This window comes from Mesocricetus auratus, unplaced genomic scaffold (assembly GCF_017639785.1).
Source record: "Mesocricetus auratus isolate SY011 unplaced genomic scaffold, BCM_Maur_2.0 Super-Scaffold_100014, whole genome shotgun sequence".
Lineage (NCBI taxonomy): Eukaryota > Metazoa > Chordata > Mammalia > Rodentia > Cricetidae > Mesocricetus > Mesocricetus auratus.
The window spans coordinates 11,510,021-11,654,199 of record NW_024429197.1 but is presented as its reverse complement, the minus strand read 5'-3'; the positions used below and the strand labels follow the sequence as shown (position 1 = coordinate 11,654,199).

At 49.2% G+C, this 144,179-nt stretch overlaps 1 protein-coding gene across 6 annotated transcripts; it reads right to left on the bottom strand.

The window, feature by feature from the left end:
• Positions 1–67,096: 67,096 nt before the first annotated feature.
• On the bottom strand, positions 67,097–142,492 carry Ptpru (protein tyrosine phosphatase receptor type U). 6 transcript variants are annotated; one of them, XM_013120221.3, is made up of 32 exons: positions 142,291–142,492; positions 127,457–127,588; positions 124,053–124,324; positions 123,550–123,631; positions 123,330–123,445; positions 122,890–123,064; positions 122,149–122,442; positions 111,775–112,083; positions 107,368–107,477; positions 106,921–107,122; positions 106,515–106,617; positions 103,965–104,238; positions 103,361–103,397; positions 102,474–102,612; positions 99,497–99,526; positions 97,886–98,043; positions 88,100–88,290; positions 87,467–87,542; positions 86,933–87,009; positions 85,322–85,339; positions 79,575–79,611; positions 78,835–78,923; positions 78,621–78,737; positions 77,814–77,968; positions 75,604–75,739; positions 75,013–75,162; positions 72,795–72,968; positions 71,288–71,428; positions 70,197–70,322; positions 69,912–70,069; positions 68,403–68,538; positions 67,097–68,211 (listed from the first exon to the last, which is right to left on the bottom strand). In XM_013120221.3, exons 1-32 carry the CDS (start codon positions 142,361–142,363, stop codon positions 68,149–68,151), a joined length of 4,350 nt encoding a protein of 1,449 aa, XP_012975675.1. In that variant the 5' UTR covers positions 142,364–142,492; the 3' UTR covers positions 67,097–68,148. The 6 variants fall into 6 exon arrangements, with proteins under 6 accessions (XP_012975675.1, XP_012975674.1, XP_005079587.1 ...); XM_013120220.3 differs by having other exon boundaries at positions 78,826–78,923; positions 142,291–142,491; XM_005079530.4 differs by lacking the exon at positions 85,322–85,339 and having other exon boundaries at positions 78,826–78,923; positions 142,291–142,491.
• Positions 142,493–144,179: the final 1,687 nt, after the last annotated feature.

Below are 144,179 nucleotides of genomic sequence, written 5' to 3'. Positions count from 1 at the left end.
AGTCTGGATTTTGGGATAGCCTCTACCAACCATAGAATGACTAAGCCCACATGTGTCCCAGTTCCCCAGGACAGACCAGTCAGAGCCTGCAGCTCTGGCAGAATCATTAGCAGTGAATCTTTTTGGTGTCCACCTGGACAGTAATTTCAGGGTCACCTAGAGAGTGGGTTCTGGAAAGGACAGGAAGCTTGCTTGGACTTGCCCTGCACAACCACCTGTGCCCTGCATGGGCTCCCCACTCAGCAGTCAGCAAGGATATTCATAGATTCCCTAGAGCAGCAAGCAGTTCTCAACCTTCCTAACGCTGTGACCCTTAATACAGGTCCTCATGCGGTGGTGACCCGACCAATTCTTTTCGCTGCTACTTCATAACTGTAATTTTGCAACTGTTATGAATTGTAATGTAAATATCTGATATGTAGGCTCTCTGATATGTGATCCCTGTGAAAGGGTCATTCGACCGCCTCACCCCACCCCAGGTTGAGAACCACTGCTACAGACAGACGCGGCCTAACGGCGGAGGACGAAGCATCTGGTGTGGGATAGATCTTCAAACCGTTTATCCAGTTTGTTCTTTTACTAAACAGGTAGCTTGTGCCACCTCTGAGTGTTACTGAGTTAAAAGGGGGTACTGGGGGGTGGGGCGGGGACTCCACTCGGAATTTTATAATACCACAGAGTAGAAGAAGCTCAGAATAGATGGCTTCTGCTCAGCCAAGCAAAGCAGATGTTTTGATTATGTAAACACAAGTCCTAAGCTCCATGTGGGGGTGGCTGGAGCTGAGGAGAAAAGCACAGGCATGAGGAGGTGATGGAAAAAATTGAACAGGAAATAGAAACCACAGGAAGCGGCGGTCAGGAGCCCCCAAGCCTGGGGACTCTCTGGGCCTCTTGGCTGGCCTGCTGAACGTTTCACGGTGGGTGAGATGAAACTCCAACTGGTTTACAGGGCATTAAAGGAGAAGGCAATGATAGAAGCTGGAGGCCTCAGGGCAGCCCAGTTGAACCGTCTGAGGCCTGAGTGCTCTGAGACCTGCAGTGTGTTCCCACTCCTCACTCCCTGCTGCTCTACCACGTGACCTCGCTGAGCTCAGAACAGCCTGTTCCTTCCCTGATGACTATAGACTTGGCCACAAAACCTGCTCTCACCAACACAAGGTGAGCAGAATAGGCAATGGCTGTTGCAAACCGAGGCTTGGGGCAGCAAAGGAACTCTCGGGAGCCAAAGAGTGTTGGAAAGAACCAAGCAAGAGGAAGTTGAGAAGCCTGTGAGGTGGTTGTGAGTGAAGACCTTGTCCACCAGCAAACAAACTGAGCATAAAGAAAAAGCCACAGCCCACAGAGGCCGGGTCAGGCTCACAGCCTGGACATCACAGGTCAGATGCTTGCTTAAGACAAAAAAAAAAAAAAAAAAAAAAAAAAAAGGCAAGAACAGTCTCCATAAAATAGTAACAGAATCCAATATTTCAAAATTCCCAGAGTATAATCCAAAATTGTTCAGTATGCAAAAAAACAGGGAATGTCAGTCAACAACATATGACAGAAAAGATAACCAGATAACAAAAGCATTGAAATTGTAAAAAAAAAAATGAAGGTTCCAAGAGATAAAGGCAAATGTTCTTAGATGGAAATGTAGAAAGTCTCAACAAAGCAGCACATGCTGTTAACAAAGAATTAAATGGAAGCTTGAGAACATAACTTAAAAAAAATACTGAAATTTAAATTTTCACCACATAGACTCAGTAAAGAGTCACACACAACAGAGGAATGAGTCAGAGAGCTTGGAGATAAATATAAATTATCCAATCTGAACAAGAGAAGAGAAATAATACACAGAGCTTCGGGAGACTGTGGAGCAATGTTGAGGAGTCTAGTGTTCGGCCTGGAGAGGTGGCTCAGAGTTAAGAATGCTTGCTGATCTTGCAGAGGATCAGAGTCCAGTTCCCAGCACCCACATGGCAGCTCAGCAGCTACCCATAACTCCAGTTCCCAGCACCCACATGGCAGCTCAGCAGCTACCCGTAACTCCAGTTCCCAGCACCCACATGGCAGCTCAGCGGCTACCCGTAACTCCAGTTCCGACGTCCCCTTCTGACCTCCATGGGCACTCTGAATGCTCAGGCACCTGTGCCCATGCACTCACAAAAACACATGTAAAAGTAAAATGCAATGATAATTTTAACCCTTTTTTGGTTTTTTTCTGTTTTCTTTTGTTTTATTGTTTTGTTTTTTTGAGACAAGGTTTCTCTGTGTAACTGCCTGGCTGTCCTGGAACTTACTCTGTAGACCAGGCTGGCCCCTGAACTCACAGAGATCCACCTGCCTCTGTCTCCTAAGTGCTGGGATTAAATGTGTGAGCCACCATAGCCTGGCTTCTTTTTAAAGATAAGTCTCACACTGCCCTACTTGTGGTGGGGACATACCTGTAATCCATCACACTCAGGACACTGAGGCAGGACATTTTGTAGTTAACAAGTTCAAACCCAGTCTAGGATTCAGACCACAACCTGGTCTCAGTCAAACCAAAAGAACAAGCCTTATATTTCAGGAAATTAACAGGCTGATGCAAAAACTTGTTTGAAGATCTGATGGATATAAAAACTCCCCAAATTTGGGGAAAGACATCATTTTATGTATTAGAGGGTCTAAGCAGCCCCAAACCACATTAACTCAAAGGAAATCATTCCTGGGTGTTATCATGATCAAAGTACTAAAGATCAAACATAAAGAAACATCTTTAAAACAGCCCAAGTGAAGAATAGCATGTTCCATTCAATGGGAAAATAGTACAATGATTGTGAAATCCTAACCAGAACCCAGAGAGCCAGAAGACAGTGGAAATTTTTAAGGCATCGAAAGAAAATAACTGTCGGTACAGGATGCTATGTCTAGAATAATATGTTCCTGAGGGGTGAAAAGCATTCTTCAGGAAGGAAGGCAAAATAAACACAATCTCAGAAGGAGGATCTCGGAGGGAGCTTGTCACAGACCTCCTTAAAGTGCCGGAGGGAACTCTTCAGCTAGAAGGGAAATGATTGCAGGGGGAAGCTCCAACCCTCGGAGAGTCTGTGTCTGCTTTTCATCACTATAATGAAATACTCGAGGCAAGGTGACTTCATAAACAAAATGGGTGTGTTCAGCTCACAGTTTTAGAAACTGAAAGTTCAAAGACCGTGGAAGAGGCTCTAGTAAAGACCCCATCTCTGTGGCTGACAATTCATGGAAGATGGTCATACCAAGAACATGCAAAGGCCAAATGGAAAGCCAGTGGGGAGTCTGGGCCGGGAGTCAGTTTTAAGCACGGAAGAGCTTACTTTAGGAGACCGGTATTTCCTGACCCACAAGTTCCCAAGACTGTGCTTCTTGAAGACACCATCATCAGCTGTCATAATGGCCATGCCTATAAGGCCAGCATTCATGAAGCTGGGGCAGGATTGTAAGATCAAGTACAGTCTGGGCTGCAAGGTGAGGTCCTTCCCCAGAACAAGAATCCATTAACCCCTATATTGCCAGTGGAACCAACACACTCAAAGCATTTCCAAACCACAGCAAGAAAGAAGACCCAAAAACAGTTGTGTGCAAAACACGAGCATTTTAAATAGAGATGAGAGTTGAAAGTAGAAGTTACAATATCTAGCAGATTGTCAATGTACATTTTATAAATCATTTGACAATCCACCCCCCCAGAGGGGGGCAGTACTCACAGGATTGGAAGCTTTTAAGTTTGAATCAAGGAACAAAATACTGATTTTAAATAGGCTGCTGATAGTCTGTATATGTATTACCCAGAACAGACCTTTCCTTTTTTTCTTGCCTTCCGCCAGATATTTTGTCACACTGATGAGAAAATTAACTAAACCAATTGTTATAACAATTATTCAATTAAATGCAAAAGGCCTAAACACACCATTTAAAAGGCAGACTTGAGCTGGAGAGATGGCTCAGTGGTTAGAGCACTTTGAACCTGTAAACAATTCCCCAAATAAACGCTTTCTTCTAAAAGTTGCCTTGATTGTGGTATCTCTTCACAGCAATAGAACGGTAGCTTAGGCAGAAGTTGGTACCAGCAGTGGGGTATTGCTGTAACAAGCCTGACAATGCTGCTTGTTGGAAAAAACATGGGAAACTTAGGAGCTCTGAACCAGAAAAGTGGTTAAATGTTTTAAGCAGGGCTTAATGGGACATCCTAGGAGACGCCTGAAGGACAGCAGTGCTGACAGCAATGTGGACTGGCTGGGTTTTGGAGAGGGAGAATGTTGGAGACTCTTCTTAAGATACTTTGGCAAAGAATGTGGTTGTTTTCTGCCCTTGTCCTAAAAATCTACATGAGGCTAAATTGAAGAATTTTTAATTAATGTTGTTAGCAGAGGAGATTTCAGGGCAGCCTGTTACTAACTGTTGTCAAGTGGTTATTAGTGAACACTCTTATGCAGATCTACAATGAAAAAGATCTGGCAGGGCAAAAAGAAATACAAAATGTAGCATTTGAGGACAAAAAGCAATAGGAAATGTAATGTTGGAGCCAAGACTTGTGCTCAAAGAGATGAGAAGCTTAAGGAAAAGCCTAATGCTAAGTGGAATCAAAAGAATAGAACCCTGGGCTCGAGAGATGGCTCTGAGGTTAAGAGCATTAACTGTTCTTCCAGAGGACCCAAGTTCAATTCCCAGTCCTCACCTAGCAACTCACTGTCTGTAACTCCAGTTCCATGGGACCCATCACCCATGACAAAACACCAATGCACCTAAAATAAAAATAAATAAGCAAAAAGATTTGTTTAAGAGGAAGATAGAAGGTGCCCTCCGTGTAAAACCCCACCCAGCTAATCCTACAAGTGTAGAAAGGAAAGCTCATGCAGCAGAGGAAACCAACAAGTCAAAGGAAGTCACTGGAAGTCAAAGTTTATGCAGATAAACTGGAAGAGACCAGTTTACGGCATCAGCAGGCAGCAGAACTTGGCAGGTTTGGCCACATGGTTCTGGCTTGAGAGTCAAAAATGATACAGGAAAGGGGCTGTGGAGTCTTCCTCCTTGGTTAAGGGGAGCCTCTGAGGCCAGGTGTACAGCAGGAGGTCCTTGCATGGAGACCTAGGGAGGCTAATGTGAGAAGTTGTGAGGGTGACGCCTGGACTGTGGTGGAGACCCCATGATGTTGGAGATACCAGGGGCTTGGGGTACCTAAGCAAGGAGAGATGAACACAGGACGTGGAAACAGCCTAAGAGAGAAAAGTGTGTTGCAATCAATCAAGCTGAAAGGAAACAGGAGATTAGAGGAGACATCTTAAGAAAGAATTTCGAGTTTGTCCTACTGAGTTTCAGTCTTCTTTGGCCCAATATTTCCTCAGTAAGCATTCTTCCCCCTCTTTCAGAATGGTAATGTATATTCTGAGCCATTGTATGCTGGAAGTGTATGATCTACATTTTTCTAGAAGATTACAGGTAAGATATTGACTTGAATCTCAGAAGAGACTGGGTTTTTAAACAGTGTTGAGACTGTGATGAACTATGGAGACTTCTGAAGTTGGACTAAATGCATTTTGCATTATGATATGACTCCAAGCCTACGGGGACCAGGGAGTAGAATGTGGTGGTCTGAATGAGAATGACCCCATAGGCTCATGTGTTTGAATACTTGGTCCCCAGGTAGTGGAACTATTTGGGAAGGATTAGGAGGTGTGACCTTGTTGGAGTAAGTGTGTCACTGGGAGTGGGTTTTTAGACTTAAAAAGTCCACACCAGGCCCAGTCTCTCTCTGCCTGAAACTTAAAGATCAGATGTGAGCTTTCAGCTACCTGTCCAGCACCTGCCTTCCTGACACCACAGGCCACCACATTCCCCAGTGTGATGATAATAGACTAACCCTCTGAAACTATAAACAAGCCTCCAATAAAATTCTTTCTTTTATAAGCTTCCTTGGCCATGCCATCTCCTCACAGCATAGAACGGTGACTAAGACAGCAGGTAAAAGTGTTTACTGCCAAGTCTGAGGACCTGAGGTCCTATGACCTCCATAAAGAAGCCATAACACACTCACATACATACACACACACATAAGTCAATAAATATAATGTTTCAAAATTAAAAAGATATATGATGAGCATCAATGTTGAGAAGGTAAGCAACATAGCTCCTAACCTGCAGATCACTAAGCACCGAAGACTCCTAGCTGGGCATGGTGGCACATCCCTGCAATCGAAGCTCACGGGAGCAGGAAAGATCCATTCACTCCAGCTTAGGCTTAGGCTTCATAATGAGACCTTGTATCAAAAAATAGTTATCTAAAGATAAGTTTTTAATTTTTTTTAATTTAGCAAAAGTAAAATAAAGGCCAGGAGTGGTAACACACACCTGTTGTCCCAGCACTCAGGAGGCCACGGCAGGAGAATTGCAAGATCAATACCAGCCGAGGCTACATAGCAAGGCTCTGTCTCAGCAGAAACAGAACTTTAAAAGTAAGGTAAAATTAAGCACGGAATGCAGTTGTGTGTAGGGTGTTCTGTGTTATGGGGGAAAGGTCTCAAACCAATAATCTAAACTTTTGCAGCAAGAAAGCTGAAATGAAGAGCAAAGAGCATTAAGATGGTGGGGTGATAAAGAGATAAAATCAAAAACACAAAAAAAAATACAGGGAAAAAAAACTCAACCAAGTCTTTGCACACTGAAAATTGATATACTTCAGCCCAGGCTAACCAAGAAAAAAGAGACAATGAAATTACCAGCAATATCAATGAAATAACTCTTGGCCCTGCAGATACTAAATGAGAATAAATATGTACTATGAATAATTCCAAACCCATAAATCTGACAACTTCAATGAAATGGACCAAGTCCTTGAAAGACACAAAGTACCCAAGTTCACTCAAGAAGAAATTGATGACCTGAGTAGCCCTATAGCTCTTAAGAAATTAAATTTAGAGTTGGAAAAAACTTCCCAAAAAGAAAGTTCCAGGAAAAGACCGTTTTACTGGAAAATTCTACCAACATTGAAGGGACAGAATAATACGAATTCCAGAATTTAGAAGGTAGTAAAGACTTCCCGGCATGCTTTATGGGGTCAATATTACTATGAGAAAAAAAAAGTGTGTGTGTATATGTGTGTGTGTGTGTGTGTGTGTGTGTGTGTGTGTGTGTGTGTGTGTAAAAGCCACTCCAAGCATGGTGGCACACTTCTCTAATCCCAGCACTCAGGAGGCTGGTGAGTTTAAGGCCAAGCTGAGCTACATAGCAATACTCTGTTTCAAAAGAAAAAAACAAAAGAAAAGAAATGAAAACCAAATATTAATATTCTTTGTGAACACATGTACCTCCAGATTCTACCTTTCTCTATCCTGTATACCTTTCTTTCCTTCTTACTCTGTGACTGGTTATGTGGCTGGATGGCTGGCCCTGGTGTCCTCCTTCTCCTCTCCTCCTCCTTCTCCTTCTCCTTCTCCTTCTCCTTCTCTTGCTCCTTCCCCTTCTCTCTTCTCTTGAGCTGAGTTTTCTCCTATTTATTCTTTCTGCCTGCCAGCCCAGCCTATCCTTTCTCCTGCCCAGCTATTGGCCATTCAGCTCTTTATTAGACGAATCAGGTATTTTACACAGGCCAAGTATCACAGCTTCACAGAGTTAAACAAACACAACATAAAATAATGAAGCACATCTTTGCATCATTAAACAAATATTTCACAGAAATAACAAATGTAACACATCTTAAACTAATATTCTACAACAATTACAATAAGGTGTTCTTTTTTAAATTTGTTTCTTCAGTGTTTTAAAGTTTATATTACAGAGGTTTTTCACATTCTTAGTTAGGTTTATTCCAGGATATGTTTTAGACTATTGTGAATGGGAATATTTCCCTGATTTCTTTTTCCTAGAAAGACACTAGAAGATGGAAAGACCTCCTGTGCCCATGAGTGGCAGAATCAATATTTTGAAAATGGCTATCTTACCGAAAGCAATCTACAGATTTGATTGCAGTCCCTATCAAAATTCCAGTGACATTCTTCATAGAAATAGAGCAAAAATTCTTCAAATTCATATGGAAGCACAAAAGATCCTGGGTGGCAAAAAAAAAAACAATAAAACTTGCCAGGTGACATAATTGTCCATCTAGGAAATGCCAAGTCATCTATGAAAATAGCTCCTAGAACTAAGAAGTTCTGGCAGAGTGCAGGTAACAGACTCATCATACAAAACTCTCTGTGGACTACAATGACTAGCTGGAAATCAGAATTTTTTTTGGTTTTTCGAGACAGGGTTTCTCTGTATTGTTTTGGAGCCTGTCCTGGAACTCACTTGGTAGACCAGGCTGGTCTCGAACTCACAGTGATCCGCCTGTCTCTGCCTTCCGAGTGCTGGGATTAAAGGCGTGCGCCACCAACGCCCAGCTGGAAATCAGAATTTTAAAGAAAGACTGATTCGAATATCTCTAAAGGCTAGAAATCCCTTGGTATCAGTCTTTTTATGTACAGAATCTGCATGCCAAACACAACAACAAAAGTGATGAAAGAAATCAAAGACCTGACCCAGAAGAAAGGCATACCATGTTCGTAGAGCCAGTAATGACAAGGGATAGATAATTTCCCCATGTTGGCTGCGCATTTAATGCAACCAAGGAAGAAGGAATTAACAAGGGATTTTAGCCACTGTGGTATTAGAGATGGAAATAAGACCTCCCATCCCTGTGCTTCCAGAACTTTATCTTACACTAGTCCCTTCTTTTCCATGAATGGATGGGGCAAGAGAAGGGCCATTTGAGCTTTAGCATTTATCTTTACAATTCATGTGATCCTGAGAGATGATAGATGTACATGAAAAAACTAAAGATTATATAGATGACGATGGTAGAGGTGGTATGGGTATAGGCAATATAGGTATAAATTATAGATAATACAGCCATGGGCATGGATAAGTGATACAGCTATATGAATATAAAATATATCGTGGATTAATAGACACTTTGTATTTGCCACAGGCAGGGAATGTTTTTATCTGCTTACTCATGCCCCTCTGTCATACTGCACATCCCAGGAGTAAGCAAGCCCTCAACTGAGAATCTCAGAAGCACACACCCTGCCACCTTTGGGGATGAGGGGAGGATGTGCCAGAGCGTTGAGGTGAGGCTGATGAGCCTGCTGTTAAAGGTTCTGGAGAATTAAGTGTGGAGGAAGAGAGCGTGTCAGCTACCTGTGCAAGTAGAGACCATAGAAATCAACCTAGAAATCCAAGGAGTACAGACTTTTATAGATGGGAAACTGAGGCGCAAGGAGGAAGGGTGATGTGCCCAAAGTCATCCTGGTAAGTGGAAGCTGAATCCAGGCAGAATGTGGCTTCCCTGTGGAAATTTTCATAGAATCCTGTATACAGAGGCCCCGCTCCTACCTCCCCATCTCCCAGGCTGGGCCATGGTACCCTTACTGCCCAAAAGTGGGCAGTTATGGGCTCTGATCCCTAAGAACTCCCAAGTCAAGAGTGGAGAGGGAGAGGTGGGGACAATGGCAGTCTCCCCAAGCTCTGCTCGGCCATTCCCTCCTGTGTGACTTAACGTAGTGTCAGCCTTTCTGAGCCTGTGTCTCATTTCTGCAAAAACAGTGATTTCTGGCGGGAACCAGGGAGGAGAGCCAGGTGTGGGCCATTCTGCGTGAGTCACCCATATGGTTAGAAGTGGGGGTTTTTTTGGTCTGTTTTTTTTGTCTTTTGTTTTTGTTTTTGTTTTTTGTTTTGTTTTGTTTTGTTTTTGGTCTGGGCCAGCGTGGAGCTTCAGAATCAGTGAGGCCTCACCTGGCTGAGACCCAGTCTTTATGAAGGCGGCTGCTTCTGCACTGGCCCTGAAACACTCTAGGTGAGAATCAGAGCTGAGGGCAGAGAGGTGCCACAGACAGGAAACACTTTGCTCTTCAATGTGGCAGGATGGGCAAGGCACTGCCAGGGAACCGGGGGAGGCCACCGTGTCCCAAGGTTGGGCCAGTCCCATCACATGGGGACTGTGATCTCTGCTACTCCCATGAGGAAACTGAGGTCCAGAGAGGAGACCTCGATTTTATTCAACTGAGAATGGATCTGTGTGCCTCTTGGTTGTGGATCTTTGATGAGAAATCTGAAGTTTTCTCCACTCTCAGAAACTGCAGGCAGACAGCATGAAGGGGGGTCTTTCTTATATGCACTGTATGTGACACCTACAAAGTAACAAAAACAGAAATTTCATCAAAGTACTTTTAATTTCTATTAGAAAAATGAGAAAATCGAGGCTATACATGCTAAATGTCCAACAAAGCAACCGTTACCAGGAGTCTAGTTCATCTTCAAGAACAAACGACACAGGCTTTGGAACCCGACACCTGAGTGATCTCAGCAAGTGATGTCACCCCACTGGTTCCTACCCCACAGGATTAGCTCAGTATACATAAAGTCCTATTACGGTTGTGTTTCTGCTGGTGTGACAAGATGTCCTGAAGGGAAAAGAGGTTTATTTCAACTTGCAATCCATCATTGTTGGGAAGTCAAGGCAGGAACTTCAAACAGCTGGTCACATTACAGTCACAGCCAAGATCAGGGAGAGATTAGTATATTTTACTCATTTGCTCATTTTCTTATGCTTAGTTAAGCGTTTCCACTCTTATACAGCTCGGAATCCCTGATTAGGGAATGGTGCTACCCATAGTAGGCTGGATCTTCTAGCATCAACTGACTTAATTAAGACAATCCCCACAGAAATGCCCAGAACCCAACCCAAAGTGGACAGTTCCTGCAGGTGATTCTTGGTCAAGCCAAGCTGACAATTAAATGTGCACACAGCTGTCTGACTCACAGCAAGACTGTCTTTGCGCTTGCTCTTGTACTCCTTAAAGTGTCTTGCACCCTCCCATTACCCAGGTCCCTCCTTGGTCTGTCATTTCACTGTCTCACCCACGTGACCTGCTCAACACCCCCACCACACTGAGGGATTCCTGTTTCCAGGGAAACTTCTCAGCCCTGTGTTCCCTCAGACACTTCCCTGACATCAATCAGGCTAAAATAGGGCCAGGGTTCAGAAGGGAACAGAAGTGTGCAAACCAGAATGTCCCCAGCCTGAGTTCTAAAACAGGCTCTCCTTAGGTCTATCTGAAACTGCACACCTGCAAATCAATGCTGTCACACAACCAACCATCTGTTCACAGGGAGGCAGGGAGGGCCCCAGAGTCCCAGGGCAAAGAACAGTGTGAGAAGACAGAGACCTGAGAGCACCCCTTTGCATCTCAGAGTGACGTGGATGTAGTCAAGAGTATCACCCTGGCAACCTTTCCAGGTCCATGACTGCTCCCCATGATGCTCTCCCTACCCCCACCTCCATCCAGAAAGCATCTGTAAGCACCAACTGTGTGAGCCATCCATCAGTGCCCATGGACATTGTCGACCCAGATGAGCAGTGGGGCTGGAGAACTTGGAGAAAGAGAAAGATTGATCTTCCGATTATCTCCTAATCTATACTTGTCAAGCAAGAAAAAAGACCTAAAGAATCATGAAATTAGAGCAAATGAGCTTCGGGATGCTGATCATCTGTGATGCCTTCCTCCCCCACCCCTAGGGAGAGGGTGATAGAAGAGGTCTTCATGTACAACCCCCCACCCCCTTCCCCGGCTTGCACATGGACACACCCAGCCCTCCCACCACCAGGGCAGAGAGAGGACCAGAAGCCCGTGAACAACTTCCCTTCTGGGCTGCATCCCAGGATTCCACTCTGTCCTCGGCACAGGTATCCCCTGATTAGGTCAATCCTGATACAGAGGCAGAGGGGAGAGTGGGAGGTGGGGGCTGCAGCCTCGAGTCGTCAGAGTAACCTCAGCAATCAGGGTAGCCTTGGCAAAACAGGTTCCTTCTCCAGCCACATTTTCTTCCTTTGCAAAATGGGATGATGACGGTTACTGGGAGAGAGGGAGGGATGGAGAGAGGGAGGGATGGAGAGAGGGAAGTACCAATGAGAGAGGAGTGTCACGTCTGCTGCGCGGCCTGTGTCCGAGAACGTGCGGAGGGTGTCGGGTATTGATAACACAGAGACTCGTTCAATGATATAAAGAGAACTTTAAACAGGCTCCAAAAAGGTTCAAGAAAAACTTCCTAAGAAAGGCTCCCACCAGAGAAGCCTCTGCTCTCTCCTCTCCCCTGGCTGGTTCTGCTCTGACCCCAGAGGTGGATGTGTGTGGGTTTTTGAAGGTGCGGTTAGTCTTTGGACAAGGTCGAGGTCAGGGCGGTTTCTGTGGGAAGGCCTTTCCCAGGAACTTATTGTATCATTTTTAGTAAACATGTTTTTACTAAACATTGTCTTACAGCTGCCTACTCCCAGGCAGAAGGGGAAGTGGGTCTCTGCTCAAGGTCTGGTGTTCCCACAATTCACCCCTTTTTATTTTCAAATGAGGCACTCCTGGCTTAGGTCAAGTAGGGTCACCCTCCCTTTCCCGTCTTTGGGGGACCTTGAACCCCTGTTTTAGGTGGGAGGGGTCTTCCCCACAGGTTGCCCGTCATCGGAGATACCCCAATCTTAAATCATCTGTAACCAACCTTCATGGCTATCGGGATTGCCATGGGCTAAGCTAAGCAATACTTGGTTACGGATCTCTTGTCTCTGGAACAAGGCACGTTTGAGCTTGGCATAAAGCCAGAATGCCTACCGCCACTGCCACCATTTCCAGGACCCCCATTGACATAGCGCCTCTCCATCACCATACCCATCACCAGATCTGGGCCATAACATTCTACGAGCCTTCATCTGTTACAAGGGTAACCCGCATGTGATTTACATTTACAATTTGATAAAGTTTCCAATCGTTTCAAGATCTGCTCAGGAAAGCATTTAGAAAGTGCACTTGCACAGATACATTAGGTACAATCATTGATGTTACACATGTAGCATTACGAAAAATATGAACAATAGTTGTCGCATTAGGACAAGTTGCATTTCTCCAGAAAAATACACTGGCCTAGTCGTGATTCCAGAAATAGGAACCATCAAGTCTGATATTTCAAGTGACCATGTCCTGTTCAAATACTGAAAAGAGGCTTTTGCCACTCATCATAGTCCATACCAATGTCCAAATGCTTTAAATGGGTCCTTTTTTCTCTGTTGGCTTTACGATGAAAACTCATGGGTCCAGAAGGTTGATGCAGCAGGTCTGTTGAGAAATTGGAAATCTCGAACCGACTGTTTTCTCTCTTTCTTGGGCTCTAGATTCGATGACATCAAGAATCAGGAACACTGATTTAGGAGATCTCACTCAAACTGGCTTAGGTAGGCTCCCATGGTCTCAGGTCCAGTTTTTCTCTGCTCCATGCATCTCACTAAATGGTCTGACAGTTGCTGAAGCTCTATTCCTTTCCTGCAAGAAAACACAAACATGCCCTCGACCCCAAATTAGGGTCTTCTCCACTGTCTAGTGTATGGATGTCTCCATTTGATCTGAGCAATGGTTGCTCAAGTTCCATCATGCCAGAATCTGTCTGAAGCAATCTGTCTGAAGCACTGGCATTCACATTATAAAATTTTTAAATGAGGAGTGTATTATTTGATGAGTCATGTGGGGACTGGGGACATTATTCCCCCTTTTTTATTTTCTAAAAAAATTTTCTTTTTGAACTGTTGAAGCTGGACCATAACAGTAGAAGGATTTGTCTACCCTCCTTGGTTAACTATCTAGGTAAATTGGGCTTACTAAATAACTTTTGAAAATTATTTGAAGTCTGTGAGCAGTCTTTCCCAATCTAACCTGTAGAAGTCTCACTAGCTGACAAGGCCTCATTTGTATCTTAAATTTTTCTGTTAAAACATTAACAGACTGGCTGGATGTTCCTTTTGGCTATATTTAACGCAATCTAGGTAGCTTCTTAACTATTTTTGAAGGGATTTAAGTATCCTTTTAATCATATAAGCAGTTCACACTCACACATTCGCAATCACATTTCATACATACCGGTGTGGCCACACCATACATTCAGAACATACATGCATCTTTCAGTCATCCTTTTTCCCTAGGTCATGATTAGTCTGTTGCAATGAAGCTTCCTTAATTGAAATCTATGTAAAAGAACAACTCCAGCCAATCCTTGAACTAAAAAGGTTAAAAAGTCCTATATGTTTTTATCATTCCTCCATTTGAGCTACAGTCATGGGGTACAGCCGTACCTACTCCTTGTAACTCTGTAGATGCAAGGTAGAGAGGCCAGGCTTTTGGCCAAAAGTTTTTAGAGATGACTCACAAAATAGAACTTAAATGTAAACAAAATTTTCCATTCCATATACCTTTGTCTTTTTCTTTTTCTTTACTTAATACCAGTACCTCTTTTACTGTTACCAAAAAAAATTTTTTTTTTGAGTCAGGGTTTCTCTGTATTGTTTGGAGGCTGTCCTGGAACTTGCATAAAGGTGTGTTGGGATTAAAGGCGTATGCCGCTGGGAATCTCTTGGATTCCCCTACTTCCTGACCCTGGTATCAGGCTTAGGAGGGGGGAAACTCAGAATGTCTAGTTTCTGACTTTTTAATCTCATTGGCAGCAGCCGCTCCCAATGTATTATTGGTGTTATAAAAATTGATGAACAGGGAGCTGGAATGACTAACTGGCATTAACATGGGGGGGGGGGGGGAATCCTCACCAACGCCCATATTTCACTTACCTGAGTGTTCAACAATGGTTGGATCATCTTTAGCATGGTGAGCATTCCTAGTATCCGGAGTAGTATTGGAGTCGACATGCCTGATGCACCGTTCGGGGACCCAAATGGGCTTCTCACTTCCTGGAGGGAAAACACAAACAGCCCCTCGGACCCTAGCTAGTAGGGGAGTGGGTGGCTGCCATTTTCCTGTAATCAAATCCTTCCATCTGACCCATCCCAAGGACTGGGAGGGTTTGTTCCAATGTCTCTCCATAGCAGACAAATTATTACAGTCTACGGTCAAAAAATTTAAAATGTAAAGTATGGTGGATAACTGAATATTGGGGGAGGTAACATACTCCCCCTTTTTTATTTTCTTAAAATACTGTTTGAGAGTGGCATGGGTGCGCTCCACAATAGCCTGTCCCGTGGGGTTGTGAGGAATACCAAAAGAATGGACAATGTGATGTTCCCTGCAAAAGGCAGCAAAGCGATTGCTGGCATAGGCAGGGCCATTGTCCGTTTTCAGGGCATCGGGTACGCCCATGTAGGCAAAGGCCTGCAGGCAATGAGAAATAACATCTTTAATCTTCTCTCCTGAGTGGAGAGAGGCAAAAATCAGTTTAGAATACGTATCCACAGAGACATGCATATATTTTAATTTCCCTGCCTGCGGCAGGTGAGTGACATCCATTTGCCAGAGATGGTTGGCCCTGAGGCCCCGGGGATTTACCCCCTCATTGGGAGAATTATGATAAGGGGCACAATCAGGGCACTGAGAGGTAATCTGTGTAGCTATGGATAAGGGGCACCCAGTGTGAAATTTAATGGAGCGGGCATTTAGATGATACCTCTCATGGAGCTGGTGGGCCAGCTGCTCCTGAGTAAATAAGACCCTAGGGCGGGTCAAGGAGTCAGCAATTTCATTGCCCTGGGCAAGGGGTCCTGGAAGGTTAGTATGTGCATGAATAAATCCCACATAAGCAGGGTGGATGCGCTGCCAAATAAGATGTTGGAGCTGAACTAATAAGGAACGAACCTGGGAGGTTGGAAGAACATATGGAGAAGTTTCTAAAGGTCTAACAATGTTGGCAACATAAACACTATCAGTATATAAATTAAAGGGCTCTCCCTCAAACATTTGGAAAGCCATCAAGCAAGCAAACAACTCGGCGGCTTGTGCTGACATCTGTCCTGTGGGTACCCTCTTCTGCACCTGAGAAGAAACCACCACTGCGAAACCCTTGGAGGAGCCGTCTGTAAAGACTGAGCGAGCTCCAACTAGAGGGTTCTCCTTTAAAATCTTGGGAAAGATCACAGGGTGTTGTTTGAAAAAAGACATCAAGGGGCTGTTGGGATATTGGTTATCAAACTGTGCGCCTGTAGATGTAATAAACAGGGTCCACCCATCATGGAAGATCTGTAGATGTTCCACCTCCTCCTTACCATAAGGAAGGATAATTTTATCAGGACTCTTTCCAAAGGTTTGAATGCTAAACTTGTGTGCCTTCCACAACAATTGTAAAATGAGATCATAGTAAGGGGTCACTACCTTCTTAGGGGAGGCTGACAAATGTACCCAATAAATAGGACCAGTCTGCCAAAACACGGCAGTGGGCGAAAAGCTAGATGAAAGTACAACCAGAACAAGGGGCTGCCCATAATCTATACGCCAAAGGTGGGCTTGCTCTATACTTCTTAACAGCAATTGTAGGGCTTCCCTGGCCTCTGGGGTAATCTGTCTAGGGGAAGTTGGAGCAGGATCTCCAGGAAGAATATCATAAAGCGCTTTAAGGGCCCCTGTTTTAATAGAAAGAGAAGGGCGAAACCATTGCACCTCTCCCAAGAATCTCTGCCAATCATGAAGTGTTTTTAAATTTGAACAATCAATTTGGAGTCTTTGTGGCCGGAGGCCAGTTTGTTGAATTTGATGACCCAAATAAGTATAAGGGGGTCTCTTTTGGATCTTTTCAGGAGCCAAAATAAATCCGCTGGGCCTCCAGAAGTTCCTGTAGCTCTGCAAAGGCTATGTAACATTGTCTTTCTTCGGCCGCGGCCAAAAGAATATCATCCATGTAGTGGATAATGTAAAGATCAGGGAACTTACGTCTGAGGGGATCTAAACAGGCAGCTACATAAATCTGGCATATAGTTGGACTATTAGCCATCCCTTGGGGAGCACCACCCATTGGAAGCGAAGGGCAGGCTCCCTAAAGTTAATCGCAGGAAGGCTAAACGCAAACCGAGGACTATCTTGAGAATGCAAGGGAATAGAAAAGAAGCAATCCTTCAAGTCAATGACAATCAAATGCCAGTCTTTAGGAATGGCCACAGGCACGGGCAAGCCAGGCTGCAGAGCCCCCATAGGCTGCATGGTCGCATTCACTGCCCTCAAGTCTTGTAGTAACCTCCATTTCCCTGAAGATTTTTTTATTACAAATATAGGGGTATTCCAAGGGGACGTGGAAGGAACCAAATGACCTGCCTCCAATTGTTCTTGAACTAACTGGTGAGCCGCCCTTAGTTTCTCCGCTGGTAAGGGCCACTGTTCCACCCATACCGGATCATCTGATAGCCATGTGATGGGTATGGGGGCTGGCGGCGCAACAGTGACCCTCATCAAAAATGGCCAAAACCCTTCCTATCCCCTGGGGCCCTGGTCTCCAAAGGGAGGGATGCCACAGGGCAAACCTCTCCCTGTTCTAGTTTACCTAGTTCCCTCCCCAGGTTCCAGCCCCTCCCTTGTGTCATCTGGGGGCCCCTGCTTTTGGACTTGGGTGCCTGGGTGGTGAGGACCACTCCCATTTCTTGCATGAAGTCCCGTCCCCAGAGGTTAATAGGGAGGCCAGGCAAAACATATGGCTGGAAAAGCCCTGTGTGGCCCTCAGAGTCTTGCCACTTTAGGATTCTGAGGCTTTTTGGGGTACAGCCTGTCCTATTCCCTGGAGGGTCACTGTCCCTTCCTCTTTCGGCCAGGCGGGGGCCAGAATTTATCTGAGAGGACAGAGAAATCTGCCCCAGAATCTAAGACGCCCCTAAAGGACTTGCCTTCTATCTTTAATGTAAGCTGGGGCGGTTCTCCATAGTGGCTACCCAAAATGCTGCCGGGCCGGTACTTCCAAAACCTTGGTTGCCCCTTTTCTCTTTAATTTTTCTAGCCTCACAAGGAGCTGTAGGGAGAAGGAGTATCTGAGCAATCCGTTCTCCTGCAGGGATGGCAACAACCCCATTGCCCACTGATGTCATTATTTTAATCTCCCCCTCACTATCCTGGTCTATAACACCGGGGTGTACCTGGATGCCTCGAAGAATAGTACTGGACCGTCCCAAAAGTAGTCCGACCGTGCCTGGGGGCAATGGCCCATGCACCCCAGTAGGGAGGGCCTGGATCCCCATTTCCGGTGTTAGGATTGCCCGGGCAGAGGGAGCGAGGTCCAATCCTGCACTCCCTGAGGTGGCTCTAAGGAGGTCTGAGATATGAAGGGGTTGCTCTGGGGAGAAAATGAGTCCTGCCACTGCCCAGAGCAGGGGTCATTGCCCCGTACACATTGGTTTTGGGGCCCTGGGGCGGGGCCCTCCTCCCGTTTCCCTGATTATTATTAGCAGAAAGGAAATTTCCCTCCCTGTCAGTTTTAGAGTAGCAGTTATTGGCCCAATGATATCCCCTTCGACAACGGGGCATAAACCAGGTCTCTTGAGACCCGTAGTACTATTTTGAGGGCACTCTCTACGGAAGTGTCCCTCCCTACCGCAGCTAAAACATGTTTTTCTCCCTCCCAGAGTAGGTCTTTCTTTCCCCACTTGGGGCCGAATAGCAGCAGCTAACACTTGGCCCTGGATGAAGTTCCCATCAATGTCCCTACAGATCCGGATATAGTCATTTAGACTTTTATTGCGATATGGGCGAAGGGCTTCCTTACAATATTTATTTGCATTTTCAAATGCCATCTGCTTGATGACTGGCATCGCAGGCCCAATGCCCCCAAATATTCTTTCTGCTACCTGACTGAGACGGTCTACGAAGTCTTGAAAAGGTTCGGAAGGTCCTTGAAGGACTTTGGACAGATGATCCCCTCCTTCCTTGGAAGGCAATGCTTTCCAAGCCCCTTGGGCTGCTGCTGCCACTTGGGCATAGACTGCGATGTCATATTGCATTTGTTGCTGAATGGTGGCATATTGACCACTTCCTGTAAGCATCTCCACATTTCTCTGGGGCTGTCCGGCCTGTGCATTTCTTTGGGCTGTCTGGCTGCATCTTTCCTGAAACTCACCTCTCCAAATCAAATAATCTCCCCCCGACAGAGCTGCTCTGCAAAGCTGCTGCCAATCGCCAGGTGTCAAATTAAGAGACGCAAAAGATTCCATTAAGGAAAGTGTAAAGGGAGCCTGTGCTCCATAATTTAAAGTTGCCTCTTTCAGTTGTTTTATATCTTTGAAACTTAAAGGGTCATGGCGCCGAATGACCTGTCGAGAATTGTTCGGATCTGGAACTTCCATTACTGGGGCCACCACCGGGCAGCATTGGACCCCTCCTCTGGGTCTTCCCTCCAGGTCCGAGAAGGACTGGGTTATCTCATAGGAGGAGTCCCTTTTTTCAGAGTATGGGGAAGGGTTTCTCTCCCTGTCCTGTCTTTCCTTAATTAGAATCTTTTTAGTTCTTTTTAAGGGCCGCGATCTCAGCAAGTAACCGTTCCTTTTCAGACTGTGACGAGTCTGAGTCTGAGCTACTTTCATTTTCTAGGTCTGATAGAGAAGGATATAACCGATTCTGACCGGAGTCCTTCTTTTGGGTCGCGCCCGGAGATGTCTACCCGTTTTTTTGTTGTTACTAAGAGACTCCTCCTCATCCTCACTAACAATGGAGCCTCTAGTTTCAATCACGGTCTCTTCATCATCACTCTCTGCCCCTGAACTCAAGGAGGCTTGAGTCTCAGTCTCTTGTAACTCTAAAAAGCCTCTTTTGTGTCCTGAACTACCTGGCGGTGACGAACCTTATCTGTCAAAAGTGCTCCCTCACTAATCTCCATAAGGAGAATGTCGTAGGGGGCAAGGACTCAGATCCCTCTTTTCGTAAAAGTCTATGAAGATCACGGCGAACCTCCTCCCAATCTGGAATATTTAAGCTTCCCCCAGTAATGAACCATGGACTGGCTCGTTCGATCGATTTTAGAAAGCCTTCTAGGGTTTTAGACTTGACTGCAGTCCCATGTTCTTTAAGTAACTTTTTAGTTGATACTGCAATGATTCTAGCTTCCCGGAACTATTCCCCATAGTTTCTTAACCCCGTCCACTTACCTCACTTTCACGATCTCAGTGGGACCTCCAATTGTCACGTCTGCTGCGCGGCCTGTGTCCGAGAACGTGCGGAGGGTGTCGGGTATTGATAACACAGAGACTCGTTCAATGATATAAAGAGAACTTTAAACAGGCTCCAAAAAGGTTCAAGAAAAACTTCCTAAGAAAGGCTCCCACCAGAGAAGCCTCTGCTCTCTCCTCTCCCCTGGCTGGTTCTGCTCTGACCCCAGAGGTGGATGTGTGTGGGTTTTTGAAGGTGCGGTTAGTCTTTGGACAAGGTCGAGGTCAGGGCGGTTTCTGTGGGAAGGCCTTTCCCAGGAACTTATTGTATCATTTTTAGTAAACATGTTTTTACTAAACATTGTCTTACAGCTGCCTACTCCCAGGCAGAAGGGGAAGTGGGTCTCTGCTCAAGGTCTGGTGTTCCCACAGAGGAGAGCAACATTCCTGGTTCATCTGTTTATTCATCCAGTGTCCACGGAGCACCTGTTTAGAGCCAAAGCCTGGAGAGATGTGGCCCAGAGCAAGAGGAGCCTGGCAGAGCTCAGATGCTGACTAAGGGATAAAGTGCCGGATGCTGTGACATGATATGAGTGATGATAGGACCTAGTCTACTGCACACCCTCTACTCCCATTTGGTGACCAAGTTACACTACTGGCCTCTGGCCTCATCCCCCATCCCCCCACCCACCTCATGGGCTGGGAAAGCCAGGTGTGAGCCACCTGGCTAGAAGCTGACATTTAAGACAGAGCACTTGGCTTTCTTGAGGCGCTAACAGTTGAGCAAAGACCTGGAGTATGCCAGCCAAAATGTGTTCTTGCCTCTTGTGGCCTCAGTATCCAGCACCTAGCTAGCTAGGCCCACTGACCCTGGGGCCCTCCGGTCCCTGCAACCCAGCAGGCCCAGACCTAAGTCCTACTTTGACTCTGATGTACTTTGGGTGTTGTGCTGGCACAGCACCCAAAGCCTCCCCTTTGAGCATTGGTGTTCTCATCTGTACATGGCCCTCCCTGCCCTCCCTTCAGAGGCTCCCTAGTGAATCCATATGAACCCATGCCCAGCACAGCAATAGCGATGGGGGCATGGAGACCCTCAGATCAAGCAGCCCCCAGGCAGCACATATTCAGGGAAATTCACCAGAGGAATGTACAAAACAGTTATTTTGCCCTTTCCAGGAAATGCCTCTCGAGAGATCCAGGCTTTTAACACTGAAGTCAAACTGCCCTGCAAAGGCTTCTGTGGGAACACCAGACCTTGAGCAGAGACCCACTTCCCCTTCTGCCTGGGAGTAGGCAGCTGTAAGACAATGTTTAGTAAAAACATGTTTACTAAAAACGATACAATAAGTTCCTGGCCACTTCCCCTTCTGCCTGGGAGTAGGCAGCTGTAAGACAATGTTTAGTAAAAACATGTTTACTAAAAATGATACAATAAGTTCCTGGGAAAGGCCTTCCCACAGAAACCGCCCTGACCTCGACCTTGTCCAAAGACTAACCGCACCTTCAAAAACCCACACACATCCACCTCTGGTGTCAGAGCAGAACCAGCCAGGGTAGAGGAGAGAGCAGAAGCTTCTCTGGTGGGAGCTTTTCTTAGGAGGTTTTCTTGAACCTTTTTGGAGCCTGTTTAAAGTTCTCTTTATATCATTGAACGAGTCTCTGTGTTTTCAATACCCGACACCCTCCGCACGTTCTCGGACACAGGCCACGCAGCAGACGTGACAGGCTTCATCAATTTATTCTCCAAGACCCCAGGCAAAAGTTTGAAATGCCAGTACCAGCAGTCATGAGGAAGTCCCCAAGAACTCTGGCGGCACTGGGTGGCCTTTAAGGCACAGAGGAACCAGGAGCCAATGTACACAGTTTGGGGCCTTTACAACTTGTAGTCATTATTAGCATTACTGACATTTATGAAGATGATACAGGCAGATTTTCCAAGACTCACCTGTCTCCCCTGACGTCACTCTCCAGCCTCTGCCCCAGGTGGCAGCTACAGTCCCATCACTGTAGAAACCTCTGGAACCAAAGATGTGGAGCTTCAGAGGCTAGAATGTGGTGGTTATGTGTATCCTTGGACTTGGAAGCTAGTAAGACCCGGCTGACCACGGCTCTGCCTCTCGCTAGCCAAGTACTCCTGTGAGCATAGCTTGTTTTGTGTAGAATACTTATTTTCCATGGAGCAGTAAAGTTGAATCTTAGAGTGTCCAGATCCAGGTATTTGACGCACATATACATTTGTGATAACTATCATAGTCAAGATAAAGAACAGTTTTATAGGCCCCGAGGGACCCACCCCTGCTGTCCCTTCTACTCATACCTCTCCCATACCAAACCTCTAGTCCCTGTTAGTCTACTTCTACTTGCTTTAGTTTCATCTTTTCAAGAATGAGCTCTAAGAGCCCCATCCAGGGAAGTGCATTTCTCAGCCCTCATCAAAGAGGCCTCTTTTTGAAACAGATGGAGACTATGAGAGAAATCCACAATTAGTCAAAACGCAAAAAGTTAAGTGACTGTGTACCAATTGACAGCGCAGCCCCTACATCTAAGGCTCAAGAGCAACGTAGAAGAGGGAACAGAAAGACTGTAAGAGCCAGAGGGCCAGGACACCTGCTGCTTGTCAATGTCTTCTGGGCATGACAGGGAAACTGCACCCACGAAAACATGACAATTGAAGATCTCCATGATGGCCACACCAGGTGGCACGTCTATGTGGATATTGCACGAAGACCCGTCCCCTAGATGAAGAGCTACAGGCAATCAGTGGTTGCTGAAAGAGGGAGAGTCAGTCTTGTCCAGAGACCAGCTTCATAGTAGTTTATCCAATCCCAGGAGGCAAGGGTTAAACTCAGGTAAGCAATACTAAATGGACTCAGTAGGGCTCTGTGTGTGTGTGTGTGTGTGTGTGTGTGTGTTCAATAATAATTAGAGAATGAGAGGTCATAAATTGGAGGGGTGTGGGAGGAATTGGAGGAAAGGGTGGAAATGATGTAAATAATCCCTCATGTATGAAATTCTCAAAACAATTTTAAAAGTCTTTAAGGAATCACATAGCAACACTTTGAAACCAGCTCTTGTGCTCAGCCTTGGAACTCAGATCAGCCCCACATCTCTACTGCTAAAAACTGCTTTCCCTCCTACTCAACCTTGGCCTCATCAGACCCAAGCCATGAGCCTACCTAGCACTATGTACCACAAAACATTTGGCTGCTACATGTGCAAAATCAGATGCTTGGACAAAGGGGACTGTGAACTCAGGGTCGCCTAAGAGGCCACCTCAGTGTTTAAGAACCTGCAGGCTGACTGCTTAGAAGTCGTGACTATCGTGTTTCCTCTTCCGTAGTGGAGTGTGTGGCTTGGGCCACCAATCCTTGTTCCCAGCCCATGAACATTCGTACTTAGTTCAGAAAAAAAACTATTTCTTACTCCCTTTGTGGGGGAAAACGCGTAAGTAGCCTCTTTCTTTTGATTAGTAACACGCTGTTGTATTGATATTTGTTGGTCTCTTCATACAAGCACTTGAGTTCAAGGCACTTGAGTGGATTTTAACAATTAAAAATGGAACTTGAGATCCTGAGGCCAGGCATGCTGGCCTACACTTTTACTCCCAGCGCTCAGGAGGCAGAAGCAGGCAGATGTATGTGAGTTTAAAGCCAGCCTTGTCTACACAGCAAGTTCTAGGATAGCCAGGGCTACACAATGAGACCTGAGACTCTGTCTCTAAATAAATAAATAAATAAATAAATAAATAAATAAATAAATACCAGAATGGAACTTCTTGTAGCATCCAAGAGTATAACTGCTGGCTGCTGCAGTGAGCATGCCTTTAGCATCCTAAGGAGTGGCCAAAGCATGCTGTGGAGTGGCCGGCCCCTTTACCTTCCCCTCCCACAAGGCCTGCTCCTACGTCCTCAACAGTTGCCCCGCCTCCTTGACAGCACAGGAACTCTCAGCCTTTCTGACCGGCACTCATTGCGCCCCACAGCTTCAATGCGTGGCTCCCTATCGGCACTGGCGGGAGCAGCTTTTTATTTTCCAGTTATCTGCCACTCCTTTGTGTTCCTGTGTGTCTCTTTGAGGCCATATTTTCTAGTTATATCTTTTCCCTACTGATTTTTCAAACCTCTTTGCATATTTTAGACAGAAATCCTTTACTGGATATGTAATCTCAGATATTTTATCCTAGTCTGTGGCTTATCTCCATGTTCCCTTAATAATGCTTTCTGCACAGAAAAAAAAAGAACTGTCTTGAAGTATAATTTATCATTGTTTTATTCAGTTGTGTTTTTATGGATCTTGTTTTTGGTGCTGTGTGCAAAAACTCTCCGTCTAAACCCAAGTTGGGAGAGGCTGTCTCTCCTGCGTGTGCTTTTGGAAGCTGTGCCATTCGTTTTACATTCTTGTTCGACTTTTGCATAAAGTCTGACACTTAGATGAAGATTCCCTTTTTGCCCGTAGACATGTGACAGTTCCCGCACCATTTGTCAAAAGGGCTTGAAGTGCTTGCGCTTCTCTGAGCCTTGGTGTCCTCTTCTGGAGGATGGGTTGATAACCACAGCACTGGGCCCATCACCTCCCTTCCCCTGACTTGGAAAGAAATGGGAGTTGATGTTAGGATTGTTAGTTTTCTTCCTGTCTGTTGCTTTCCTTATTCTGTGATCAAAGACCTAACAAGAAGCAGGTCCGGGAAATGCTCGCTTTTGCTCACAGTTAGAGAGGGTTCACTGCAGTGAGGAAGGCAGAAGCTGTCAGCTGTGCCAGCAGGAGAGTGACTGACACCTCACATCTGGGAGGATCTGAAACAGGAAGTGAGGCTGGGCTATGACCCTTAAGTCCCGCCCTCCCTTGAGTCACTTCCTCCACTGAGGCCCCACCTCCCAAAACATGCTCACAGCCAGGGCTGAAGTATTCAAACAGACGTGCCAATGGGGGCCATTCACTTCCAAACTTGAGTGGTCATTGTCTACCCCACAGCAAGTGTGCAGAACAGCCTGCCTTCTCACCTGTAGATCAGGGAAGTAAGAAGTTCCTTCATGGAGTGTCCAAGACAGAGCTTGCTATGCAGTGTGTGGTCTATGCTGGTGATCATTTATGATGGTTGCACACATTCCCAGATACTGGGGCCACCCTCCTACCTGTGACCAGTGCCTGGGAAAGCAGCCTCAGCTCCCATTCATCCTTCCCCATCAGGTGAAGCAAATGTTAGTGCGACAGCACTAGGGGGCTCAGAGCTTAAACTTGCCTCAGAAATAGCACCTATTAAATCACACATGTGGTGATGTGCGTACGTATGTGTGCATATATGCGTGCATGCACACACACACAGACAGCAGCTGGCTTCCCCCATTGCCTGGGCAAATCCCCCTGCTGCCCATTAAACATCACAAGTCAGCACAGCTACCCACTCTTCACAATGGACAGGATGAAAGTTCCAGCCATATCTCTGTCTATTCTCCGCCCACTGCACCAAGATACTTGTAGCAAGTTCTTCAGGAGTGGCCCTGCCAGCCCTTCAAGTCCCTTGTTTCCACCTCCCTGCTTGACAGCTCTTCATTTCTCTCTTTTACTTTTAACATGCGTTCACTTAGAGTTGGGGGAGGCGTGCATACGCATGAGTGCATGCAAGTCCGGTGTGTGGACATCAGAGGACAACTTGCAAGAGTCAGTCCTCTCCTTCTACCATGTGGATTCTGGTGATGGAATCAAGCATAACTCAAGTCTTTACCCATTGAGCTATCTCACTGGAACTGCTGTTCATGTCTTAGACACCCTTTATCCCCACCAGAGAACTTCAAAGACACCTCGTGGCTTCTTAGGCAGAACATCCCAGCAGAAGTTCAACATTTAGTGAAAATCTCCAAAGTCACTTTTGCCAGCTTGGATGACAGACAGACAGACAGACAGACAGACAGACGGACAGATGGACAGAGAGACAGAGAGTCAGAAAGGACTTGGTTTATAGAACAGAAGGCACAGTGGCAGGAAATGGGCCACAGTGCTTCAAGTCTCATTCCTAAGGCTCGGGATGACAGCCAAAGCGCCTTTACAGTTTCACTGCTTCCCACAAGAGACACACGTTACTTTCCAGATCATCTCAAAGCAAGCAGCACTAGGTGAAAGTGGACTGCATGTGTGAAGATGACCACATACCCCTATAATCCCAGTGCTCAGAAGGCAGGGGCAGGATGCTTGACCTTGGCATGACATTTACTCCCCCCCACCCCAGCCTCGTCATTACCAGAGTTACCAGCTCCATCTTAACAACGAAGGAGCCAGGACACAGAGGGGTTGTGACACCAGAATCTTTGTGCCACATGAGCAGTAGCAAAGCCGACATTGAGTCTCCAGTCAAAGTAATTCTAGTGCCCATCCTATTGCCAGAAGACACCGCCTGGGCTACACAGTGAATTTGAGGCCAGCAAAGCTGCATGGAAAATTTGAGACCAGCCTGATCTACACAGAATGCCTTCACCAAGTCATGTGCTCCCCACCCTCTGGCAGCACCTGGAGTGACAGTTACTTGTCTCAGCTCCTTGTCCTGTTGCCCTGGGCTTGGGAAAGGAGGACACCAGAGGTCACCTCTGAGACCCAGTGCTAGTATCAGAATCATCTGTGAGTCTTCCAGATCCTGAGAGGGCCAGGAACTAGAACAAGGTAAAACTTTAATAATTGAGCCCTTCTGTGGGGACAGGGATCCGTGAACCAGGTGGCGTGACATCTGCTACCTCCCTAAACTTCATCATTACCAGGGTTACCAGCTCCACTTAGCAACAAAGGATCCAGGTTGTGACACCAGCATCCTTGTGTCACATGAGCCGTAGCAAAGCCTACATTCAGCCTCCAGCCAAAGTGATTGTAGTGCCCACCCTATCGCCAGAGGACACCAGCAGCCAGTGTCATGCTCCCAGTGCTCCAAGGAGCTGGAGACCAGGTAGGAAAATCAAGACATGACAAGACCTCAGGGGGCCCACGTCTGGTTCCCAAGCTTGTTGGCTTCCTGAACTGGAGCCTCAGCCTGGCACTCTTTCTGCAAAGGAATAAAATCAGAAGGAAATGTATTCCTTTGTTTTCCCTAAGCGAGGCTCAGGGTTCAGGTTGCAGAGGAATCCCTGGGGACCAGGAGAGGGAGGAAGGCGTCAGTCTAAAGTGAAAGTTCCCTTCTGACTTAGAATATCTGGGAGTGAAGCCAAGGAGCCTGCTGCTTGTTTGGGAGATGCTGGGGGTGGGCTACCCAGACCTACCCCAGGCACTGTGTGGACATTTTACAGCCTAATGTTTAAGATCAAAATTCTGTATCCATCTGTTCTAGAGCTAAGGAGCAGCTCATCCACTCAGTCTCCAGGAAAGGAACCCAGCTGCTCTGTGCCCAGAGTCCTCATCCAAAGGAGTAAATTGTAACAGCCCCCATTCCTCAGGCCTTCCCAAGGCCTGTGTGACTTGAGACCTTATGGTGACAGCCCCCTAAGCCAACCTATAGCCCAGAGATAGCACTCCACAGAGAAGGCACATGGCACGGAGGTAAAGAAACTGCCTAAGGATGCACAGCTAGTGAATGGAGGGGCAAAGGTCCACACTCTCCTCCGTCCATGTAGGACTCAGTTCCCCTAACCTCCAGGCTACCTACACAGCATAACTAACTCCCTGCCACTGCAGAATTGTGCCACACTGAAGGGAGTCAGGAGAAGCCACCAGATCCTGGATATGTTTTAACTACAAACACTACACATCTTCACTGATTCTGCCATGGGGCTAGTGTGTGGCTCCAAGCATCCCTTTTCCCCCAGACACTTGGAGCATCATTGGCTCTACTGTATGCTAAGGCCAAAGGGCAGGGTGGTTTGACCTCCGTGTAGAAGTGATTGACAGGCTTTGCTTCTGTTCTCTACTCAAATCTGGTGACGGATGTGAGGCTGCTGAATGGAAGCAGCACACCCAAAGACACAGTGACATCATTTCCAGTCCAAAATGCTTGCCAAGCTCACTCCCGATTTCATTGCTGCTGCATAAGACGCAGCCGATAACCTTTCTACCTGAGGGGACATCTTCACAAACTGCTGACTGTCAAAGCCCAGAAACTTCACTGAGGCAGTGGATTTGGGTGTGTGGAGGAATTACCTCCCACCCCTTAGGTAGCTGTTTTCTTCTTACTCAATCCAATCCAATTCATACAAGGTCATCAATACCATGGACCAGTGTTACCTTCTATTCAAGGTCCATACAGCAGAGATCTCAAGATTGCATGTGAGAGACAGTGGGAGATCTATCACTTGGCCTGATGTGATGTTGTGGGGTGTGTGTGTGTGTGTGTGTGTGCACGCCAAGGAAAGACAGAGGACATGTCTGTTGTGGTTCTTCAGACAATATCCACCTGATTGTTTTTGAGGCAGGTTCTCTCACTGACCCAGAATTCATATTAAGTAGGCTGATTTGTCAGTGATCCCAGGAATCCACAGACTGGACTACAACCACACACTGTACACACACCCCACATATTCTATGCAGGTGTTGGGGATCAAACTTGGTTCCTCATGACTGCAAAGCAAGCACTTTCCTGAGCCATCTCCCCAGAGCTGTTAGGTGACATTCTGACAATGTACTGTCGGCCCTTCCAGACAGAGGCAAACTGTCTCCCATCACACTTACAAAACAAAACAAGAGAGACACCAACAGTTCAGCCCTTGTGTGCAGGATGCCTGAGGCCAACAAGGATGCTTTGTGAAGGCCACATGTCTGAGACAGGAACCATGGGACAGTCACCTACTCAAGTTAGCAACAGTCTTCCTGGGCCCTTGAGCCTCTCAGTTGATCAGACTGGTGAGCACCCCTCTTTGGAAGCTCCCAGCTTCTTTGAATTTTGAGGTCAGCATTCATCTTTACAAACTCCCCTTGCTCGGGGAGCATTACCTATTCTACTACGTTCTTGGGAACAGAAAGGAGGCTTGGGGATGCCTACTTAGCCTTCCCACTGCCGTGGCATCACCCCATGGACCATCAAGCTCTAGTGAGGCCCCAGTTCTGTGTTTGTGGATTACCGTGGCATTTCAGAAAATCAGAGAATTGCTGCCTTGGATTTCAGTGTGATCAATTTGAACTAAAACTTCATCTGCTGCCTGGCCATTGTATCCCAACCACCTGGCCACTGTATCCCCGTTTTGACTAGCAGTCACAGTGGTGTTGGATGCCCCGATTTATCATCACCCCACAGCCACACGGAAGGAATCCCTGAAAAGCCTAGTGCTCATTTCCTTCTCTCTGGCAGACAGTCTCTCCACCCCAGGAATTGGCAAGTTGTGGCTGGTGAGCCAAATTTGGTCTGTGGCTTTTGTTTTTGCATGTCCTATGAGCTGTTGAGAATGGTTTTTATGTTTAAAAAAATCTTTCTAGGCACCGTGGTGAATGCCTATAAATACAAGCTTTGAGGAGGCTGAAGACGGGGTAGTTGAAGGCAAGACCAACCTGGGCAGCGTGGTAAGACCCTGTCCCAACAATAACCACAACAAAACCAGCACGCCTCTGGTGAGCTAGTCCTTGGGCCAATACCAATTCTGTTCTGCTTGGTTGGTTGATAGATTATTTTTAATCTTTCTTTTTTTTTTTTTTTTTGAGACAGAGTCTTGCAATGTGGTTCAGGCTAGCCTCAAACTGCAGATCCTCCTGTCTCAGCCTCCTAAGTGCTAGATTACAGGTGTGCATACCTGGCCCCAATACAAATTCCATATCAGTCAGGATATAGACAGAAGACAGGAGCACACAGTAATTTAATCAAGGGAAGTTTAATATAAAGGGTTATTAACTACTAATGGGATTAATTACTGCAGACTAAGAATCGAAATGAAACAAAAATGGGCAATATATGGAGTGGAGGCAGAGTACCCAAGGGAAAAACAAATTAGAAAGTCTCCCCACACTTACACTGGCAGCCCGCTCCGTGATCCAGGCCTCCCTGCAGGAGCGGTAGGTAGGTAGGTACAGAGAGAAACTTGTGCCTGGCAGACTGAGGTTAGCCAGCAGGAAGCAGCCCCCTGCAGTGCAAACAAGCTTCCCTCCTTCTGCTCCCTGGGGAGCCGGGCACCTGCTGGGCGATCCCCCTCTGTGCTTGAAGAAAGGAATACACTAAGGCAGTTATGAGAGTTAAACAGTCCGTATGGAGGACAGACTGAGTAAATGGAGTTTTCCTTTTGTGCTGTGGAGTCCATCGATGTTACTACTCTCACCTTTTCTTTACCGCTGGCTCTCATGGGGAAGAAACAGAAGAGGCAGGACTAAGGATGACCCCAGATTTCAGCCACACCTGGGTCCATGCCCCAGCCAAGATGCCCTTCCTACATTTTACCAATCAAGAAACCACTCCTCCTGTCTCTGCATCAGATGCACTACACAGGGAAAGCAGTACAGAGATATGCCTGGGATCACACAGCAAGAGGGGCAGAAGCTAGGCCTGGTCTCCCTGGCAGCCTCTCCAGGCAGAAGCCTGACAAGGGTGGTCACACAAGTAAAGCGATCCTATGTGACAGCGACTCCAGCAGCACCCCATCTCTGTCCCTTCCCTCCTCCTTGTCTGAAGCTGGTGCGATCTGTGTTTTTATGGTTAATCATTTCACAGTAAATCCCCACTTACTCTCCCACTGGGTCACATAAGTGGGCTCTTTATTGTTAAGTAAATAATGCAGGCACTTTGTGCCACACTGTGGCCGGCCCTGAGGACCCAGGCAGTGGGAGGAGCAGCGGGAGGAGCCTGGAGGAGCCACAGGCTCTGTAGACAGAGAATAATCGCAAGCCGACAGGTGTGTGGGCACGACTCCTGCAAGACAGGAATGCTGTAATGAAATCGGCTTTTCCTCCAAAGCTCTAGGTGAGATTTTAAATGAAAGGGATAAACTCGGCGGCTGTGGCTGGGCTCAGGGACAAGAACTCAGCTGAATCCCTGCACTGCCGCTTGACAACGAGCCAGCCCATCAGGGTCTCAGCATCCTTAATTTTGGCCCAGGTAGTCTAGCCACCCTATTGATGAGGTCCTTTCCAAGGAAGTGCTTTACAAGGAGGCCTGGGGCAATGGCCCCAGCGGAGCCTGGATTGCATCTGTCCCAGCTCCCTTCTTTGCCTAAGAGAAGGAAAAGGACAGTGAGCAAGAATCCAGGCACTCAGCCCAGTGTGGACAGGGTTTTCTATGTGACGTTGGACCAAGGTCCTCCCCTTGTGAGGTCTTGTCTTTAAACACAGGAATGCTGCATGCCAATGCCTGCTTCCCCTGTTCCTCGTGCTGAGGTCCGTGCCATGGGAGCAGTGGTTCTCAACCTTCCTAAGGCTGTGACCCTTTAATACAGTTCTTCATGTTGTGGTGACCACCCCCCAGCCATAAAATTACTTCTATTGCTACTTCACAACTGTAATTTTGTTATTGTTATGAATTGTGATGTAAATCTCTGGTATGTAACTCCTGTGAAAGGTTAAGTCAATCGCAAAGGGGTCGTGACCCACAGGTTGAGAACCACTGCATGTGAGGCAGGTGTGAGGTCTGGAGGGGTTTCTCAGGTCAGATACCCCCATGCCCCCCTCCCCTGGGCTGCCCCCCTCCCCTGGGCTGCCCCATCTCTCTCCTTGTACCCAGACACTTCCAGGCATCTCTGCAAGATGCAAAGACCTGAGTCACTGCCTCCAGATGGCAATGTCCCCTCCTGCACCAAGCCTTAAACTTATGTGTGACAGAGACAGGAAGCCCAAAGCTCCAACCACTCCCTCCCCTCATATCCTCCTGCAACTTGGAGTTTGAAAAGGCATGCCAAGCACTGGCAGTGGCAGCCATGTGCTTGGTTTCTTAATCCTCCCTGTCTACACCCCAGGCTCCAACTCCCATCTAAGAGCCAGGCACAAAGTCCTCAAGCCACACACTGCTCACAGGGAGCCATAGCAAAGAAAGCCACAGGGGATCCTCAACTTACTACGGGATTCCTTCCTCACCCCTCGTACACTGAAAACACTGCAAGGCTGGCTATCATAATTTGGGGATTATCTGCATCATCTCCTTTTCACAATGAGGAAAACTGAGGCACCAGTAACAGCGACAGGAGGACTAGACCTGGTACTCCGAGACCCAGTCTTCAGAATGACCTACGTTCCAGTTTCTTGGACGTAGGAATGCTGTGGTGACCAGATCCTGGTGGCACAGAGGGAAAGGCTTGTTCCCATTGGCCCTCTCCTGAAGTCTCCAGAGGGTCCCCAGAGCTGTCCTCACAGAGTGACCCACAACGAGGGAGACCTCACAGGGCCAGAGTGCTGCCACCCAAGGGAGGGTCTGTGAGCAATGGATACGTATGAGGAGGGACCTGGAGCTGCTTGGAAACTTCGGGACCTGAGAAAGAAAGCCATCAAGATTAATGGCTAGAAACAAAGGGAGCTGCCAAGGCTTTCAGCTCTCCAGGTCAGAGGAAGTTCTGGAGTTTGGACTCCCTCCTGAGGGGAAGTCAGATGTCAAAACCTTATCTTATTTCCCATGAGTGTTGAAGCTTAATGTGGGCCACCAGCTTCCTTCCTGTTGCACAGATTGTCACCACCTGACAGATAAAGCACACAGCTGATTTAAGAGCCCCTGGGACCAAAAGTCACCTCAGGAGCTGGGTCCCCGGGTCAGGACTCCTTGGAAGTGGGATAAACTTGTGACCACAAACAATTCACAGGTAACTTCCAAGATTTCCCTGGTTGTCAGTGGCAACAGTGACCAACTTCATAGGTATCTGAGGCACACCCCACTGCTCATCACATCTTGGCCCTCAGTGTGGTGACCATTAGTGACCTGGGTGGGAGGGGATACCAGCCAGTGAGAAGGAACAAGAAACATTTCAAAGTCAAACACTCAGCATGCCTTGGCTTGAAACCATCTCAGGTTCAGGTTCAGGTCCAGGTCAGGCGTCTCCTGCCGAGTCTGAGCTCTCCAGGCCCCCTCTCCTCATATGAGACTCCACCTTAGTTCCTGAACCTGGGCCATGGCACAGCAGAAACCTGGCACCTGGCTGGTGTGCATTCAGACAGTAGCAGAGAGGAGTGTATGTGTGTGTGTGTGTGTGTGTGTGTGTGTATGTGTGTGTGTGTGTGTGTGTGTGTGCCTCTCTTGTGCATTCATGGGGTAGGAGACTGAAGACAGACAAACACCCAAGGTTAACCTAGCCTGTCCTCTCCTACTTCTATATATGGCCTTGGCCACACCCTGAGCCCCCAGTTTCCTCCCCTAGGGATAGACAAGTGTCCTGTTCTGGGGGATATGGAGCATTAAGAGAAGACACCTGTAAAGGGACATCTGGGTACCTGACTTAAGCCAGCCTCTTTCTCTACTCCAACAGACATGTTGGGGCCTCAGGGCACACTGACCCATGCCCCTCCTCCCTGCACTGTTCTGGCCAGGATTTGGGACTGCCAGTTCACTGTGTTCTTTGTAGACTCCGGCAAGACATCAGCTGTGTCTTGTCTCTGCCAAAGGTGGGATGAGCGGGAAGATGCCCCCCTCCCCTGGCTGTTCAGCATCACCTCAGAACCAGTCACAGGCCCACCTGACATGGGACTTTAAGTTCTAGACCAAACTCCCCTCAGGGTACCTCCATTGTCACTGCTTACAGAACTCCATCTGCCTCCAGCCACATGGGGGCAGCATGGGTCTTGGCTCATTCATCTCTTTATTACTGTGACCCACGCGGGAGACTGGGCTTCATTTGGTCCTTAGGACAGCCTCCCACACTAATGAGGAAACAGGTTCAGAGAGGTTAAGCGTCTTGACCAAGGTCACACAGGAAGCAGAAGAGGCAGGATTTGCACTCTGCTGACCTTCCACTCTCTCCAGATTTTTCCCATTGCATCTAGACAAGGTGACTGGGGTCCCCTTTGAGTCTGCAGCATGTTCTTCCCTGAGAACCAACTGGGAGCAGCCTGCTGCCCCCAAACTGGCATATGCTTCTTTGGAACCAGAGGCCCCAGTCTGAGTTGCCAGATGTCCATGTTGGTGCCAGAAGCAAAGACCAGGAAGGAGAGCAGCAAGCGAGAGAAAGATTGATGAATTCCCTGAGAAATGGAGACAGACGCTGGGAGGGGCTTGTGCATACCCTAAGTAGGAGGCTCATCTTCTCTCTCTCTCTCTCTCTCTCTCTCTCTCTCTCTCTCTCTCTCTCTTTCTCTCTCTCTGTCTGTCTCTCTGTCTCCCTCTCTCTCTCTCATAGAAGGAAAGAACACAAATGGTGAGAGATTTGGAGTGGTTTGGAAATGAACTACATAAAAAAGAGAGAATAAAGGGAGAAAAAGAAGGAAAGAGACTCACACAGACAAGGAATACCTGGAGAGAGACAAAACTAGAAAATATGAACACAGATTGGAAGAGAGGGGGGATAGAGGAGAGGTTATAGGAGACAAAATTAGAGAGAGAAACAGAACCCTCCAGTCACAGAGCTTAGAGTTGCCTCAGAGATCGCCTTGGCCTCTCCTGTATCTATCTTCATACTGTCAGATATAATCACAGAGCTTCCATCAAGAATTGATGGCAGTCATCACCCATTTTACTGATGGAACAACTGAGGCACACAAGGCCACAGTGAAGGCAAATGCCCAGCTTCGACACCCCAGGAGGTCGGAATTCCTGTTACTCTTCACAGCTGTGGACCGTTACAACACAAGATATTAAAAAAAGTCCACCTAACACATCTGGGCAGCTCTCTCTGCCACCATTGTTTAATTCCTCCTGGGAAGCAAGATTGGAAAGACAATGCTAATTTAATTTGCCAGAATGAATAAGCATAAGACAGTAATGGAGGGTGATGAAGTGCTATGAACCCTAATTCACATCCCGACATCCCAGCTCTTCTACCACTAAGTCTTTCCCCACCTCGAGCTGATTAAGCCCAAATGATGGTAGTTAATTATCATCCTCTGTCACCGAGGAAGCCTGGCAGAGGGCGTGAGCGGGAGTAATGGACAGATCAGACTGAACAGAGGAAGGAAGCGGCTTGTGAGTCCTCGGGGACTCACAGGTCCTCTCAGTGAAGACAGGGGCGCATGCAGGGCAGGTTCGTGCACGAGAAAGTGTCAGCTTGCCACCGCTAAAGCACGCGCCTGAGAGGGAGCCACCTAAAGAGAAGAAAGGTTCGGTTTGGCTCCCAGAGATGGAGATTTTGGCTCTCTGTTGATCATCCCTCTTGGGATGCTATGGGTCAGTGGACCTCATGGTGGGGATGCAGAAAGAAGCAAAATCTTTTACCTCCGCAGCCGGGAAACAGAGCAGGGAGAAAGGAAGAGGTGAGGTAGCCCTTCTCCCTACAAGGACACATCCCTGATGACTTCAAGTCCCTTCCACCAGGACCCAGCACTTAAAGGTGCTGCCCCCTCCCCGTACTGCCCTTCTAGGGAACAAGCCTGTAAATCCCAGGTCCAAACTGAACTTAGAGAGGTTCAGCAACCAACCCCATTGTCTCTGGGGTCCAGAAGTCCTGGAAGATGGGTATGGATATTTCTAAGAGTAAGGTGCAACCTGGCTGGTCCCACAGCAGGGGTTCTGGCTAAGAGAGCACAGAGAGGCATCTGGAGTATGGACAGACTCAGCATCGCCAGCACTCAGGGGCCAGCCCTGTGCACAGAAGGCTTTCACAAGGGCCTCGTCAGCAAAGTGAGAATTTCCCCTGGAGCACATTGGGCCCTCACTGGTATGAGGGCCTTGATTTGGCGCACATACACACACCACAGAATCCAGCAGTTAGAAACACCCAAATTCCAGTATCCCGGGTATGTCACTGCCCCAGTGCAAATGAGTTAATGAGGCTTCTCTATGGGATTGCAGCGGACCCACCACTGAAGACTAAGAGCCAGAGCAAAGAATTGCTCGACTCTACTCCACCCTGAGGAACCACTGAGTGAGGATGAGCTAGGTTATCACGTGGCTTCTCCTTCCCAGGTGAACATGGGGAGCATGTTGGATGATGCACATGGCCAAGGGCCTCCCTGGTTGACTCACACCATGTGGTGCATCTGCAGCCATGGGGAAGGACCTTCCTGTTACACTCAAGGTGCCATTCCATTGTCCTTTGTGATTCAGACAATGGACCATGGCTCCTGGCTGCCAGGGAGGGAGAGCCTTGACAAGCCGGTCCAGAGCCAGAGGATCTGACTTTATGCAAAGCTCAAGACCTACTTCAGTGGAAGTGAAAGCAATTTGCAGTCACACAAAAGGATGCATTAGAGAGAGAGCCTGAGCGCAGCGTTAGAGGGTGAGGGAGAGAAAGGAGAAGCCAGCCTGGGGAGGAACAATTTGAAGACAGTCAAAGCAGGGGCTGGGTTCCCTTCATGTGAAAGGACTCACGGGGTGAGTGCCTGGGTCTGCTGATGGGAAGGGCCAAGTTCATCCCTGCAGGAGCCAGCTAGCTGGGATCGCTTCAACTTCTGTTTTCCTGGTGAAGTCCGGGGTGGGGCATGTGGTGTTTGGGCCTGGGGTGGGGAGGTGGGCTCAGGGTTGATGAGGTCTAGATTTTCTCTAGAGGCAAAGGAGAAGCCAGAATCCCAACAAACAAGAGGAGGGTCGGGACTATGATGTCTGTGCCAAACAGTTTGGGAGTGAACCTGACTTAAGTGACAGAGTCTTGGGGAGCAGAGAGGGCTGATTCATCAGGGGCAACCCAAAAAGAAGGCTTAGGACCGGGGCTGTGAGAGGGGGACAGATCCAAGTCTGGGAAGGGATAAGAGCTTGGGTCTTAATGCCCAGCCCAGTTCCAACTCACAGTGGGATTCTTGAGTCTTCAGGCACCAGGACAGACCTGGAATAACCCCATGCTCACAGTGCTGGGAAAACAGAACTAGGGAAGGAAAGTACTTTGAAGTAACCCCACCCCATAACCAGACCCAGGGAATCTCTAGAGGGAGTGAGATGCCCAAAGGGCCCAGATGGTGTGAGTTCATTTTCCACAGACTCCCTACCCCTGACCTTGAGGCTTGGTTTTTGTTTATTTGTTTGTTTGGTTGGTTGTTTGGTTGGTTTTTGTTTGGTTTGTTTTGTTGTTGTTGTTGTTTTGTTTTTCACCACCCTTCAATGTACAGCTCGGCTGACTGATGCCTGTGGGACAAAAGACCAAGGGGTGCACAAAGCTCTGCCCACTCTGGCCCACGTCCTCAGGTGGCAGCCCCTGCGCTCTGCGTGGCTCTTGGTGCTTGCGCCATTGTGGTCCAGAAGAGCACACTATGTGGAGTCTGTGCTGCAGGGAGGATGAGACTCTTGGGAAACCAGAGCCTCAGCCAAGGCCATCCAGCCCAGACCAGAACAGAATGATCCTGGCTGTCCCACAGCCCGCTAGCAAGGGAAGAAAATGCAGGATGCTGCTGTGCTCAGGTGGCGTTTTACACAGCATTGAGGGGGCAATGGCTGTAGACACAGCCACACAACATGTCCGGGACAGTAGTGGTTGGACTGTGACTTGCCCCCCGCACTGTCCCCTAAAAACTAAGAGGAGTATGCAGCAGGGTTCCCTAGAGGAACAGAGCTGACAGAATGAAGAGACATAAAAAGATTTGTTGCACAGTATGACCTACATGATGAGGTTACTCAGTGCTCTAACATATCTGTCTCACACCAGAAAGGTCAAGAACCTGGTACTTGCTCAGTCCATAACACCAGATGCCTCAGCTGTCCCAATCAGAAACTGAAGGCCCAAAGGATTCCTGGAAAGCAGTTTGTCTTCAGTCCATGCTAGAAGACAAAAGAGGCTGGTTCTAGTGTCAATGGGGGAAAGCAGCAGCAGCAGCAGCCACAACAAAACAGATGAGCTTGCCAGCACGAGTGAAGGCAAGCAGGCAAAAAACAAAAGGTTTTCTTCTTCCATCTCCTTTATGTGGGCTACCACTGGAAGGTGGAACCCATATTAAGAGGGGGTCTATTCCAGAAAAAAATCTGTTCCAGAAAATTCCTCACGGGTGTGCCCAGCAGCCAACTTTCAGTTGGTTCCAGATCTCGTCAAGAAGACATCCAAAACTAATGACCACAGTGGCAGTGATAAGAGGTGGTGGAATCTCTAGGAGGTGGGGCCAACTGGGTGGAGTTTAGATCACTGGGCACATTACCCTCCAAAAGAGTTGAGGTAGTTCTCCTGAGACCTCAATTCATTCTTTTACATGATCTTGTAAAGGACTAAGCCTGACCGACCCCTGACCTATGTTCTGCCTTCCTGTCTTGCCATATGATCTCTTCATGCAGAACACACCCCCAATCATTGTTAAACCACCCAGTATCCTCACTAGAACAAGGCTGATGCTAGTGCCATGCCCTTCAGCCTCCAGAACTGTGAGCTAAATAGATACTGTTTTCTTCATAATCTACACAGCCTTAGGAATTTTGTTATAGTAACAGTAATTGAACTAAGCTAGATTCAATATCAGGCAATCCACAGAGAATTTAAAAAACTCTTTTTCCAGCACCAGCACCAGCACTCACACATGGGAGATACATCTATGGACATTACAACGGACGTCCAACTCCTAAGAGTTATGTTAAGACATCCTAGCACGGTGCCCTGTCCCTGGAAGACCCATGTTGAAGCTCATACTGCTAGAAGGGATGTGCTGGCCCCAGCTCCATCTCAAGCTAGTCAGAACACTGTAGTGGAGGTAGCAGGTGAGACCAGCAGAGCCTGGGCAGCACTGTGAGCCCAGGAGGAAGTAAACGGCAGCACCAGGATGAGAGGCAGATACGCGATGGGTGATGCAACCTGAGGACCACTGTCCTGTAACAAAGGGCTCGGGCGGTGCATAGTGAGCAGAGAGCATTGAACCTGCTCCATGCACATCATGGTGACCACAGGCCGGGTACCTCAGCACTCTGAACCAACGATCAGCACCGCCTCTCCGCTGCAGTGGGGGAGTACCATAAACTGATAGGCAGGGAGCCTCCCCGACTCCCACTGGCCAGGATAAACCAGGGGCCATGCATATGAGTCCCATAGTCACACATGGACTTTGCTGTGTGACTCTGGGGGTGGGGTGGGGACTCTGCATCTCTGCACCTCAATTTCTTCATCTGCAAAAGCAGGGTAATAAGAGCTCTTCCCTCTGAGTTTCATTGAGGACTCTGAACTCACCATACAGTGCCCAACACAGAGCCTGGCACAAAGGGTATCCTCCACTCCAGGCAGCAGGTCTGCACACAGGGTCCACAGGGGGGCTTACTATTCTCACAGCTCTCATTATTTGTTCCCTGGGTCTATTCCAGAATACTGTATGGAGTCCACAGCCACCCCCTCCCCAATACTTTCTCCCTCCCTCCCTATCCAGCTTTGACAGGGTTGGGCTGGTTCTGGATGGAAATGGATTTTCTGTCCCCATAAAAATCTCATAGAAAATGATCATATCTTCTATCGGATGAATGATGAAAGCAAAAATACATCTGCAGTCTACTGTTAGGCTCTTCTGAGCAAGCAGGCTGCCTGCTTACCTGAGAGGCTCATTAAGAGCTGTTTGGGAAATGTGCTCTCCCCACCATTAAGCCACATTGTGTTAAAAGCAGTTTCCACTCCACTGCCTGCTAAGTTTTCTCCTTTTCCTCCTTTCATATGGGAGCGGCCCCGTTCTTTGCTATAGCCCCCAAATTGATATATTACAACCAGGGCTATAATTCCCTAGGTAATTGTATTAGTTACTTTTCTTGTTGCTTTTGACAAAGTACCTGACAAAAAGCAACTTCAGGAGGGAAAGTCTCTTTGGACTTGAGAGGGGCTTAAGGGATGCAGCCCATCATGGCCGTGGAAGGCAGGGCAGCAGGAGAGCGAATGAGGAAGCTGGTCACATTGTGTCCCCAGTCAGGAAGCAGAGGGTGATGGATGCTGGTGCTCACCTCACTTTATCCTCTGTCCCCAATTTGTGGGTTGGTGTCACCTGAATTCAAGTGGGTCTTTTCTACTCAGTTAAGTCTCTCTAGAAATGACGTCACAGGAATTCCCCGGGGTTGTCTCCTGCCTGATTCTAAATTCAGTCAAGCTGACGGTGATGGTTAGTCATCATGGCAAGCTGACGGTGAAGGTTAGCTACCATGGTAATCATGTTTGGATTGCGGCCTCATTGCAGAGAGGCAGCAAGCCCCTTGCTGGCATCATGGTCTTGAACTTCAAGCCTCCAAAATTATGAGAAAATAACTCTTGGTCATTTAAGCCTTATATCAGGCAATGGTCTTTTATTAAGGTGGGCCAAATGGGCTGTGATGTTTATTCTTGGGAAAGACCTGTTCAGGGAGAAGAATCAGAGACCTCCTGAAAAGGTGCAATTCTTAAGAGGCTGTCATGGCTTCAAATGGGGCTGAGTGTGAGCATGTGTGTGTGCACGCTAGGCCTTTATGGAGAGGGTTGAACAGGGATTTTTTAAAATTTGGGTTGGTATATGGTGTGTATGTGTGTATATGAGGCATGTGTGTGTGTGCGTGCACACGTACATGAGTGCGTGTATGTGTGTGTGTGTGAAGGCATGTGTGCACATGTGCAAATGTGTGTAGAAGTTGAATGTCAGCAGCAGGTCTCTTCCTCAGCAATAGTCCACTTTATTTTTGGAGATGGGAGCTCACTAATCTTGGAGCTCCTGCTAGGCTGGCTAGTCATCAAGCTCCAGAAATCCCCCTGTCTCAGTTTCCGCACAGTTAAGCTTATAGTCATCAGGACTGACTTTTTATGAGGGTCTGGGGGATCAAGCCCAGGTTCTTATGATTGTGTGACAATAACTTTGCTGACAGAGCCATCTCCCCAGTCCCAGGTTAAACTGGTTTACTGACAACCTGTCTGCAGTTGCCTGCTCCTAACTAGTACCGTGTCTGCTGCTTTCTTCACAGGTAGCTACCCTTTCACCTGCAGGGCTCTCCAGAGCCCCGACTCCCTCTCTAGCCAGCTCCACCCTTGGGCCTCCACATCCTGAAACTGGTGTAACCTCAGGGGCTTGTTCTTGGCCTTGGTGTTAGGACAAAGGTTAAGACAGCCAAGGGACAAACACTGTGAAGACAGAGGCCAAACCTTTTGTCCTTTTCCGGTCTCTGAGCATACATCAGTAGGAGAAAGGGCAGTGAAATTCCATGTCACACCAGTCAGAAAACAGAGCAACAAATGCTGGTATGGAGGTGGTCAAAAGGGAACACTGTATGGGTGGGAATAGACACTGGTCCAGCCACATGGAAGTCAGTGTGGAGCTTCTCCAAAAAAAAAATGGAAACAAATCTTCCAGAGCTGCAGAAATGGCTCAGTGTGTAAATGCACTTGCTGCCCCAACATGAGGACTTAAGTTTGAATCCCACCAGCAATGATGTAAAAAGCTAGGCATGGCCATATGGCTATGTAATGCCAACTCCAGCATTGTGTTGGGTGACACAAGGATGTGTGCAGCTTGCTGACTGTCAACCTAGCTCCAAGCTCAGTGAGAGATCCTGTCTCAATGGAATAAAGTGAGGAGTGAAAGAGGACACCTGATGTCCTCCTCTAACCTCTGCCTGCATGTGTGCACACTGCTCACACACACACACACACACACACACACACACACACACACCAACATTGTTCATGACCAGGTGTGGTGATTTGAATAAAGATGGCTCAATAGGGAGTGGCACTATTCGGAGGTGTGGTAGGCGTGGTATTGTTGGAGGAAGTATGTCATTGGGGGCAGGCTTTGGGGTCTCAGATGCTCAAGCCTGGCCAGCGTGTCACTGTCTTTTCCTGCTGCCTGCAGACAGAGATGTAGAACTCTCAGGTCCTTCTCCAGCACCATGTCTGCTTGTATGCCCCCGTGCTTCCCACCATGATGACAATAGATTAAACCTCTGAACTGTAAGTCAGCCCCAGTTAAGTGTTTTCCTTTGTAAGAATTGCCATGGTCATGGTGTCTCTTTGCAGCAATAAAACCCTAACTAAGATAAGATACCACTTATCTTAGTTAGACCACCCTTAGCTAGACCACTCTTGAATATTCACCCAAAAGACTCTGAGTCAACACATTACAGAGACACTCACACTATGCACTGTCCAGGATAGCTATGCTGTGGTGTCCAACAGCACAGGAACAGACAAGGAAAATTGGTTATGTATACATGGTAGAATTTGTTAAAGACTATTTCTTTGTGTGTATGGGTGTTATGCTTGCATGCATATGTATGCACCATATGTGTGTCTGTGTTCCAAGAGATCAGAAGAAGGTGCCAGACCCTCCAGAACTGGAGTTATAGGTGGTTGTGAGCCACCTCATGGGTGCTGGGAACCAGACCCAGGTCCCCTGCAATAGCAGCGAATGCTCTTAACAGCTGAACCATCTCTCCAGCCCTACACAGTGGAATTTTTTTGGTGAAGTCAGATTATTTACAGGAGAATAGCTGCAACTGGAGATAATCTTGTTAAGTAAATTAATCCAGTTTCATAAAGACAAATATACATTTTCTCTCATTTGTGGTTCCTAGATTGTATGGAGACACATAGTCATGTGTGTATACATGACACAAATACAGAAGTGACAGTCTGGATGACGGACAGGACTCATGGGAACAAGAAAGGGGAGAAAGGGAAGGTGTGGGATATGAGGGGCAAGAGACTCAACATGTATTAAACACATGAAGAGAAACATAAAAATAATAGTAAGTGAGGGGGCTGGAGAGATGGCTGATAGGTTAAGAGCGTTGACTGCTCTTCCAGATATCCTGAATTCAATTCCCAGCAACCACATAGTGGCTCACGACCATCTGTTATGAGATTGGGACGCCCTCTTCTGGTGTGCAGGGATATATGCAGGCAGAACACTGTATGCATAATAAATAAATAAATCTTTTTTAAAAATAGTAAGTGAAGACTTCTTAAAGGACTGATGCTGACAGTCACAGCAGCCCTCAGGGCCCTGTAAAGTAACCTAGGCAACCATTATCATTATGAGAGATATTGGTATCATTATTAGAGATAATGATAACAACCATTATGAGAGATGGCTACACATAGCTGGTGGGAACCTAATGAATGGGTTACCTAGCCATGTGACTTCCAAAATTAGTGGTCATTAAGCCAACTAAAATCAAGTGAAGTTGAAAGGTTTATTTCCTCTTTCCCTCAGTGACACTCAGACTTGGGTCCAAGACTTAAAGGATTCTACAAGACTGCCTCTCTAGCCACACCCAACTGTTACATTAGGACGTTCTGGCTATTGGAGACCAACTCTCATATTACTTTTTATTTTATGCATATGAAGGTTTTGTCTGCATATGTGCCCCATGAGTATGCCAGGTGCTCATGGAGGTCAGATGAAGGTATCAGATCCCTTGAAACTGGAGTTAGAGACAATCATGAGCCACCATGTGGGTTATGGGAACCCAACCCAAGTCCTCTACAAGAGTAACAAGTACTCTTAACCTCTAAGGCATCTCATCTGCCCCAACTCACATTTCAACATTGTCTTGGTACTTAGGACCCTAAAATTCCCTGCTCAGAAAGCCAGAACCTCATTTTGTAAGCCTAAGTGCACCTCTTCAGTGGGCACAGCCCCCAAGGGTGGAGAGTACATGAGCGAGCACAGGCCTGGGGGTACGGAGTGTCCCAGGAACAGCAGCTCAGACGCTGGGAGTCTGCTCTGTGATGACTGTGTGCCTGTGAGAATCTCAAGATGAGCCATGGGGTTGAGATAGGGGAATCAGAGATTGCATCAGAGGCTGGCCACCTCTCTAGGGTGGGGCACCAGGAGGCCTGAGAACATTAAATAAAATAAAAATAAAAACTAGTCTTCTAGACTGTGGCAAAATCAGTGAAGTAGAAAAAATGATGCCTTCTAGCATTTAAGGTCTTCTCTCAGCCTCCCACAATGCACCCGATCCCACTTACCACAGGACATTTATATGTGTCCTCCTCTCTGCCTAGATCAACCCTTGTTAGTTGTGACTCTCCCCAACCTCCTTGAAGCAAATCTAGTCTCTATGAGACTATGTCTCTACCAGATGCTATGTTGTCAAAGTGTCACAGCCCCTGCCTGCAAGCCTCTCCCCAGCTGTGATAAATTCATTGTGTTCCCAGCAATTTGCTCTTTTGGTGACTGCAAGCTCCTCAAGGGAGTCTGTGAGACAGGCTTGGTCACCCTCCTCAAGTCCTGTGGGAACCACAGGAAACAAGATGGCGCCAGTAGCATCTTGATGAAACTCAGTCCTCCTACATTATCTCTAATATGACTAGAGAACGCGTTGACAAACTAGAGACTGCTCTCCCGAGGTCATATGACTGTAGCATTGGTCGAATCTGAGAGGTACTGGTAGAATAATGGCTTTTAGCGCAAGTCCTTCCCCTTGAGATCTGCCATCTTAAAATTCATAGACTCTCAGCATCTCGGGGATGCAGGGATTTTCTTAGGCACTTACTGATAACCTGCCTGGCGGGAATGGATTTATGATCGTTCATGTACTTGCAACCATACACACACATACTCACTCACTCATTCACACAGAGGACTTTATCTTTCTCCACTCAGATTCTCCCCTTCCCTGCCCTCTAAATGAGAATATTATCTTTGCAATATTATCTCTGGTTTCTGGCGTGTGTGTGCATACTTGCGATGCTGAACCAGGAGATTCGGCAGTAGAAAGGAAATCAGAGAACAGGCCAGACAGAAAAAGCTGATCTTTCCATGACATGAAGATGGGGAGGGAGTCAGGAGAAAGGGAGAATGGCCCAGCAGACTCTGTCTGGGAGACTGTGGAGTGTGCACCGCAGTTGTCTGAGGCTGAGGAATACAACATTAACATGCATTATGGGGTACAAGTCACACACCTATGAGTGTGTGAGTGAGTGAGTTTGCCTTCGGAAGAATATATACAAGATGCTGCTTCTGTGGCTATATATACTGAGTTGAAATGGGACTCATAGACCCCACTGTGACCCCAACATGAATACCTTGAAGTCAGGATGGGGTTGTATACCATGTTCCCATGCCCAGTAACCATGCAGAGGAATCTCTTGGTTAATAACTGCCCAACAAATGAAGACAAAGAAACCATCAACACAAGACCCAGGCTGTACCTCAATATTTATTCTGGAGCTAAATGCAAGTGACTGTAGCCCAGGAACACAGATTTGGGTTACTGTAAACACCATGTTCCACTGCGGCAGCAGTTTCAGGAGCTTTTATAGCAACAGAACAAAGAAAGCCATAAATTAAGGTACTGTTCAAATACATTTGTGGGGACATCGGGTCATTGGGTCACAGTGGAGTGGGGAGGTCTCTGCTACAGTCCTCAGATGTTATCTATCTCTTGGCCTTTGGGATGCTATTTGTACATTCCAAAAAGGATTTTACAAGGATGTTAGGTCAGGCAGAGGTGAGCATTAAATAGCTATTAAGGGGCTAAAGATAGTCCCGGATAATTTGGCTCCAGACCTGCACCATCCCAGCTCTTCACAATCAGGGATGTTCTGATGGGTCCATAGGCCATGCAGGATCCTTAACAAAGGCATAGGCTCTTTTCTTGTCTGGAAACTTCAGCTCATAGAACAAAGCAGAGTCCTTACCTCTGGGACATCATTTCACAGGGAGTTTGAAAGCCGTGAGTAACAAGACTGTCCAAGGAGGGGAGATCAGGTCCACTGAGCCCTTACTGGGAGTTGGGCTGGCAGCCTGAGATGGAGGTCATAGATGCAGAAACGGACTTAGAGGGGGCATGAAATGGAACTAATTGTCACAGCCAGGCAAATCTCTCTGCTGCCTTTCATTCCACGCTCTTTCCACCCACTGCTTGGAGCAAAGGAGGCATATGTACACAAGTCTGGGGACCGGGTAGGGGTCAGGGGTAAGTTGCTCTTCATATGGACTTTCCATGGTAAGTGCTGTTTCAACAGATACGAGGTTTTAGGGAAGGAGTGTATACTCCCGAGTTTATTATTCAGTTCCTAGAACAAAGTACCTGAGGTAACCAAGCTTAAAAGAGGAAAGTTTGTCAGAGCTGACAATGTTGAAAATGTATCTCTTGATCCCACTGCTTTTTGAGCCTGTGGCAAGACACCGTGATTGAGAAAGCTGTCCACCTCACAGCAGCCACGGAATGAAATGAGAAAAGAGACTGGTTTCCCATAATCCTCTTTGAGAGCACTCCCCCCCCAAAAAAACTAAAACTTCCTACTAGCCCCCCTCATAAAGGTTCTATTAACTCCCAATAGCACCACACTTAGGATCATGGGCCAGTTGCTCCCCCTGCTCTGACAGTAGCTAGTTTCCAAGTGTCTAGAGGCCCATACAACTCCTCTGAGTCCTGGATCTGCACACTGGGTTCTGTGAACTCCTCAGACTCCATCTGCCTGGGCCTGAGACCACCTCATACCCTATTTTGTGTTAGAGTAAGCATGGCTACACCTTCCAACTACCTTATGTTATACAGAAAGCCTGACTTCTGACATTAGTTTGTATTAATTTGCATTTTGTCCCCTCTTCTACATGTACTGGGTGCTGAGCTGCAACCATAACCCAGGCCCCAGGACAGCACTTCATCCGTAAGTCCTCAGTAAATGAAGACGTCTGAGACAAATATTTAGGGTACCAAGTTCTGTTCCCTCTGCCTTCCTCCGCTGTGATCCTGGACTGTTCTCCCCTTCTCTAAGTCCACTGTGCCTTATCTGTAAAGTAGTCCCGACTACCTCGTCAACTCCTGGGCGCTTATGAACCAATGGAAGACAAACACAGTCTAATTGCCCAGCTCCGAAATCAACAGATAGCCCAGAGCCACCGTTCTCTTGACAGTGGTGAGTCCGTTCACTCATCTGTTCCCTCCACCAACACAGGCTGACAGCTCTTCTGAAGCCAGCCGCTGGCAACACTGAAAAAATCACTCTGCCTTCTCACCTGGATACCCACCTGCTCACAGATCACCGAGGAAAACACACCAAGGGTTGTAGGATTGGCTAATGGGGCCTCAGAGACAAGATGTTGAGAAGAATGAGTTCGCCAGACCAACAGGAAAGGAATGGCATTCAGGGAGAGGGAAGGGTGGGGGCAAAATCGGGGGCAGGTTCTGGCTGACACCCTCCCTCCACGTGACTGACATCTGCCTAGATGATGGTGACTATGTGTGCTGTGACCTGAGGTATTCATTGGGAAGCTGTTTCCAGTTGGGGACGGGGACCCAGAGGCAGTGTGCCCCTAATAATTACTCTGGGGCAGATTGGAGGGAAAAACTTGAAAACAGTGAGGCCAATAGTGTGGGGTCTCGGGGCAGGAAGGACACTCAGCCTAGGACCACGGAGGGTACAGAGGGTCAGGAGAAGAAGCAACTAGGCCAGTGGTTCATCATGGGAGCATGTGTGTCTTAGAACATGTCTCCCTCAAGTGCCTTACTAACGTCTGGTCTCCCTGCTAGGCGGAGCTGGGCTGACTGTGGAGTGCAGAAGCTGTGGGGTCAGGGTTGAGTCCGCCAGGACATGGCCATCATAACTCACAAAGACATCAGAAGGAATATTCTATCAACCAGAACCAGGCCAGGAAACCTGATCAGCCCAGTTTCCTCCCACCACACAGTCAAATGAAAACACATTTGTTTCCATGACACACTTGTGTTTGCAGGAGACAGCGCAATTGTTTTATTTTTATTTATTTTTTTATTTTTTGCACTGAGGAGGCAAGAATAGAAAGCCCCACCTGCCAAGACAGCCTTCCTCCCTTCAGGCACAAAGGACAGAGGAAGCTCCTGTCCCCAGCTTAGTGGTGCCTGAAATGCCAAGGCTTCTTCCCCAGACTCCAGGCTCTGTCATTTGTCAAAATGCAAACAACTTCCCAGAAGTCGTGTCTTGAAGACAGACTTGGTTTCTTTAATTTTACAAATATTTACTGAGTCGTTTCCTTAAGCCAGGCAACACCTAGACTCTGAGAATAGAGAGATTGGTTGAGATTTGCTCGAAACCAACCTCTCGAGGAGCCAGCAGGCTCTGTGTGGCTAGGGGACAGGTCACTGCGTACAGTAAGGAAGCTTGGCTACAATAGTAGTGAAGGATTGGCAGTGGAGCCAGGTAATGGGAAGCCACAGCAGCGATTCATTTATTTTGTAGTTGCGAAAGGTCAGGGTTGATCTAAGGACGGGCTGAGACTCTCAGATGGGGGAACGGCAAGGCACTCCAGTGCAGACATGAACCCAGGGCAGGGTGGTACCCACATGCCACTTAGCAGGCTTAGATGGAAGGCAGGATAAGGAAGATGGGACCAAGAAGCAGGGAGTTCTCATCGACTGAGGTCCCATAAATGACCCTAGGTGACATCGTCTGATTCAATTCAGTATCCCTCCCCCCTCCATTTCACTTATTTCTTTTCAGAACCCCCCTGTCCCCACCCTCATCACATAGACTGGCTCTGCTGGATACAGCGATTGGATCAAGGGAAGGCCTGTAACTCAGCTACCAATGACAAGTGAAGAAATGCTGGGATGGGGTAAGAGTTCTTAGATAAAGGAACTACCCCCCCTCTTTGAAGTAAGTTTCTAGAAGGAACTTGCTGTCTTCTTCTCCTTCACTTTGACTGGGGGTGTAGACAGCCAGGGATAAAGGCAGCAGGTGGCTGAGGACAGAGAGGCACAAAAAGAGACAGGCAGAGTGGTCCATTCTTGTAGTCCCAAAGGTGGGAGGGGCGTTCCAAACTTGGAGTACCAGGCCAATCCAGATCACATAGCAAGACACAGCAGACAGACCCACAGAGGTGGTAATGGGAAGCTGATGGAGATGGTGATGACTGTAATGGTTAGTTTTTGATTAACTTGACACAAGCTAAAGTTATCTGGGAGGAAGGAATCTCAGTTGAAAAGCTACTTCCGCCAAATTGACCTGTAGACAAGTCTATGGGAAATTTTCTTCATTAATGATTGATGAGAAAGGACCCATTTCACTGTAGATGGTGCCATTCCTGGCCAGGTATCCTGGGTATATAAGAAAGAAGACTGAACTAGCCAGTAAACAGCACTCCTCCATGGTCTCTGTCTGCTTCAGTCCCTGCCTCTAGGTTCCTGCCTCCAGTTGTTGCCCTGACTTCCCTACATGATAGAGGATGACAGTAATGTGTAAACCATTTATTTCCTCACCAAGTTTCTTTTGGTCAGGGTGTTTTATCAACTCATAGAAAGCTAAGACAATGGTGATGGTGGCGGTGATTGTAGTGTTGGTGATGATGGTGATTGCAATGATTGTGGTGATGATGTGGTAATGATGGTGGTGGTGATGATGATGATTGTGATGATGGTAACAGTGGTGGTGGTAATGATGGAGATGAAGATGGCAATGCTACTGATGATGGTGTTGATGACATTGATGGTGATGATAGTGATAATGGTAACGATAGTAACAATGATGGTGATGATGGCAATGATGATGATGGTGGTGGTGATGATGATAATGATGATGATTTTGATGGCGAGATTACAAACAATCCATTCTATCAGCTTTTAAAATGTTTTTATCCATTCTTTAAGAATTTCATGCATGTATACAATGCATTTTGATCATATCAACTGTATCTGGCTTTTTCTATGGGCTCAGGTCATCATCCACTGAGCCATCTCACTAGCCTCCTATGAGATTCTTGAGAAAGAAAAACAGCCAGGGAGGTGGCTCAGTGATAAAGGCACTTGCAACCAAGCCTAGGGACCTGAGTGTGATCCTGGGACCCACATAGTGGAAGGAAGAGAACCAACTCCCACATATTGTCTTCTGACCCATTTGTGCACACCCTTCCCCACACTTCAAACAAGTAAATGATTTTAATGTAAAGAACAGTTCCCGGGGACCTCCTGTTCAAATATATGCCATGCATAAATGTTCACATGTGTGTTTGTATATAGTTCCTTCTACTCAAATGTCTGTGCATGGCTGTTTAGCTGCATGTGACTGACTCTGTGAGAAGGCATCTATTTTATATTAAAACAACTTGGCATCTCAGAATCATCACTAAGATTTGCAAACCTAAGACAAATATTTAGCTCATATTTTATCCCACATGGAAAATGCAGACATCCTGAGTTGTTTTGTCTCTACACACAGCCCCATGGTCACAACCACCCAGGTAGCATCTGCTAAGAACAGAAAACTCTCTATCCACGTGGTAGGGATGTTGCCAAGCTCGGAGGAAGCTGTGAGGATTATGAGGTTCCAGGGAGATGGAGATCCCACAGACCCATGGCCAGCCTTCCATGGCCATGGTCCTTGGTTGTTTCTTGTCTGGCCCATCAGGACTCATGGGAAGCTCCCTTCACTCCTAATGTCTATACTTGAACTGATTTGTTCTGTCACTAAGCTTTCTGGGTTCCAGAAACTTCTTAGGCCCAGACACAGACAGGGGATGAGTCAACTGTGAGGCGTGATCAGGGCTCAGCTACACAGGTGGAACTGGGCTAGAATCCACATTCTATCTTTTTGTTTTGTTTTGGGTAGGTGGGTGTGCATGCACACACAATCATGCTCACTCACTCTGTGTATACTGTGTGTGTGTGTGTATGTGTGTGTGTAGTATAGTCTATGTATATATGGAGTTGGGTGGGTATAATATATGTGTATAGTGTATGTGTATGTCGCACATGATGTATGTGTGTGCACATATCTATGTACTAAATGCACCAGCACATGCCCATGTAGAGGCCAGAGGTCAACTTCAAGCATCTTCTCTATTGCTCTTCACTTTTTTTTTCCCTTCATGAGACAGGGTCTCCCTATGTAGCCTTGGCTGGTCTGGAGCTATGGAGACCAGGCTAGCCTTGAACACACAGAGCTCCCCCTGCCTCTGTTTCCCAAATGCTGAGATTAAAGGTGTCTACCACCACACTAGGCTCTACCTTTTGAAGGGAGGTGTCTCACTGCACCTGCTGACCACCTGGCTAGCCTGGCTGGGGTTCAGGTGAACACTGCCACACCCAGTTTTTAAGTGGACTCTGAGGATCCAGACTCAGGTCCTCTCTCTTGTGCTGCAAGCACTTTCCCTAGTAAGTCATCTACACAGCCTGAGTCCAGGCTCTGTCTCTCATGCTATAGAACTAAGGGTGCTGTTTCACCTGCTATGCCTACTGAGACCTTAAATGCAGATCCTAGTGGGCTGCTCTACAGCAGGCAGGTACTCACTGTGATCCCCCTTAGGAAGGATGACATGAACAGTGGTTTGCTCAGATTCTGAGTTTGTTTCTTCCTGACTAATCAGCTGGTGTGACACTCGCCTTCGACTTCTGATGTGTTAATGGGTTCAGCCACCATTCACACATTTGTCCTCATCAGTAGAGTTGATGTTCATTAAAGAAGAATTGCTGATACCATCAGAAACGTGAGTGTGTGCAACCTGCCTCCTTCCCCAGTGTGTGTGATCTGGGTTTCTGTAGCCCTTCGGGCTTTCTCGGTGTGAACACATTCAGCTGCTTCCCCCTCATGAGCCGCTCTCTTGTCTGCCCGTATCCAGCCAGCGGCATGGATTTCACAGCTCTTCTCTGAAGAACATGCCAACTTGAAGACTGACAGCTCCTTGTTCTTCTACCGCCACTCAGGCAACTCCACACTGGGGACCGGCCCCAAGCCAGACATGGTGATGAGATTTTTCTAAGATGATCCCTAAGGCAGAGGCTCCCCCAGTCTGCAGATGTGGAAGGGTCTAGATGACAGCAACATCCGCCCATAATGAGCGAAGCCACGGCTTTTATCTCAGGCCCTCCGGATCCTACAGCCCACTGTTCCGGTTGCATTTGGCACTGCGGACTCCTGATCCTACAGCCCACTGTTCCGGTTGCATTTGGCACTGCGGACTAGAAGCAATCCTCCTGCAGAGGTCCCTTGTCCTCCTTTCCTCCCTCTCTTTCTCATCTTCCTCCCTATCCTCTTGGAAACTTTTCCTTTCTCTCTCCTTCCACCAGCTCTTTGCCCACAGCCCAGCATCGCCAAGATCATGCGGGCAGACACCCAAGGATCTGGTATGCCCTGTCACTCACTGGGGCAGTGAAGAGAATCTGACTTCAGAGCATCCCACATAATGGCGACAAAGCCCAGGGCTTCCCAACTTGCTACCCACCAGAGGTGTCTCCTACAGCTCAAGCTGCTTGGCTGGGAAGTGGCAACATGGTTTCTCCTTCCCTCTTTCTGGAAGTGCCGATGTAGACCTGCCCCGACCTTGATATCTCATCACCACAGAACTGTAATAATTAGAACTCAGCTTCCTCTAGACCTCCTATGGCTCCCATGAAATCTTAGGAAATGGGGCTCACTGTGAACCTTGACTGGGAAAACTGAGATCACAAAACAAGTGAGGGACAGAACTAGACTCAGATCCCAGGACCCCTAATTCTTCAGCCAGTGTCTCTAACAAAATGGGTATAGCCTGGAACTAAATCCATGATGCTGTTTCTTGTTATTTGCTCCTTTTGATTTGGTTTTTTTTTTTTTTTGGTTTTTAGAGACAGGGTTTCTCTGTATTGTTTTGGAGGTTGTCCTGGAACTCGCTCTGTAGACCAGGCTGGCCTCGAACTCACAGAGATCCGCCTGCCTCTGCCTCCCGAGTGCTGGGATTAAAGGTGTGCAGCACCAACACCCGGCTTGATTTGGATTTTTGTCTTGTTTATTTTACAAAGGGATTTTCTGTGTGAGTAAGACTGAACTCCCTATGCAGCCTGGGCTGACCACCCACACCTGATCCTGCACCCCCCCACCCCAGTTCTGGAATTGCAAGGCTGTACCACTGTTCTTGGCTTGGATTTTTTTCTTGTTTGCTTTATTTCCATATGAGCTTCATCCTTCCAGCTCCTCAAAACCCTAGAGAAGGGGCAGAGCTACTGGATTCAGGGTACTGAGCCCAGGGCTGCCTCTGACCCGGTGCATATGAACTGGGAGGGCCACTCATTTGCCACCCCTGGCCTCCAATCCTTCATCTTAAGAGACCTTTCAGAAGGGCAGGTACTCAGTTTGATGCCAAAATGTGCCCAGAGTGTCCTATGCCCCATGGGGCTCAAAGTTAGAGGTGGCACATGGACCGTGTGACTGCTTGGCCTAGCAGCTGCTGTTCCCCGTCTCAGAAGGACACGCTCCCTCATGCTGGCTATAGGGCCCAGGTGCTGGTCTAAGTGAGTGCCTCTGCAGAAATCATCGTTCCCTCAGTTGTTCAAACTGGGGAGCAGAAGGTATCTGTTCTGAGCACTTCAGAGCACGTCCCATAGTCCACTGGGGACAAATCTACTCCCCCAAAGCAGTGTCTGCTAGAAGGTGCATTATGTTGCACAATAACACATTTTATCCCATGCCACAACCTTTATTTTGCCAAAAATGGAATCTTCTACAGAGGCCACTCTCTGTTTGGGAATGTTTCTTGACAGGAGACATCTTAGGCAGGCAGCATCCTAAAGGACAGAGAGACATTAAGGGCAGAGTTCCTGGGCTCCGAGCCAGGCGGGGGAGCAGTGATGGGCTTACTGGTGGGGACGGAAAGGCAAGGCTGAGGGGACCAGATAGAAAAGGTCAGCATAGGTGCCCAAGATGGGCAGGAGCATCTTAGGGCCCTGAGACAAGAGCTCTGGAGCCAGCAGGGCATCTGAGAGGAGACACAGGGCACAGTGTGGAAACAGAAGGGAAAGCCAACACTACATGGATACGTCTTTCTGAACCCCTCTCTGTCACCCTCCTACTGTGCACTTAGTCACCAACTTGAGGCATTAACTCTTCCTCCCTCTGTACCGGCACCTGCCACATACAAACAAGCAGTTTCCTCAATGTCAGAGAAAGAGGGAAAGAAACAGGCATTTGAGGTGGGAAGTGTCCAAACACTGGGCACTGTCCTTAGAGAGGAGGAGACACAGGCAACATCAACATGACATCTGCAGGGACTAATGCTTGAGCTGGTGGGAGGCATGAGGGGCTCTGTTGGCTGAGCAGACAGAATGCTAATCCAGAAGGGGGGGGGTGTGAAAGTTCTCCATAGGTCAAAGGGTTTCAAGAAAATAATTACAACTAAAATGAAGTATGGGGGAGACTTGGGTCACCTTTATGCAGGAGGCATAAAGTATGGGGGAACTGACAAGTTAGAGAGGAGAGGAAGGCGTAGAAAGGGAGGGGGAGAGAGAAAATGTGCATGTAACAGGGACAGACTCCTAAAGAGGCAGAAAGAACTTATCCACAGGATAGGAACAAATGGGTCTCAACCAAGGAAGCAGAACTATTGTCACTGGTGGTTACTGAGCTGCCTGCCTCCAGGCTGGAGGTGCAGGAGAGGAGGGATCTCTGGAGGAAGTCAGGGTGCCCAGTAACAGCACTGGGGTGGGGACTTGAATTGTCCTTGAAGGTAAGAGGAGCCAGCAGCCTAAAGGAGGGTGATACTGGCGCCAGCTGGCCTTAGCTCCTGCCTGGGGCGATGCCATCAGTACTCACTGGGCACAGTTCTCTCAGTGACTTCTCAGCAACTCAGAACAGAAGTCAAGCAGCAGATGGTTGCAGTGGGAAATGGCAGGGACTTAGTAAGCACTGTGGTTTGGATACGGGATGACCGTGTCTCCCCTCCCCTCTTTCCCCCAAGGCTTCATGCTCTGAAATTTAATCTCCAATGGAAGGTGTGAAGAGGTTGGAAATAATCCAACTCTAGAGTTGAGCAATGATCCTTTGTATGTGTGTGGGGGGGTGACAGAGATTAAACATAGTCACCAGGGTAAAGCCCCAGGATTGGTGGAAGCAGGAGGATCAGGGGTTAAAGATCACCGTCAGCTATACATATAGCTAGTTCAAGGCCAGCCTGGGCTATATGATATCCTGTCTCAAAAAGGAAAAAAGGAAGAGGTTAGGAGGCAGAGGAGGAGGGGAAGAAGAAAAAGAAGAGAAGGAAGGAGTCCAAGAGATAGGAGGACACCCAAGTTCCATCTCTTGCTAGGTGAGCCCTGCTGTGATGGTTAATCTCTGTTGTTACCTAGGAGACAAACCTCTGGGCACACCTGTGAGGCATTATCTAGATTCAGGTTAGCCTCTGGGCATGCCTGGTGGGGGACAGTATCTTGACTGAGTTAACTGAAGTAGGAAGATCCACCCACTATGGGTGGCACCATTCCCTTGGCTGAGATCCTGTACTGTATGTAAAGAAGGAAGTGTGCTAAGCACAAGCAGCTGTGACTTCCCCACCCTGAGAGACTAAAGCCTCAGACTGTGACCTTGAACTGTAACCTTCCTTAACTTCCTCTTTTTTTGGAGCTATGACCTCAGTATCTGTAGCTCTGGCTGGCCCTGGAATTGATGGTGTAGACCAGGCTGGCCTTGAGCTCAGAGTTCTGCCTCCCAAGTGCTGGGGTGAAAAGCAAGGGCTGCACAGCCAGCTCCTTAAGGCTTGTGTTGGGACATTTTATCACTGCAACAGGAAAAGGTAACGGAGAGATCTGGGCTGCCTAAGACCTCAGCCATCAAGAAAGCTATCGCCACTTGGGACTTCCAGAACCCTGAGCCAAAAAGAGCCTCTTTCCTTTACCACTTCCTGTATGGTGTTGTGCTATATCATCAGCAACAAAGAAGAAAGAAAGGAAAAACAACAACAAAAACAAAATGGTTAGAGAATGCCAACCACCTGCCCGAGCAGTGTCCCCACTTCCTGCTCAGGGTTGAAAAGGCCAGAAGTCTGGGGACCGTGGCTCAGCTAGCTCCATGACCCCAGCAAGGCCAGCAAGTGGCTTCTTCTTTGGGGACATCTATTTTCTACACTTGTGAATTTGAGGTTCCCTGTCCTCAGAGCTGCTGACATCAGACCATCTAAGTCCTTGTGGGGCTGGATGCTGAGCAGCTTTCCAGGTCTCCCAGGCCATTAGATGCTGTGTGCATGGGCACTGGTGCCATCAACAGCTCAATCTCAGAGCACTCTGCTTCTTGCTACTCCTGCAACATCGGGTTAGATATGCAGGATACTCCATGGAATAGATGCAAGATACTTCCTAGAAAACAGTGCATCCAGCTTCCAAGGCAAGATGGATAGGATCTCAACTCACTTCCCATTCGCCCTCACTCTGATAGCTTCCTGTCCTACATGATGCGCTGAGAACCTTCTCAGCAGCTCAAGAGGCTTCCCAGAGTTTCAACCACAGGACCCACAGGCAGCTTACAAGTTCATCATTGCCTCAGGAGACGGTACTATGCTCACGGATCTTGGCCTATCGAACCATCCCTACCTAGCTTGAAGGCTACAATGGTCTGGATCCCCTCCATGGGCAAGACCCTCCCTCCCTTCAAGTCTTAGCCCTTGAATATTCTTAGTATCAGTGGTGTTCTTTAGAGTTTTCTTTATTCCCCTGCTGCAGAATGTAGCAAAAGAGCCATGGTCTTCATCAGATCACAGAAGGAAGTAGTAAGGAGTCATAGACTCCCTTGAGACACCAGCCACACTTCTTAGCCATTTGTGGGTAATTCTGCCCTAATTGCACATGGTCCTGGTCTTGGGAAGTGTCAAAGTGCATAGGCTTAGAAAGCTTCACTGAGGAGGGCTCCATTCGTGCATCTATAGCAGTGCTTCTCAACCTGTGGGTTGTGACCCCTTTGGCAAACCTCTGTCTCCAAAAATATTTATATTACGATTCATAACAATGGCAAAATTAGAGTTATGAAATAGCAACAAAAAGTAATCTTATGGTTGGGGGTCACCACAACATGAGGAAATGTCTTAAAGGGCCATGGCATTAGGGAGTTTGAACACTGGTCTCTTGTGAAAACTTTCCAATGTGGCTACTTTGGGGTCACCCAGGCTCCTGTCAGTAACCTTCACCCATGCTTCGTGGGTAAGCCTAATAAACTCAGTGTAAACCCAAGGTGAACTATGGTGGAATCACACTTGGTTTGTTATTGGGACCTTAGGAGGAAGGAAGAGCATTGTTGGCCTCTCCCCCAGGAGGGGACTCTCCAAACATGTCTCCTAATTGGTACCGACTGTGTAAGAAATAAATTGTTCTAATCCATTTTTCTTTTTTTTTTCAAGATGAGGTTTCTCTGTTGTTTTGGAGGCTGTCCTGGAACTCGCTCTGTAGATCAGGCTGGCCTCGAACTCACAGAGATCCGCCTGCCTCTGCCTCCCGAGTGCTGGGATTAAAGGCGTGTGCCACCAACATCCGGCCTGAACCATTTTCAGTGTGAGTTGCTCTTAGAGTTCGTCAGAATTGTGGAGGAGTGGGAGGTACCAGGCCTTCCCCTAACTGACAGCTTGAACTTGCTTGTCTCAGAACTCTGGGACTTGGAAAGCACGAGTAGTCAGCTTGTGACTAAGCCCACAATCAGAAAAGAGGGTGGCCTTGAACCCCAAATTAGATAAGGCTTTATACTCTCAACCAAAAGGATAGGGAATTCAGCAAGTGGGCAAATCCTGGCCAACGGAAATAGAGGATAGGGATTTCCCATTATCCAAAGACTTCAAAAACCACCATTTTGCAACGGATCAGCATGCAGCCCCTTTTGCCTTTTCTCTGTGCTGGCATATGTTAAAACGGCTTCATTTTCACTAGTCTCTTGAATTTATTATTACCTTGTTATGGGCAAGGGATCACTCCCACTGCCGCTCCTTCATTAGTGGACCAGTGCATTCTGAGAAGGAAAGCATCACTCTACAACGGTGTCTGCTTCAAAACGTATCTCCCGACTGGCGCCACCCCTGAGCCCTCTGTAAGCCTTCCACCTTTTAATTAGGTCATCTTCCTGCAGGTGTTGGGATGTGTGGTACGACTGGTTAATTCCACGGATAAACCCACTATTCAATTTTCTCTGTTGTGAAGTCAGTTCTTTGTGCAGACTGCCGCAGTGTTGTGAAAGGATTCCAGACACATGAATAGTGGCGTGGACATAAACATCGCCGTCAGGAACAGCAAATCCATATCCAGAAAATTATTTCATCCCAGTAAGAAAGAACCTTTGTCCCTGTGCGATGGAACAAGCACAATGAAATCAAACTGACACCAGGTAGCTGCTGGTCCATCTAAGAAATGTGTCAAACTCTGGGCTCCCACTATCTTTCCTGTTGGAGGACTGAGCACCTAGCAATATCCATATCTAGGGTAGCCCTTGATGAAAGCCGGTTTATGGTTTGGAGACTATGCACATCATAACCCCAACCACAACCACAAGAGTCCCTTGATTCATGGGACCCCCTAGTCAAGAACAGGGACATCTGGGTAAAGAAGTTAGCTGACAAATCATTCCAGTGGATGCCCTTCAGTGAACATTCACTCAGGGCATGAGTTACACGTCTAAGCCCTGTCCTGAGGAGCCCATCTGTATATCTCTTCTCCAGAATTCCTATCAGTGACCTTGCAGTCCTGCAGTTTCCAAGTCCCTAACCATCTAGCCAGACCATATCATTAACTGCTCTTAAATCAGTGGAGAAATCTATGCTTCTTGGCCATCTCTCCTTCCAACCATTCTACCTCAAGTTCTACTACAAAAAAAGAATTTCTTTCCCACTGTACCTTAGAGTTCTCTCAACAGGGTTATCATAATCCACCTTATCTTTTGGATGGTTTACAGAAGTAAAACAGACTTGGGGTTTCATCTTCCATCAGCAGGTCATATGGGACTCCCCACAAAGGTGCGATTCGGGGGAGAGGAGGTAGAAGGGAATGCCAAGGAGCTTGAACTAACTCACAGGCAAGCTTCAAGACTCATGAAGATGATAAACTGACACTGTTCAGTGTTGTTAAAGAGAATCCTAAATGAGGGGCTGGAGAAACAGCTCAGTGGTTAAGAGTGAATGCTGCTCTTGCTAAGGACCAGAGTTCAATTCCAGTACCCACATCATGTGGCTTACAAAAACCTACAACTCAAGCTCCAGGAAATCCAACACCCTCTGCTGACCTCTGCAGACACCTGCACTCATGAGTACATGCTCCCCCCAGACACACACATAATTTTTTAATCTTTAAAAGAGAGAATCCTAAATGGATTCACAGGCCTTCACAGGCTTTGACCTCTAGTCCCTACCACATCAAATAGCAAGCTGTTACATGAAAGAAAACATGCTCTAGGTAAGAGAGGAAATTTACAAGCCTAGAGGCTTGTCCTGGGATCACCTCTGGGGACTTGCCTAGGACTCTACACAGCATCCTTACTTTCTGTGGTGCTTGCATCATCAGTGGCTCCCTCAATCCTTAAAACCAAGTGATAAGGGCTAGACTAGAGCCTTTTGCTGTGCTTTCCCCTCAAAACTCAAAGTCTGAAGGAGGTTTTGTCAATAATTCAAGTAACAAATACTGGGCTGGGGATGTAGCTCAATGACAGAGCCATTGCCTAACATGCAAAGCCTGGGGTTCAATCCCCAGTACTACACAAAATGTTAACACACTCTCAAGATCATAGTCTCTAAAACACAAAAACCTATTGTATCTTTGTGTGTGTGAGAGAGAGAGAGAGAGAGAGAGAGAGAGAGAGACAGAGAGAGAGAGAGAGAGAGAGAGAGAGAGAGAGAGAGAGAGAGAGAGAGAGAGAGAGAGAGAGAGATTAGAAGTGTCATTTGTGACAAATTGACTTTCACCTTGGAGGAGACAGTGCCATGTCTTCTGCACCATTGAAACTTCAGACTTCTCCAAGACAGCGAAGCCTCTGAGACTCTGTGGAATTTGATTCCCAACCTCTTACTCACATGTTTTGCCTGCTTCTTTCTGGAAACGACCAGCTTGTCGTCAGTCTAGTGTGCTGTTGTATGGCTTTTAGAATCTCAAGCTAAACCTATTACCTATAGACTGTTTAATGGGAGGGAAAAGAAAAGAGATTGGAGGTATTCCCAAGCAAGACTGTGAATGTAGATTGTTGGCCCTTCCGGGTAAAAGACAACTGTTTCTCACAGTGCTTAGGAAGGCAGTAGGTAGATCAGTGGCTACAAAGCATGGGTACATGGTGTTGACCCTGGGAAGGTACTGTAACTCTAGCTAACAGCCCAGATCTGGGGAGGTAATGGATCCACACAGTGAATATATCTTTGATAGGTAATTAAACTGACAATGCAGAATGTAGCTACAAACTACATTCTAAATAACTATGGTTAGGGGACTGGAGAGACAGCTCAACAGATCATTTACTGATCTTGAAGAAGACGCAGGCTTGGTTCCCAGTACCCACTTGGTAGCTCACAACCATCTGTAACTCGAGTTCCAGGAGATCTGATGCCCACTTCTGACCTCCACAAGCACCGGCGGCTATTCACATGATATACATATATACATGCAGTCAAGACACCGACACATAAAATTAAATAAATCAATCTAAAAAATAAGTTTAAATGCCCATAGTCATACCAATAGACAAAAGCATCTCCAGTCTTAGTCAGAAAAGCCTCTGTTTGCAATGAACAGTAGTAGGCGCAGAGGCTCATTGGCTGCTTGAGATGTAGAAAACAGGCTGAAGAGACATCTCGGCTCTTGTTGCTCTTGTAGAGGACCTGGGTTCAATTCCCAGTGCTAACATGGCAGCTGACAATCATCTTCCACTGCAATTTCAGGAGGTCTAATGCCCTCTCTGACCTACAGAGGACCAGGTGCACACGGTGGACATACTTACATGCAGGTAAAACTTATAAAAATAAACAAATCTTTCTTTAAACGACGTAGAAAATAAGTGACACATACAATGAGCTGAACTCTAAGCATACTACTTATACCATCCCCTCCTCTAAGACATTGCAAAACGAGGGCAGGAATTGTGTAGGAGCTGGACGAAGGACTGTGAGGCATCATTCCTTAGAATGAATACAATGATCGTAGTCATTTGCTCACAACTGCACTTAACAGCTCGGGGCCCACACGAGATCAGCCCCATCAACAATCAGTCAGGGAAGTGGAAGGGGGCTTATGGAGCCCCACCCTTTACCTCTGAAATATTGGTTATCAATAGATTCTAGAAAGCCATTGTCTTTAGTTACGTATGCTCTGCTAAGCCCACTAGACCCCAGTGGATAGCTCCAAACCCATATAGCCCGGGGCAAATCTTGGTGAGAGGGTTTGTGGAGAGAGGAGAATTAGTGCTAGTGAGATGGAAAATAGAAATGGGAAGTACATCAGTGTCCAATAAGTGCATACATAAGCTTGTTCTTAAAAATTAAAATCTTCTAAAGATTCTTTTAATCTGAGACAGCAGGTACATCTGCAGTTACCACTCGAAGTGTACAGTAATCCAGTCATTTTCCAAAATGCCCCTATATCTTGCCCAGGCACCAAATAGGCAAGCTGATGGGAATAGACTCCACAGCTCTGCATGCCAATCACTCATGAACCTCTGTGGGTCTCTGAAGGAGACAGACAGGGAGATCCAATTCACTCGCATGGCAGGGAGAGAAAGACCCAAGAGCTTCTGCTGAGGTTCTCCCTCCATAACGGGCCTCACTTCATGAGTCAGAGAGGCCCAAACTAGGGTTTCTTCCAAAGGTCAAGAGTGCCCATTCCAATTATACATTCAGAAACAGGGAATGAGAAAATGCACATGTAAGCTGAGCATCTATCACCGAACTCCCCAAGTCACCGCCTTGATGAGGGGCAGGCTACAGTAGCATTCTGTACCCTAGGAGCTATCACCCATGCTTCAGAACCAGTGCCTAGCAACCTCCAAACATAGAGGTGCCATCTTTCCCAGAGTGCTGTCATCCTAGCAAAGGACTGCAGGACCCTGTGCAGGCTGAGTGAAACAGGTGGAGCATACTTATAGCACTGCTGCAGGAAGCTTCCCCAAGGGCCTGGCAGCCTCACCAACTAAGAGACTCTGGTTGGTAAACTGACTTAGGTTTGGGAACTGGGAGACAGGCCATAACCCACAGGGATGTGGTTTAAGTCAGAGTTTGACCACTATACTACTAGTACACTGGTTGCTTTTTCTGTATGTAAATCAAGGAATAATCCAGTAGATGGCCCATCTATTTCTTTCCTGGGACATGATGACCAGACATTCATCACCAAAGACCCCACATTACCTTTCCTGGGAATGCTCCCATCCGCCCTTTGGCTATTAAGAAAAAGCATTCAGCCTCTGCTAATACAGCTCTGTCCTTCCCACAAAATCAGAATGCCCATAAAAACAAGAGAATGCCAGGGTAATACTACACTGCAAAGGTGAATATCCCCAGCATTTCACTAGACATGGTGTTATGGTTCCCAATGCCTTAGTTATGAGTCTATCTTCCGGGAATTTCTATGTACTATAGTTTGGGGGTACTGTGCATGTCAAGCCTGTTAATTGCCCCTCCAATACCTGTCTCCTTGAGCCTTTGAAACCCCTCCTTGAGCTTTTGGAGCCCTTCCTCCATTAGGTCATGGGGCATTGTAGCATCTCAACTAATGAAACCTAAGACACGTCCATGGCCAAGTTTCAGCCAAGCAACCAAGTAGGCTGTAAGAACCTTACAGCTATAGAATTAACACATAAATCCCTGACCCACCCCCATGGATTTAGAATGGCAATGTAATCTCTTCTATCCTTAAGATCATCTCCTACATATAGGTCATACTCAAGGATTATACCAAGTCTCACCATTAACAAACTTTTGCATCACTTTTGCGGTGTCAACTGTCTGCTCTCCCATCCCCGTATACACCTGACCCATTGAAGCACAATGAAATATGTCCTTGTTTATGGATATAATAATAAAGTCTTTATGATCGGTCTTTAAAAGGTCTGTCATCCCCTTTCAAGGCATCTGCCCCATGAAAGGTCATCATAGAGTTTTCAAACAAAGGAGAATCAGATATACAAAATACACGGGGAAAAGTCATTTTTTTTGGTAGGGGAGGCTCCTCTGGGTGACTCTGGGATCCAAGAGTCTCCATTCCACCAAATCCAATCAAATGTCTTTATTCCAAGTGTGAGTACTGAAGTCTTCTGTGAGTCATCCCCAAATTTCCCCATAAGACATTTGCTGGCATTGTAAATTTTAATGATGCAACCCACACAATCAAATTTTATGATTCATTTTTCAGCAGTATTGTCCCCATGGCTACATAAAATCAAAGATTCCTTTGCAAATGACATGGAAACACCACAATTCTCCAACTATCATCTAAGATGAAAATTAAATGACCTGGCTTTATCACTTGCTTGCTAGGGAGTGTGCTCCAGTACATTCGAGGATCCATTTCTCATCACATACATGCCCCACAGTCACCATGATTGAGGTAATGACCAAGTGCAGAAGTTACCAGGCCACCCAAGACATGTGCTTCAGTTGGCACTGAATCAAAGTTCATCACAGGTGATGGCATAATTACAGTGCCACCATAGATCACAAGTCTCTGATTTCCTGTTGGCAAGGAGCTTAACACTTTGCTCAAGGCCAAGGGCACAATGAAATCAATCAGCCTGTCTCTTGGGACCACCTGCACCTCCCCCCCCCGTCAGTATCAATTAGGACCTAGTCAGGAGACAGAGCTCATGTCCATAATAATATGAACATGAACTTGAGCATTTTAATATCAAGATAATAATCCAACAAGTGACAGTTAATCACTAAAGCAGCCACAGAGAGCTCTGAAGACCCAGAGGCAGCAAACAAGAAAAGCAGTTAAGTCTCTGCAGGGGCAAAGTAAATAAGAAACAGATGGAGGGACTGGTGAGATGGCTCACTGAATAAAGGTGATTGCTGCCAAGGCTGACAATCTTGGTTCAGTCCCTGAAACCCATATGGTAGAAGGAGAGAACTGACTGTTGCAAATTGTCCACACATATACTCGTACCATGGCAACAAACGGATAGATAGATAGATAGATAGATAGATAGATAGATAGATAGATAGACAGACAGACAGACAGATGGATGACAGATATGAATAAATAAGTAAATAAATAATAAATGTTTAAAGAATTTTATTTATTTATTTATTTGGTTTTTTGAGACAGGGTTTCTCTGTGTAGCCCTGGCTGTCCTGGAACCCTCTCTTTGTAAACCAGGCTGTCCTCAAACTCAGAGATCCACCTGCCTCTGCCTCCCAAGTTCCGGGATCAAAGGCATGTGCCACCACCCCTAGGCAATGTTTAAAGAATTTTAAAGGACAGAGGCATTGGGAGACTATCCCCCCTCATTCAGTCAATTCAGACTTCTACAATGAGGGAGACATGACCACCAGAACATGCAACCTATAGTGGCTAAGAAATTGGCCAGGCCATATGGGCTAGCATGGACTATACTAATGGCCCTTTGGGTTGGATTGAGATTATGTTTGGTCTGTGTAAATGACTTCTAAGTGTGGACAGGTTAGCCTGGGGGGGGGGTACATCTGGAGCTGTCCCACATGAGTCACAGAGGAGATGGGAACTGAGTCTTTGTCTTTGTATTAGGAAACAAAAAGGAAGGAAGGAGAACCCAACTCTGGAAGGGAAGGCCTTTCCTATTGCAAATCATCCTGGTATTGGTCTAGTGCCTCTACTGACTGAGTATTGCTCCCTCTGACAAAATTGTCAAGGGACTAGCTCCAATATCAAAGTGGGCAAAGAAGGGTACATTCAGAGCTCAGGGGTGATAAATTAGTAAATGGCACAGGGAGAGAAGCAGATGGGGTTGGGGAGGTGTGGAAAGGGTGGGGGGGGAGTAGAAGGGGTAGGGGAGAGGTAGGGAGGGGTGAGGTGTGAAGATTGGGGGAGCAAACAGTTATCAAGGAAGAGGCAGAGAAAGGAGTTTCTAAGCATTTTGAAAGAGAGGCTTGCCTGGGCAGGGGCCCTAAGGAATCAGCACCGTCTCCATCTCACTTAAAAAAGAAAATGCAGTCACATACCAAACACAGCTCAAGAAAGCCACATTGTTCCACTTTCAAATGAACAGAAAATAAAATTCCTGGACAGATTCCTTCTTCCCACCCCTGGGGATAAGTGGGAAGTGAGTTGAGACACATTTTATTTTCTTGAAAAGACTCTCCCAGCTCCTTGGCTCCTGCTGAGTCAGGCTGCCCCCACCATCTGCAGATTTGAAGCCTTCAATCATTCATTCAGCAACATTTTCCTCAGGTCTACAGGGAACCAAACACTGAGCCCAGGGTGATCTTTGGTTGTGAGCCTGGGTTAAACCTGCTCCCAGCATCTGTGGTTTTCACTGAGTATCAAGAAGGCTCACTTCTGCCTGAGAGAAATGTCCAGCAACTGATATGGTTTAAGTCCAAATCCCCAGGAATTTCTGGAACAATTACAAGAGCCATGGCTTTGAAGTCATATGACATGGGTTCTAATCCTGCTTAATTCTTTTTTATATGACCTGAAGCATTCATACACACACACACACACGCACGCACGCACGCACGCACACACACACACACACACACACACACACACGATTCTTTTTCAAAACAAAAAGGCAGTGTCTCATTCACCAGGGTCTTGGCTCCAGACCTCAATTTCCACTGTGTTAAACCCCATTGTAAATTGAAACTCTCCTAAGTCAAAAGTGCCTTTAACTCACCTAACCTGCCTAGCATCCTAGTGGTGCAATATCCAGAGAGTAGGGGTCCTTTCATCACATGACCACCACCCAGCACCACTAGAGAGTGCACACTAATATATTAAAGACTGGTGAGATAGCTCATCAGATAAGGATGCTTGCTTCCAAGCCTGACCCCAGGGTTACGTCCTGCAGATTCTCTTCTGACCTCCAAGTTCATTCTAAGGCATGTGTGCACACCTGCGCACACACACACACACACACACACACACCAAAAAAACATTAAGTTGAGCTATTGTAACATGGGAGCTGCCTATATTGTGATATGAAATGTCCTTTATCAAAGAACAATGTGTCAGTAGAGAGTGACGTGTACTTAGCCTTTTTAAATATTTTGCCTCATAGCCAGTCCTGAAAAAGGGCATCATTGTATTCATGGGGCATGCTTAGGGAATTGTACATGGCCACTTCTTGGTTGACTGTAGGGCCAAGAGGACCACGCTTGGCTTGTTGACTTTGGAGCTGTCCCTTCTCCCAATACCTAGCTGGGCGCCAACTCCTCTGAAAGGCTTGTAAACTCAGGTGAGCAGACCCACACTTCCTCACTTCCTTCTCTCCAAATGCTAGGAACCCTGGAACATCAGCTTCAAGACAAGCCCTTTGCTAGACAATAAATACAGCAAGGTAAACGCCAAAGCATCCCCTGTCCTCAGGAAGTTTAACAGTGTAGGGCAAAGAAAAAAGCAATGTATGCACCTACAACATGTATCAGTAAGCTTTAAGTGAGTAACAAACAATCCCCATACTTCCTGGAAGAAGAAAAACATGTTTATAACCTGTCCAGGTTCTAGAGGTTTGTCAGGCAGCCTCTTCTTACTAATCATATTAATCCAACAAATCAGCTGGGCTAAAAGGTTGCCAATGGCTTCATTCACAGACCTGGCTTCTAGGACTGACATGGGATACACTGTGTCCCCTCCAGATGCTCTCAGTCATCCAGTAGGCTACTCAGGTTTCCTCACAGGGCAGAGTTCCAGGACAATGCAAAAATGAACGCCTTAGGTCTGGGACCTGAACTCCACACTCTGCCATTTCCACTACATTCTATTGGTCCAAGCAAATCATATTCCATGGCTTGACCAGTCTCTCTAACACACATCTGAGTCAATCAGGTAAGGCTTATAGGCCAGTTCAGAATGAGGAGGTGGGGGGTCAGTCTATAGGCCAGCCAGGTCAACCCTAACAGCCCAATTACTTTTTAAATCCATGTGTATGCATGCCTGTCTGTGCACCTGAGTGCTTAATGATTGACATGGGAGGGCCCAGCCCACTGTGGGCAATACCATCCCTAGGCAGGCGGGCCTGAGCTATGTAAGACCGTCGAACACGGGTCTGGAAGCAAGTTGATAAACAGTGTTCCTCCTTGGTTTCTGCTTCAAGCTCCTTCCCTGAGTCCCTGCCTTGGCTTCTCTCGATGCCAAACTGCAACCTCTAAGAGGAAATAAACACTTTTCTCTCCACATTGCTCTTGGTGACCATGATGTTTATCGTCCCACAGAAGCCAAACTAGAGCACTCATTATGGTGGACTGTTCCCTTGACCTGTAACCCAGAGTAACCCTTTCCTCCCGAAGCTGCCTTCATCAGGTACTGTGTTTGGCAGGTACTTACTGGGGTGCGCACCAAATAAGAGTGGGTAGGGGGACAACAGGACCAGCGTCCCCCGGAACCACCGCCATGAAGGGACTCTGAGTGATTGATGCCCTGGTCCATATCTCTGCTGCCTGGTGGACAGAAAAACCAAAACAAGCCTAGAATCTAGGCCTCTGACCCACACCTCACCCTCAGGCTGGTCAATCACACACACAGCCACCGGGTGGCATTCAGAGAGCACGTTTATTTACAAAGCGCTTTACAAACATTACCTTACACCTCCCCACAGCCCCCTGTGAGGTAGGTCAGTAGTCATATCTACAGTTTACAGATGGGGAAATTGAGGCACGAAATGGGGGTGTGGCCTACCCCATTATAAAGAGAACTTCCCACCCTCCCATCAAAAAAACAAAAATGAAGTAACAACAAAAAAGTCCTGGTCCTCCATCCCATAGCACCCTTCTTCCTCTGACTAGGAGCTGTCACCAGCCCTGCTCTACCCTGCCTCAACCCAGTGGCAGCCTCACCAAGAGCCACGGGACCTCAACTCTGGGGGGGCTGGGATTCGGCCTCATGGATTGTCACAGGCCCACACTGAGCACGACTGAGCCGGAGCCCTGAAGGCTGGGGAAGAAGGAGCTGAGGTGATGTTCTGCACATACCGGGCCAGGCAGGGATGGAGCCCAGGAGAGAGGCGCGGGCCCTGTTGCAGGAAACTCAGAAGCAGAAGTAGGAAAGCACGGGGAGCAGGGCACCCCGGGTCTGCAGTGGGATGGAGAACAGAGCCACAGGAAGGCTAGCGTGTCCCACTGGCAAGACGGTGAAGTCCCAGCTTCAGGACTCTCAGGGGCTACGCCAGGTGGGACTCAGCCCCTGCCAAGCCCAGTGAGCCTCCACCATGTGCAGTAGGAGCCACGCTGGGTGCAAACCTTGGACTCTCTCGCAGCCCTCATTCATTTCTTGCCAAGGACTGGAATGGAGTGGAGGGGCCTGACCTGGGTTCCCAGTACTGGCTGTTCTGGCCAGTGTCACTGTCCCAGGCTTCTCTGCGCAGGTCTGCAGGGCCCTCTGGAGGTGGGGCTGGCTGCAGCCTTGCACAGCTCCTCCTTGGCCTGCAGTCTGCCGGTTGGGTCCACCAAGACAGTGCAGCGTCCACTCCAGTGTTCTCCCTGTGGAATTATGGCTGAGCAAAGTTGGGGGCACGGGCCCTCCTCTCCAGTCTGGGATGATGGGCCACGCCCTGGGTGCTCAGTGGGTGCCCCAGGCCAGGCGCCTGCTATCTCAATTCCAGAGCCTCCAGGTACTCCAGGGCCACGTCGTAGCAGAAGTGGTATTGATCCTGGGGGAAAGAGAACACCTTGAGCTCACACCACCCTCTGGAGAAAGGGAAACGAGGATGGTATTCTAACAACCCACGACTAGAATGGAGGCCCAAAGTTAGGGACCCGACAGGAGTGCGTAGGTGCTGGGGAACCTGGCAGGGCTTGGATGGGGAGTGGAAGTGGCTGTGCTTGGGACATGGCTCCTCACCATGGTCTCCACCATATTGGGCTTGTAGTTCCGAAGTGTTTTGGCAGCAAAGAAAACATCCACTAGGCTGTGACAGCGGATCATCTCCAAGACCGTTGCACAGGCGCAGAAGGTACCACTGCGGCCACCACCATTCCTAAAAGAAACACAGAAAAGGTTTGAGCCAGGACCTGGGAACCCAAGGGTAAGAGGTGGAGCTAGGCAATTAAAAGGCAAGGGGTAGGTCAGAGAGGCCAGAGATGAGGCTAACACTAAGGAGCCATGGAGGGTGGACTAGGGAGCTGAGGGATGAGAAGAACGCAGAAGCCAGCCCTAGGACCAGAAGGCTGAAAGATATCCAAAGCCATGCATCATATCAGAAGATATCCTCAAAAAGGATTGGCCTTTAGATACCCAGAGAAAAGATCCAGTCACACTTCAAAACAAAATGACAGAGAAGGGAAGCCCCAGAGGCAAACAAGCCCCAAAGCAAGATGGGAAGACCAGCCAGGACCGACACTGGAGACACAGAGCCAAACACAAGCTCTGAGCCCAGCTGTGGTCACCAGGGCTCCTCTCCTCCTCTTGCTCCTGTTCCTGTGACCCAGCGCGAGCCTCTTGTGAAATGGGAGATTAACCACCCCTTGGCCTCCTGCTGCAGGAGTGTCTCACTGGAACTAAAGGCAAGCCCTCAGAGGACAGGGCCCAAGCTGGCACTGGGAGGCTCCCAGAGTACAAGAAGCATGAAAAAGAGGTGACTGTACCCAGACATGAATGAAAACATGCATTTCTGAATGGAGGCGCATATAAGTGAATGAATGAGTGAGATATATACTGGCGAAAGAAAGTGCTACAGGTGTACATGAATAAACAAAGACGAGAATCCCACTAGCATAAAGACTACATAGAGCCAACAAGATGGCTCAGTGGGTAAGTGTGCTTGTCACCAAGACTGATGACCCGAGCTCAGTCCCCAGGACCTGCGTGATGGAAGAAAAGAACAGACTCATGCAAGTTGTCCTCTGACCTCCATGCACACACTGTCACACATAAACACACGTCTGAGCACATGTGCATGCACACTTAACACGTGAACACAGGTGGGCACTCATGCATGTACACACACACACACACACTTTAAATAAATAAGTGTAATTTTTAAAAGACTTTAGAGCATGCTACATGGAGCCAGCAGGATGCCTCAGTGAGTAAAGGCATTTGCCATGCAAGCCTGGTGTCCTGGGTTTGAGTCCCAGAGTCCAAGTAAAGGTAGAAACTGAGAACCAACTCCATAAAGTTGTCCCCTGACCTCCAGACCCGCATGTCATACACATACGCACATACAAATGAAAATCAGATTTAAGTATGCTATAAATCTCACAGGGTAAGGAATTCTGATGAGACTCTCATTAAACTCAGCTAGTTGGAGAGTCCAGGCTGTAGCCCCTGGACGCTGGACTCCCGTGTGCTAGCCCTGAGGGCCTGTCAGTCTCCAGCCCTTCACCCACCCTCCTACCAGAGGGCACTCACAGACAATGCACCACGGTGCGCCCATCCCCACTCTCTGCCTGCCACTTGTCCACCTCAGCCAGCAGGTGCAGGAAGGCCTTCCTGGAGTCAGGCGTGTCCCGGTAAGCAGACCAGCGCAGGAACTGGAAGTGCCGAACCAGCAGGTGGCCCTCCTGCAGCTAGGGGCACAGCAGCCAGGCAGAGAAATATGAGCATGAATGAGCCCTTGATGACCTCCAGAGAGTCACTATAGGCAACCCTGGCCATCACCCAGACTCTCACCCTTGGGTTCCTCAGGATACTCACCCGAGAAGTGTTTTGCACCCGGAACACTCGGGCCACCAAATCCTCGTTTGCTGTGCCAGACACAAACTCCACCTCCATGAGGCCATACTGCTGCCGGCCTGGCTCTGGCCAGTACTGCAGGCAGGGCTGGGACATAGAGAGAAAGCTGTGTAGACCAGAGCCAATCTCCACACAATGCTAGCTCTGGGGATTCCACCATGGCTCCGTACCTGGCTCCAGACTCCCCTGTGGCACACCTGTCTCTCCACCATTCACCCATCAGAACACAGGGACAACTGCCCAGAGCACTAGCACATTCAGAGTGGTCACAGCAAACTTCACAAAGAGTGTCATGATCCCCAGAGCTATGTGGATGGAAACCTCCACTCTAGCATGCTAACTATATCCCATACACATGTGTTCATGGACTCCTGCATCACGTTGCCTTCCTCTGAGAAGAGACAGGGATAACCCCATCACCCCAAACCAACAATGCCTCCTACTTGTCATCTCCGAGCCCAGCTCTGATATAGGATGACCCTAATGGTAGGACATAGCTTCATTCCCCACACGTCCCCTGTAGACCACACTAGAGACAGGAGCGGCACAGAGGAGGCCCTCTGTGACACACATGCATGCACACAGGCATAAAGAGGTAACACAGCCTATCCTGAGTCAAAGAGAAAGCAGGAGGCTAGAATTTGTTTTACCTCAAAGGCCCTGGGGTGGGCAGTTTAGAGGTACTACTGCAAACTCAGAAACTCTGAATGGAGCACTCCACAGTAGGGGAGCACAGCACTGCCACATCCCACTATATGATCTTGGGGGAAGCACCTCCTCTCTGTGGGTCTTAATTCTTTTCCTCCCCTGAAGCCTCTATCCAGAGGCCACTGTCAATTATAAATGAGACCAAGTTTACACAACAGTCCTTGGCTTACAGTAGGTGCTCACTAAAAATGAGAGAATTGGTTCCATCTGAAATGCTAGTTTATAGATTGGAAGGGAGTATGATTTTTCTGACTCCACAGAACAACCTGGCAGCAGAGCTGGGCTCCTGCTCTTGACTTTGGGGACAGTGGCTGTACATGCGCTGAAGCCCCGGACAGCCTCACCCAGGCAGAGTTGGACTGGTTAAGCTGGTTGAGCATGACGATGGAGGTGCACCCATAGTCGTAGACCAGCCGCCAGAAGTCAGGTGTGGTACTCTGCAGCGGATGCAGGGTCACGATGAAGGCTGCGCTCCGTGTGTAGCTCTGCAGGGGAAACAGCACTCAGTGGGGCCCTCTGACGACTCTGACCAGAACCTCCACGAAGCCAGTACTTAGACATAGGTGACCACAGGCTTCCCTGCAGATTGGACCACCCCAGATAGACTCTGGAGGATGCCTTGCCTCAGACAAACCCACTGGCATCTGAGAATCAGTCCTCTTGAATGCCAGGCCTACGACGCATGACTGAAATCAGGTATCTGAGGCCTGAGGGACCAAGGCTGTTCTTCAGCTTCTTCCCCCAGCTGCCCACTTCCCCCCATGACCTCCCCTAGCCAGACACCCCAGAGCTGCCTCTCCAGCCCCCAGGATATATATAGTACACCTTCTATCAGGGATAGAGGGGAGGTCACCAAAGCCTCCATTCTAAACTATGCATCTCCCTAGGACCCTTCACCAAGCCTGGTGTGTCTGGCGGACCCCTTGCCTCAGGCACACACATGGCATGGGCTGAGTTCTGGCAGACATGGCATGGGCTGAGTAATGGTGACTGGGAGCCTCTCCCTTGTGTCCCCCTCTCTCCTCCCTACATGGAGGTCTTCCAGTTGTGCTGCGCCTGACCTGGCTCCCTTCACTTATGTGCCCTGATCATTCACTGTCTTTGTCTCTGTCCTCTTAGCAACATGTGTTCTCACTGCCCACTCCTCGTCCCCCATGATGGCCTGCTCCTGATGTGTCTAGGAGGGCAAGTCAGCCTGGCAGAGGGCCCAAGCCACACACAGCCTATATGACTACATATGCAAAGCCACATTCTCCCCTCTTTTCTGCAACATCTGTTCTCTGCCTGTCCATTATAGACTCTTCCTTCTCAGTCCCCCAAGCCACAGTACCCATGTCCTACTCTGTTTGCAATGCCTAGTAAAGAGGGTGAAGTCCCTTGGGCCAGGGATAGGCGGTGGATCTACTAAATGGTTCCTGTGCCCTCAGATCACAATTAAATAAGGACCAGGGATCAAATCACTACTCCAGACCAGGTCCTGGAGCTGGGTACAGTCCCATTGACTCAGAACAGACTCCTCTAGCTCTAAATATCAGGTATCAAGTCCTGACCTCAAATCCTCAGGGATGCCCAGCCAAAGTCACCCTACCCCAGGCTCTGCAGGGGATGATCCTGGAGACAACTCTGCCTGAATTCCACCACCCAGATCCTCACTAAAGCTGACTATAATGCCAGAAGGGGGCATTGAATGCCCACAGTAGAAGACTAATGGGATAAGAAGGTCTCCCATGGGCCTGGATCACTGAATGGGTATGGGGGGTGTCCCTCTATCAAAGCCTTTGTCTCTGCTCCAATGGCTCGAGTCCTCCCTGGAGGGGGAGTTCCAGAGCCACTGCAGCCTTGAGCTCTCACGTCGGTCAAGGCTGCGTTGATGTAGTTGTTAGGGTCCCCGTCGGTGGAGATAAGGAAGGGCAGGCAGCGGTCCGGCGGCAGCACATCCATGCTGCGGTTCTTGTCTCGGTTCCGGGGCAGCAGGGCAATGCTGCACTCCTCCACGTCCAGCGGCGGTGTGACCGAGTTCAGCGTCTGCAGAGAGGGAGGTGAGGAGAGAGCATAGCCAGGGCTTTCAGGGCCCCCTCCCACCTCCACAAAGAACCTTAGGTTAGATAAGTAGCTCTGTGTTATGAATGGAGAAACTGAGGCCCAGAGAGAAAGACGTTAGGGAGCCAAGCTGCCTATCACCAGGCCACGGAGGACCTAGACTGAGCTTTGGGATGAGCATCTGTCACCCTGGGCCAGTGTGGCCTTGGTAAGTGACTTACTTTTCTCACTTGTAAAATGGGAAAATGATACACCTTTTTCATAGGGCATCCGGAGATCATGAGATCTCCAAAATGAGGTCATGCCAGGCACTGAGCAGAGCCCGGTGTGTGGCAGGTCCAGAGAGGACCAGAGCTTTCAAAGATGCAAGCCTGAGCCCTACCTCTTCCCTAGAGCCAACCCCAGACAGGAGGCAGAAGCCTTGGTCACAGCTCTGTCTAGACAGAATGTAATCCTAAACCCTTGACACAGGTCCTAGCCCGCGCTGTGAGATCTCTACAACACCCCGCCTTCAGGCTTCATGTACTACAGCCTCAGTTTCTCTTTTATTCTTGAGGATCCCTCCCAGGACCCTAAGTCTGTCATGATCCCCAAAGCTAATACCTCTCTCCAGGAATCACCAGCCACATTTCCTAGGTCACCCTACACTGGCTTCAGAACCACAAATGCCATATGGCTAAGGGAACATGGGAACCCTGAGTGGAGGGAACCCCCAGGTCTCTGGCACCCAGACATCAGCAGATTCCTCTGGAGAGCAGCCTGGCCCCATCCAAAGCATCCCACCAGAGCCTGGGTCTATCATGGGTATAGCATGAGGATCTTAACTTAATCCCAGAACCCACATATTTACAAAATAACAATAAAATAAAAAGCTAAACATGGTGGCACAAACTTGTCATGCTAGCAATAGGGAAAGGAGACAGGCAAAACCCCAGGCCCCTAGGACTCACTGGCCACCAGCCTGGGTTACTTGGCAAATTACAGACCCTTGGAAAGACCTTCTCTCAAAATAATAATAGTAGTAGTAGTAGTAGTAGTAGTAGTAGTAGTAGTAGTAGTAGTAAGGCAGACAGTACCTGAGGAAAAGCACCAAAGGTTCTCCTCAGCTACCCCCGCCCCCGACCCACACAGTTCTGAGTTGGTGGTGCACACCTATAATTACAGCACCAGGGAGGCAAAGGCAAAAGTATCAGGAACCCAAGGTCATCCCTGTCTATACAAGTTCAGGACCAGGCTGGGCTGCATAAGACACTGTCTCAAAAGCAAAACAAACAAAACAGCAGAACCAAGGATGGGCAGAAACCAAGTGGAGCAGTGTCACTGAAGTCCCTGGATCAACTCTAACTGATGGTACCCTGTCACACTTCACAGCTGCTGGAGCCCCTGAGGTAGCTTTCTTAGGACACCAGAAGCAACCTGATAGCTCCACACCTGCAGGGCCATGGGAACTCCCTTTCTTTCCTAGGTGGCGAAAACAAGAGCTTAGAGAGGTGAGGTGACTTTTTCAGGCTCCCCACAGCTCCTTAAGGTAAGCCAGGATCCAAACCCCAAAAGCCTGGGGCACAACTGCTCTGACACATGTCCTTCACTGTCTCAAAGTCCTTTTCAGTCACCTGGCTCTGTCCCTCAAGCTGGGTCTCAGGTCAGTCCTTCCTGATTGACCCTGGACAGTTACAGTACTGATGATCTTCCAGTACACATGCTCACACTCACACACACACCACTCCTATATACACACTCATACCTATATACACGCACCCCACTTCTATGCACACACACCAAACTCCTACACACACACACAACCCACTCCTATATACATGCTCATGCTCCCCACACCTACACACAAACACACATACACACTCATATACCCCACATCTATACATACACACATTCACACACCCTGCACCCACCTACACACACATCCACCCCCACTCCTATATGTACAACCATGTACAACCATGCCCTGTACACACATAACCAACTTTACACATACACCCCATACCTCACACCTATACACACATCCCCCTACCTGGAATTCTTCCCGAAGCTGGGAGGAATTACTCTGAGGGTCAATTCGGATCATCTCCCTGTAGGTGGCCTTGAACTCATTGACAGGGATCGTGGTCTCCCCGCACAGGCAGGCCTCCAGGATTGCATCATGGATGAAGATGTATTGTTCCTAGAACAGGAGATGAGAATCTAAGAATGAAGAGAGAGCTGGAAGCTGAGCTCTACCAAGGATGAAGGAAAAACATGGCCACAGCTGAGGCAGGGATGCTTGGCTGGGTCCAGCCATCACATCAGCTCATCTACTACATCCCAGGAACATTCCCAGGGGATCATCTGAGCATGGAGGGACAGTCCAAGATCCCAGGTCTAGTGAGGGCACAAAGCCTGGTACCGTGACTCTAGAACCCGCCGCCATCTGACTCACCTGGCACAACACCATGAAGTGAGGTTTGGAGAGAACTACAAGACCCTCCCAACCCCCCACTGCCATGTTTGAGATGGTCCCAGGGAAGAAAGGGCCTGGGATGGCCTGAAGACATGTTACTCCAGCTCTGAGCTTCATGATAAACCTAGATGGAGGGGAGAGGCCGGGGACAGGGCTGGTCTGAACCTCAGTCTGGATCATGTTGACCCGCCGGGAACAGAGGGTCTTCACACAGTTGTAAATGTCCACGACGCCCTCACATTCAGCCATGTCCAACATCACGTCCAGGACGATGTAGCAGCCTGTGCGGCCAGTGCCTGCGCTGAGGGGAAGAGAAGGCCAGAGCCACATCAGGGCCAGGGAATAGAAATCAGGGAAAAGAAGTAGACACCAGAGTATCTGCCATAGCTATATAACTTAGGGGTTGGGAGCACTCCAACAAAGAGTGGTTGTGGAGCTGGAGCTCTGTATGATGTAGCAGAGGACACAGTTGAGGGCATCGAGCAAGACCCGGGGAAGGAAAGGACAGAAAGAGGATAGGAAGACATGGAAGTGAGGCTAGCTCAACTTAACAGTCAAGATTCAGGGGTGGGAGAGATGGAGGTGATTCTCAGAATGCAGTCTAAGAACACACATTCCCCTTGGAAATCCCAGACTCCTTCATATCCTTCAAAACCCACACATTCATACCCATCCACATCCCCAGCTGGAACTTCCAACGCTTCCCAACACATGGCCCTCTTCAAAACTCTCAGAGCAATATGGCTAGCTTCTGCTAAAACACTTGCTACATGGTCCCTATTTATGCGGCCAGCTCCCTAACTCCACCTGGATTCATCACTGCATCCACAAGGAGCAGTGCTGATGGAGGGCGGGTTGGGAAGGAGGCCCCAGGATTCCAGCTTTGAAGCCGCCACCATCAAAGCATCACCGGGGACAACACAGCTCATATCACACAAGCGTTTTGGGAGACCTGGAGAGCATCCACTAGGGCTGAATGTTCACAGATGGTAGGTCTGTGCACACAGAGGGCCCACAGCAATACGTGTGCACTTCCTATCGAAGCCACACCTTAGAACAGCTGTTTCCAACCTGTGGGTCTCGAGCCCTTAAGAGTCACATATCAGATATTTATATTGCGATTCATAACAGCAACAAAATCACAGTTATGAAGCAGCAATGAAATAATTTTACAGTGTGGGGCTATTATCACAGCATGAGGAACCGTATTCAAGGGTCAAAGCATTAATAGGTTGAGAACCACCGTGTTAGAACATCCTTAGTGCTGCCATTTTTTTTTTAGCACCACTATTTCTGGTGAAAACCAGTGGATCCCGAGCAACAGAAGGTGGACAGATACACCAGAGCTTGTTCACCCTGGCATGTGACGCTGTGTGGATGGACCTCACACACAAAGGAGAGGGAAGAAAGTCACACAGCAGAGAGCTCACACTGGGGGGACTTCATTCACACCAGCTTCAAACCCATGAAAGGCTTCCTGCAGGGAAGAAGTCAGATTGTGATTGCTCTGGGAATAGGGAACATTCCGGAACCTGGCTGTGTGCATGGGTGCATGTGCGTGCCTGTGTGCATGTGTGTATGTGTGCATGTGTATGCGTATGTGTCTGTGTGTCTATGTGTGTGTGTAGTGGGGGATTAATACTTTTACACATGGACAAGCTTGTCAGAAGCCAGAGGTCAACATCAGGTGTCATTCCCCAGGAGCACTACACATGGTTCCTTCTGAGCCAGGGTCTCACCCTGGGACCTGGGACTTGCTGGCCAGGCCAGTGAGGGCCAGGGGTTTTCCTGTCTCTGTCTCCCAAGGCCAGGATGACAGGCATGTGCCGCCACGCCCAGCTTTGTACACAGGTGCTGAGGATCAAGCACTTCCGTCTGCCACCCCCACCCCCATGCTTTGTTATTCAATCTAGAAGACTGAGCTCACGGTTCAGCTAGTAAACCATCAGGTGCCGGCACACTCGCTGCTCATGATATAAACTACATTTTGCATGACAGACTTTCTGTATCAGCTGGAACTCATTCTTAGAAGATGCTATCTTAATGAACTCTGAAGAGAGAGGAAGAGAAAGAAAGACAGACAGACAGACACTAACCAGGAGGCTGTCAGGCAAGGGAAATCAGAGTTTGTGAGAATTCCTACAGAGAAGCCAGTATAAGCCACAGGGGCTGTGGGCTTGCAGGCTCCAGGACTCCTCAGCTCTGGTAAGGGGATTCCGGGGGTGCCAACCTCAGAGCCGAAGCTCACAGGATCTTTAGGGAATCATTCTCCCTTATCCTCTGTCCCCAAGCAGGCTGAACCCAAGTCCGGTCCTCTTTAGGGACCATGACCCTGCCCGACTACAGTCCAGCTCCCCCAGCCCTGGCCTTCCCACCTGCAGTGGATGACAACGGGCCCAGCATCAGGTGGAGTGGAAGCCTTCACACGCCTGATGAAGGCCAGCAGCCCCGTGGCATGGTAGGGGACGCCATGCTCTGGCCAGGCTGTAAAGTGGAACTGGCGGACCTCGTGCCGGGTGGAGTAGCCTCTCTGTGGAAACCACAGTGGTGACAGTCAGTTGTCAGCAGCACCTGCCGTGTGCCGGGCTCTGCTTACTCCTCATTGGTGAGGTAAGTATCCGCATCCATTGTGGTGTGAGGAGGAAATGAAGGCCCGGTCGGACAATCCCCTCTGCTGAGGTACACACTCTGTGTTTGGATTGAGTCCACCAGAGGCTTAAAGCCATGCTGTCCAACACCCACCTTATCCCAGGGCTGTTGTGTAAACAGAACAGTACTATGACTCAGGAGTCGCCACGCTTGCACAGCAAGTATTTTTAAAACCCACTGAGCCATCTTGCCAACCCTCCTCTGAGGATTTTACAGAGTAAGTAAGTGGGAACCTAGACCCTGATACATGAGGAAACCCTCTGCCCCTCGCTATTTTCATCTGCAAAACAGAACTGATGGTAAACATGTCATCCTGGGGCTGACACAATGCTCAGCACAGTGTCCCACACAGGGCGGTCATTGCATCTCCATATTTGATGCATACTGGAGTCCAGCGGGAACAGCCACCATCCCATACCTCAGCCAAGATCCCAGCAAGTTAGAAGGGCTTCCTTGCCCCTCCCTCTCCTTTTATGTTTCCAAGGCTCAGGCAATGTAAGCTCTACATGAAACAGGTATAGGGGGAGACTCACCCGCTCCAGGGCAAAGGTGCGCACCACATACTCAGCCAGTGTCTCTGTCTTTACCAGTGTGATCTTGATGTCTCCATACATGTCTGAGTCCTCAGGCCAGTAGCGAGAGCACTTTACCTGGGGCCACCATAGCATAGGGTTCAGCAGGCTCTTAGCCAGCCATGAAGCCCACCCTGCCCCCAACCCGGCCCGCAGTTCCGCTTACCCTGCCCACCTCTACCAGCTTGGTGATCATGACGATGCTCACACACTGTTCCTGCCACACCATGCGCCAGAAATCGTAGATCATTTCAGGCTTCGGCCCTGGGGGCATAGAGAGTGCCTATCCCTGAGCAAGGTTTCCCCCACCCCCACCCCGGCCATGGCCAGCACACCATGATACCCAGTGACACCATCCCTTGTTGGGAAGTTCCCAGGACCCAATTCCAATGGGGACTTTTCACTCATCTCAATATACCCCACCAACCACAGCTTTATGCCTGTAGGGCCCCGGGATTCGCAATAGCAAGGCAGAGCCAGGCTGGAGAGCCTGGTGTGCTAAGGCTTAGTGAGCCATATGGATGGTAGACTCTCAGTCCATGGACAAACCTCTGAGAGAGGTGGATAGAGAGACGGTAGCAGAGGGGAGACTGGACTAGAGGGACCCGGGTGGTCAGTTGGACCAAGAGGCATGCTCCATGACAGTGAGTACAACCCCAGCCCTTACATGCATCACTACAGAGGTACACACAGCGAGGTTACCGGGGAGGGACTGATCATATCAGGAGGCACAGACAGGCAGGGCAGATAAGGGCTGCAGTTAGATATAAGAGACGCAGGCAGGCAATGGGGACACAGAGACGAGACGGATGGGGAGGCAGATGGGGGGCTGAGCAGGTGAGCAGGGAAGGCAGGCAGACGGGCAGCGGACATTCCAGATCATGAGAGGGCGCCACAGGCTAAGGGGCCAGGTACCTTGAGTGGCTATGAAGTGGTTTGACCTGTGGTAGCCCTGGAACAGGAGAATAGGGCGAAATGAATGCCGAGGAACAGACTTCTGTTCCCTCACACTGCTACCTATCACCCTCCTTCCAGGAGCAGTGTCCTCCAGAAACTCGCACCCCCACGTGGAACCTTGTCCTCCCAGTCGCAAAGCCGAGGCAAGCAAGGCTAAGAACCCGGGGTCTTGCCATGGAGCCCTATGGAGGGTGCACCTCTGTGAGCCCGGCAGTCCCCCCACCTTCAAAGCAGGAGAGTTATCTGTTAATAGCAAGGCTGCTGCTCAGAGACAAATGAAGCCCGGGATGCTGCCGCCCAGTTCCCAGAGTCCCAGAAACAGAATCCACCCTGGACCCCAGAGATAGGAGACCCAGCGGTTGTCAGAATCCCCAGTTTCAGTCAGGGCATTCAGAATGTAGAGTACCCTACCCAAGGACCTCAGCTACCCAGAGCCTGCAGGAGAAATCTTAAAGAGGGTTTCAAGTTAGAAGCAAAGGGCCCTTAGATACAATTTTTAAATTGGTTCTTACTGATGATAAGGAATTTTCCTGAGACCCAGTGATGGTCCCACACTGTTCTAAATACTACTGTTTATTTTACATGAAAGAGAAGCCAAGAGCTACCTCATCCTCCATCCCCAGAGACCTCAGATGCATGATCAGTGAGGTCCCAGAGTCATGGTGATGGTCCCCACGCTGTTCTGAACACTACCTTCTATCTGATGTGAAAGAAAAGCCAAGAGCTCCCTCCCATCGCCAGAGCCCTCAGGCCAAACAGGAAAGAGCTGAGGTTCCCAAACCACAGTGACCCCAAGGTCACTCACAGGCTGTATCTTTGTGGGACAAGAGCCAGCCAGGAAGTCTGTGCAGACACTGTGTTAAGTTTCCAAAGCAGAATGGCAGCAGGCGCAAGAGAAAGCCACCAAGTCTCTGCCCCTGGCTCTCAACAGAGCTCCTTGCAATTCATCTGGATCCCCAGGGTTTGAGAACCCAAATGGCCCTAGTGCCTCACTGCCAGGATCCATCCCAGCTGCCCTCAAGAAAACACGCTTTCCCTCTCTTGGCCTCCATCTCCGTTGCTATAAAGTAGATCATATCAAGATTTCCCTCCCAGGGACATGAGGAGTACAAACAGTAATGTAGGTTAAGCATTTATTGCCAGGCCAAATACAAAACAGGGCAAACAGCAGTTGTTATTTTTAACCCTGACTCAAAGGTCTCCAAAGGTCCAGCTGGAGAGATGGTTGCTCTTCCAGAGGTCCTGAGTTCAATTCCCAGCAACCACATGGTGGCTCACAACCATCTATCGTGGGATCTGATGCCCTCTTCTGGTCTGCAGGCAGACATTCTTCTGTATACATCCTTCTGTATACATAATAAAAAAATAAACTTTAAAAAAAGTCTCTAAAGGTCCAAATACTGTTGATAGGCACATGCCTTGAATCCCAGCCCTCAGCAAGCAAAAGCAGAAGGGGGCAAAAGAAGGACTGGAATGGGAGGTGCCCACCCGAGTGTGGCTGGAATGGGAGGTGCCCACCCGAGTGTGGCTGGAATGGGAGGTGCCCACCGGAGTGTGGCTGGAATGGGAGGTGCCCACCGGAGCTCTGAGGTCTAACGGACCCGGGCCCCTGCTGGCAGGTGCCAACAAGTTCCAGCACGTATTAGTATAAATAATGAAGTAGTAGAACTCAATTAAAACCAATCAACTGGGCTGAGGATGAGGCTCAGGGGTAGAGCATTTGCCTAGCATGCAGGAAACTCTGGATTCTATCCCAGTATGCACGCATGCACGCACACACGCATGTGCACACACACACACACAGTGTTCACACAAGCATGCACACACAGACATAAACACACACAAGAAAAACCACATTGATCCCAATGATTGGCTATTATAAAATTTATGTCTGTCACTTCACCTAGAGGAGATAACTTTGGCACTTTTGGTATGCAGAGACCCTGGGATGTGGTCAAAGGCAGACTTGGGCTCAGAGGGTGGGGCTGGATCTGGAAAATGCATTTCCAGCCAGTTCTTTGACAATGCCCACACTGCAGAGCCTCAGACAGCAAGAACATCCAGTAAGGCTGGACGTTTCCAAGCCTCTGTTGCCCTCTGCAACTGGATGACAGCCAGACAGCCTCACAGTTCCCCCTGGGAAAAGTCAAAACCCCTTCAAAGTGACTAACTCTGAAAAACCTCGGGAGTACTCCTTCGTCACTACAACAGCCTCCCATGTCCCGAGCCATTGCCTCTGGAGAAGGTCAGAGGGACAGCAGAGGCGGAGGGTCAGGAGGGCCTGGTCCTAGCTTGGGAACAGGTTACCCTGAACTGCTTGTGCCCCGGCACCCAGCAAAACCAGTTTGCCTAAACTCCGCCCACTAAACTCCGCCCACCACAGGTTCATCATCAGATTCAGCCAGCTCTACACCTCTACCCTTATTCCACAAGGGCCCAGGCTCCATGCCAGCATTCAAGCGTTAGTCAGTAACAGAGGACCTGAACTCAACTAAACAGAATGATTGGGCTTGATATAGTTGAATGCTTGCCAGGCATGGGAGAGACTCTGGAATCCAGCCCCAGCATAAAAAGGAAGGGAACCTGATTGATTGCCCAGTGAGTGGATGACCTAAAATTCAGCTCTGTTGCAACTGTTTCCAGTCCTTTCCAGGATCCCATTCTTTCACTATTGGAAAATTACATTTTGGAGAAAGTGGCCCAGAGCCATCCAACCAACCTTGTCATGCAGGCCTATTTGTTTTTGTTTTAATATGTATTTATTTATCATTTATGTGCATACATGTATGCCTACATGAGTTTATGTGTGTCGTGTGTGTGTGTGTGTGTGTGTGTGTGTGTGTGTAGGAACAGCAGAGCCTGGAGGAGGACATCGGATTCCCTAGAACTGGAATTACAGTTGGTTGTGAGCCATCTGCGGGTTGTTGGAATTGAACTCAGATCCTCTGGGAGAGCAGCCTGTGCTCTTAACCACTGAGAAAGGGGCTCTCCAAGCCCCCATACAGTCCTATTTGGAGCAAGTGTACGGGCACACAACTCAAAATTTCTACATGTTCATTTTTTAAATGTTACATTTTTATTTAATTTGTGATTACGGGGAAGAGCGTGCATGGGTAAGTGCTGCAGCATGTGTGTGGATGTCAGGCGACAACCCACAGGGTCAGTTCTCTCCATCTCCTGTGTGGGATCCCAGGGCTCAAACTCTGGTCATCAGGCTGAGCATCAGAGTTTTACCTGCTGGGCCATCTCGCAGCCCTAACTTCTCACGTAAGACATCTGCTACTGTACAATCATATTACACAAAGAACACTAATAGAAGTTTTTCTATGCCTACGTGTGTATGTACACATGTGCAGGTGTAGGGGTGAGGGTTGCACATGCCAGCAGGGTACATGTGTGCATTGTGTAGATACCAGACAACAACCTCAAGTACTAGTCTTAGACCAGCTGTCTACCTCCTTGAAGACGGGATGTCTCTTTGGCCTGATACCTTTCAATAGGGCTAAACTGGCCAACCAGCCCAAAAGATCCACCTGGCTCTCCTTGCCCAGTGCTGGGATTACAAACATGAGTCCCCACATGGGTTCTGGGAATTGAACATGGGTCCTAACACTTGCAAAGGAAGCATTTACCAACTCACCCATGCCCAAACCCCCATAAATACAAGTTTTAAATGATTGTATTTTAAAGTGAGCAAATCACCCTGCACACTTCCACTTTTGGGAGTGGCACTGGAGAGCTCTGGACCTCATGCCCCAAGCAGGTGCTAGGATCACACAATCTGCACCCTTGCTGGAGTCTGAGTGGGTGGTGCTGGGGGGCAGTGGATGACAATGCTGGCTGTGGCCTTGCAGAAGTCACATCACCTTTCTCAGACTCAACATTCTCACCTGCCAAATGACCCTTTGAATTCTAAGTGCCTGGGACCTGGCAGGTGCCGTTGGCAACACGATTGTTCACTGGCATTTGAATTAGCATTAAGCCCAGTGAGACTTCTAAGGGTATTTCTTAAGAGTCTGACTAGAGGGAACCAAATGGTGAGATTCAAAGGCAAGTCTAAGGCCAGTAAGGACCAATATTCATCACAACCCACAGGGGGCGCTAGGACTCAGCACATCCACTGTCTTTTGTGAGCCTAATGGGTCTTTTTCATTTGAGAATTTTGCAAACCAACTGTGTGACTGCACTCAAAATAAGGGGCACGGCTGAGATAATTGGCTGTCTCTGCCAAATGTGACTGGGGGAACCTCTCACGTCTTATGTTAGTCTCTCTATGTTGTCCGGAAGTCTGATAATGAACAGAAGCCTAGCAATGATAAAAAAAAAAAATGAAATATCTTTTTTTAAAACTAGATAAAATGGAAAACATACCCACAAAATAGCAAAGAATACCAGTCATTAAATAGTATGAAATATAATCCTCACATTCAGGAGGCTGAGGCAAAAGATTGCTGTGTATTTGAGTCCGGCCTCAGCTACGTAGTAACTTCCAAGCAAGCCTAGCTACAGAGTGAGACTCCATATCAAAAAGCCAAATTAATAATAATGATGATGTTGATTATAAATACTATGAAAATAAAATGTTTTAAAATCAATTCAAAGCCGGGTGGTGGTGGTGTACGCCTTTAGTCCCAGCAGTCGGGAGGCAAAGGCAGGCAGATCTCTGTGAGTTCAAGGCCAGCCTGATCTACAAGAGCTAGTTCCAGGACAGGTTCCAAAGCTACACAGTGTCTCAAAAAACAAACAAACAAACAAATCAAGTCAAAGGATGACTAAATTAGTTTGGATTCTTTTCTCTTTCATTTTCTTTCTTTTTTTACTTATTTTAAGACAGGTTAGCCTCAAACTTACTATGTATCTGAGAATGACCTTGAATTTCTTTGATTTTTGTTTTGTTTGTTCTTTGAGATGAGGTCTTTCTACACGGCCCTGGCTGTCCTGGAACTCGCTCTGTGGACCAGGCTGGCCTCCATCTCAGAGCCCGCCTGCCTCTGCCCCCCAGCGCCACCACTCCCAGTTTTTATATGAATCTTGGTCTAAACCCAAGGCTTCATGCATGCTTGGCCAGCATTCCACTAACTGAGCTGTCCTCAGCCCTTGGTTTAATTCTCCAAAGAGCAAAAGATTTTACAATTTTTAAACTGATATTCAAACTAATTTTAAAAAAAAGAAAAAGAAGCACATTTGAATTGAGGCTAAATGGAGGGCAAATTGATGGGGGTTGTTTTTAAGTAAACTGACCACAAAGGGATTTGAACACTAGGGAGATGAGTTAGGCCTGGCCAGGCCTGTCTGAGGCCTCGGCCTCTCGGAGCCATGGCAGAGAAAAGGGCTCTCCGGGAAGCTTCCCAGCTCTACACTCCAGAAGCTCTACAGAAGGGCAGAGCTGGTAGAGCTCACAGGAAATGGCTAGTCAGGGGGACAAAGGTGACAGCAGTGACCAGCACCCCAACAAAGCTGTCCTTGTTGAGAGAACCAAAGGTGGGAAGGAATGTCTCCCAGTGGGGAGACAGTCTTCAGTTGAGGCAGCCCCTGGCAGGCTGCTGGGATGTGTGGCTGGTATTCAGTGTCAGGAGAGGGGAAGGAGGGAGAGAAAGAGAGACAGCCAGCCAGAGTCTGTGAGAGGTCACGGGACACAGCCATTCCACGAGACAGGAAAAGGAGGAGAAGGAGGAAGAGGAGGAGGAGAGGGAAAAGATACTTACTTGTCGGTTTATCCGAATCTTAATGATTCCAGTGAGGGAACAGAACAAAGCAAAAGAGACAGATGTTAGGCCAGAGGTGGATGGAGGTGGACGGGGCACAGGAGAGGCCAGAAAGGGTGGCATGAGTTGGCAGGCAGAACAGAGACAGGAGGCCAGCACTTGGGTGGAGAGAGGGATGGGCATGTCCCTGTCAGGGCCCAAGAGAAACCAACCAGGTAGAACCAGTGAGAAAAGTCCACCGTCTCCAAGCTGCCCAAGCCTGTGAACAGGCCAGGCTTGACTCTTCCCCCAGGCAAGGGGCAGCATGGGAGGCAGGGAGAAGGCAAAGTGTTCTGGGAAACAAGGGTGGCACACGTAGCTCCAGGAGGAAGATGGAAGAGGGAGAGAAGAGTCATCTCCCAAGGTCCTGATGACCTCAACCCTGGGATCCTATGGCTTCCTCCTGGGCCTTTGCCTTCGCCGTTTGTAGCTGAGTCCCTCCCCTTCCTCCACAGCCACACTGCTTCTCCCACAGTCCACACAGCCAGCCCTGGCTTCTGCCACTAACGGGCTCTGTGACACTTTTCTTCTTGCCTATGCCTTCCCAGCTAATCTGAAATGAATCTCCTTCAGTGTTAATCTCTTTCCCCATACTAGAATCTCCGTATTAGAGAGAGAGAGAGAGAGAGAGAGAGAGAGAGAGAGAGAGAGAGAGAGAGAGAGAGAGAGAGAGAGCAATAGTCACGTGATCTCATCTCTGTCCCTGGTGCCCAGGTGCTCAAAATACATTTCCTACACAATTAAAGGATGCTCTTCCAAGCTCAGCTTGCTGCACGGAGTGCAGTCAAGTCCCTGGGCCTTGCCCGGTTCACATCACCACCACCCCCATCCATACCTGGGAAGTCTGCCCTCTCTTGGACCCGCTCTCCCGTCCACCCAGATCTAATAGGTGTCAGGATAGCCAAATGGTCAGCACCAGAGGCTGCAGAGACAGCCTAGCTGGGGCTTGAGTCCTTTCTTTACCACTCTAGCTGTGTGTCCTAGAGCCAGTAACTTCACCTCTCTGAGCTCCAGCTTCCTCCTCTTACAGGGGAGTTCATGCATTATAGGATGATAAGGTTATATGAAACTTGAGATTGTGTGTAAAGCGCTTATCACTATGCCTGGCACATAGTATGTGCTCAGTAAACATGCCTCCCTGTATGTGAAGGGCCACTGTAATCAAAGTCAAAACACTTGACAACTTCCTGGTGACCCTGGGAGATGGCCCGAGGCCTTAGCCCTGCCACACAAGGTCTTTACCATCTAGCCCTGCATAACCTCTTCAGCTTCACTATGGAAATCAAGAGACTCCCACCTCCAAGCTCTTGGCCCCTTGCTGAGGCAGCTCCTCCCTTCCCTCAGCCTCTCTGTCTGATTCCAGACCTTGCTTTACCTCCCCAGTACAGCACTCAGGATACTTCCTGCAGGCAGCCACCTACTCTCAGCTCCCCATCTCTGAGTTCCTGACATCAAATGCAACTCAGCCATTCAGACCCCCAATTACTCTCTGGTAGGTTTCCGCCCTGCATGGACAGTGAGCCTGGAGGGGACAGGGACAGGTAAGCAGAAAGAGCCGGGCAAGGCACTCACGTCTATGTAGTTGGCAGAAATGTAGTCAGCATCCGGGTCTCCCAGCATTGGGTGCAGTTTCACTCGGTGACGGTCATCTGGGAACAGAGTGACAGAGCAGAGCTGTCAGGGAGTCTGGAGCTTGGTAGGTGGGGAAGGTCTCTTGGAGGCTAGGGGAAGTGTCCAGGCATGGCTGCCAGGTGACCTCTAAGGGCTCAGAGATGACCTTGGAAAGCTCTGGGCACTGTGAGGCTAGACCAACGGTTTGAGTCTGGGCATGGAGTTAAAACAGAAGATAAGCAGCAATTAGATGTGCAACCTTGAACCAAGGTCTCCTGCTCCCAAACCTCTGTTTCCTCATCTTGACGATAGGATTATACTGCCTCCCCTGTCACAGGGCAGCGATGGTGACAATGGTGTGAGACACTGTGCCCTCACACACGAGGCCAGGGCCCTTATGTTTCTGAGGACAAGACTCCCCAGAGCATACTCTAGCCATTCACCTCCTCCCTCCCTCCTGTCATTGTGAGCCCCAGCCCCTTCCCTGGGACTCACAGGCAGACACTGTCTCCTGCCGGCTGCCTTTGAGCTTGTCTTTCTTTTTGGTGGCATCCCAGCCTTCAAAGAAACTCTGTCAATGGGAAAATGTAGTCAGTGGGACAGAGAGGCCCCAAGACTCTTGGGACCCCTCTCCACAGGGGAATGAGGGAGGCAGGGTGGGGGACAGGGCACATGAGTGTGTCAGGAAGGAAAAGCTGAATGAAAGAGAGGTCAGAGTTCATAGTTTAGGGTACAGAACTCTGAGTTTGAGCTGGGAAGAGAGGAGAGATGAAATGGTAAAGATTAAGGGTGAGATTAAGCGTAAGTGGGGGCAGTGCTGGTGTCCAGATGAGGGTAGCTGGGATCCAAGGAGGAGGAGCTTAGGATGAGGGTCATGGGTCAATGTCAGGATAGAGTTAGGTCAAGGTCAGCATTGATGTGGTTCCAACCACAGACAGGACTAGACTCATGGTCAGGGTGGAGCTGGGATGGAACAGTGAGAAACCAGACCGTCCGAGCTTGAAGGAATGCTCAGATTCAAGGTCAAAGGGTAAGTTGAGCTGGGGACCGTCAAAGGGAAGGTCCAACAGGGTTACACTGAGAGTTGCCAAGTGAGGTTCCACAGTGAGGAGAACGGGCCGGGCCCACCTCATATTCCTGCTTGAAGCCATAGCCCTCTGCCGTCTTCATCTGGTTGATGTGTTGTAGGAGGTCAGCTACCCGTACTGCGGGGTGCAGCTGTCCTGTGTGATACGGGGAGCCCTTCCGGCCACATGGGCGCCGAGGGGAGCCCCCCAGGAGGCTGCTGGCCTCGGTGACCCCACTGCTTCGCTGGTCTCCTGTAGCCAGAGGAAGGGAAAAGGCCTCTCACATATATGAATACCCAGCCTGGAAGCCTTAGAAGGACTCCGGCAGAGTGGAGACAGGGAGCACAGCCAACATGGGGGGTGACTGGGTCATTCCTCAGAGTCAAGCTCAGCAAGGCTACCCTGCATGAGGCCCTGCAAGCCACACCCTTCGGTATCTCTGGTTTCCCATCTACAAAATAAGCAGATCAACTGAAGTGACACATAGGGTCCTCGTGGTTGTATCACCCTGTGATCCTGTGACATCTTCATACCATCCTACCAGGTTTCACTGCTCAACCTGCACAGGCAGCATTAGCAGAGCCCTGGACATGCCCTCCTCTTCCAGGGAACAACCTGGAACACTGGCAACTCCCAGCAATTACCCCCATTCAAAGATGAGCAGAGCAAAATTAGCTTGCACAGCCGCCCCCTCCGCCGACAATGCCAGGCACCTGAATAGAGTGTTTCTCCTGTGCCAGCATTTCCATTGTCAGCCAGGGTGGTGGCCCAGACAAGGGGGCCCCATGGACCCCAGACCCTGCCAGACAGACACGCCTTCTCTCCAGCTCTTAGAATCAGCATCCCCAAGGACACCCTGGTTCCAGAGATCAGGTCTGAGACCGGGGAAAGCAGCCATAGCTTCTCCTACCCAGAGCCCTCGCTCCCTGTCTGGCTCCTAGCTTCTCTCGGAAAAGGCTGCATGACTGACCGGAGACCTGTCCTTCACATTTCTCATTGATCTGGTCAGGCAGGGACTGTAAAGGGATCTCTGGTGGGTGCCTGTTCTTCCTTTCCCAGAGCCTCCCACATGGCTGTTCCCTCTGCCTCAATACCCTTCCCCCCCTATCCTTTATGCCTGGAGAACTGATACCTGTCCTCCAAGTCTCAGTCAAAATGATCCCCTAGAGGCCTTCTCCAGTGCTGGCCTGTGTTCCTCCTTAGTGACTCACAGAGATGAATGCAAGATACCCAGGCCACTTCCCAGACCCCAGACAGATCAGGGAGACTGTCCCCTCAGCTTCCTATGCCAAGGTTTGAAAACTGCCTCTGGGTAGGAATTCAAGGCCGTGGCAGAATCTTCCTGCTTTGCTGTTCTCCTCTCAGCAGCTCCAGTCCTAAGAAGCGCCCAGTTAACAGAGAACTGTCTCCTGAATTTGATCCTGAGTTCTGGTCACTTCTAGCTGGAGAACTAGCCAGTTACTAGTTTATCACACAGTCAGATGCCTCGTGCCCTTAACCTTACAGAAGGGGAAGCTGAGATTCAAAGAGACAAGATAGGACCCATATCAGAGTGGTAAGTATAGTAAGAACTCAGGATGGCTGAGTAGGCAAAGTGCTCCCTGTGCAAGCATGAGGACCTGAGTTCAGATCCCCAGCACCCAAGTAAAGAGCTGGGCACAGTGGCAGACACCTTTAACTCCAACACCTGGAAAGCAGAAACGTATATGTCCTGGGGGCTTGCTAACCAGCCAGTCTAGCTGAATCTGGCAGCTTCCAGTTCAGAGAAACCTGTCTCACAAGATAAGATGGAGAAACAGACATCCCAAAAACATCTGGACTCCACATGAGCCTGAAAACATGTGGCTGCACACACACACACACACCATACAAGCCTGAAAACATGTGGCTGCACACACACACACACACACACGAACACTTACACATATACATGTATTTGCAGACAGGAACACTTACACACATATGTATGCACGTGTGAGTGTTTACACATGTGGACACACATATACATGTGCAGACTCCCATGAACATACACACAGAAACATATGAACACATATACACAAACACACAAATTAGATAAAGAGAGGAGAGATCTGTGTTTAAAGGCGCAATTCTGATGTAAATAGAAAGAAGCAGGTTTATTCCCCGTAAGACCTCGTAGGGCTTCCAGCAATTTGGTGTGCAAGTGAAATATTCAAGAGATGAATGGAAGGAAGGGCGCTTCCCGACTCTCCATGAAGGGCTCTTTGTGTTTTATAGAAACATCCTCGGGGCCTGCAGTACAGTGTGGGCGGAGACTGACAGAAGGCTCTGGAGTCAGGCAGATCTCAGATCAAATCCCAGCTCTGCATTTGACCTTGGGGATGCTACTTAGTCTGCCTAAACTTCCAATTTTACACATCAAATGAAGTGAAAACTGATACTGCTCAACATGCCGATGTAAACGCTAAATAATAAGACAACATATAAGAGGTCCCCAGAGCCTGGCACCAGGCATTACCACCCACGGCAATCGTTGGCTTTGTTTCCAGGAAAGGGAGTCGCTGAGTCCCCGAAAGCCAGGGCAGCTGGCTGACTGAATGCTTGATCCTTCTCCATTATAAGACACTGGCCCAGCCTGAAAAGCCAGTCAGTTCCTAGAAGCAGCCACAACTACACAGGGTGAGGAAATGCAAGACTTCAAGACAGGTTACTGGGGCTGGAGAAATGGCTCTGCCAGCAAAGCACTCGCTACACAAACCATGTGGACCTGAGTTCAATCCCCAGTGCTCATGTAAAAGAAATCCAGGCATGGTGGCATGCAATGGTAATCCCACTGCTGGGGAGGCAGAGACAATAGGATCCCTGGCAGCTCACTGGCTAAACAGTCTAGCTTAGTGTGAACTATAGGCTCAGTGAGAGACCCTGTCTCAGGTGATGAGTAACTGAAGAAGACATCTGATGTCAAAATCTGGCACCCATTCTGGCACACACACTTGTATACACACACAAGTACACTCACACACATACATAACACATGCACACACAAAGGACTTCTGCTGGTTCAAAGAACTCAGAGCATAAAGGATACTGGGAGCTCAGGGGTTTGCTCTGGACACAGAGTCAATGGCTCATGAAGTGATCACCAGGTAGAAAGAGAACCAAACAAGTGTGTCAGGAGACTGACCATTTATCCCACAGACACTGGCCAGCAGGCATGTAAGTGCCGTCAGTTTCTGATGACCAAAAACCTAGTTAAAACCCTGATGTGAAGCCAAAGCTGAATCCAGGCAGCTTACAGATGAGACCAAGAACAAAGCAAGATATTTTACAGATGAGATCACTGGGAAGGGATGGGGCTTCCACCCACTGAGCCCCAGCCCTCCATTTTCTTATTTTATTGATTTCTTTATTTTGGTAAAATGAAGGTTAATGAATACCACTGAGTGATGTAAAAGGGTGAGAATTCAAGGAGGAAAACTACAAAAAGGAAATAAGTGCATGTCGACCTCGACATGGAATAGAAAAATCCCCTGACAACTATAACACCAATTGCATCGTTTTCTGATATATGTGTGATATTTTTATAGATATATCAAAAAATCAAAAGTGACTCAAAAATAGAAAGTCTGAAAGCCTGGATCCTCTAAAGAAGCTGGTTATGAGTTTCACATCTTGGCCTGGGGTGACCTACTCTGCCAACCTGAGTTCAATCCTTGAGACCAGCACAGTAAAAGGAGAGAACCGAGTCTTATGCCTGTCTGCTGATCCCCACATACACACACAGTGGTACTCATGTACCTACACACATCCACATATATGCATAGAAAATATGTAAATGAAAATGTAATATATAAACAACTTCTCAAGACTCTTGATAGCACTAATTGTCTCCAGTGCTCACATGGCAGTGGCCCGGGTCTCCATTTCCCAGGATCACTCTGGACTCCTCAATTTGTCCTTGAGTTCCCTGAGAGAAGAGCTATATTTCAATCATCTCTCCTTCTTCCTCCATCCCCACCCCCACCCCATCCGGCCACCTTTTCCAATGGCACTCAGCAGCAAGGCCTGTGCCAACCCCAGCTCAACACCCATTCTGTTTTCTTTAAAGAACCTTAAGGATCCTTATTTATTTATTTTGGGCTTGTTTTTTGTTTTGCTTTTGTTTTTTGTTTTGTTGTTGTTGCTGTTTTTCGAGACAGGATTTCTCTGTGCAACTTTGGATGTCGTGGAACTTGCTCTGTAGACCAGGCTGGCCTTGAACTCAGAGATCCACCTGCCTCTGCCTCCTAAGCACTGGAATTAAAGGGATGCACCACCAGCACCTGGCTATTTTGGGGGTTTTTGTTTGTTTATTTTGTTTTTGTTTTTGCTTTGAGACACGATTTCTCTATGTAGTCCTGGCTGTCCTGGAACTTACCATACAGACCAGCCTGGCCTCAAATTCACAAGAGGCCTGCCTTTGCTTCTGGAGTACTGGGTTTAAGGGCATGCATTACCATGCCTGGCAAAATGTAATAATTCTTAAAAGAAATTTTAATCTTTCCATAAAGAAAACAACAACAAAAAAGATTGTTTCTTGATGAATTCCACCAAACTTTCCAGAAGTGAATTAGTCTAACCTTCCATGACAAAGGAAAAAGCAGAAACCCAGTGAATTTTTAAAATTCTGATACCAAAACCAGACAAGAAAAGTATAACACAAAACCATTTATGAGAACAGACCACCCAGAAAGACCACTTGAACAATGAGTACAGTAAATTACAAGATGTAAAAATATCACTCACTTCATTAACAAATGAAAGAGAAACCATGGCTATTGCAGTAAGTATGAGAGAGTATCTTGCAAGTTTAATGACTGTTTAGTCTGAAACCCACTTAGCAAACTGAAAACTGAAGGGAATTATCAAGCCCAAGCCCTCAGCAAACTACTCTCCATGTTTAAATTTTGGAAGCATCTTCCTAAAGCTAATAAAACAAGACAAAGATTCCTGCTATGATCACCCCTACTCATATAATACTACAGGTATGTAGTTAAGGTTTCAGTTGCTGTGGCCAAACACCATGACCACAGCAACCCTTATAAAGAAAACATTCAATTGGGTGGCTTACAGTTCAGAGGTCCAGTCCATTATCATCATGGAGGGACCTGGCAGCATGCAGGTAGACATGGTGCTGGAGAAGGAGCTGAGAGCTTTACATCTTGATCCACAGGCAACAGGAAGTAGTCTAAGACACTGAGCATGGCTTGAGCATACATGAGACCTCAAAGTTCACCTCCACAGTGACACACTTCCTCCAACAAGGCCATACCTACTCCAACAAATCCACATCACCTAATAGTGCCACTCCCTTTGGGGGCCATTTTCTTTCAAACCACCACAAGGTACCCAGCAGCAATGTTCAGAAAACCATGGAAATAAAGGCCTAGAACAGTGATTTTTAATCTGTGGGTTGAGACCCCTTGGGGGGTGCAAATTAGATATCCTGCATATCAGATATTTACATTGTGACTCATAGCATTAGCAAAATTACAGTTATGAAGTAGAAATGAAATAATTTGATGGTTGGGGGTCACCACAACGTGAGGAATTGTATCTAAGGGCACAGCATTAGGAAGGTTGAGAGCCACTGCCCTAGGAGAAAGAGAAGTGCTGGTGTCTGCAGATCCTCTGACTACACTGGAAACCTGAAGGATTCTACAGATGCATTAGCACTCAGGAGAACATCTATAGAGAAGTATGAACTGAAGATCAAGCCACAGACAAAAAAAAAAATCAATTGCAAGCAGGGCGTGATAGCACAGACCATTAATCCCTCTGGAGGCAGAGGCAGGAGAATCTCCGTGAATTTGAGGTCAGCCTGTTCTACAGAGTGAGTTCCAGGAAAGCCAGAACTATATAGTGAGATCCTGTTTCCAAAAAAGAAATGATGGAGGGAGGAAGGGAAGGAGATATTTTAAAGTGTGCTGCTTGCATTAGAAGTCAAAAATAAGAACCAGTAAAATGGCTCACCAGGTAAAGGGTGCTTGCCACTAAGCCTGATGATCTGAGTTCAATTGCCAGGACCCACAAAGTAGAAGGAGAAAACTGAGTTTTTCCTCTGACCTACACACACACACACACACACACACACACACACACACACACACACAATTTTAGGTTTCTGCGTAAGAGAACTGGAAAGGGTACACCTTAGTGTAAGACACTGTGCTTAGCGAGTACTGGCCTGGGTTCAGTTCTCAGAACCAAAGAGCAAAGGACCTGACATAGCTCCCAAAGGTTGGACAGAGTTTAAGGAGAAAAATGTAGATGTAAATAAACAAGGTGATATGTGTCATGTTTATACACAGCGTTCATGAGAAGAAAGATGTTTTATAAGACATCTGTTATCTTAAAAATGATTCCTAGATTTGATACGAAGCCACTTGAAAATACAATTCTAAAATTTGTTAGCAAAGAGATTGAAGACAAAAACAAAAAACAAAAACCACGAAGAGCAGAAATGGTGAGTATGTCTCAAATATCCAGATAGCTAAGAGCACCCCATGATTTCAGCCCAGAGACCAACCAGAATATTGACCCAATAGAAAAAAAGCCAGAATTCAACCCACACATCACAACACTGTGATAGAATGACAGGGACAGCTCTGTAAACCTGTAAAGAGTGAAGGGTCCATGAGATGGCTCAGCAAGTAGAGGCGCTTGCCACACAAGCCTGGTGACCTGAGTTTGATTCCCCAAACAAACCTAAATGCAGAGGAAGAACACAGACTCCACAGAGTGGTCCTCCAGCCTCCACATGTTGGCAGTGGTACAAACTCCTCTACCCCCACATCATATACACATAAAATGAATCAAAACAAGCTTTTAAGAAAGAAAATGATACAGAAGCTGCTCATTATTCCTGTGCATTAAAGAAAATCCTTAATTCATGCCACACACAAAAATAGATTCCGGAGAAAGATTTAAATATGAAATTCAAAATATTAAGTTTGAGGGAACAAAGAGCAAAAAAGGCTTAATGACATGTGTATGTGTGTGTGTATGCATGTGTGTATGTGTGTAGTGAGTATGTGTGTACATATGTATGTATGTGTATCTGTGGTGTGTATGTGTGTGCATGTGTATATTGTGTGCATATGTATGTATACATGTGTATATGTGTGTGTGTGGTGTGTATGTACAAGAGTGTGTGATGTGTATGTGTATGCTATGCATGTGTGTGTGTTTGTGTGTGTGTGCATGCTCCTGTGGGTGTAGCTGTGGGTGCCCGTGTGTGAGCAGGCAGGGGTGGACATGTGTGTGGATGTCAGAGGCTGACATTGGTTGTACTCTCCACCTCATTTTTCAGGACATGTCTCTCCCTGGACCCGGAGTTCACCACTTCGGCTCCACTAGCTGACCAGGGAGCTCCGAAGCCCTCATGTACCTAGCCTTTAATGACTGAACCATTTCCCCAACCCTTTGTTACATCTTTTAAAGGCTGGTTCTGGGGCTTGAATTCAGGTCCTCGTGCTTGTGCGGCAAGCACCTCATCAACAGAGTCATCTTCCCAGCCTCTGAGAAAAAGTCTAAGAAAAACAGAAAGCAGCAGTCACAGAGGAAATAACTGACAAATGTAAGGGCATTAAAATAAAGACGTTTCTATTCCTCCTAAGATGCTATAAATAACCTGGAAAGAGGAGCTACAAATTGGGAAAAGATATTTGCAATTCATATGTGACAAATGATTATTATCCTGAATATATAAAGAACTCCTAAAAACTACTAAGAAAGCAACCCAAAAAACCTAACAGAAAACGAGGTGAAAGATGTGAGCAGGCATTTCATGGAAGAAGAGGCCTGAATGCCAATCGTGACAGAAAATGTGTTCAGCCTCATTAGCACTCAGAGGAATGCAAACGAAAACTATAGAAAATCACCATTTCATACAAACCAGCTCAGCAAAGGGAAGGAGGCTGGCGAATTTTAATTCTGATGTACAGCAATGAAGTCTTTCCCATGAGAAGGGGAGAACAAAACTGCTTTGGAAGACACCCTAATCCTGTCTCTGAGGCTGAAGGAGATGTACTTCATCATCCAGTGAGTCTACTTCTAGGAGAGTCTAAAAAGTGCCTCTTGGAAGCCTCACTGTGGTAACAGGAAAACAGAAGCAACAAAAGTCACAAAGAACATAACTGGGGAATCATACAGTGGAAAACTATACATCAAATAGTCACAAAGAACATAACCGGGGAGTAATCATACAGTGGAAAACTATACATCAGAGAAGAGTGGTGAACTACAGCAAAGGCAAACGTCCACATGGGCATATATGAGAACATGTCATTGGTTTGAACAATAGAGCGTGGGTTCCTTCTTATGAAGTGAAAAAAGGAGTAAAATTATGTGTTCTTTGGGAAATATGTGCACGTGGTATAACTGACCTTAAAAGGTCAGAGAGTTAGATACATAGACTGGAGAGATGGCTCAGATGTTCAGAGCCCACTACTCTTGGTTGTTTGTTTTCTGTTGTTGTTTTGTTCTTGTGAGGGGGACTGAGGTTAGAACCCAGGGCGTCCTATGTCCTAGGTGAGCACTCTGCCACTGTACCACCTCCAGAACATGCTGCTTTTGCAGAGGCCCCGGGTTCAGTTCCCAGCACCCACGCCAAGTCTGGGGGAACCCAATGTCCTCTACTGTCCTCCTTGGGCACTGCAAGCACATGGTGCACACACAGACACACATAAAATAAAATCTTTTAAGAAAAAGGCCAGATGATTGTGAATAAAAGTTTCAGGGAGTATTTATGTGACAGGGTGGCAGGGGTGTAGCTGGGAAAAAGTACCCCTCTACAGTTCTGAACAGTCACTGGTATCCAGTACTCCTGCGGCTTTAGTCATAGACAATGTCTCAGTGGAATTCCCTATTTTCTTTTATATAAATCAACACTTGCCGGGTGGTGGTGGCGCATGCCTTTAATCCCAGCCCACAGGAGACAGAGGCAGGTGGATCTCTGTGAGTTCGAGGCCAGTGTGGTCTACAGAGTGAGTCCCAGGACAGTCAGGGCTACACAGAGAAATCCTGTCTCAAAATGCCAAAACAACCACAACAGTAAACAAAGTAAAATGGTGGAGAACAGAGTCAGGGCATAACTCCTAGCAGCTGAGTCACTCAGCTCTGGCGATCGGAACACAGCACCAAGTGATTCACACATCCTGTCTGTCTCATTTGGGCATCGTAGCAGCCCTGGGGAGAACTGGTCTACCAGCAGAGATGACCTTCTTCTCACTTTATATGTCAAGAAGCAGATGTCTAGAGAGCTTAATTAAGCAACTTGCCCTAGGTCACACAGCCTTATAAAGAAGAGATCCCAGAGGCCAGTCCAGGTCTGCGTGACTATGAACTGGTTATCTCCACACCCCCAGCTACTGGTCCCCAGTAAATGCCCAATAAGAGGTAAGGGTGTGTGTAGAGGGAAATATAACAGTGCACGGGATAAGAGTGTTTTGGTTATTTATTGTGGGAGAAATTACTTACACGAGAGAAACCAAAAGCCCAGGTTAGTCTCTGCAGCCTTTCGAGACCCGACCGGAACCCCAAAAGAGAGCAAGTCCCCTTCCTCTCAGCTCTTTATTTCACACACCTTCTACGTACCTGTGACCACGCCCAAATGGCGTGGTCAGTGCTGCAGATACCTAAGATCGCTCCCTACAGGTGTCTCACTGCTGTGCTGGCGGAGTTCCTCTAAGCCCGTCTAAGCAGTGTCAACACACCCTGTGTATTCTCTGGATGTCTGGGCCAATGTTGATACACAGAAGGCAGGATAGCCTTGGCAGGGCTCTGTCCTGTGACTGTGAGCCTGGGGGTTGGGAGGGCCAGTACTTACCCCGGGGACTGTAGCCAGGAGCATCCATGAAGGACAGGCCCAGCCGCTCATCCTCCTGCAGGGTGCTCTGGTCTGTGAAGCTGCGGTCCACAGCACTCATCATGTGAGTCTTCTCCTGGCGATAGTTGACGGTGGCCTTAGTCATGTTCACTGGCTTCCTGCAGAAGGGGACAGTTGGTAACACTGTAACTGTGGGTGGGGCCAACAGCACCCAGAGGTGGGAGGGAAGCCCCAGCTCTCAGAGCCTTGGGATCAGGAGTCAGCAGCATTGCAAATGTATCTCTGGCTACAGCCTATGCTCTTCACTCACCAGCCAAAGCAGCCATGATAGCTGAGAACCTGTTTCCTATCTCTTCTGACTCCAAGGTCTCAGGAGATAGAGCACCAATTCACTCTAGACCTAACTAGGTGCCACTGCAGAACCTCCATCCCGCAAACCAGAAGATTAACCCAGACAGTCCCAAACACCCACCTCCCGCAAGAGCCCTGCCTGGGAGCTCTCTCCATCCTGCAGGAGGAGACCCAGGCTTTCTGAGGGTGGACCAGGGTCTGCTCTGCCAGCTCAGGGATCTCTCAGGGAACATCAGCTGTGGAATCCTGCCTGGCTGGCTAATGAGTGGGGGGCGGGGTGGAGCAGCCCTGCCTGGGACATTTCACCGGTGGAGACCGCAGGCTGCGACTCGCTCTTGGGGAACGTGTGAGATGGAAGCGCAGCTCTGTGGCTGAAAGGATAAGATGCCTACACAGAATGACCCGGGGCCCATGTGGAGGCTTGAAGACCCTGCCAAGCTGGCTGAACGAGGCCCCAGAGAACCTTCTGGTGAGTGGAGACCGGCCTAGAAGGCAGTCTCCAGTGGTGAACCACAAGGCTCTGCTCCCAGTCAGGGGCTCTCAGCCTCCTTGAAAAACTATGAAAACAAACCCATCAGATCCACAGGAGACAGAAGGGCGGGGGAAACACCTGACGGGGGACACCTGACTCCACCGGCCTCAGGCTGATCTCAGTGTGAGAGGAGGCGGATGGAATTATGTACGCACTCAAAAAGTTCTGAATTTAGGTTCAAAAATTATCTACACGGAATCACGGAGAGGAAAAGCAGCCATGTCAGCAATTCCTTTGAGTGAGGGGAGGAAAACTGGGGGCTGGTGCTGAGAACCAGCAGGGCGAGGGACAGGTTCAGGAAGCAGCATGGAGGCAGGGTAAACCTCACCAGAGAGAGGTCACGAGGTCCAGGAAGCTGATGTGAGGGGCGGAGTGACTGGGAAAGAGTACAGAGTCGGCTGAGTATAAGAGCATAAAGGGGAAAGATACCGCAAGGGAAGGGAGGCTGTGGAAAGGGGCTGGCATTGACAGAGAGAGACAGAGGGAGGGAGGGAGGGAGGGAGGGAGGGAGGGAGGGAGGGAGGGAGGGAGGGAGGGAGGGAGGGAGGGAGGGAGGGAGGGAGGGAGGGAGGGAGGGAGGGAGGGAGGGAAGGAGGGAAAGGGAGAGAGAGAGAGAGAGAGAGAGAGAGAGAGAGAGAGAGAGAGAGAGAGAGAGAGAGAGAGAGAGAGAGAGAGAGAGAGATCAGGAGGGCAGGCCCTGGAAGCCTAGGGTGGTCAGAATTACTCACGGATAGTAGGAGTAGGCATAGCGGTCCCTCCTGGCAGCGTGCAAAGAGAAACAGCAATGTGACCAGGCTTCCCGCCCAGAAGGAAGGGACCAAAAAGGTCAGGGGGCCATGGTCAGTCTAAAGACTAACCAGACTCAGTCACTGTGAGCTCAGACTAAAAGCCCTCGCAGAATCTTCCCTCAGTGTGCTGCTGCGGGAGGCAAAGAGTCTGAGGGATGGATGCACTTTTGCAACCACACATACATGTGCAGACATACATACACACATGCACACTCACACGTAATAGATAATTCACATATACATGCACTCGTACACAGAAATACACTGTGCACACATACTCAAAGGCACCTTCCCCCATCCCTGCCTGCTCTGGTCTTTGTAGACAGCTTCCACCCTCAGACTCTCCTCTGCAGTCTCCACAGCCCCTGAGCAGGCAGCCCTGGACATACACCTCAGCCTAGGAAGGAGAATAGCTAGGGTCCAGAAGAGGCAGGGTGGAGAGGCCCCAGCAGGGTGGAGAGGCCCCAGCAGGTTAGAGAGGCCCCAGCAGGGTGGAGAGGCCCCAGCAGGTTAGAGAGGCCCCAGCAGGTTAGAGAGGCCCCAGCAGGTTAGAGAGGCCCCAGCAGGTTAGAGAGGCCCCAGCAGGTTAGAGAGGCCCCAGCAGGTTAGAGAGGCCCCAGCAGGATGCCTAGGCAAACCTAGGACCTAGTCTTCCCACCTTGACTGACTCTGACCATGGGGTTCATTAAGGAACCAGGCCACCCCCTCTCTGGACACCCGAAGCTTGTGTGAAAGCCTTACATTGAACTAAGACTGCTACTTCTTGGTAGAACACTTGCCTAGCACGCTCAAGGCTCAGGGCCCAATCTCCAGCACTGAAAAAAAAAATCCCATTTCGCAGATAAGGCCACTAAGTCACAGGTTATCATGGCAAAGGCCAGAGTCCCCCAGGTCTCAGAATACTTGTCTTATGATCCTGGTCTCCCTCAGTGCTCACTCCAGGGCAGACCCAGGAGTGGGTGCTGTGTCTCCTACTCAGTCTGTGACATTTGCAACACGGGCTGATCTGAAACCTGCTCAGACCCCACAATGCAAACCGGGCAGGGGGAGCCCGGAGGAGTGCACTGGCTCCCCAAAGCCATGAGCAGGGCGCTCAGTGACGGGCCACAGTGGCTTTCAGAGGAAGCAGCAAAGTGCAGTTCTGCAGAAGAGAATGGTCCTGGGGGCTTCTGAGGTAGAGTGGGCATCACTGATGTATGAGTCAGAGACTGTGTAATGAGGGCAGGCTCCTCGTGACACCCTGGCTACACCTATGACACACCCTGTCCTGGCCAAGGCTCTGTTTGCAGGCTGTGTGGCTGACATCCCACACGGCCAATTCTCTCCCCTCAGGGGAGCTCTCTAGAAACTCAAATACACCCCAGCAGTCCCACCTCCTACACCCACACTCTACTTAGAGGGCCCTCTCAGGCCTCTGGTGGGCACAAGGGCAGAGACCCGCCATTGGCAGGGAGCCTACAACGAGGCCTTCGCTTCTGTGGTGAAGTGCGGAAGCCTGAGTACAGACAGGCCCTTTACCTAGAGACACGAGCAACTCACTTTGATTACAGCTCCTCCGCCAGAGAAAAGGGAGTCAGGCCTGCTGTTTGTCAGGATCCAAGAAGGAAATGTTCTCGGATAGACCCCAAGTGCCAGAGCCTTGCCTGGCACATTCTGGGTACTCAGTAGCTACCGCTCCTGGCACACAGGCATCCCTCATTAAGTGATCGTTAAAGATAGTGTGTCTCAAGACACCGTTCTTCGACTTCAGAAGAAAAAAAATCTGAGCCCGAGCCCAGGATAGTCCATCCCACACACAATCTCCATTCCACTGGCATACCCCATCTCTATCGCTGATGGCCCTAGCCAGCTCTCTGTCCCCTCCCTGGATCCTACGTATCTGCTCCCGGCAGCCTGGAGAGCCGGTGCCAAGCAGCCTGCGTGTGCCCAGCCTGGCAGCAGCAGGGGCTACAGAAGCCAGAGTCCAGATGGGGAAGGATGAGGCTGGCTCTGCCTCTGGCATCTAGGGTGACCTTGGGCAGGTCCACTGCCTCCTTTAGGGCTCAATTATGGTTCGTGAGCCACCATGTTCTGGAGATGCCTGGAGAGAATGGGCAGTGTGTGGCTGCAGGCAGAGGGGTCTCAAGAGTTCCCACTCTGCCTCCAACTCTTGCTTAGTTCACTGGGCTCCAGGTAGGGAGGTTATTTTTGTTTTGGGGCTTTGAGCTTTTAGTTTTTGTTTTGTTTATGAAACAGGATCTCATGTAACGCAGGCAAGCCTTGAACTCAGCATACAGCAGAGATGACAAAGATGGCCTTGAACTTTTGATCCTCCCGTGTCCATTTCTGGAAGGCTAGGGTGACATACGTGAGCCATCATTTCTGGTTTATACCAGGATGGGGGCCAAACCTAGGGCCCCATGTATGCTAGGCAAGCACTCTGCAAAGTGAGGGGGTCGTCGGCTTTGACAGGCTCTGCTGCTTTGAAAACATTCTAAACACTAGGCCAGATGTCCTTCAACTCCCTGGCAGATCTCTCACTCTGGGGCTCTGAGTTTGCACAACCAGGCAGATACCTTGGCTAGAGGGCCAAGTCACAGTCAGGCCGCCACTGTGCCTTCCTATTGGAACAGCCCCAGCAGGGCAAAGGAGGACAGTGCCTGCTTCCAGCATGGCTCCTTGGCACCAGGTAGAGTACCCATTCCTGGATAGTGGCTCCTGGCACTAGCCAGATCTGTGCTCCAGCCACAACAGTGGCCTTTGCTGAGTCCCTGACTCCCAGTGACGAGCGTGAGTTCATCCACAGGCTGGCAGCCCTCCACATACTTCACCAGCAGCAGGGGCTGCTCTACCAAGCCCAGCCATAGCTCCTCTGTGCCCAGCAGGCCTTCCAGGAGTAGGAAGCCCCTGGAGGGCCTAGAGCACAGACACTACTCACCCTTTGCGAATGATGACAATGATGGCCCCCAGGAGGAGAATGAGAACAGCGAGGCCACCTGCACAGATGCCCAGGATGAGCCCCATCTCCTCTGATCTCTGGGACACTTCCAGGGGTCGTTTGCTCTCCTTACAAGCGGCTGGGAAGAACGAGACAGACAGAGGATCAGAGACCACCCGGCCCTACAGTTCTGAGCACGGAGGCCTGAGCAAGCTGCTGAAACACGTACTCGCCAAGCCGCAGCACTGTGCCTTGGCAATGCCCCACCTTTCAGTCAGAGATCTGTCTCCCCACCCCACCCTCAACCAATAGCCTGCCTTCCATATTCCAGGTCAGTCTCTCTCAGCCTGCTCTCCTCCTCTCAGTCCCCCTAGAAGCATCTCCCCCACTGCCCCCAGAATCTTCATACAAAGAACTAGAGACGCCTGGGCCTTCAGCCCTAACCCTCTTACCCTCTTGTCCTCCTGCCAGGTGATGGAGGAGGAAAGTACAAGTGCCACAGACGAGACATCCCAGGATGTAACCAACCACATTCCATGTCTATAAGAGGAGCGGTCTGCACACCTCCCTGCCTGTCTCTCCCACCACAGGAAAAGGAACAGAACCCAGAACCAAGCACCAGTTACCATCATCACCCTCAAGACGAAAGCTCGATAGCTTTCTTTCCACAGGCTGGTCCCTGTCTGTGTCAGAGGCCCTCTGTCACGATGGGAGTGTGAAGGGTGGGAGAGAAGCCCTTGAGTGGGCACCAGGGAGCTGAGCCCTTGCTGACTGGGGCCTGCCATCCACAGCCCTGGGCTCTCATAGCCCTGTGTGATCCCATAGCACCCGGTCCCCCGGATGAGAGGCTGTGCCTGGGCAGATCTGAAGACGCCCAGCGGACTCACCTTTTCTGGCAATTCGGATGCAGTTCAGTCGGGTTTCCTGGAAGTACAGACGAAGGGGCTCAGAGACACAAAAGCCAAACCTATGCTCCACAGATCAGGAACCCCCATCGGGATCGCTTATACTTAGCCAGGGCTCACGTGTGAGGTGCAAACTGTTAACTAAAGGCCCTCCATACAGCTATGTCTTAAGACCAATGAGATCGGAGGACACAGAAACAGCAAGGGAAAGAGGGGCGGGGCCTCAGACGTGAGGGCAGGAACCCCAGATCCAGGGGTCTGCTAAAAAATGAACCGCTGGAAAGCTAAAGATCCAGAAGCCCAGAGAAGAGGGCAGAGCCCAGGTTGGAGGGGAAGTCGGAGGCAGAGGTAGGGCTGCGACTCTAGTGGTAAGCTTCCTTGGAAGGGCCTCAAGACACAAGGGAGCCTGGTCAGGCGTGCGGCTCCATCAGTGGGAAGAGGCCTGGTATCAGGAGGGCGCGGCTTAAGGAAAGGAGGTTGGGATATGGAGGAGCAGAGCACTAGGTCTCAGGCCGCAGGGGTAGGTCTCCCCACCCCACAACCCACTACCCCAGCCTACACCACCAGGACCCAGCCGGCCCCTCACCCCTTTCAGGTGGCTTGCTGCCTGGAAGTAGATGAGGTAGGCCTTCCTGGGCTCAAGCGGTGGATTCCAGAAGCCACGATAGGTCTGGTTGTCCCCCACAGTGAAGGGCATGGCCTCAGGCAGGCTGCTGGCAGCCAGCTCAGCCCCAAAGTAGTGGACCAGGCCTCGGGCCAGTGCCGTCTCAAAGGTCAGAGGTACCGAGAAGCAGTCCTGACCTCCTGGCTCCCGCCGCAACCGCCGGGGTCGCTCTTCCTCCACAACCACCTGGTACACGCTGGACAGGGAGGAGATGACGCAAGTGACCACAGGGGGCCCGGACAGCCTTCAGGCGGCGAAGGTCAGGGACTTTCAGGTCTGCCTCTTTCTAACCCCGCTTTGGCTGTGGGCTCCTCCAGTCCACTGCGGAACTACATTGTAAAGATTTGCCACTCGAACTGGTATATAATAAAATGATAGTTGGCCAGTAGCCAGGCAGGAAGTATAGGCGAGATGACCAAACTAAGCATGATGAGGAGAAGGGAGGAGTCTGAGGAGTCACCAACTGATGCAAAGGGAGCAGGAGATGAATGTGTCATGTGAATAAAGGTACCACCATGTGGCAGAGGGTAAATAAGGAATATGGGTTAACTTAAAATGAAAGAGCTAGTTAGTAATAAGCCTGAGCTACCAGCCAAGCATTTATAATTAGTATAAGGCTCTGCGTAGTATTTTGGAATCTGGCAGGAGAGAGAGAAATGTCCGCTTACACAAATACGTGGGGTCTGATATGCTTAAATCTTTCCTGTCAGCCTCCATCACAGCTCAGCCTGTGACACCCATTTGGGACACCCCATCTGCCAACCTCTGCTCTGAGAAGTAGGAATGCCTCTGCCTTCCCTCCAGTTTCCAGCACAAGGAGTCAGTTCACTGCCCATCACAGAACTGCTGGAAACACCAGCTCAGATCGCTCTCAGCATCCCCCATGTTAGGGCCAAGCGTCTCCCAGGTCCACACACTCTTAGGAGCTGACAATAATTCACATTAGCCTCAAGCTAAAGTAATGTCCAAGGAAATGCGACCTCAGAGAGATGAGGGTCACCCTGCCCACCATGTCCCATCTCCTTATTCCAATCTAGCTTGACCAGCCCAGCTCACAGAATCCCTCAGAAGGACACCCAGGGAGAAGTTTCCCAAGTCCTCCCTGGTGATGTCACACAAGGACCTGGAGGCTTCAGCAAAGAACACTACACCCACAGGAGCCCGAGAGTCCACAGGGGCCAAGACAGGCAGTGGTAGCAAATATGGGGGAGACCCAGCAGGTGACAAGAAAAGAAAAGGGCAGGGTGAGAAGGTGGAACGATCCAGCCGCCTTCGTGGGACAGCCCTCAGTGCCCACTAAAGGAGACCTAAGTGGCCAAGAGGCTCTGTGGCTTCCAAAAGTCACACCTTCCCCCACATCTCCACGCCAAATGCAACCCCAAGATGGCCTCACTCACACATTCCCCATTTTACTCCCGTGTGTGTGCACACAAGGACACATTCACACACAGCAGAGGTTTTGCGGGTTAAGACAGCTAACACAGCTGGCAACTTGACTAGACTGAGAAACACCTAGGAGATTGGTGAAGCACACTTCTAGGAATATGTTCAAGGGCGTGTCCAGAGAGCGTCACCTAAGAGTGAAAGACTTGTCATGAATGTGGGGGTACCATCCCATGGGCTGAGGGAATAAAGCAGGGAAAGGAGAAAGCCAGTCAGCTGGCATCTAGGTGTTCTCCCTCTGCCTCCCAGTTACCCTGAGGTAAATCGCTCCTCCACCCGCCACGCTCTTGACACCCTGGTGTTCTGCCTAAGTGCACAGGACCAAGCAACCATAGACTGAAGCCTCTGAAACCATGAGTCAAAACAAGCCCTTCCTCCCTTCATTTGTTTTGCAAGCATGTTTAATGACATGCTCTGCACAGGGTTCCATGAAGCTAAAATGACTTTATGCACATGAAGTCCTAGGGCACTGTCAAGCTGACCATGAGTCACACCTGCTGAACACCCCCACACGCTCAATCACAGGCAGACTTAGACTGACACCCCCCAAGTGCCTCTCAGCCACCTTCACGTCTCCGTGCCAAACACATCACAAAGGCAACAACCCTGAGAGGACCCCACTCACACACACTCCCCATCTGCACTCTAACACACAGCAGGGGCAGTCATTGTGATATCAATAACCCAGAGTCCTCCAGAGAGTGGGGAGCCTTCTACAGCGATACCCACCCCTGTATCTCCAAGAGCAGAACTAGCTAGAAAATACAAAGCCCCAAGACTTTCACTTCTCCTAAGTGTCTAATGAACCACCCTTGGGAGGCCTAGTTCCTTCTCCAAACTGTCCAGGAAACCTATGACAGTTACCAGCAGAGACCTGTGATCTTGACTGGAAATGAGTAGCTTCAAGCTTTCTACTGCCCGGAATCATGGTGCTCCCTCAACCCTGAGCCCAGGCAGGAAAATAGGGTAGCCAGAGAGCTGGCCAGATCAGAGGAGAGCTGTCTACCCTCTCCATGCAGGGTTTCCCACCTGATGGGTGCTCCACGGCCCTGGGCCGGCCTCAGCAGCACTGTGATGGTGTTCTCAGACTCGCCCAGGGGTGACGGCATGTCAGCATAATCAAAGCTGGGAGCTGAGAAGAGACAGGGACACAAGCATGGCGCCTTGGAAGGCTAGACCTCCAGCCCTCTTACCACTGAGTCCCCCCAATCTAAGCTTCCAAGGACCTTAGACTTAGTCACTGACCTCTGATCTCAACCCTCTGATTCCACCCACTATAGTCTCCTGACCCCTCTGATTTAGTTCCCACTCCTGACTTGAAACCTTTAAATGGTTCATTTATCTCTGCAAGGGCCTCTGTACCCACACTAGGCTGCTCCACCCTTCAATATCCTTGGAACCCTGAGACCCTAGACCCCCTCCCAAGGAAGCTCACCTGAGATGTTGGTGGTAATCTCGGTGAGAGCTGCCTGGCCGAAGCCCTTGCTGGTACGGGCACGCACAGAAAACAGGTAGGTGGTACCGGGGTGCAGGTTGGAGAAGACGTGGTAAGTCTCATTGCGGAGTTTGGAGATGGTGCGCCGTGGGCCGGGCACATTCACTGCTGGGTCCGAGGACTCGATGCTTTGGTAGCTGATCTGGGGGCGCAAGGAGCAGGTAGGAGGGGAACAGGACAGGGATGGGTGTCACTCACTATCCCAGGAACCTCACCCAGCACCCACTATATTCCATGGAAACCAGAGATGCACCGGGCTGCCCCCCACCCTACTCAGCACAGACTCTAGCCATCACGGAAGTAGTCTTAAGGCCCACCTCTGTCCTCCCACATCTCCCTCTCCATCACAGGAAGGAACTTTGACCTCCCACCTGGGCCCCTGTTCACCTCATACTGAGTGATGCGGCCATTGGGCTCCTGGGGCTCCTCCCACTTGAGAAAGATCATGTCTTCCAGTGGGGTAAAGGTTAGGGACTCAGCTGCAATCCCACCAGGCACTATGCAGGAAGGATAAAGGCAGAGGAAAGTGGGCTCTGGCTCCAAATACCAGAGTTCATGCATCAGCCTTGCCTCTTCCTAGCGGTTCTGCTTGGGCCCATTGGCCTCCCTGAGCCTCAGTCTCTGCATCAATGAAATGGACATGATGCAGCCCCTCTCTCACCGGAAGTAAATAATGTGAGGTATGCAAAGCTCAAAGCTCACATGACCCATTCCACAGGGGCCCACGTTTCATGGCCAAGCAGGTTCCATTCAGGCTCTTGTTTAGCTCCAGTTAGTAGCTTTCATGAAATACAGATATTTACCAGAGAAAGGAAAACAATTGTAATAGGGGGTCGGGATCATGGGTAGAGATGTTTTCCTGTCTAAAAAGATCTTAATTACATAAACAGTCTCAATGAGACGGAAGAAAATTAACAGCACTGACAATTACATCATACACACGCGCTATGAAAATTTCCTCACGGGCACTGTGAGGTATGGTCAGTTTGGTTTGTACACTCTTAACAGCTTCTGATGGGGAAAACACTTCGATTATCGCTTGTGAGAAAGCAGAGGTTATCCAGCAGGGACAGTGGAAGGTAGAGGAAGAACCAGTGAGAGCCAGGCTGAAGAGTCGGCTTGGTTGAAGCATGAGGACCTCACGACATCCACAAAAAAGTCAGGGCTCTGGGTGTCTGTATTGTAACCCAGCACTGGAGTGTGTACTGTAACCCAGCACTGGGAGTGTGCACTGTAACCCAGCACTGGGGTGTGCATCTTAACCCAGCACTGGGGTGTGCATCTTAACCCAGCACTGGGGTGTGCACTGTAACCCAGCACTGGGGTGTGCATCTTAACCCAGCACTGGGGTGTGCACTGTAACCCAGCACTGGGGTGTGCACTGTAACCCAACACTGGGGGTGTGCACTGTAACCCAGCACTGGGGTGTGCATCTTAACCCAGCACTGGGGTGTGCATCTTAACCCAGCACTGGGGGTGTGCATCTTAACCCAGCACTGGGGTGTGTACTGTAACCCAGCACTGGGGTGTGCACTGTAACCCAGCACTGGGGTGTGCATCTTAACCCAGCACTGGGGAGTGCACTGTAACCCAGCACTGGGGTGTGCATCTTAACCCAGCACTGGGGTGTGCACTGTAACCCAGCACTGGGGTGTGCATCTTAACCCAGCACTGGGGTGTGCACTGTAACCCAGCACTGAGGACTAGGGGGAGGAGACAGGTGGGTTGCTTGGGGCTTGCCGGCCAGCCAGCTGAGCTGAAACAAAGAGATCCAAGCTCAGTGGGACCTTGTCTCAAAAAATAAGATGGAAAGCAATAGAGGAAAACAACAGCCTCTTCCCTACACACACACACACACACACACACACACACACACACACACACACACACACTAATACAATGAAAGCTAAGCATTCAGTTAAAGCAAGAATTTCCCAAGATCATTCTCCAACTATCCAAACAGGAAAAAAACAAAAGCAAAACAAAAACCCACAGCAATTAACAATGCCAAGTGTCAGTAAGATCACAGAACCACCAAGTTTTCATTCATTGCTGGTGGAATATAAACTGACACAATCATGACCAACGGAAGACAGTCTGGCTAAATCTACTAAAGATGAACACACACCCTTGCAACCTAGCCATTCTCTCCTACACACGCCCACATGACACATGAACACCTACCAAAAATAATCTCCACAGACTTTCTTCAAAACATTGTTCAGAGTAACCAAATTCAGAATCTGCCCGGATACTCACCAGCAGTTAACAGAAAGTAAATGTGGCGGATTCATTCCTAGAATGAACTAACTACACAGCCGTGAGCATGCATTCACTGGGACCATGCATGCCATGGTCCGGTCTCCGGAGAGCACAAAATTCACAGAAACAAGTGGGCACAAAGCAAGCCTCCACTGTATGGTTTTGCTTACACACAGCCCAGAACCAAGCAAAAATGAATACAGTGTTACCGGGAGGAATAATGGTTAGTTACCCTTGGGAGGCAGTGAACACGGGGAGCATAAGCAGCCTCCTGGGGTGTTGGGATGTGATTTCTTCATTTGGATTAGAGTTCTCTGAAGTGTCCAGTCTATGGGCATTTATCGGACTGACCACTTAAGATAAGCACCCTGGACAGAATGAGGTGGCCTGACCATAGCCATGGGGGATCAAATGTCACAGAGATCATGAGAATGGCGTACTCTGGTGTTTAGCTACAGGTTGTACAAAGCTTTGGGACAATCCAGCCATTGCTTGCTCCTGCCCTGAGAAAATCTTCAGTGTGGCCTATGCACATAATCAAGGTGAGCGGTGTCCGGTGGAAAACCAATGAGGAAGGCTGACTTGTATATGGGCTACCGCTATTCAGAATAGAAACTGCACATGGGGACAGCAAGAAACCCGACCAGCCAATCCCTTACAGGTTCCTGGGAGTCTGCAGGAATTTAAAGAAGGCAGTGGGTACGTGCTGGCATCAGAGTGCAGCCGCCGGAAGTGGCAGGTCTGCGAGGTGTGGTGGTGTGGACCCGTACCGACACGTGGGAACAGGAAGCAGAAGAACCGCCATGTCACACATCCGAGGACAGCCTGCGCCACTGGTGAGACTGGCGCGCACACACACACAATCAAAAACTTAAAAATAAGCAACTCAGGATGGCAGCGAACTTGGTGGCCAAGTGTGTGCTCAGCAGGTGCAAGGTGGCATGGGCTCGGTCTCCAGCACCGAAACAAAACAAAGCCAGCTTTCGGGCCGGCTTTATAAAGCCCTGCTCTACCGATCACAGACTTGCTATGTGAGGTCGTCTGTCACAGAGGACGAGAAACCGCAGCCTGCCGCACAGGGTGGTCAAGGGGCTGAATGCATTAATACATAGAATCCATCCATACTGGCATCTGTTGCAGAGTGTGTGCCTAAGTGCAGACTGTGTGACACATACAGGGCACTGAACCCAACAGTGGCGGGATGCAACACAGGGGACATCCGTCAAAATTTAACCACTTGCTGGGCGACAAAGCAAGGGTCAAATTTCAAGACTAGAATGCCTACTCTGACCACAGTGGATTAGGCCAGAAATCAATAACAAAAAGGTTATTAATTAGAAGTCCTCGTTGGTGGACTGGGGATGTATCTCAGTGGCAGAATGCTTGCACAAGGCCCAGGTACCAATATCTGGCACGCACGCACACACACACACACACACACACACACACACACACACACTCTAAATGCTTAGAAATTTAACAAAGTGACCAGGCCATGGTGACACACACTTTTAATTCCAGCACTTGGGAGGCAGAGGCAGGTAAATATCTGTGAGTTCAAAGCCAACCTGATCTACAGAGTGAGGTCTAGGACAGCCAGAGCTACATAGAGAAACTCTGCCTCAGGAAAAAAAAAAAGAAAAAAGAAATTAAGCTAAGTAATTTTAAATAATTTTTGAGTTAAAGAGGAAATTATTACAGCAATTAGAAAATATTTTAAACTGAATGGTAATGAAAACAGAGCACACATGGGTGGCCTGAGGATGGAGCTCAGGGCCGCACAACAGCTGCCTAGTCTGAGGTAAAGCCCCAGCACACTACGGGGTACGGCTAAAGCAGAACATAAAGGAAAGCACATGGCTTTAAATGCATGCATTAGAAACCAGGCTCAAACCGACTGTGGCGGCTCGAACCTACAATTCTAGCACTGAGGAGGCTGAAGCAGGAGGATTACACGTTAAGATCAGCCTCAGCTACATGGCAAGACCATATCAGAAAAGGGGAGAGGGTGGAAGAAAGGCTCAAAAAGCTAAAAAACGGGATTGGAGAGAGAGCTTAGTTGGTCAAGTGCTCACTACACACACAGGAGAATCTAAGTTTGGATCTCCAGTGTCCATGTAAAAGCCAGGCATGGTAGCACACATGTGTAACCCCAGTGTTCAGGGAAGCGGGGACAGAGATGGGTGGAAACCTGGAGCCTGGTGACCAGCCAATCCGCCTGCTGGTGAGATCTTTGATCAGTGAGAGACAGTCTCAAAAAACAAGGCGGAAAGTGACTGAATACACCCAAATCTATTTCACAAGTGAAAACTGTTATTAAAAACCTTGCCATGAGGAAAATTCCTGGTCCAAATTCACCACTGAATTCTTCCAACCCCTTCAGGAAGAAATTTCACTCGCCTAACAACCCACAGTCTCCCCAGGAATAAGTAATGGCCACCACTGCCTTGCTGGAGTTCCTGCATGAATCTGAGCACAGGCCCTGGGTACGGGAGGCAACCGTGGCTCTGGGAATCGGGCCTGCACACTTACCATCTTCATCTGTCTGGAAGGTGACCTCCTTGCCCTCCTTGCGCCCCTCAGGGTTTGTGAGGATCAAACGCACATGGATGCTCCTAAACGGTAGCAGATTCTTGATAGTATAGCGGCTGGCACCCCGCTCCATCTTCACACACTCCCGGACGGTCTGGTTGTGGCTGCCACCCAGGTTGTAGTGATAGCAGAGGGACACAGTGTAAGTGTGGCAACGTGTCACATTGTAGCCCAGGGGCTCCCACTGCAGGGCCAGCTGGCGAGCCTGGATCTCAGCAAAAGCCAGGCCTTTGGGGGCCCTCATGGGCTCTGGAAACACAGGAAGCAAGGAGAAGGTGGGGGAAGTGGGAAGAGAAAAAGGTAAGGAAGAGAGCATCGATCCACTGCCAGAAACCAACCCTCCTCTGCCTCTTGGAACTCCAGGCACCCTCAGAACTGAACAGGCTGTGATACTGTATGCTCTGGAGTAAGGCGAGACGCATCTGAATCCTGGCTCTGCCACCCGAAGCCGGTAATCGTTGTCTGAGTGGTACCCTCTCTCTCCGCCTTGGTTTCCTGAACGGCAAATGGAAAAGACCTAAGCTTGGATCCCAGCACCCACATAGAAGCAAGGCTCCCTCCGAGGATTCCTAGGCTACACTGTGACTGTTAAGGTAATACATGTGAAACCGGCATAGCAAAGGCCAACACTCCACAACCCTTCAGAAGCATTAACTGCTGGGCCAGCGAGATGGCTCAGCGGGTAAAGACACTTGGTTGAGCCTATTGACCTGAATTCAATTTCTGAGACCCATGTGATAGAAGAAAAGAACTAACTCCTGGGGTTGTCCTTTAGCCTCCACATTCACAGTGTGGCCAGTGCTCGTACGCACGCGCGCGCGCGCAGACACAGCACACACACACACACACACACACACACACACACACACACACGCTCGCGCGCACACGCACGCACACCCGCACACACAATAAATAAGTAAATGTAAAAGAAAAACCATTAGCTCTTACCAGCACAGTGGCACATGCCTATGATCCCAGTACTCAGAAGGTCAGACTAGGCTGCATAGTGAGACACTGTCTCAAAATAGAAAGGTGTGCTATATAATTAGCACAATTTACCCCCTAGTTCAAGAATATTATGAACAACACTGGGCCACTAAGAATCAACCTATTGCTATATTTTCTTCATTTACTAGTTCTAAACGTATTACAAAACCATTTATATCAATACATATAGAATTACATAATATATAAAAACTAGGAGGATGGGAGCTATGGCAGTAAACAGCACAATATGACAGAGAATGTTTGGAAAGCAGAAACAGAAATCCATGTTATTATGTCCAAGGTAGGGCTCTACAGGTAAGGTGCAAATTGGATGGTAAGTTCCCTGACAGCCAAAGTCACAAGAAAAATGAATCTGTTGTGCAATGATAACACTGGCAGTTAATATTTAGGGGATTTTGGAAGTGTCCAACATCTTTCTGGAAGCTTTAGACTGTTTTATCTCATTTAATCTTGGTTGAAACCCAATGACACAGGGGCTGTCATTGACCCTGTCATACAAATGAGAAAGCATAGAAATAGAGGTTAGGTGAGGAGTCCCAAGTTCACAATCAAAGGCCTGCACCAGAACCTATGCTCTTACCTGCCACTGCCCTGGTCCCCAGGAGGAATTCACTTTCACAAACAATAGTTACACTCACGCCTTGGAGAGACACAGCCGCCCCCAACAGGAAGGAGAGGCAGCCTGTGGTACACAGTCTCTTAATGACTCCACTGGCCAAAAATGGGGCCCAGAGAGATAGCTTGACGGGTAAAAATGCTTGCTTTGCCAGAGTGAGGAACCAGAGTTCAATCCCCAGAGTCCACATAAAAATAGATGTGGCAATGTGTGCTTGTAATCCCAGCACCTAGGGGGCAGAAGCAGACAGGTCCATGGGAATTAATGGCCAGCCAGCTGAGCTTATCTGGTGAGTTCTAGGCCAGTGCAAGATCCTGTCTCGAAAACACGAGTATGGTCCCAGGGACACAGACCTCCACACATGTACTATGGTATGTATACACACACACACACACACACACACACAGCTTCCAGAGAGAAGATTCAGCCCACATCTCCCTGTCTGTCTTGACCAGCCTGTGATTTTAATCAAGCCTCCAAAAGGGAGTCAAGATGATTCCAAGGATGTTTTATCCCTCACACCCTGATGCTGTGACATTCGAATCCATGCCTCAAAAGTTCTGGGAGTATCTTCCTGCAAAATGTCCCATCCCTTTTGTAAGGCTCTACTTAGCCCCTTAATGAGATTAAGGGGGATCCTGTGGTCATTGTCCATGACTAATTTACTCAGCAGCCCCCTTGTAAAAAAGATACATCTGGAAACATCGGTTCACACTCTCTTCACACAGGAGTTCAGGAGTGACAATGGTCAACCTAGCGCTGAGCAAAGCAAGTCCTGTTCCCACCCAGCTCTCATTTCTTTCCTAACCCAGGCAAGAGATAAGTCTTCAGTCCTATAAGGAGCCCTCAGAGAGAGATTTCAGATCTCAGAACCTACTAACAGAGATACTCCCAGAACTTTCGAGGCATGGATTCGAAAGTCACAGCAGCTGAATGACCCTGGTCCACCTCCACAGGCTGAGGGGCCGTAAAAGGAAGACTCACTTCCCTCTTCTCTTCTGTCCTGGGTAGATCCTGGTGTTCAAACACCATGTTTACTAAGACTGGCATGCTGACTGAAGGGTGTGAATCCATGAGTCTCTCTGCCTCCAAAAGCCATCCGTCAACAAGGCGTTCCCTTCAGATGCCAATGCATACTAGCAAGACAGAGCTCGGGGACCGTGAAACCCTAGCCAGGTGAATCCCACAGGCCACTCAGAGACCAGAGGGCAGGGGGCGTGGCAAAGCAGGAGAACATATGTAACTTCCATTAAATTAACCCAGAATGAGCATTATAATGCCAGCAACTGCTTCTGCCTGGTGGAGGGAGCCTTAGGCAGGGTCAGTGCATCCAAGTTCACACCCTGCATCCAGTCCTCCCTGGCTCTGCAACAAAAGGGAAAGTGGCTTAACCATCCTTCTGATGTCAACAGAGGAAACAATGCCTACTCTAAAACTGTGAATTATCCCAGCATCCAGCGGGTAGGGGTCAGACGATCCAAAGTTCTAGGCCAACCTCAACTACCAAGCTAGTTCAAGGTCAGCCTGAGGTACATGAGACTATGTCCTAAAAACAAATAAACAACAACAAAACCTCCTCCTTTAAAGACCAAATATAAGCTAGCCACATGCCTGTGATCCCAGCACGCAGGAGGTAGAAGCTAGAGGAGCAAGACTTCAAGGTTATCCTCCACTACACGGTGAGTTGGAGGTTAGCTGGGGCTGTATGAGACCATGCCTCAAAACGAACAGCAAAAAAAAAGGAAACACCCCATGGGACGTGGTAAACCAGAGTGCCCAGCCAATAGTAATCAATAAGGAAACGTGTGCACCAAAGTGAGACTTCTGTAACAATATGAATTAGCGAAAGCATGCCGCAAAGCAATAACATGTCAGCCCTTCCTCTAATCACTCCTGACTGTTTACTCTAAAGAATATAACTCAAGAGAATAAAAAGAACTGCAAGCATTTAATTTTTCAATGTAGCATTACAATAATAAGGATATAGAAACAAACAGCCCAGAAATCCAGGGTAGATGTCTGCAGGCAATAACATAATTATAAACATGGGCCGGCACCAAGCAAACGAAGCAGAATCCTGAGAAGCAGAATCCTGAGCGAGCGTCAGCCCCATCCCCACAACAAGCATGTAAAAATGTGCACCCAAGACATATGGGCAGAGACTGGAACAAGACAGAAAAATTAAGACAGCTGTTGAGCTAGGATGGTGTGATTCAGAGGGTTGGAAGTTTTTTTTAAACCTTTTACTGGTGCAATATTATTGTTTTTACAGTAAATAATAGAGTGGAGGGAATTGTGGGCCTGCAGAGCCTGACAACACAGCTGCCCAAGAACAAAACAACCCCAGGCCAGGCTCTAGGGCAGTGATTCCAACAAAGCGGAGCCTGTGATTAGGAGAGGCGGGAGGAGGTCTTTGTTTGGAGTCTACCCACCTGGCCCCTGCACCATCCCCACCCTGGCTAGCCTAAGGAAAAATGCTTCCCTGTACCTGACACTAGCGGGCACTTGGCCTGAGGCAGGGGCTGTAACAGCTGCTGCTGCCATCAGTCATTGGAAATCAAGACTGGTCAGCTGCATGGTTAATACTGGTTACAAATCTGGCAGGCTCTAGGATCACGTGGGAGACAAGTCTCTAGGTGCACCTGGTGAGGTTAACTGAGGTGGGTGGTACTATCCCGTGAGTTGGATCCCAGACTGAGGAGAAAAAGGGATCCAGGAACCAGCACCGGATTCTGTCCTCCCTGACTGTGCCTGCAGTGTGGCCAGCTGCTTCAAGCTCCCGCAGCCTTCACTTCCCCACCGTGATGGACTGTACCCTCAGACTGTGAGCCAAGGTAAACTCATCTTCAAGTTGTTCGGTCTCAGGGTATTTTATCACAGTGACAGGAAAGTAACCAAGAAACCAGCTCTGCCTCTGGCTCTGCTGTGACTCGCAGTGCAGATTTGGTCAAGGGGCTGAATCTCTAAACCTTACTTTATTCACTTGTAAAATGGGAATGATCAAAAGTTATGACTAACAGGTAATAGCCTCACATCATGAGGAATTGAGTCAGACTACAAGGGCAATAGCTCCTAGCCATAAGGAATAGCTTAACACCAGCCTGACCGTTCAAGTCCACCTGCAGAAACTACATGCCCAGGTATCAAAAACAACTCACTCTGCTCCCAGTCAAACCACAAAATATAGTTGTAACTTCCTGACATCTGTGTGTGTGTGGGGGGGGTTACATGCCTGAGTCTTCTGCCTCAACACACTCCCACACCACACATTTTTTTTGACTTTTTGATACAGGATTTCTCTATGTAGCCCTGGCTGTCCTGGAATTTGCTCTGTAGACCAGGATGGCCTCAAACTCAGAGATTCATCTACTGGTGTCTGCCTCCGGAGCACTGGGATTAAAGGCATGCCCCACCATCATCCAGCTAAGCAGTCATTCTTTTTATGTAGTTGACAGCACACACTTTATTGACTGAGCCATTTCCCCAGCCCCACAACCTGGGTTCTTGACCCACTGTCTGATTACAAGCAAGTCCCTTCCCCATCTGGATTTCAGTGTCCCCATCTGCACACTCAGGAGAGTACAGTTGAGATTCTCCATGTGCCTCAAGCTCTGATTTCTTTTATTCTAAGTGGCAAGTCAAAAATGCCTTTGAAACATGAAGAACACATAATGATGACAGCTGTCACTTACGGAGAGCCTGTGGTGTGCCAAGCACAGTACTTTACATGCATGTAATGTGCTCCCTACAACTGCCCAGATTGACCCAAAATACTGCAGGGCCCCAAGGATTAGTTTCACGTGTCCTTCTCCTCATTTACATTCCCAAAAAACCTAAACGGGGTTTTTAACCTCAACACTATTGGCATCTTGGACCAGATAATTACTTGTCATTGAACACTGTCCATGCACTGCAAGAAGTTTAGCTGTCCCTGGCCTCTGTCTCTTTATGCCAGTAGCACCCACCAGCAGCAACCAGAATGACAGAAGTATGTCTCCAGACACCAGCAAATGTCTCCTAGGAGAGAAAATCACCCCTGTTGAGAACACTAACACGAGAGATATGATCTTGCCACATGGCTTTAAATGCCACCAACACCATCTCTGTAATGACATCTTTCAGATTCATACCAGCATCCTGCACCCTTCCCTCAGTCCCTTGCTCATCCATCCAGCTGCCTGGTAGAGACCGCCACTGGCACATTTAATGGCGTCTCAAAGCCATTGTGTCCAAAGCTCAGCTCCTGATCAATGACACCCCCCAGGTCAGCTCCCCACACCAACTCTGTTGCTGTGGGCTCCTTTGCAGTGACAGCTCCATCAGTCCAGTTGCTCAAGCAAAACACCTTGGAGCATCCTCGAGTCTCTCTATTTCTTTCTTCCTCATCCCCTAGCAGATCTATCAGCAGATGCTATCGACTTCAGAACCAACCAGACTGAGCAACTTGTCATCACTGCCATCATGGTCACTTCCACTCGACTTCTGGCTACCGTCTCTGGCTGCAGCAGCTGCAAGAGCCTCCCCCTGGAGCTCCTTTGGGAACCCTTGCATTCTGTCATGGTCTGGCTAGGGGAAGAAAATGTTTATTTGGCTTACACTTCCACATCATGTCCCATCATCCAGGGAAGCCAGGGCAGTGGCGCACTCTCTCATGGCTTGCTCAGTCTGCTTCCTTACAAAGCCTAAGATCACCTGCCTAAAGGTGACACCACCCACAGTGGACTGGGACCTCCCATACCAATCGATAATCAAGAAGACGCCCCACAGCTGTTCTCACAGGACAATCTAATATAGGCATTTCCCCCATTGAGGATCCCTCCTCCTAGGTGACTTGTTTGTGTCCACTTGATAAATACTAGCCAGCGTCCCTCCTATAGTCATTTCTCCACAATATATCCAGAACAGACCTTCTCAACACCAGTTGCCCATGCTCACTCCTGATCCCCAAGCCCTGACATCAACTCCTTCAGCTCACTTGACTCTGGGTCTGACATTCCAAGCTCTACTTAGACATCCTCTCACGGGTCTCCATGCTCCCTCCTCCAGGCCTGACCGGCCTGTTCCTTCCCTAGCTGTCTCCCTATGGCACACCACCTAGCTCAACCCCTCGCCTCCTGCATGGCTCTGCTCAGATGCCACCATCTCAGTACGACAGTCCTTCAGCTTTTTATAAATAACAACCCCCAACCTCCCCATCCCTTGCCCTGATTTATTCCTCTTCACACGCTTATCACCATCTGACAGACTATATATTTCACTTGTTTACTTATTTATCATCTGCCTTCTTCTGCCAGGACAAGAGCTCCCTGCAGAGTTTTAAGAGGACTCAAATGTTGATGGCCTCTATCTGGGGTGCAGCCCATGTATCGCCAGCAACTGTCGCATTACCTGGCACATAATAGACACTCAATAAGCATCCACTGCCTGAATCTTCACACTACCCCATATGGTAGAGATTAGTGTGTTTCCACTTAGAAAACAAGAAGACTGAAGCTCTCAGTAGGTACGCCACCTGACCCAGACCCATCAGTTAGAAGGCAATCACCACAGGGAGACTGAGCCATCACCCAAGTATCTCTCTCCCAAAGTCTGGTATTGAACTAGATTTTAGGTGACCCACAAATCAGCTTTTAATAAGACTTAAGAATATGAATTACAGGCTTTCAAGATGGCTCAGTAGGTAAAAGACACTTGCTTTCAAACCTGAGGACCTGAGTTCAATTCCTTTTTAACATCAATTGCAAAAACAGTTTGACTCTTAATCTTAATCTCATACATTATCCAAAGCAGACCATGGATGTTGTGCTGGTTTGAAAGAAAATGACTCCTGAAGGGCGTGGCACTATTAAGAGGCGTGGCTTTGCTGGAGTGGGTGTGGCCTTGTTGAAGGAAGTGTGTCACTGTGGAAGTGGGCTTTGAGGTCTCATATATGCTCAAGCCACATCCAGTGCCACAGCCCACTTCCTGTGACCGTCTGATCAAGATGTAGCCAGCACCATGTCTGCCTGCTAACCGTCATGTTCCAACATGATGATAGAGGACTAAATCTCTGAAAATGTAAGTCACCATAATGAAATGTTTTTCCTTTACAAGAACTGTTGCAGCCATGGTGTCTCTCCACAACAATAGAAACCCGAACTAAGACAGATGTAAAGATGAAACAGTTAAACTTTTTGATAGAAAAAAAAATAAAAGAAGAAATAAGAAAAGATCTCTGGGAGTTAGGGCTAGGCAAGGGACTCTTAAGATTGACTTCAAAAGCACTGGGAAATTTGAGAAACAGGACTCCATCAAAATCTAAAATGTTGATTATCAATCCATACAATGTGTCAATGACAATGAGGGAACAAGATCTCTACGTGAGAAATACCTACAGACTATGCATCCATTATTATATTAATGGTGTGTTCTAGATACACCTAGTATCTACAGTGCATAAAGAATTCTCAAAACTCAACAGGAAAAAAAAGAGTAATTCTATTAAGAAATGAGCAATGGTATGAACAGGCAATTCAATGACGAGAACAGGCAGTGGCAGTCATGTGTGGAAAGATGTTTAGCAACACTAGACTTTAAAGAAATGCAAATTAAGACCATGAAAAGGGAGGGAGAAGGCTGGAGGGAGGGCTCAGCTGTTAAAAGCAATTGATGCTCTTGTAGAGGTCCTGGGCTTCCACCCCCAGCAACCACTCGAGGTGATTTACAACCCTGTATGTAACTGCAGCTCCAGGGAGAAATCAACACCCTCCTCTGGCCTCCTGCACACGGAAGACACAGACACAGATACACATACACACACAAATGCACACACACACACAATTGAAAATAAATATTTTTAAAACTGGTATGAAATATTGTTCCTGATGGTCAAAACGTATAAACAGTCAGGTGGTGGTGGCGCATGCCTTTAATCCCAGCACTTGGGAGGCAGAGACAGGTGGATCTCTGAGAGTTCCAGGCCAAGCCTGATCTACACAGTGAGTTCTAGGACAGGCTCCAAAGCTACAGAGAAACCCTGTCTCGGAAAAAAACAAATAATAATAATAATAACCCAAGTATCTGTCCACCGGTGAATGGACAACTTAAGTAGGAGAAAGTTACACAACACAACCAAAAGGAATGCAGTAATGGCAACACACTATAGCACGAATAAGGCCAAATAAAAAAGCCACCTGCAAAAGACTACAAACAATCATACATGGTTCCAAAATATACAATATCTACAAAGAGCAAATCAAAAGAGGGGAAAGCGGATTCATGTTTGCTTGGGGCTTTAGGATTAGGATGAACTGGGCAACTGTTAAACGGTGGAAGGGTCCCACTTAAAACCATGACATGTTCCAAAATCAATCATATTAAATAGTTGTTCAACTCCATAGATACTGAAAGCTTCTAAACTGTATAAAGAATGACATGTATGAATGCAGATTATATTGCAATAAATCTGTTACCAAAAAAAAGATCCAAAAACAGCAATTCCAAAAAGGTTATATACTACATGATGTCATCCTGCAGAGGACAAAATTCTACAAATGTAAGACAGATCTGTGGTTACCAAGGGGGTGGGGTGGAGGAAGAGAGAAGTGGATGGGGTTCTAAAACAGTGATGTGAATTTGTCTGTAGGGGATACTGACGGCTCAGGGTTCCCACTGTAGCACTGAGTACACAAAGCTACACAGGTGTTAAATTACACAGAACTAAATACACATACAGAGGCACAAACACAGGAAACTGTTCAGGGACTCTGTTAAGATGCCAGTGGAGCCTAAGGATGTCAATTTTTTGCTACACATTTTTGTTACATTGTATTATTTATTATGCAGGTGCCCATGGTGGGTGGGGCACAAGCATACCACAACACACATATGGAAGTCAGAAGACATCTTATGAGAGTAGGTTCTCTCCTTCCACGATGTGAGTCTCTAGGTCATCGGGCTTGGCAGCCTGCTAAGCCACCTTGCCAGCCCCAGAGGTCAATCTTCATTGTGAAATTAAACTATAGTTGTACAAAATGTATCTATCTATTGAGGAAAACATGATAGAGGCTGGAGGACCTCTGCTTTTTTCTTACAAGAGCATGTGGATCTACATTGAGAATCCACATTTTCACTAAGAAAAGTCCAAAAGCAACTGCACACTGACATCACACAGAACCCTGCTCTCCATCCGTGTCTCTTCTGATTAGTCTTCCGCTGCAGGTGCATCATGGGTCCTTAGCAACTACTCCTTCACCCTCTTAAACAAGAAGAGATGACTTTGGGCTCAATGCCAGGCTCAGGGAAGGAATCCAGACAAAACCTACCACACACAGTTTTTAATTGATAGTGTTTAAGAAGACAGAAGCCCCATCTCTGCCACTTACTAGCTGTGTGTTCTTTGCCCAGTCAACTAACATCTCTGCCTCAGTCACCTCCTCTGTGAAATGGGTATGACCACAGCACCTATGTCATATAGCCTTCTGGTAAGTTTTCTGATTTGTTTTCTTGGTTTGCCTGTTTGTTTTGGTTTTATTTTTTCTTTGTCTCTGTTGTTTGCTTGCTTTGCTTTGTGAGACAAGCTATGGAAAAGTTGCCTCCATGTTAGAAGACTAACATCCAGCCAGAGTCCCTGCCTTGTGGTAAGGTTGAAGTTAATAAATGCGTGTGTATCAGGAGGCTTTGCTACCTCTATGGAATGGGGAACAACCCACCTGCACACTTGGTCCGGCTGAGCAGTGGTGGCCCCGGGCGGCCTGTGCCTCCATCCCCAGGACGCGTGAGCAGCACACTGATCTCATACTCGGTGTCTGGGTCAAGATGCCACAGCTTGTAGGTCTGCAGATTGACAGCATGCACCTCGGCCCACGGGCCCCGAGCCATGCGGTACTCGATCTCCTTGCGCACGATCGGCCCGTCGCCAATGATGGAGTTGGTGTTGAGCTGGATGATGAGGTAGGTGGGGCCTGCACGCAGCAGCTGTGGGGGCGCGATGGGGGTGGGAGGCTCTGCAAGGACATGCAGGAGAGGAGGTGCCTACTGATGCTGCCACGTGGCCCTAGAACTCCCATAGCTCAGCCACACCCACTCGGAACTCCCAAGCCCTGGCCTGGAGAACTCCAGCACACTTGCTGGGTTAGCACCTGGAAGGTGAAACTAGACATAGTCTCATTCCCTGTACCCTCCTCCCACACAGGCAGCCCGCCCATCCCTCAATGACACTGTTCCCTTCACAGGTCCATCAGTTCAGGTCACAGCCAGAACCTAACTCTAACCCCTTCTGCTACCATCACCAGACCCTCCCTGTCCTCTCTCAGGCCCCCAAGCCGCTCCCAAACCCTCCACTAAACCTGCCCTAGGACCCCAACCAAGTCCTCTAAGGAGCTAGCTTCAGGCACAACCCTATCTTATCCTGCCCCTGCAGCTCCAGCCGTCCTCAAAGCCAATCCGCTGACCTTTGACGATGAGCTCCGCAAAGTTGGAGACACCAGCCCCGCGCGGGGCCTGAGACACGCAGCGATACAGATCCTGCTCAGCTCGGTCTACAGAGGCCAGAGGGAAAGTGGCCAGGAAGCGCCGGTGGCTGATGTGCCGCACCCCTGCAGCAGGCAGCAGCACCCCACTCTGCCGCTGAGGGGAGAGAGGGATGGGAGAATCAGGGAGGATTCCAACCGGGCAGTGTATATGAGTCCCTACTATCCCAGGGGCATTTGAGGATCCAGGAACTGTCCTCCGCGCTGGGGTGAAGGGGAATCCAAGCTGGCCGAGCGCAGCCTGGGTGGGAGGCAAGACACAGTGTATAGATGCTGAGGCTCCCCAAAAGGGAGCCAAGGCTAGGAGAGGTGTCCTGCCCTCTAGCACCTTCCTGGGCAAAGTCAACGTGGGACACCCTCACCTGCAGGAAGAAGCGCTCTGCCTCTGCAGCTCTGCCTGCTGCCATGCATTGGAAGGATGCATTCTGGCCCGCATTGACCTCCACGTCTCCAAGGCGGGAGAAGTGAGGGGCCTTTGCTGTGGGAAAACAGGCAGAGCCCCAGCATGAGCTGGGCCTGCATGCCCTGCAGGCAGGAGCCAAAGCTACCCTCATCCTTGTGTCCAAGTGGACAGGGACTCACCACAGGGGTAGCTGAATAGCAAGATGTCATCTAAGCCTATGTAGCCCTTGTGGTCTGGGGAGATGAGGGCCTCAAACAGCACCTGAGGGAAGTGGGAAGCCAGTTGTCAGAGAGACATCCCTCCAGCCCAGCTTGGGCCCCAACCCAGCCCCCTCTCCACCAACAGATGCTAACCCAGCTCACATGACCCTCACTACCAGACCAGCTGGTTCAGGGGTGTAGGTAGAGAAAGCAAGGTCAAGGTCAAGTCTAGAAGATCCATTCCAGCTCAGACAGTCCCTCAAAACAGCAGAATCCTTCTAGTTAGAATTTTCAGCTGAGTATTGTTCCAACTCACCTTCAACACCGGCCACTCCATTAACAATGACCTCTGACACTCTACCCACACTGACCCCAGACTAACTCCAAACATGACCCCAGACTGACTCATGATGCTGGGCTGATATTAGTTCCACCCTTGTCTGAAAGCCCAAGTTGACCAACTGACTAAAAACCCAACCCACCTGATATTCATTGGGCCAGAAAGTGCTGACGGCCAGCTCAGCCTGGTGCCACTGCCGGCCATGGGATCCAGTCATATTCCACACCGCACTGCCCAGAGGGCCCCCATTCACACGCACATAGACACCTAGAGTGCCTGGACTGTGCCCATCCCGGCTATACAGGAAGTAGCTGAACTGCACACAGTGGGTGTCATTCTCACTCAGGGTCTGGAAAACAATATGGGCCCTCTGGCCTGGAGCATGCTGGGAAGCATTGACCATCAAGTAGGCACCTGGAGAGAGAAAAAGAAGAGGCAAAGCTACCTTAGGGAAGGCCAAGATCACACTGAGAAGGGACAGAAATGAAGAACCCACCAGGAATCAAGGGTTTGGGCTCTGATGGGAGTTTCCAGTTCTGATCAGAGCTTTGGTCCTTTAGGGTAGATCCCTCCCCCTCCCCAGAGTCTGTTTCCAAAGGAGAGGGCTGAAACAGTAGAAAACACAAACTCAACCTTTGTCAAAGCCCATATGGCCCCTCACCATCCACAGGTCACCAGTTTCCCAAGCTCTGTGCTCCTGGGAGGTAAGGATTAGGTCATTCTTATTCTCAGGAATCAAGAACCTGGCACAGGGCAGGCCCTCTGTTCTAGAATTATTACTGTTTACTGTTTCCAAAACCTCAAACACTTCCCGGTGCTGGGTAGCCACTTTCCCTCTGGCTCTGATCGTTTATGAAGTGTGAGACAGTCTTGCTACCAGGCTGCCATGCCACAGGCCCTTGTTGAGTCCTCAGACAGGCTCTGAGCCCAAGCTTGATGAATATGTAGGACAGACTGAATGGAAGGATTAACTTCCCTTCCTGAGCTAACCAGATTCCAACACAAACACCCCACGTTCCAACCTGAAGTTCCTCCAAGTGTTATGGAGATCAGGACCTGGCTGGGATTGTGGCTTCCCTTGGGGAGTTGGGAGGAGGGGTGAAGCTGCCAAGGAGAGACCCAAAGCCATCAGGCATGGTCTCCTCCCAGGCTTAGCTGATAGCACATTCTGAGCCTGCTCAGTAGTGCTCCCCCAGGGACTCAGCTAGTGGGCATCTCATTCATCTCCCTGAGCCTGGAGCCCTGTGAAGGCGGCTGCTGCCTGTGTCCTGCAGGGGTAGGGAATGAATCTCCAGGTCCCTATCTCCACTGAACCCTAGAAGGGGCACATCCTAGCCAGACACTTCTTAGCCAGCTCCTGTGGACTCTCACCTCCCCTAAGGTAGTTCCCTGTTCCAATGTGACACCTTCTTGCCCGTCCTTCTCCTCTGTTCCCTGACGCACTCTCCACCTTGTCATGCACTCCTCCACCTTCATGGTGGTGTGGGAGGGGTGAGGGGAGTCAAGACAGGGCTTCTCTGTGCAATAGCTCTAACTGTCCTGGAATTTGCTTTGTAGACCAGGCTGGCCTCGAACTCACAGAGATCAACCTGCCTCTGCATCCTGAGTGCTGGGACTAAAGGTGTGTGCCACCACCTCTGGGCCTTAAGCCAGAACTCTTATATCTACATATAGCTATGCCTATTAAGACCTGGGTCTAGGGGTACAGAGAGGTCACCCAGAGCCCCTGCAGGGTAGGAACCTTTATGCATTTCTCTCAAATAAGCTAACCAGTAATAATTCTAGAACAGACATATACAAGGATCAAGGACCCTGAAGAGACAGATAAACACACCCAGAATGACACAGATGGACAATGACCAGACTGGTAAGGAGAGCCATAGTAGTAGCAGCGTCTACTTCCAGAGCCCAGCCAGCCAGCCAGGCCTCAGGGGCCTCTCACCTAAGGCTGCTTCCACCCACCGCCAAGAGTCACCATTTCCCTGGCCTACTCTTCCCAGCTTATATCATCTTGTCCGTGCTGTGAGCTGAACAGCCAAGGTCACCTCTATTAGTGGGACACAGGTGAGGTCACCTCTATAGTGGGACACAGGTGAGGGAAATTCTGGCTGTCTGTTTTAAGGTTCCTTCACAGGCAACACAGGCCTGGTCAGTAACCAAGTGACTCATTTGGCCTCCATCTCTCCCCTATCCTTTTCTTTTTCCTTTTAAAAATATTGTGTGTGCCCAGCAGTGGCGGCACACACCTTTAATCCCAGCACTCGGGAGGCAGAGACAGGCGGATCTCTGTGAGTTCGAGGTCAGCCTGGTCAACAGTGCAAGTTCCAGGACAGCCTCCAAACAATACAGAGAAACCCTGTCTCGAAAAACCAAAAAAAAAAAAAAAAAAAAAGATGTGTGTGTGTGTGTGTGTGTGTGTGTGTGTGTGTGTGGTTTGTTTATCTTTGTTACATCTCTGTGTAACAGCCCTGACTGTTCTGGACCTTTCTTTTTGCCTGCCTCTTCCTCCTGAGTGCTGGGATTAAAGATATGCACCACCACACCCAGCTAAAAAGATATGTATATATTTTAATTTTATGTGTCTGGGTGTTTTGCCTACGTGTCTGTGAACCACATATGTGCAATTCCTGAAGAGTCGTCAGAAGGCGTTGGATCCCCTGGAACTGGAGCTGACTGTGACCTGCCATGTGGCGCTGCGAATAGAACCCACCTAGGTCCTCTGAAAGAGCAGCCAGGGCTCTTAAGCACTGAGCCATCTCTTCAACCTCCCACCTCCTTTTTTCTTTTCTTCCAGTTTTATTTGGGGGACAGTATCTCACCAAAGAACCCAGGCTGACCTCAAACTTTTGGCCCTCCTGCCCTAGCTTTATGTCTGCTCTTAATTCTCAGTTGGTTCTGCACCCAGTGAGGAGGTCTACCAGTCACCAGGCACTCTCAAGTATCCTCACCATAGCAACTACACAACTGACTCCCTGGGTGCCACCTCTGTGATGTGGGCTACTATTCTCCCACGTCACCATCAAGACAACAAAGGCACCGGGCGGTGGTGGCACACGCCTTTAATCCCAGCACTCGGGAGGCAGAGGCAGGTGGATCTCTGTAAGTTCGAGGCCAGGCTGGACCAATAGCCTCCAAAACAATACAGAGAAACCCTGTCTCATAAAAACAAAACAAAACAAAACAAAAAAAGACAACAAAGGCTCAGAGCTGGCTAGATGGTGGGGCCAGGACTTGAACCATGTCTTATAGATTCTGGAATGAGTGTTCTCAAAGCTATCATCTGAGTAAGAGACCAGTACCAGACATCTAGCCTCCTGACTCCCAATCCAGGGCTCAAGATGCCCAAAGTGCCTGGTGCTGAGGTAGGAACGGTGTAAAGCTGACATTGGGAAGGACGGGGCTCCCAGGAAGAGGGCAGAGGCATATCCAGAGACCCAGTACCACTTCTCCTCAGTGTCTTCAAGTCCCAGGAAGAGCAGGAGACCCTGAGAGAAAACTAGGAAGGCCTGGAAGGAGAAAAGCAGTAGTGACGGAGAGGAGGCTCACCATGGGGCAGGTCTGCAGGGGCCCGGGTGCCAGGGTGGATCCGCACTTGCTCCCACTGGAAGTCATCATACTGAGCCTGGCTGTACTCGCAGGGCACGACTGGGTCACTCGCCTCCTCAAAGGTGCAGCCAGCTGGGAGGGCAGGGACTGATTAGCTAAGGCCAGGCAAGGCCACTGACGAGGAGGACTCCAACACAGCCCTTCAGGGTTCCCCACTATCCCCTCCTTCTGCCCAGGCCACCCTCTCCCCTCCTCATCACGGTTCCCTCCAACTAACCAAGTTCTCCCTCCTCTGCCCCCAAATCCTCTCCTCACTGTCCCTCACCAGTACCAAGACTTTCCACTGCCCACTCCCCCACCACGTCCCAGGATCTCCAACAGTTCAGTCATCCAACAAGACCCTCCTCAATAAAACCAGACACTGCTGTTGCAAGCATAGATTCAAATTAACCTACAAGACCAGCCCTAGGTTCATCCCGCGTTGCTGGCTGGGAAATGGGGGCCCAGCATAGCATGATGATAAGCTCCAAATGTACAATGGCACCGCCTGTGTCAGGTGACATGATAGACACCAAGGGAGTTCAGTCACTGCCCAAAGTCAGTCAACTTAGATCTCTGTCCCCAGGGATGTGACCTAGTATGGCCCTGTGTGGACTGAACAGACGTGTGGCGAGAGGAGGTTAATTCTGGTGACTGGAGACCGAGATTAATAATCTGACTGACAGGGAAGCGAAGGAAGGGCCTGAGATGCAGTGAGGCCCTCCTGGTAGGGAGGCCCACTGTGTCTCAGCTGGTTCATCAGCACCTGGAGTTGGTATCAAATAAACACAAGCCTCACTGGTTCTGGAAGGGATTTGAGCCGAGCCTTGCACCCACTCCCCAGCCATCGTGTCTGCAGCCCCAGCAAACTGAACAGTGTTGAGAGAACTGGCAAGAAATCAGGCCAGGCCTGTCCTGCCTGCCTGTCAGACCCATTTGACGGATGAGGTGACCAAGGCTCTGAGAAGCAAAGGCATTTGCCCGTGGTACAGCACAGTGATGGACACCGGAGACTTGGGCTAGACTCGGGATCGAATCTTGACTTTGCCATTTGCCATCCCTAGCAACTTTGGGCAAGTTGCTTCCTCTTTCTGAGCCTCGGTTTCCCCACCCACACATGCAATGGCTGAAGATCTACATCAACGCATGTGAGCCCCCGGGGAAACACCAGCGTAGGTGTGCCACTGGTTCCCGTAGGAGGAAAAGGAGCCAGATTTGAATCTGTGTCCATCCAAAGTCCACACTCCCCAGGCACTTGAGAAGGGGCAGGATGAGCTTCTTCTGGGTCTCAAGAAAGGGGAGGGGCAGACAATAAGCCAGCAGGTGAGTGGCACGGGTGGGGCAGCCAGTGGTTCCCTTTGAGGGCTCACTTGTGTGTGGCCCATTTGCACGTTTCTGCCGGCCCATAACATGGCACAGGAAAACACAGGCAGAACTAGGCGTGACCGGGATTGTCATTGCTGGGGGTCTCTCATCTCCTTGAACCCCACCAGAGAATGGGAAATAATGAGATGTGCATGATCCCGCGCTGAGCAGACTGGTGTCCAGGCAGGGCACCCAGGGTGCTTTCTGCCTCTTTGTTTGAAAGGCTCCAGTCAGCGCTGTGCCCTCGGGCATGAGATAAGTGAGTTTTAATGTCATCTGGGTTGGGAGGGCCCAGCTCTCCCCTTGAAAAGAGCCCACTGTGCATGCAGCACAAAAAGAAAGGACAGCTAGTGAGTGGTCTTCCTGGAGGAGGGGAGCACTCACTTCCCGCCCTTGGGGGTCCCAGCCGATCACTGGGGCAGACTGTAGGAAAACTTAGATCCTGGGCTGGAGGCCCTTCTGGTTCCTTCACAAAGGCAAAGTAGCTGCCCCAGGCCTCTCCTCCAGGGCCCTGGCGGGCCTGAGGTAGCCAGCCCTGTGGTTTCTTTCCATCAGTCCTCAGCCAGGCACAAGACCAGACAGCATTCCCAGAGCTTGCTGACCTCAGCCTAACAGCCAGACTGGGGTCTCAGACCACAATTACATGATTCCACCAAGTGACTGACCTCCCCCGCCCCCCTCCAGGCCGACCTAAGCTAGAGTGGCTCCCTGTTGACTGTGCCTGACCAGAGTGACCCCAGTTTCATCCATATGACACTCCCTAAATGTCAGTCACATAGCCACCAGCTTCTCCGACTGTTGCCCTCTCTATGTAACCACGGTCAGGCTGACTGATTCCATCCAGGATGACCTCTTAGCCAGAGTGACCATTCTCACAAATCTCCAGTCAACCCCAGCCCGGGTCTCTAGTCCAGGCCCAGTTCAACTCCTTCTCTTGGAGGAGGCCGGCTCCCCAGCTCTCCCAGGGGTAGGAACAGCCAGTTCCTCCTGCCAGGCCTTCAGCACCACCACAGGGGGGCACCAGTTACCACCATGCCTGCCCTGACTACCATGAGCAAGCTGCACCAGGAGCTCATCTAGAAAGCAGCTCTGGGGTTATTCTTGTCTCACAGATGGACGGTGTGTGTGTGCTGCTCAGAGACAAGCAGGGGCCACACAGAAGCAATGTGCAGAAGACAAACCGCCTTCCTCATCCAGGGAGAGTAGGCACAGACAAAACAAGACCCCGGTTTGGCTTCACACACAAGACATGTCTCCCCGGACAACGCAGTGCAGCTTGACCTGCGATGGGCACCACTGTGAGAGGCACAAGAAGGACGGGGTAGAGGGCTGGAGTTCAGTGCTACAGGACCTTTGTGGAGCATGTGTGAGGCCGCAGGTTCGATGCCCAAAATGGGGAGGGGGCGGGGAGAAAAAGAAGTTCTATCTTACTTTGGGGGGCTTCCCACCTAAGGAAATGATGGCTAAAAGCGGCCAAGGTTATAAGGTGGGGGATGATACACAAAGAAAAGAAAAGAGGTGTTGGCACAAGGAAGCTACAACTGAACTGAGCCTAGAACCATAGGCGTGACGGGAGGAAGGAAGGGAACCCGTTTGTCCCCTGCACAGGGAGGAGCTCAGGCTGGCTGACACGATGGGAAACCGGAGACTGAGGCCAGTTCTTAAAAAACCTTGGGAGCCAGGGTAAGGAGTTGAACCTCGTTTTTAACTGGGGAGCCACAGGAGGTGCTGGAATGGGAAATGCCCAGATTTCTCATAATTCAAGCAGGTGTCTCTTCCAGAGTGTAACGGGGTCAGGAGGGAACTCTGGACCAAGCTACCAAATGGTCTGGAGCTTAGCGTCAGACTGGCAAGAAAGGGGATCTGAAGTCTCACCCTGAATATAAACAGCACACACTTCACTCAAGAAAGTATGTACATGTTATGTGTACCCGTACACTTGCTTTCCCTAGCCCAATTCAAGTCCCTGAGGCACACGCTGCGCTACGTTAGGCTGGGGACAGGGAGCGAAGTCAAGGCCCTCTTAGGGTACCTCATCTCTGTAGAGAGCTCTCAGAGAGGATGGGTTGAATCAATGCAGGACCCCATGGCTCCCCCAGTCTCAGCTCCAACTAGCCCAGCAACATTCCTCTGCTAATCTCCCCAATCTGGCCAGGCGGTTGCCTGAGCAACCATCAACCACAATTTGGGAAGAAGGGGGATGGCTTATCCACATCCGGCATGCTCTAGGCCTGATGATGTCAGAGACCAGCAAACTCTGGAGGGGCCTGGGAGAGGTGCCCCCAGGGGGTCTCCCTCTCCATCTCTCTCTCCACCCCACCTCGTGTGTGTGTGTGTGTGTGTGTGTGTGTGTGTGTGTGTGTGTGTGACCTAGCTGTGAGCCTGACAGGACCACTGGTAAAAAAAAAAACTCAGCTACAGAACAGGGAATCTGCATCTTAGTCTTGATGTGCCATTGGTTCCCTTCATGACTTGGGGCATGTGATTTCTCTGACCACAGTCAGGATGACCTCTCAGACTAACTATCCAAGATGACCTTAGACAGCATGACCCTTGTCACTGATCTCTGGTCAGCCCCAGCCCTGGGTCTCTAGGCCAGACCCAGTTCAGCTCCTCAACTATGAAATAGAAGCAGGGGTTATGACTCTGATTTCATTTGTGGGAGTTTACAAATGCCAGGGGTGGTGGTGCACTCCATTGATTCCAGTACTTGAGAGATGGAAGAACAGATATGAGAATCAGGAGTTTGGGGTTATCCTCAGCTACATAAATGAGTTTCCAGGCTAGGCTGGGCTACATGAGACCCTAGCTCAAATAAAACAATAGTAACAGTAATAACAATAAGAACAATAACTGGGGGTGTCCTAAGGGAAAGTTTGTGGGCATGAGTGTCTGCCAGCATGGGGCTCTCAGAAATACTTAAAGTTGGTTCATGGAACATACCTATCAGCGGGAAACACATAGATGCATTCTACAGTGGGCGAGCGCCTGGGGGAGGTGGGTATTTGTGTAGGGCAGGAAGAGGGGTGTGTGCGTGCACTCCTGCATGTTTGTGTGCATGTGCATGTGTGATGCGCCAGCCTGTCCTCTAGCCAGGACTGACAAGGCACGTGCTCTGTGTCTGCTGCACCTGCAGCCATGTGTTTTCTGAAGACCCTGTGTAAACAGAGCTTGTTTGCAGTGAGATTTTCATTCTCTGTTTTGTCAACAAAATGGCCAGTTCCCAAGGGTAGCCCCAGAGGAAACAAACCTTCTCTAGACAGACATAAATTAACAGTCTGGGACCTCACACTGCCAGGCACAACCCAACCATAGCCTAGGGACCCAATAGACAACCCCAACAATGCCAGCCTGGCCCACTCTTCCTCCCTCTTCTACATTACTTAACTTACCCCTGGACATTCTTGCCCCACTCAGCCCTGCTTAGCTCTCACTTTCTCCCTTCCTGAAGTCAGGGATAGCTCTGCTGCCTTTGAACCCTATCCCCAAGCCCTGTATATAGCAGATGGCCAACTGTGCCCAGACTTCCTAACACCAAGATCCCAGCTGGTCTAACCTCGACCAGCTGCACTAAGACAAGGATATGACTGTAGCGTAGCCCTAGGCTAACACTTCCAAGTGGAGGTCAGGTATCCCAGAACTGACTCCCGGAGCCCTGAGGAACTGATAAGAAGCAGAGGAGGGCTGGCGGTAAAATACTCATCTAACCACAGAGAGTTCAGCAACCAGGGAACGCACCCAGGGATGACCACAGACTGAGAAAGCCGGAACCACCTAAGGAGCCAACACAGAGCCTAGCAATGCCACCAGCCTGCCATCGCTGAGTATGAGAGGAAGCCAGCTGTAGCCGAGGAACTCACAGCAGACCCGTTCCCATCTCTGTGGCCAACACAGACTATGAATTCCAGAGTCGAGGAGAGGGCTGCTGTATTGGCAGTCCAGGGCTGGACATCATATATCATTAAAAAAAAAAAACACTGAGAAGTGGGTCTCACTGTGCAGAAGTTCAGCAGGCGGAACACACAGATCCTCTGCAGGGCGAATGCCCTGCACGACAGCCGACAAAGACAGCATGGGATAAAGCAGTGCAGGTGTGCACGAGCTCCACGGAGAGGGAGGGCTGTGCGGGGCTACGATGCTGCAGATACAGCACCACAGACAGGCTCCCGCAGCTCTGCACAAGGCCTGGAGCACAAGCGCACGCAACCCCCAGCACTGACATCCGCTAGGCACGGAAATGCCGGTCGGGGCTGTGCAGTGTGGAACCACATGCATCTTGGGTATATGTCACCATATGGGGAGTGTGACAGAATGGAAGGTGGGACCTGGTTCAGAACAGGAGCCTCCTCACAGAAAGGGTCTGCCCAGCACAGGCATGGGGCTGTTACAGCAATGCAGGAAGGAAAGGTTGGAACCCCACACAGAACCAAGCACCAGGGATGGCAACCTAGTCCTGAACAGAAACTAAACGGAGTCCTCAGGAGTGGGGAATCTGCAGACTCCAGGGGTGGGTGAGAGGGGGCACGAAACTGAAACGCCATGATCAAGCCCCGTGGGACAATGGGTTTGGTTCCAAGGCCTCTGGGAAGCTCGGTGGATCACAAAGGGTCACAACCTGGCAGGAAGCCATTTCCTCTCAATGGAAACATCTCCTTTTGGAGGGAGAAGAGAGGAGACAGTCACGCAACTTAGCAGGCTCCAGAAGCTGGGGAAGTTACAGGATTCCCAAGACCTGCTCCAAGGTTATATAAGCAGGAACAGCTCCTGGAGAGAGGAGACTGCAAGCTGCCAGGGATGAGGCTTTCAGGAGAAATTCCTCATGCTGGGGTGGGCTTTTCCTAAATGCAGCTTGCTTTTGAGGTACTGGTGTTTCTACAAGGAACCCCACTAAACTCCGTGCACCAAGCTAGACTTGGGTGGAATTGTTTCTTTGGTCTGTGGAGCAAATATATGTTTGCTCTAGCATCCCCGTGAAAAGTTATGCAATGCAGCCCTACAGAGAACAGATGCATAACAAGGTTGACTCTCTGGGTGGAAGTCCTGTGCTGCTCGGAAGCAATGCAAAACTCAAGCTGCCCCCCAAGTCCAGTAAAAAAGTGCCCATGCTATGTACCGTGTGAAGCAGAGAGGAACTGCACTGAGGACAAAAATGTGACTCTCCCACAGTTCTCCACAGAAAGCTGTCCACAGCCAACGGGACACCTCCATTGTAACACACTCAGGGAAAGGCTGAGATGACACAGGGACAGCCTCAGGGCAGTTGTGGTGGGTGCAGTGTCTAAGGCTGAGCTGTTAGACACATGTCCAGTGAGGTACAGTGAAGCAGTGGACAATGAGATCATGCATACTGTGTTCCTAAAACATGATGTCAGCATACAGAGAAGCTGTGCCTAGAAATAGGAGGTTCACATGACCAGGGCAGTGCAGATGCCCACTGCAAAAATGCAGTGCACTGGATGCCAACATCCAGTGTAGTGGCAGTAGGCCTTGTGTTGCCAGTGAGCAGCCACGTGAGGTGCTGTGCCCAAAGACCAGGTGAGCCTACACGTCTGATGCTACAGACTGCTGTACTGTGTAAACATGCAGAGAGGCTATAGAAAGCCATGCACTGATCTCAGGTGTCATGCTGGGTGAGGGTTCTCCATCCAGACGTCCAGAAAGAGCCACCCTCCCAATGTCACCCTGCTACCCACCAAATCGAGTACCCCACCATGGAAGAGAACCACAGAAAAGTTCAGGGCTAGACAGTTGCAGGATGGAGGCTCTGATCAGCAGGATCCTGCACAAATGGTACCCAGAAACTCTGGGAAAGCCCCACATCACTGTAGCCCAGCATTCCTGCAACGGAACAGCATAGGCTGAGTCGCAGAGCAGTACAGGACACCAGGTCCAGAAACCCAGACTGCACTCATATGAGAAGGCCAGGGCTGAGACACAGTGCCTCTGTCTACTGCGAGGCAGACATAGGTACATTGTGAAGGTGCTGTGGGAAGCACTGTAGAAGTCACTCAGCCTCCCAGGAAACCCAGTGTCTCCAGTTCCGCCAGACTGGAGTGCTGGAAATGGAGGCCGTGTCAGCCTCTATTGCAATGTGGGCTTCTGTCCACCATTGCTCTCACCCTCCAACATCTTCCAGTGATGCTCCAAGGGCACAGGATGAAGGCGCTACCACCCATTGGGCAGGCGGTGCCAAACTCAGCACACTATCTAGGTATTCTATCTGACCAGGGCCTTTGAGGACTGGCAGGCAAACAACAGATTTGAATTCTACTGAAAATCTTTTGGACAATTACAGTGCATCTCCTGGCCCCTAGTCCAGGGTAGTGCAGTATGGGGCAGGACAGTAGAGACAAAGGGAGGGGCCCATTAGATTAGAGCCTGGCAGAGGATGTCGATTGAACAGGAGGCAGATGGGGGAGAAGAGCCTGTCCCAACGAGCCTGGATCCTCACTCCTCCCCCATTCAACACCACCATTGCCTCTCCCCAGGCCTGGACTTCATCAGGGGCACATGGGAAGTCTGAAAATTCTCTCTCTCTCTCTCTCTCTCTCTCTCTCTCTCTCTCTCTCTCTCTCTCTCTCTCTCTCTCTCTCTGACACACACACACACACACACACACACAAGAATAATTCACACTTACTTGGTACTTGCTATGTAACAGGATGTGTTCTAGACTAAGCATGTCCAAATATAAAAGGCATCACATCATCCTGGACACCGTGTAACATCTCCATCTTCATTTCCCAAGTGGGATCACTCCAAGGCCCAGAGAGGTCATTACCCACCCAGATGTCACACAGCGAGAAACAGTGGAAACTAGGAGAACTCAGATGGTGTGGTCTCAGAGCCCATGTTCCAACCCATGATATTCTAGGCACAAACACACATTTACACACGTGCACAACATGACAAGAATAATCTTTTTATGCACTGTGAAGATGTGTCACTCTGATTGGTTTAATATAAAGCTAAATGGCCGATAGCTAGGCATGATTTCCAGGCACAGAGGATGCTGGGAAGAAGGTGGAGATGCCAGGAGACGCAGAGCAAGCAGCATGTGCATTACAAAATACCAAGCTACATAGAGAACGTAGATTAAAAGTTGTGGGTTAATTTAAGTTATAAGAGCTGGTTAGAAACAAGCCTAAGCTATCGGCCAAGCTTTCATAATTAATAGGAAATCTCTGTGTCGTGATTTGGGAGCTGGCTGGCGGGATAGAGACTCACAGTACACTCATGTAAACATGCATGCCCATTCTAAACAGCACGCAGCCTACTCTCTCAGAAGCCATCTCCAGATAGGCTTCTGTCACCTCTCAGCTGTCATCACATCCCCCAGCTGTCCCTCATCTCCTACTCTACATACCCCAGCTACCCCTCAACCTAGTCATTCCTCCAACCCCACCTGCCTCATTGCCAGCTGCCCCATTCTCACACATGTCACCAGCCACCTCCCCCAGCTGTACTCTCAGCCCCAGACTGCACCTCCAGCCCTGAGTGAGGTCCTACCTATAGTGCCCCCATGCTGGTCCCACTATTCCACCTCAACTCTTCCTCTGGCTTCCGTCTTCAACTCCCAGCAACAGTACCCAACCCCCCCCCCACCCCAACTGCCTTTCTCTTGTCCCCTTGGGATCCAATTCTAAGTCCTGGGCTTTGTGTGATGGGAATCCACTCAAGACACCCTGCCCCCCAGAGTCACACAGGCACAGCTCCTTAAAGTTAGCACCACAGGGATGCTCCACCACTTGCCATGCTATGGGGCTACTTACGGAAACTTACTAGCCACCCACTGTCAGTCCTCTGCACCCCAGGACCCCTTTTCACCCCTTCTAAGCCTTCCCTGTAACGTAACATCCAAGGGTTCAAACCAATGCACACTCCCTGAGCACCCACCACATACCACCAAGGGAACCAGAGACGACAAACACCCAGCTCACTCCTCCCAGCTAGAGAAAGGCAGTCTATGATCACGCAAGCCTTAGCAGAGAGAAGTCTACCCCACTGCCCTGTGGGGGCAGGGCAGCTTCACTGTGACAGTGGCAGTGGAGCTAGCATGGAGGGAGAAGAGTGTCTCAGCAAAAAGCACAGAATGGGCAAGGTAGAGACCTGTGGAAGGGCGTGGAAGGCCTAGGGGTCTGCATTGTAAAGCAGATGAGAGGGAGCAGGTTAGGGGCAAGTGGTACAGAGGAGGCTGGTTCCTAAAGGGCTGGCCAAGCAGGCCTGGTCTGCCATGTTAGGGTTGGGGCTTAGCCTTGGGAGCTGAGGAGACTTGAGGTAAAGGAGTGGCAGCACACTGTGACAGCCTCTTTGGTCGCGGGGCAGAGGAGGAGCTACTGTGACAGCCATGACATAATGAAGGTTATGTGTGTGTGTGGGGAGGGTCAGTGCAGAGCAATGGTCTGTCCACACAGGCTCCGCTCTCCACAGAGCCCAGGCCACACTAAAACTCTGCCAGCCTTATCCTTTTAGACCAGGGCTTCTCACCCTTCCTAATGCTGCAACCCTTTAATACAGTTAGTTCCTCATGCTGTGGTGATCCCCAACCATACAATTATTTTGTTTACATTTCATAATTCTTAATTTTGCTACTGTTATGAATCCTGCCGTAAATATCTGATATGCAACTCCCAGAGGGGTCTCAATCCACCGGTTGAGAACCACTGTTTTAGACACACTCAGCCCACAGAACATCATACAAGTATCGGAATGTCCTCCACTTGCCAATATGCTGATAACCACTAGCAATGTGTAACAGCCGAGGACTTGAAACTTGGCTAGTGCAACTGATGAACTAAATTAGTATTCTAATTAATTGTACCTAATTTAAATTTAATAGACACATGTGAGTGAGAAGGCACCACTGCAATGAAAGAGCATTGCCGTCGCCATGGAAGCTTCGGTTGGATAAGGTGATCTGGACAGACAGATGCCCATGGGCCACAGACCCGGAGGCACCAGTCTGCAGCTCAGAGCCACCGTACTATCCTCTCACACCCCAATATTCTCACACCCCGGGATCAGTGCACCCACCCTGGGCACCCAGAAACTACCATTTCAGAAATGCTGGGTGCTCCCCGGGTGTCATGGCAGCTGTTTCTTCCCAACTCCAAACTCAGATCTAGCCACACCAAGGTGACCAGAAGGGTTGGCACCCTGACAGGCCATGCACATGCCTTGTGCACCTGGCCTCCATTACACACACACACACACACACACACGTATAAACACACAGGACCCACTCTGGCTGCCCAGGCAGCAGGATCACACCTGCATACATCTGTCTGCCTCCCCACAATTCCTACAATGGTGGCCTCTCTTCTCTCCAGCTCAGAGACAGCCCCTCAGGATCCAGGAGGAAGGCGATCTGTGACTGAGGATTGAGGCAATGCCTGCCTAACACGGGCCCCCACCCCTCCTCCCGTGTTCACACTGACCGTTGAGACTCGATGCCTCACCAACAGTTGTCCTGATCACAAAAGGCCGGGACTCCTTGGATTGGCCAAGCGGAGCCAGCTGCCAGGGGTGGGGCCAGAGTAGGGGGAGGCAGCACCAGGAGCCTGGGGGGAGGGGCCCTCCTGCAAGAGCCCTCTCCCTTCATTCAGTCTCTGCCAGGGACTCAACCTCTTCAACTCATAGCTCCCAGATGACACTTTCTGGACATGGTCTTTTCACAACATAACACCATCCACCAGCAGAATTCTCCAGATTCTTACCAGGGCAAAAAAAAACCCAAAAACCCTCAGCCTTCAATTCAATGTTCAGTAGAGCCATTGCGCCCCCACCTGGCATCTCCAGCTCTGAACTTGACCCACTTGACTTCATTCATTCTTTTCTGCCTCTTTTTTTTTTTCTTTTTTTTTTTTTTTTTTTTGCTTAAAAAAAAAAAACTATGTCAGTTGTCCTGGCTAGCATGGAACTCACTGTGCAACTCAGGCCGACCTCTAACTTGCAATCAATCCTCCTGCCTCAGCCTCACCAGTACTGAACTATATCACCCAACTTCATTCACTCTTATACGTCACATCCATTTATTAAGAATAGGAGGCTCAGGCCTTGTACCTAAGTATTTGAAGGTCCACAGTGACTTTCCTTATATAGTTCCTGATCTAGTAAGGGTGACAGGACCAAGAGATTGCAATTACAATATCATATAAAAATCCAATCAACTCCTACCTTCCCTTTCCTGGGCTAGAACAGAGAAAAACCAAGGAAGGCTTCAAGGAGGAAGTGATACCTAAACTGAGAGGTAAACTAGGGACTCACATATGAAGATGTGGAATCATAGTCCTGAGGAGAACGCATGGTTTGCACAAGGTCCAGAGAGGAGGAGGTGGGCAGTGGGTACTTTGGGACTACTGGTAAATAAGGCTAGCCAGAACATCTGATCCCAAAACAAGGCGGGGTGGGCCAGGGAGGCAGGGGTCAGAGCGCTGACGGGACCAAGAGGGAAAGAATTCGGAAACTACTGGGGAGCTCTTCCGAGGATTTGAGGAGAGGTTTAAAACGGGCATTTTAGGAAGAGCTCCGGCACAGCGGAAGGAAGAGGCCAGTGCCTTCCTGCAGGTGGAAGACTGAGGAGGGAGAGAAGGGAGAGGTGGGGAGGCATAGGGCAGAACAGAGGGAAGCTACAAAGCACTCCTGCTGCCCTGGCTGACCTAGCTGGGTGTGGAGGCCACCCTACGAGCCCAGCTGCGGACAGCATGGAAGACAGCAGCATGCTAGGGTATGGTCATGGACCTGCCCTGCCACCAGACGTAGTCCGGAAGTGTGGCACAGGCCACCCTCCTGGCTCCCTGCCTAGCCTCCCTGCTGAGCCCCAGAAAGAAGTCTGGTCTGTCCTGACAAGCCCTCTGGGTACCTCTCCCTCGCTCCTGCTGTCCACAACTCTAGCGACCAAAAAGACAGATTGAGCCAGAGCACAATGGGACAAATTATTGTGCCAGATTTGCACAGCTGAGAGACACCACACACAGAACCCCTCTGGGTGACTGGAGAGGTAGACAGGGGACTGAATTCACTCTCTAGACTGAGGACAGGGGACTGCCACCTCCCTTCTTTGTGGGGTTTCTCAATCAGTCTCTAATAGTAAAAGCTTCAAAGGTGCCAGGGAACTTTAGAAGTAAAGTGACTTACCCAAGGTCAACACACACACACAGAGAGAGAGAGAGAGAGAGAGAGAGAGAGAGAGAGAGAGAGACAGAGAGAGAGAGAGAGAGAGAGAGACAGAGAGAGAGAGAGAGACAGAGACAGAGAGAGAGAGAGAGAGAGAGAGAGAGAGAGAGAGAGAGAGAGAGAGAGAGAGAGAGAGAGAGAGAGAGAGAGAGAGAGAGAGAAAGTAGCAGAGGCAAAATTGAACCCATTTCCCTCTAGCCTCTGGGGCTTTGCCACACCCCTCCAACTCTTCTGGTCTTCCCAACAAGGGGGCTTTACATTCTACCAAGTACAGGATCATAACTAACACCATGAAGCAGATAGGGAAATCGAGCCCCAGGAATAAGAATAATCTGCAGTGGGTCTCCCACACCTCAATCCTGACAGTCCATTGTCATGGCAATTGAGGTCCAGGTATGTTTTCAAATCAAGGGGATGGGGTGGGGTGGAGTCGGAGAGTACGGAGGGTTCGATCTCAAATCTCAAAGTGGGGAAGGTTAGAAGGGTTGAGAAAGGTCTAAAAGATAAGTTGCCTGGGTCACCCTCTTGCATACCAGGAGGTCAAAGCTGCAGGGCAAGGCCAGGACAGACAGATCCCAGATGCCCGGGGCAGGCGGGGTGGAGTAGGAGGTTGAACCAAATCACCGGAGGCCAGCTGTCTGGGGCAAGCAGCCTGGAGTCTCTCCCGGGACCCGAGGCGGCAGCGCGTGTCACGGTTCTCCTTCCACCCGGGGCGGCTCCCCGCTACCCCACGCCGGGTGGCTGGAGCCAGGGAAAGAGAAAGCCCTTGAAGAAAAGCCCTGGAAGCACACCCGCTAGAGGGACAAATGCCTTGGGTCGAGGCCTCAGGAAAGGACTGTGGGCCACCACGCACATACACAAACACACCGACACACCTTCCACACAGCACACGATGCGATACGCTCGCGGACGCAGACACAGACGCTGAACACACACATTCAGACAGGCGAACGCACACACACACACACACACACACACACACACGCTCACACACACGCTCACACACACGCTCACACACACCCTCCAAAGGACACCAGACTCGAACGCACACTCAATCGTGCGATCACACCGCAGATCAAGCGGAAGCCCCACGCACACATTCACACACACGTCCGCACGCGCGGCCCCGGCTAGTCGGGAGGCCGCACAAAGTTGCAAAGCAGACGTAGGCAGCGTCCCCGGGGACCGTGGCGTCCCCGGCGCCTCTGGCGAGCCACGATAGGGACGCCGTCCCGCGGCCTCCATCCAGACCCTGCGGGGGCCCCGACTCCGCAGCCCCGCCCGCACCCGGGTGCGCCCCGAGGCCCTCCCCACCCGGGCGCCCCGCGGCCCTGGCGCCGCCTGGGATCAGCCGCCAGCCAGCGCCGCGCGGAACTTGGGAAACAACAAACGGCCCGAAATGTCGGAGTCGGCGGCCACAGCAGCGTCTCCACCCCCTCCTTCCCTCACTAGCCGCAGGGCCGCCCCAGCCTCCGAGGGACGCTACCGCAACAACTTGTTCCGGCCGGGTGCGCCACGCACACGCGCGTGATCATACACACTCACACACACACACACACACACACACACACACATACCCTCAGCTCCCCGCCACACTCGACCACGGCCCAGGAGCGCCCCATGCTCGCAGCGTTCCTAGCCACGCATCCGACACACTCACATCCACTACAGACACGCTCCCCCACACGCATTCTCCCCAGCCCTGGCTTTCACTCGGACCCACACAGCCACTGCACACGCCAAACACTCCCACAGGGACACTCGTGGACACAGCGCGCGTACACACACAGGTTCCGACCCGTTCCCACGCCTGCACACGCACGCAAACCACACACGCGTTCCCGGGCCCACACTCGAGCAGAATCCACAGAACCCTCGCAGCACACGCATAAAACAACACGCGGGTTCTCGAACGCACCAGCAACAGCACTCCCGCCTGGGGAATACAAAAAAGCCAACAAATGCAACACAGTGTCAGACGCAACTCCAGCCAAGCTACCGAAACTCAAATACATAACCCACTTGGCAGCACGGACAGACACCGGCAGACACGAGCATACCCAGTACCCCACGCAGGAGAAACGCACGCCAGCACACTCGCAGCCGCGGCACACAAGCAGCCTCAGCTTGCACACAAACTACGGACACAGCGGTCACAGACACTCGGAACATACGACTGAGCATCCCGCACTCCGACACGCGCGACGAGCCATCCCGGCTCGCGGGATGAGCTCGGAGGGACCGCGCGCGCTTACCTGCGGGAGTCTCGGTCTCCGGCGCGCAGAACTGGAAGGTGAGCGCCAGGACCAGAGCCTGAGCACGGGCCATGGCTGGGGACCGCTGCCTGGGTCCTGGGGACCCGCTGCTGGGAAGGCGACGCCACCGGAGCCGGAGCCCGAACCGAAGGCGAGCGGGAGCCGTAGCGGAGCAGCGCCGCGCGGAGCGGGACTGGAGCCGAGTCCAGAGCGGGAGCCCAAGCAAGAGGGGCGCTGACGTCAGGCCCCCGGGCACGAGTTCCGCGGTCTCGAGGCGTCCCCTGCTGGCGGTGGCGCGCGCTGCGTCCGGGGTCCCTGGGCCCGCCGGCCCCGGCGTGCCCTTCCCCCATTCCAGCACACCGTCGAGAAGACCCAGTAGTCACATCAGCATTCTCAGACAGCGCATTTGTAGCCCACGGCTGAGACTGTGATTCAGGGACACTTGGCTTCTCTGTCCCCTCCTTTGCTTAACTTCTTTTTACCTTGAACCCTCCGAATATACCTTCCCACCTCCCTCCAATGACCGAGCACTCCTCACCTACCAAAAAATGTTGTTGGGCTTTAGAATTCTGGCTTTTACTTTCAGTAACATGAAATTCATCTCTCTCATTAACTCTCGTGTCTCCTATAGTAACCTCTGGCTGCTCCGGGTAAATAAATTTGGAACTTTGCCCAGCTCAAGTTCTTGCACAACCACCAGCAAACTACTTGTCAGTGACTACATAAGATCAGGTGCCATGTATGTGCCTCTCTCGCTGAGACTCCGTTAATCTTCACCATCGTCCTAGGAGGCATAGACTTCTGTAATCCCGTTACACAGTTGAGAATACTGAGATTATAGACCATGACTTTTCCATGATTATGCATCAGTATGAGGCAACACCAAGATCTGAATCAGAACCGAACTCACATCAGGGAACCCATTGGTTCTCAAACATTCACCAGATACAGGGTCATTGGTTCAATTATTGTAAGCCACGGAGGAGTTATAAAACAGACCAGAAAAATCTCTGGGAGCTGGAGAGATGGATCAGTGGTTAGCACATACTGCTCTTGCAGAGGATGGAGGATGGATTCCCAGCACCCTGTCCAGTGGCTCAGCTGCCTGTAACTGCAGCTCCAGGGTACCTGACTGTGACCACTTCTGGCCTTCTAGGGCACTGTGCTCTCATGCACATAGATACACATACAATTTAAAATTAAAACATAAATTAAAAAAAACTCCACCCTCATGGAGCTTGAATTCAGGGGGGCAACAGTGGAGAGGGAGTAGAACTAACAGTGGGGGAAGAGGGTTGCTGCAGTTATAAACAGACCGCCTGCTATTTGATGGATTTGGTATTTATCACCATCTTTAGAATGTGGGCTCCCCTGGGGAAGCATTGTCCCTCAGGGCCTGGTATCTGGCATGCTCAATAAGTAAGTGGGTAACTGATAAATGGTTTTAGACATGGTCCTTGCCTTCATGAAGACTTCATGAAACTTGCATCCCAGCAGGGGGTGGTACAGCAAATATAAACAGATGTAACAGCAACCTGAGACAAGCACCCTCAAGGAAATGAAGCTCTGGAACAAGGAACCCTGGGGAAGGGGGCCCTGCTTTACAGAACATGATCTAAGAGGCCTTTGCTGAGGAAGTGGTCTGATGCAGCATGGTCTGGAACCTGAAGCAGACCAATGGGAAGAAACACTTCATCCAGGAGCTAGCCTGGGCAAAAATAAACTGGTGGGTTAGGATTACGGATGCTGAAATGGAATGGGGCGGGGGGGGCAGGCAGGTGCAGCTGGAGAGGTTGCCAGGGCCTGCAGACCACACAGGAAGCTGAATAAGGAAAAAGTTTTAGGTTAAACCCTAGGAAAGTGATAAGCCACTGACGTGGTAAGTGGAA

Bases quoted from the DNA above. Each gene is read 5' to 3' on its own strand.
- Ptpru (XM_013120220.3), bottom strand. From the start codon at position 142,363: ATGGCCCGTGCTCAGGCTCTGGTCCTGGCGCTCACCTTCCAGTTCTGC. The intron at 87,010-87,466 runs GTGAGTCCCAGG...CTCTGTTCCCAG, and splicing joins GCAGGAGACAGTGTCTGCCT to ATGACCGTCACCGAGTGAAA. The intron at 70,070-70,196 runs GTGAGTATCCTG...CTGTGCCCCTAG, and splicing joins GGGTGCAAAACACTTCTCGG to CTGCAGGAGGGCCACCTGCT.